A 141,073-nucleotide genomic window follows, 5' to 3' on the forward strand; every position below is an offset into this window, starting at 1 on the left:
TGTTGACCTCAGTGTCTGTGCTACTGGTGTAATGTTCAGGAAGCAGTCTCCTGTACCGATTAATTCAAGGGTATTTCCCACTTTGTCTTCTAATAGGTTCAGTGTAGCTGGATTTATGTTGAGATCTTTGATCCATTTTGACTTAAGTTTTGTGCAAGGCAATAGGCTTGGGTCTAACTGCAGTCTTCTACATGTCTGCATCCAGTTATGCCAGCACCATTTGTTGAAGATGTTCTCTTTGTTCCATCGTATAAATTTGGATTGTTTGTCAAAAATGAGGTGTTCATAGGTGTGTGGGTTAATATCAGGGATTTCAACTCTATTCCATTGGTCTACCTGTCTATTTTTGTGCCAATACCAAGTTGTTTTCAGGACTATAGCTCTGTAATAGAGCTTGAAGTCAGGGATGGTGATGCCTCCAGAAGTTCCTTTATTGTACAGGGTTGTTTTGGCTATCCTGGGTCTTTTGTTTCTCCATATAAAGTTGAGAATTGTTCTTTCAAGGTCTGTGAAGAATTGTGTTGGGATTTTGATGGGGATTGCATTGAATCTGTAGATTGCTTTTGGCAAGATTGCATTTTTACTATGTTGATCCTACCTATCCAAGAGCATGGGAGATCTTTCCATTTTCTGGTATCTTCTTTAATTTCTTTCTTTAGAGACTCAAAATTCTTATGGTACAGGTCTTTCACAATTTTGGTTAGTGTTACCCCAAGGTATTTTATGTTGTTTGTGGCAATTGTAAAGGGTGATGTTTCTCTGATTTCTTTCTCCACCAATGTGTCATCGGTGTATAGTAGGGCTACGGATTTTGTTGAGTTACTCTTGTATCCTCCCACTTTGCTGAAGGTGTTTATCAGCTGTAGGAGTTCTCTGTAGTTTTTCGGTCACTAATGTAGACTATCATATTGTCTGCAAATAGTGAGAGTTTGACTTCTTCCTTTCCAATTTGTATTCCCTTGTTGTCTTATTGCTCTAGCCAGAACTTCAAGCACAATATTGAAGAGGTATGGAGAGAGAGGACAGCCTTGTCTTGTCCCCAATGTATTTTTTTATTTAAAGATTTATTTATTTATTTATTTATTTATTTATTTATTATGTATGCAGTGTACTGCCTGCATGTACACTACAGGCCAGAAGAGGGCACCAGATCTCAGGCTATAGAGAGAAACCCTGTCTCAAAAAACAAAAACAAAAACAAACAAACAAACAAAAAGATGGTACCTCCTAATTTTTATGTGGTCACCTTTAGTCAAGATGGCAATCTAGGTATCTTTTTTCAACTTTAGCAAAATGGCTACCAGCCAGCCATGTGACCAGCTTGCCATGTGGCTGACTGCAAAAATGATGGTAACCTGCACCATTTGTTTTAGCTGGATGCTTGTAACAGAACTTAGGTTATGCCAGGAAACAGATAGAACTTTTTAAAACAAGCATACATAATTTACTTGATAAATAAACAGAAGTTTTAAAATAGAATTAATATGGTTAAAATTTTAGTTTATATTACCAATTTTTAAAATTTATTATTTGTAGACATGAAAACCTATAGTAAACAGTTTACATTTTTCTTTTCCTCTTGTAGTTTTTAATAACTTTAAGGCCGTTTCTTTAGAACATCCAGATCAGGCCAGATGGTTCACCCACCCCAGCTCCACGTGCTCAGGGCAGAAACCTGTGGGGGGCGCTGGTAAGCCCAGACTCTCTGCCCATGCAGGGACAGGAAAGAGACCCCTGAGGTTTTCCTGCTCCAACATTTTGCACATCACATGTGTGGGGCACGGAGAAGGCCGGGCAAATGGTGGCCTTGCAAGCCATGTGCTCAGGGCAGGGAAACTCCTGTCTCATGCTAGGACCTGCAGCAGGATGGCAGTTGGGGCAGAGAGAGCCCCACTTTGCATGCCTCACAGACAGGCAGGAGAGGATGGAGAGATAGACTCACCTGCACCTGCCAGGCTCAGCTGTGAGGGCTGCAGTATTGGTTGGAGTTCAGAGAAGCAGCCTCACCATGTGCTCAGAGGCAGGGGACCCTGCACATGGCAGAGGAACTCCTGTCATGCACACCACATGCTCAGGGCAACAAGAAAAGACCCCTGACTCATGCATGCCATATGCGTGGGCGGTAAAGGACAGAGAGAGAGACGCCGCTGGAGTTCAGAGCAACAGCTGTTCTGAAAGACCTCCAGAGTCAGAACAAAGACAGGCTTAACAAACACACAGCACAAACATGAAACTTGGACATACAGCACAGTAATACAGGCTAGGGTCCTATTCAGAATTTCAGATGGCTAGCCACATGGGGAACAACTTGGTCCACAACCAAGTCTTCCCCTACAGATTGGGCGACCCCCCTAGGTCTCCTTACAGATGGAGCAGACAACTTGGTCCCACCAAGTCCCCCTCCTACAAATTGGGCCAACTTGGGCCCCTGGCCCCCTTTTAACAGACAGAGGTTCGGAAGCTGCCGCCCAAACCTCTGTCCTAAACAAGGGATTGGGCATCCCCTCAATCCCCTCTTCTAATTCTTGTAGGCCTACTACAAATTTCTCTAGCAAACCCAAATAGGACCTTTACATTTACACAATTAGCAAAGACAGTAGACATGAAAATACAAAACTGACACAGAACATACAGCTCAGGATCTGCCAAGCCAGCACTGAAAAGCAGGCAAAGCAGGATGTGGATTGGAACAGATCAGATAACAAACCTGCTCAACTGGCCAGTCACACAGCCTGTTCTGACCCTCCAGGCTTCACAGAAACTACAGAAACAAGGAAAAAAGAAAGTTACCTTGTGTGGCGCCACATGACTCAATGAAAGGGGGTGTCGTGGTGGATCCTGAAGTGCAGATGGTTTGTCATTTATATTTCTTAACTTTAACTGACTATGGGCTCTGTCCTTAATGTCCATCCAGTGGCCAAGAGTCGGACTGAGGGGGGTGGTTACAGTCTGTCCCATATTGAAAACCAATGATAAAAACACACAGAGACAGACAGAAAAGAACAGACGCCAACCCAATCCATCCCCACCGCTTATGACACAAAAATGAAAGTATCTCAGAAGGCAATGGTGCTGGGCAGACAGGCGGCAGAACCAGGCAGCTGCAACCGCTATCCAAGGAGAGTCCCAAGCATCCTTGGGTCTCCATTCCTCCTGGGAGCGTCCCCCATGGCAGCAGTCTGCGATCCTCTGGGCACGTCTACCAATCACAGTAAAAGCAGTCTCACGACCTCCAGGACAACTGCAAACCAAAAGCGCTTTTATAGAACAGACAGAGCAGACAGACAGTAGACAAGACAAAACAGGGTACCCACTTACCTCCAAGATCGGCTCCACTTAGGTGAGGGGTAGTTGAAAATCCTGGACAAGCCCCCAAATGAAAGACACCCAGTGGCTCAGGCCCCCAGGATTTCAGCCCAGGACCGAGGCGACTCCCAATCACCAGGTGGGGGCAAAAGCTTGATGCAAACAGCAAGAGGTTTTATTGCAGTTTAACAAGCTAACCCCATTAGCTCCGTCCTTTCGTCCATCCACCGTGGCAGATGGCTGTGACAAAGACCCGGAGAAACCACGGGACAGAGATCTTATAGGGCAGCATAAGGGGAGTGTCGAGGGGTACGCACAGGCTCAGGATGATGTGACTCCAGGCTTGGAGGACTTGCCCTGTGTTGATTGGTCAACTGGTTGTTATGGCCCATAGGCCCTCCCAGGGTGGTTGCTATGTTCTGTACATCTCTGCTGTGCACTTGTCCATAAAGCACACCCAGAGCCATAAAGCATAGCCCTGCTAGCTAACTTCTGATTGGTTCCTTGCCACGAGGCAGGCATCTGACCTCCTAGTGACCAAGGCAAGGTCAGGCAAGCACCTGTTAGGCTGCTATGGCTGCCAAAACGGGGAGCTGGTCCCTTCAAAGGCAGCTGTTAACTGCTGAGCCATCTCTCCAGCCCATATGTAGTTTAAAAAACAAAAACAAAAACAAAAAAAAAACCACAAGGAGCAAGGAATGGCTATAATCCCAGGATTCTGGAGGTTGAGGAAGTATTTCAAGTCCAGTTGTCTTGGCTGCAAACCAAGGAATTTTAATGAAGGAAAACAGTGTTTAGAGTCCACCAAAGTCACAGAAAGGTGACTACATGATTGAGTAGTGTGAGATCAACAGGAAGTGGCAGGGGTGGGCAGAACCCACACTGTGTGGATACTCACATGCCACCCACCCCATGTGTATCCCACTTCCACCAACGTCCAGTGTGCCCAACGTGGAGCAGGGTGGTGCTGGCTGCTTCAAATGCCTGCCTAAGGTTCATTTCCTGCAGCACAGTGGTGTAGCCCTGGCCACCACTGGCCACAGCTAAGCAAGAACCAGCAGTGTGTTGTTTGGTAGGCTGGGGGCAGGGTGCAGTGTTGGGGACCATGAAAGTTCCATTAAGGAATGTCTTAAGATCCAACCTCCGGTTTCAGTAAACAGGAGCTCAAAGGAGCTCCTGCCTACAATTGTATTTCAGATGTGAGCTATTCTGTTATTAAATGACATGGCCTCAGTGGAGAATGTCCCATAGTTTGCATCTCTACAGAACTAAGCATTTGAATAGGCCTGCACCTGGGCTGAGGGCGAGGTGTGTAAGTGACAAGTGAGGAAAAAGAGTTAGGAGCTATCTAGCAGAGAGGAGTCAACTGAAGGAGACAGAAATGGCCTCGTGGCCTTGGAAGCATGGTTAGAAAACAGCCAGGAAGATGTCGAATAAAGAAGAGACTCCAGTTTTGCAACATGGAACTGAGAGCTCTCTAAAGATGACAAGATGCCTGTGTTTGGTCTTTATTGCCATTGGGTTGCTAGGAGTTTCCAAGTCCATGCTCCCCCACTCAGGTCAATACTCATGGCTTCCGTGGCTTGGGGCTGAGACTTGCCGGCCACAGCAGCACAGACTGGATTTGTGACTTCTGGATCCTCTGAGTCACACTGCTGTCTGGTGGTATCCTCCACATTACCAGTGTGAGCCAGGCTGATGTGATCACCTCCCACTGTAGGGTGTAAAATGTGGCCAGTATCTGCCATAGCCAGAGTGCCCAGCTGCCGAGCTGCTGTTGACTCTGGGCACAGGGAGAGTGTTCTATCTGGCTGTACATGATAGGATGCTTTGGAATTCTGAGGATCTGACTTTCTGCCCAGGCCAGAGGGACCCCCTCCTTCGTGGGGCGCCCTAGAGCTCAGTTTCTGCTAGAAGTGCAGTGGGAAGCAGGCCTGGGCTTGGGCAGGGGATGGCCAGGGGCTTTCTGGGCTAGGCTGGGTCAAACTAGGTGTTGGACTGTGAACAGAAAGAGTCAGGTCAGGTGGAGGTCAGACAGGCAGAAGGGCAAATGCCCTGGGCAGAACAGCACATCGCGTGCAGGCAACAGAGAAGCTGACTCCAAAAATGGATACTGAGAAAAGGCAAGGCCAACAATGGGGCTCATACTTGATCTAGAGGACAGTAGGGACTTTCTGTAAGGCAGGGAGATGGTTCAGTCAGTATCTGCAAGTACGTGAGCATTAGCGAGTGCCTCCTGGGAGTGAAGATGAAAAGCTTTGTAACCGAGAGGAAACATCCTGGATGGTCAAGCGGGGCAGGAGATTTCGTTCCCTAAGTGAGGGCTGCAGCAGAGCCTTTGAGGACCCAGGGGGGCGGGATCTGTGGGTGCTGTTGGTGTAGTGAGGGCGGTCATGCCTGAAAGAGCCACTAGAGGGCTCCTACGTATAACAAGGAGGCATGGGCAGGAAACTGTAGGCTCCAGGGCATTGCCGCTCACTGCAGTCTCACCAAAGGATACGTAACTGAAGAAATTAATAAAGAAGTCAGGCGGTGGTGTCACATGCCTTAGTCCCAGCACTCGGGAGGCAGAGGCAGACGGATCTCTGAGTTCGAGGACAGCCTGGTCTACAGAGCAAGTTCCTGGACAGCCAGGGTTATACGGAGAAACCATGTCTCAGGAAAAAAAAAAAAAAAAAAAAAAAAGTAATAAAAAGGAGGGAGAGGCTGGGCGTTGGTGGCACACGGCTTTAATCCCAGCACTTGGGAGGTAGAGACAGGCGGATCTCTGTGAGTTCGAGACCAGCCTGGTCTACAAGAGCTAGTTTCAGGACAGCCTGCAAAGCCACAGAGAAACCCTGTGGGAGTTGGGGGGAAGACCTGAGGAAGGGAAGGTAGGAAGGAAGGAAGGGAGGGAGGGAGGGAGGGAGGGAGGGAGGAAGGAAGGAAGGAAGGAAGGAAGGAAGGAAGGAAGGAAGCCTAACCATTCCTGTTGTGGCAAGGAAGAGGGGCTTGTGCAGGGTAACAGCTCTCTGCCTGGATGGATGTTTTATGAATGGATTTGTAGTGTCTTATTTCCTCCATCACCCTAAACCCCCTTCAAGTCCCATCCATATATCCCTCCCTGTAAGCCATCCCTTCCTAGCACAGGCATTCTTTTCTCCTGGGACAACCCAGGAACTCCCAGAATGAGGAAGACTGGAGTGATGGGATGAAAACTCTTCCAGCTGTGGCAGGTGAGTTAAAGCAATACAAAGCTAATTTTAATTTTAGCAAGACAATAAATGAAAGAGAGGCCTGGTGTGGTGGTGCACTTGGGCAGGCAGAGTAAGGCAGATCTGTGAGTCACAAGCAATCCAGCCAGACCCTGTGACTCTGTATCAAAACAAACAAACACAAAAGAAATAGGGAAAAGGAAAGAAAACGAGAAGCTGGTCCTCTTTAAAGCCCTGACATGTTGTCTGCCTCTAGTACCAGGGCTGAAACTCTCCTTGGAGCACCCACCAAAATGCCACCGGTCTGTGCTGGTTTGAATGACGGTTTGAATGACAATGTCCTCCATAGACTCATAGGTTTGAAGACTTGGTTCCCCAGTTGGTGGATCCCTTAGGGAAGGATTAGGTTTCAAAAGCCCTGTGCATGGCATTACTAACTCTTCTAACTCACAAGAGTTGTCCTTTCCAGAAAGAGAATGTAATTAAAAGAAACAAACAGGGCTGGAGAGATGGGTCAATGTTTAAGAGCACTGGCTGTTCTTCCAGAGGACCCTTGAGTTCACTTCGAGCACCCACATGGTGGCTCACGACTGTCTAGAGTGGAATCTGATGCCCTCTTCTGGCATAGACTTGTACATGCAGATAGAGCACTCACATAAAATAAATCTTAAAAACAAACAAAACTGGGGTGGGGTGAGGGGATCATTTTTATTTGTAGCACAAGCTACCCTCCATCTTACTTTAGTTGCCTGGGTGCTGCCATTACAGATGTGTACCTCCACCCCTGGGGTTCATACTTTTTTTTAAAGATTTATTATATATACAATTTCCTGCCTGCATGTATGCTTGCACACCAGAAGAGGGCACCAGATCTCATTACAGATGGTTGTGAGCCATCATGTGGTTGCTGGGAATTGAACTCAGGACCTCTGGAAGAACAGTCAGTGTTCTTAAACCCTGAGCCATCTCTCCACTCCAATAATTTTTAAATTAATGATTGAAGGGAAAAGAGACACTATGGGATCTCTGATCTGGAACTGACTTACAAATGCAAAGCAGCTGGGTGGTCGTGGTGCTCACCTTTCATCCCAGCACTCGGGAGGCAGAGGCAGGAGGATCTCTGGAGTTCCAGACCAGCCTGCTCTACTGTGAATTCCAGGACATGATTCAAAGCTACATAGAGAATACCTGTCTTGAAAAAAACAAAAACAGGGCTTGGAAAGATGGCTCAGCAGTTAAGAGCACTGACTGTTCTTCCAGAGGTCCTGAGTTCAATTCCCCAGCAACCACGTGGTGGCTCACAACCATCTGTAATAAGATATGGTGCCCTCTGCTGGCATGCAGGCAGAAGACTGTATACATAAGAAATAAATAAAATCTTAAAAGGAAGAGAAATGCAACACCAAGGGTAGGGAATGGGTTCTTCTGAGAAAGGAGGAGGAGCCCAGTGGGGGGTCCCCAGGGACTGTTATCCCCATTCCCACCCACTATATCCCACCTTCCCATGTAGGACAAAAGGGCCACCTAAGCAGGCTACCAAGCTTCTGGTATACTAAATGTTCATGGCCAAGTTGCAGGGGCATGAATGACCAGTGATCTTCAAGGGAGTCAGGAGGAGCAGGTGCCTGCCTGTCCATCATCTGTTGTCTACCTATATATGTATCTGTTTTTCAAGAGAGGGTTTCCTGTGTAACATCTCTAGCTGTCCAGGAATTTCCTTTGTAGACTAGGCTGGGCTCAAATTTACAAGAGATCCACATGCCTTGAGTGCTGGGATTAGAGATGTGTGCCACTACCGCTACCACTCCACAGCAGGTGCCTACTTATGGGAAGAAGGCAACCAGTAACCAGCATTTAAGGGCTGCATCAAGGCCAGGAAAGGAGCTGGTTGTGAAGACTCTGGGAAGAGCAGAGGGTCAGGGGCTGAGATCAAACCGCTCACGGGTAACTTGTTCACCCATGGGGGACCCTGCCTGGGGTAGGAGCTTTTTGTGGCATGCCCAGGGTGAGACAGACTTTCCCAGACTTTGAAGGAACTCACAGTGTTTGGGTTAATGTTGTTAGTTAGTCAGGGTTACAGAGATCAAGACAGAATCTAGGTTCTGCCACTTTGTCTACGGGGAAAGTGACAGTAAGCACTAAGTGAGGCGATGATGTTTGTGGGGCTCACAGAACAGTGTCCTGAATGTGGACATGTTAACTATAGACCAAAGAGATTGGAAGATTCCCCTACTGTGGGGGGCTGGAGAGATGGCTCTTCGGTTATAAGAGCACTGGCAGTTCCTCCAGAGATCCTGAGTTCAATTCCCAGCAACCACATGATGGCTCACAGCCATCTGTAATGAGATCTGGTGCTCTCTTCTGGCCTGCAGGCATACATGCAGGCAAAACACTATATATAATAAATGAATAAATCTTAAAATTAGAAAAAAATTACCCAACAGTGAGGAACTTGACTAAATGGAGTTTTTTAGCTAGCAGCTATAATCTGAGCAGCTCCTGGCCTGAGGCAGGCTCTAAGTAGACAGCATCTGCTGCAAGTGTAAGACAGTATACCAACCCTTGAAAAACTTTTAATTGATTAGTTAATTAATTGTGCTGAGGAATTAGCCTGGAGCCTTGTACATGCTAGGTAAGCACTGTACTTAGTCACAACCCTTTCAACTTTTTGAGACAGTGTCTCACTCAAATTGCCTGGATTTTTTTTTAAAGTCAATTGTTCTTGCAGAGGACCAGGCTCTGCTTTCTTTCTTTTCTCCAAGACAGGGTTTCTCTGTGTAACAGCCCTGGTTGTCCTGGAAGTAGCTCTGTAGATCAGGCTGGCCTTGAACTCATAGAGATGTACCTGCCTCTGCCTCCTGAGTGCTGGGACTAAGGGCATATACCACTACCTCTCGGCTCCAGGGTTTGGCTTTTAACACTGACATGGTGGCTCACTATCATCTGTGACACCAGTTCTAGGGGATCTGATGCCCTCTTCTGACCTCTGCAAGCACCAGACATGTACATGGTGTATAGACATGCAAGCAAACACTCACACAGTAAACAGACCTAAAACACGAGAAAAAAAGGAAAAATAATTTTTTTAGCACTGTGTGTGTATGCGCTTGAGCACTCATGGAAACCAGAATAGGGTGTGAAAGTCTCTAGAGCTGCTTGACATGAATGCTAGAACAGAACCTGGGTTCTCTAGAAGCGAAGCCCAGCCTGGCCTCAAACTCTTCATCCTTTTTGCCTCCACCTCTCAAGCATTGAGACTGCAGGGGTGTCTAATGTGCTCATTTGTACTGCTATGACTTATGGTGCTGGGAATTTAGTCTAGGGCCTCTTACATGCTAGGCCAGTATGCTATCTCTCGGAGTTATAATACTAGCCCCTAGACAGGCTTGGGACTTGGGATCTTCCTGCTTCAGCTTCCTAAGTAGCTAAAATTTACAGGCCTGAACTGTTAAGTCCCTGCTAAAGTTTTCATGCTAAAGACTCAAGAGTGGTGGTGGTGGTGGTGGTGGTGGTGCACGCCTTTAATCCCAGTACTGAGGAGGCAGGGGCAGGAGGACCTCTGAGTTCAAGGCCAGCCTGGTCTACAAAGTGAGTTCCAGGACAGCCAGGGCTCTTACATAGAGAAATTCTGTCTCAAAAAACAAATAAACAAAGGTGTCAAATCCATGTAGTTCTAAGTGAAGGGCACTTATGAAAAGTCCCTATGAGAAAGGACCAGAAAATACAAGGTTTAAAAAGATAAGTGTTAAGAGACAGCAACAGCAATTCTAGGCCTTTCTGGGGGAAGATGCATTCCAAATGTTAAGGTTTGGTGTTAATCTCTGATGCTAAGATCACTGTCCAGAGAAACCAGCTGCCAATAGTTATACTCTACTATACTCTTCAAGTGTGTGAGGGTGGTATGTGTAGGGCCAGTCAGAATGTATATACCAAGCCTGACTTACTCCTAATGCCTTTGGACTCTAAGTCAGATAGTTGAAGTAGGGTCCTTGAGGGGAAAAGGAACAACAGCAGAGGTGGGTAAGGACTTTAATAGTCACAAAAAAAAAAAAAAAAAAAAAAAAAAAAGTAGGAGCCAAAGGCATTACTGTGCAATGCAGGAGCACAAGTCATAGCTCATCCATCAATACTCCTCAGATTCTCCCACCAAACCACTCCCACCACGGCCACAACTAAGCACAAGCCACAGGAAAGCTTAGAAACCATTCCTTTCTTTATTAAACATAGCTTGCAAGTGATAAATATTACAAAGTTTTTTCTTTTAATCCTTTCTCCAAAAATTAGCTTATTATTTGAATCTTCACTGCTGAAATGTGCAGCAGCCTCTGAAACAGATGGGAGTGTATTTACCTTTTGAAAACCAGTTCCTATTGGTCTTAGTTTTTCCATTTTATTTCCCAAACACAATGCAGAAAATTAGAATGTTATTTAAAAAAAGAAAAAAAGAAAAAAAAAAAGGAAACTTAAAAGCCGTTGCCCATCCCACCTCCCTGCTCCCCACCACCCACCCCAATCTATCCTCCACCTTCACCAAGGCCTCACCCATCAACCTATGCTCTCTCCAGGCTTTAGAGTCAATAACTTAAAAGTAGAAACACTCAGCCTAGGCAATGAGGGCATTGGGCCTCTGAAGGAGACAGACTGTGAACAGTTGCCTTTGGGGATTCAGATGAGATCTGAGGGAAGGAAGGATGTGGGCTCCATCTGAGCTCTCCTTGTCACCACGATGAGGGAAATTCCACATCCTATAGCTCACAAAGACAGCAACTAGATCACCTGGGGGCATTCAGTGGGTAACCATCCTTAAGGACTCTGTGATTGTGAGGTGAGGCTTGGAGTCTGGTTCCTGTATGACATGGCTAGAACACAAGGGTCAAGATGTCACTGGTTTAAAATCCTATCACTGCCACCTCTCCTAGATCAATATTGAAGCAGGGGACTGGCAACTTTTCAAGGACATTGTCAACATAAGCAGCACTAGCAAGTCAATCTTTACTTCCTCCCTGGTCCTTCAGCCCGCACTTTCCTCACCTCAATGTGCTTTTTGTTTTTTTGGCAAATGGGGAAGAATTGTAGAATTTTAAGCATGGAGGCCAGTGGTTTCCTCCCTCATTTCACAGGTTGAAGACACTGAGTTCCACCAAAGATCACACAGCAAGTCAGTAGGCCCCAGGTATCCACACTGTGCCTCCCTCTGTCATGGATTCTTACTTTTCTACAATCCTGGAGCCCTGTAGTTCCTAAGAGCCAGCCTCACCTCGATCCACACAGCCTACAATGGTACAGGTAACTCCCTTAGGATGACTAGAATCCTTCCTTTCTGCTACTATCTCCTGACAGCTCACCCCTTCAGAGGTCCATGAGGTTCTTTTTCTGAAGGGTGGGGGAAATCTCTTGCATAAGAAAGCTTTGACACTGGGTTTTGTTATATAGGTATATTGTATATATGCTGATGCAATCAGAGGGGGAAAACAGTGCAAATACAATTACAATTCATAATAATACTTGGTTCCGATGCCCCCAGGAACTGCCCCATTCCTCAGCTACCTCCCAACCTCCAGCACTTCCCCACAGTATCAACCTAATGCTGGGGTAGGAAGAGTGGGCAGGTTAGGGTAGGAGGTGGGCTCTGCAAAGGCAGTGCTGGTGACCTGGAGGGATTACTCCAGGGTGGGGAGGGCAAGGCACAAATTAGGGGTGGGTGGTGGGGGAGGTGGCATCTTTAAGGAGGGATGGGGTTGGAGCAGCTGCCAGTCTCAGTGTGCTGGGTCCGGCCCACTCCTCTCCCCACCCTCCACAGCCCTGCCTCCCTACACCCTCCCCTTCCCCAGAAACCCTTTTGCACGGATCATACACAAACGGGCACATTACAAAATGACATAACACAGTTTCACAATATCCATGGCTAGGGCTTTTTTTTTCTCTTTTTTCAGGTTTTTTTTTTTTTTCTACACAATGTACAATTCCTTTTAAATGGATCAAGAAATAGCTTATATACACGAATGAGTCCTTGTTATAACATCTCGGCAGCAAATATCATAAGCTAATGAAGGTCTTGATGGAAAGGAAGGGAGCCTAGGATGAGTGGGGTAAGGGGCTGTGGAGAGAAGGGTTACGCCTTCTAGAAAACAGGGAGAAATGGGAATGGTTTAGGGAAAGGAACAAAAAGTAAATATCAGGAAGCATCTTTACAAAGCAGTTCTATAGCTAATACCTTTGAAAGGGGCAAGGGAAGGAACCAAGGCAGGGAAACATTTATCTCGGTGTCTTTAAAAAGAAATGTCTACCATACATATATCCCAAAATGCAGGAAAAATACTTATTCAGCGATGGGGGGAGTTCAGATGCTATGGTCAGTGACAAAATAAAACTGACAAATAAGGACCTCTGTCTCCTAATTTCACCCCAGCCTTGCCACTAATCCACCCATTTCAGGTTTCTACAGAGTAAGACACCATCCATGAATGACTGCTTTTAGTGCCTCAGGGTCTAGAGGAAGCCAGAGTGTACTGGTTGGATCCTCACTCTACTGACACCTGAGTCAAAGTCCAATGGTAAAGGACAGTTGAACTCAGAGCCTTTTCTCCTATCCTTAGGGCATGAGGGTTAGTGTTAAAGGCCCATGGCCTGAGGATGAGAGCTTTTTTAAAAAAAGGCTTGGAAGAACACAAGGCAATCAATGATATAAAATGTAGAGGTTGAAGAAGGGAGACGGGCAGGGAGTGAGGGAGGAGATGGAAGGCTAACACTTTACCATGATTAAGAAAGATTTCACCCCTCTCACTAATTCCTGGGAAGGACATGAAGATGGGGTAAAAGAGGAGAAATCAAACCTCAGCGACTGAGCAAAGGGCCACAGAGCTATACTAGTTAATAAGCAGCTTCTATGTAATTGACCCTGAAGGGATAAAAACAGGGAAGATTGTACCCTCTCCCCTATGGCCTCAGCACCTACATAGGCACTGTACTATATGGGCTTTCCTTCCCCAATATTCCCCATTTCTATACATCTTACTTCCAAACCCTACTCAAAGTGGCCTGGCTCCCATGGAGAGAACCTAGCTCAGGGCAGGGACAGGCCCCAGCTGGACAGTATTGCACATTCTCTGTTCCTTTTAATCTCAACTGACAAACTTGGGCACCTTGTACCTCTGAGCACCTCTGAGCTGGGGGTCAGGGAGACTTAACAGAAATGGCACTTCATCATGGGGTAGGGAGAGGTTAGACAGACATGCCACAAGGCAAGATGACTGCTAAGAAAAACATATAAAAAATGGAGCAAAAAAATCTTCCCATTTTGTGGAAGAGAAAAACAGAATCAATTTATCCAGTGCTTTCAAAGCACAGAGGGCAAAGAAAAGATGTAAGAATATATCTTTATATATATATATATGTATATAATTTTAAAATAATCCCGACCCAGCTCCATTAGCCCCCCTCCCTCCCCACCACTTACAGTCAGGGACACCACATTCCCCAGAAAAATACTTGAAATGACCTGCTCAAACTACTTGTTACTAGCATCTAGCTTCCAGGTCACTTCACCACTTGGGGAGCCCAGACACAGCTGTATCTCTGCTCCTTTATTAAGTGCTCAATGAATTTGAAGGAAAGGGAGGAAAGAAAAAAGCCAGGAAGGCCCGTAGGGCCAGTATAATCACCCACAGTGGCACTGGAGTATTGGGAAAAGAGACCAAAGTAGGGAAATTGAGCTTGATTTTTAGCTTCTTTTTCCACCCTACCCCCAAATTTTATGGGAAAGGTGTGCAGTTTGTGTGAACAATTTTAAAAGTGCCTTCTTACTTTAAAAAAATTATTTAGTTTTTAAAAATAAAAATGAGGGAATTTCCTCAGGTGGCTATCAAGGGCAAAATATCACACAACTCATCATACATCTGCTCAGAGTGTCCCCAGTACACTCTGACGGCTTCTAGAGCTGTAGAGGCAGGTGCATGTACACTCTGAGGAGAGCAGAAACCCTTCATTTTCAGGCTTCCCTTACCTCAAAAACAGCTTGGTCCCCTCCTCCTTGCCACAGTGTGGGCAAATAGGATGCTAACCTCCCTAACCCCAGAACAGCAACATTGCACAATTCAATTCATTCTCTACACTAGTAGCGCCTAAGAAAAAAACAAAAAACAAAAAACAAAAAAAACAAAAAGGCAAAATTAATAAAATTTTGGGGAGAGGAGCTTGGGGAAGACAATACTTATATAGCTGAGGTCCAAAGCTGGTTTGACAAGAGTTGCTTGGATCTGAGGAGTTGGATCTATAGTCAGTGTAGCAGAGGTGGAGCAGGACACCAACCTGATTAGGGGCCAACACCCCATTTCTCTGCACTCAAGAGGGTACAGGATAGAAAAATTCGAGGATCTCAACTGCTGGGAGAAACTTCCTCTTCCTCTATGTCTAGTTTCTCTTTCTGTCACGTGATTCACTTATGCCTATTCCAACTTCTAGGACACCCAGCCACCTGCAGCCTGGACACAGTCATTCCTCTGAGACTATAGTTAGAAGAAAGATTAACATTTGCTAAGAGGGTATGAAGATGTGATGTGAGACAATTTTTATAAAGAAAATATGATGAACAGTCTTGGGATGGTTAGCCTGCAACAGACTTCTGTGTCCTCAGCGGGGTTAGGAGACAATCTTATTCCCCCAGCTGCTGAGGCCAGGACCTGATCGTGGTGTCACACCCTTTTCCCCATCTCCCTACAGGTAGTTTTTTGTGTTAAGCTTCTCCCTCCAAGCTCTTTTCCTTATTCTTAAAGAGCCCAACACTTTATTACTAAAACATTGCCTCCCAAACTGTCCAGATCCTGACCAACCATAGCTGGGATGCTATTCCTACTTGCTTGATGATACCCACTCCATAACTCAGGTTAAGTGCATTCAAAATCTCTGTCCCTAACATTCTCAGTTATGTCTTATTTGACAGCTGAGGATCCACTGCAGTCTGCATGTGATCACTGAACTGTATATCATTTGTATTTTTTTTTAAGAGGGAATATTAGCAGAAGGGAGATAGGGAAGGAAAGAAAACAGAAGATGAGGGGTGTTAACCGTCCACAGAACAAAGGGAAGACACACAATATAATTAAAAATGATAATAATTATAGCATAAACAAACTTTAGAAACACACATCAAAGGACTTGGATTCTCCCCAGGACCTCATTCTGACCTCTATCAGAGGCAAAGATCCACCTCACTGTTAAAGAAAACTGAAGAGAGAAGACAGAGCAGCAGGAGAACAGATCGCAGCAGTGTGAAATAAAGGGGAGGTGGCAGGGCGTGTGTTTTCTTGTTGATGTCTATTTTTGTCTTCTGTTTTTTCGGTTTTGCTTTCCGTGTATGGTAGGCACCAGTACAGGCACTGCATGCGACGGAAGTTGGGGGCAATAGGAGAAATGGGTAAAGGATTCAAGGATGGGCAGTACAAGTGGAACAGGCGTTATTTCTGTCCACTGATGGACTGAGATATAGACCGGGGAGGGATCATGTCTAAAAGGTATTCACGCTGCCGGTCTGCCAAACTGGGGGCTTTATGTCCTCCGATGCCAGTGTTCAAATATGCAATGTTGACACCTAGATTCGGGAGACAAAATAAGAGGACAGGTATTAAGAGAAGTGACACCACCTTCTGTCCTATCCAGTTGTAGAGGCAGAGATGGGGAGGAAACATCTGTACTGTCCTGTACTTGTCTAGCCTCAGCTAGTTTTGTTTCAGCAGCAGCTATACTCTTACTTCCAAGCTTCAGGAGAAGAGCTCCTCCAGAAATGTCAGCCCGATCAGGAACAATGAAAAGTCTTTATAGTATAGTATAGAAGAAAGGTTAAACAGTGGTGAGAGAAAAATGATTGAAAGAAAGAGAAAGAATCACTGATCTGCTGGGCGTTGTTGGTGCACGCCTTTAGTCCCAGAACTCAGGAGGCAGAGGCAGGTGGATCTCTGTGAGTTTGTGGCCAGCCTGGTCTACAAGAGCTAGTTCCAGGACAGCCTCCAAAGCCACAGGGAAACCTTCTCTTGAATCGCTCCCTGCCCCCTTCCAAAAAAAGAAAAGAATCAATGATCTGCTCTGATTTGGGGACAACTAAGTATGGAGAATCCTAGATCGTTCATGTTGGACAGTACACACTACTATTTTAGCCTACAGAAATAAAAACTCACATTACAATGAAAGCACATCAGAATTAAATATATAATGGTGGTGACCCTGCTATTCTTTCTCACCACCAAAGTCCTAGAATACTCATATGACTCAGTAAAAATTTATTTGCAGAATATCAAGAATACTTACACCCTGAGGAGAAAACAGAAAACAAAGGAATAACGGGCCTAAAGGGGATGCTAGAAATTGTACATGGGGCTAAAGATGGCCCAGCAATTAAGAGCATGGGATGCTCTTTCAGAGGACTAAGGTTTGATTCCCAGAACCCACATGATGGCTCACAAATGTATGTAACTCCAGCTCTAGGTAATCAGATACCCTATTGTGGCTTCTGTGGGCATTAGGTATTCAAGTGGTACACAAATATACATGCAGGTGAAATACACATATACACTAAAACTAAAGGAAAGAAAGTGGTTGCCATGTAACTATGAGGACCTGAGCTTGATCCCCAGCAGCCACAAAAAAAAAGGCTGGGTTTGGTGATGCATGCTCATAATAATCCTAGCAATGGGAGGCAGATCTCTGAGGCCTGTTGGCCAGCAAACCTGCTTTCTATCTCAAAAGCCAAGTGGGTAGCTCCCGAGGTGTGACACTCAAGATTGACCTCTACTCTCTATCCATGCACCCATACTACATGTATGTCCTGTGCACAAAAAGGACTATGCACTAAAGCTAGGTACATGTCTGTAATTTCAGCACTCAGGGTGGGGGAGTGGCAGAAGGAGTTACACAGTAAGCTCAGAGCCAGCCTAAGCTATACAAGATCCTTAAAGCAAGGACTTGTCCACTAACTAGTCAACCCGGTGAGATATCTTACCTGGCATACCAAGGAGGCCACCTGGCACAGACAACTGGGGTGCCTGTGCAAAGTTTGAAAGCATGGAACGGGCAGATGTGGGTATACCACGCTGGAGGCTGCTCTGAGGCTGAGGAGCCTGCAACAAGGGGACAGTTGATGAAACCTTGCCATTATAGAAGCTGAAGTAGAAGACAAAGGCACAGGAGTAAAAGAGAACAGAACCATTTCCTACAGACGTGCAGCCCCCAAGAGGAAGCAGGGCTGGAGAAAAGTTTCTTACCTGCCGAAGTGTATGATGTCTCATGATGGTCTCCTGTTTACTGACACTGGATACAGCTGGAGCTGTAGTAGGGGAGAGTGCTGCCTGCTGCTGTAATCGCTGTTCAATTTCCTGTTGGGAGTTATTAGATGAGATTGGACAAGACAGCATCTAATTTTCTAACTAGAAAACCAAGGGTCTTATATCTCTAATGATGCCAGCTAGTTATAGTAATTTGGAAAAGGCAAAAAGTATGGTGAGATGGCTACACTGACATCTCCAGGGATAAGCAGTCAACATGTTTTATTGGTTAAAAGCATTCCCTTCTCTCCAGAAAGCTGGCTCTCATGAGGATAACTGGGGGACGATGGATGGTAATGAATCATTGAGGTCCTATTTATCTCTTTAATTTTTTCAAGAGATTCATTCATGCATTCATGTCTGCATGTAACTACCATGGAGTGCTGGAGTTAAACTAGAGCCTCAGATATGGAAGCCAGTGCTCTACCATTAAACTAGGATCTTAGCTTTGATTCCTGCTCATGACACTTCCTAAAGACTCTTGTGGTTAGTGGAGTGGGAAATGGGACAGAGAAAAGGATCTGAGCATCTTCCCCTTGAAGAAACTAATTCTATACCTAGTAACAAGGAATGCACACACATTTCTATTACCGCTGATCTTCACTGGGCTACTTGAGCATCTATTCTTTCCTTTGCCATTTAGATACAGACTTGAAATTATGCAGCAAATTCCCCCCAAATCCACTTGTTTGACAAGAAAATCAAGTGAAGAATAGAGGGCCTGAATGTTGTGGGGCATGCCAGTAATCCCAGCTCTCAAGAGGAAAAGATGGGAGAAACACAAGTTGCAGGCCATTCAGAGCTAATGGTGAGACTTTCTTCAGAGCTATGGAAAAGTCAAGTTTCCATCTTTAGAGTGCTGGGACTAAAGGCATGTGTCACTACACTTGGCAAGAAAAGGTGTACTTTTTTGTCACTGTTGTTTTGGCATCCCCCCCCCCCCAGAGTTTCTTTATAGCTCTTGCTGTCCTAGAACTCTATAGATACCCTGGCCTCGAACTTGTCTCTGCCAACTGTCTCTGCCTCCCAAGTTCTGGGATTACAAATATTTGACATCACACCTGGCTCATTTTTTGCCTTTTGTTTTTGAATCTATTTATCTAGGTTCCAGACCCAGAGGTCTACGGAACTACATGGGTAACCCCTCCAAACTAGAAGCAACAACCTTTTGAGAAAACCAAACCTGTTCAGATGACTGTGGAGTAGGAGCCAGAATTCTCACCTGTTCCTGCTGTAGGGCTTTAACAAAAGCATTTTTCAGCCGGTTGGTGTGTTCAGCTTTTAGAGCCTTTTTCTGGTTGGAAGTCATACACTGCTCACAGAGGATCTTACCATTCTTTTCTTGCTTCCAGTGAGGAGTGAAATCTGTGCGGCACTGAGCACATACAAAGGGTTCGACCCTCAGAAGTGAGGCACAGTTTTTGCCTAGATACCAATAAAAAGAATAATTAATGGTGCCACATTTCCCAGCTCTTCTGTTTCTCTTCATTTAAGTATCCTTCCCATAAGTTGATTCCGTTAACTCAAGAGACTATACAGGTCAGTGAGATGGCTCAGAGCACAAAAGTGCTTCCTGGGCAATCCTAAAGGAATGAAGTCCCATCTTTGAAACCCAGTGTAAAGCTAGAAGGAAAGAAATGACTTCACAAAGCTGTCCCTGCCCTCCCAATGTGTTTGCTGATACCTTCCACCCCGTTCTCTTTACTCCCCACAAACAAAATCTAAAAAAACAAACAAACAAAACAAAACAAAACAAAAAAACCAGCAAGGCGGTGGTGCTGCAAGCCTTTAATCCTAGCACAGGAGGCAAAGGCAGGCAGATCTCTGTGAGTTCAAGGCCAGCCTGGTCCACAAGGTGAGTTTCCAGACAGGCTCCAACATTACTTACAGAAACCCTGTCTTGAAAAAAACTATACAAAAACAAACCAAAACAATTCAGGGGACTGGAGTTCAGCAATTAAAAGTCCTTTGTTGCCCTTACAGTGGACAGGAGCTTGGCTTCTTGCATGCGTATAGTAGCTCACAACCACCCTTAACTCCAGTTCAGAGACTCTGATGCACTCTTCTGAAGAGAGGGTACCAGGCAAATGTATGGTAGATAGATATACATACACTTAAGAAAAACACTCATTGAAATTAATGAATCTAAAACTTATTGTCTTGTTTTAAGACAGGGTCTCACTATGTTGTCATGGAACTCAGTATGTAGTCCTAAAACTCGGCTAGCTTTGAATTCAGAGATCTGCCTGCCTCTGCCTCCTTAGTTCTACCCAGTTGTTTTTTGTTTTTAACATCACTAGTTGCTTCAAGCTCCTAATGCCTTTGACTTGCCTGTTATGATGTATTACAACACTCCAAAATTGTGAGCCAGAACAACTAAGCAATATATTAAAGAAACAAACAAGCAACAGCAACAACAAACACCTCCCTCACCTCACCCCTTTATTTTTTTCGGGGAGAGGGTGTGTAGGATTCTATGTATTATGTATTCCAGGGTGATCTAGAAATTGATTATGTATCTGAAGATGCCCCTGAACATATAATCCTCTTATCTCTACCTCCCAGAACAAACAGCTACTCTACCAAGTGAACTACATCTCTAAATTCTACTTTGTTTTTAAGAATTACTTCTACTTTATGTGTATGGGTGTTTTGCCTGCATGTCTGTCTGTCTACCATATGTGTGCTTGGTATCATGCCCTAAGAAGGTCTCTGATCCTCCAGAGTTATGGATGGTGGTGAGCCACCTACCTGGGTGCTAGGAACTAAACCCAGGTCCACTGAAAGAGTAGCCAGTGAGTCCTCTTAGCCACTGAGCCATCTCCCTAGCCCTCTTTTTTGAGATATTGCTCCCCAATAGCTTGTATAACTGATGGGAGATGGTTTGGCAGTAATAATAATGGGGCAGCTTTAATTTATTTAGAGACAAGGTCTCATTATGTAAAACTCTGTGGTCTCAAACTTGAACTCTTCCAGTCTCAGCCTCCTCACCAGTTACTTATGCATACCTCCAACTTTCTTTGTGAGACAGTCTGTTGCTATGCCACTCAGGCTAGCCTGAGACTCTCAGTATTCTCCAGCTTCAGTCTCAAGGAGTACTAAATAAATTTAAAAATTTCAAGAGAGGGCCAGGTGGGGGTGGTGGCATACATCTTTAATCCCAGCACCCGGAAAGCAGAGGCAAACAGGTATCTGTGAGTTCCAGGCCAGCCTGGTCTACAAAGCTACACAGAGAAACCCTGTCTTGAAAATCCAAACAATCAAGCAATTAATCAATGAATAAATAAAAGAAAAAATTCAAGGCAGGGTCTAAGTCTGTAGCTCAGGTTGGCTTTGGACTTGGAGCAATCCTGCCTCCCCCTACAAAGCGGTGGAATTATAAGCAATAAGATATTAGGCTTGGATAAGAGCAGTTTTTTGTTGTTGTTGTTGTTTTGTTTGTTTTTTTTCTGCTGTTGTTTGTTTTGTTTTTGAGACAGTGTTTCTCTGTGTAGTCCTGGCTGTCCTGGAACTTACTCTGTAGACCAGGCTGACCTCTGTCTCCCAAATGCTGGGATTAAAGGTGTGGGCCACTATAGCCTGGCTTTAAGAGCAGTTATTTAATACTGCACTGTTCCCAGCAACACTTAATTCTCTGCCCGAGGCTTGGCAACCCCTTGCTTAGCGACATAAGGAGAAGGAAGTGTTACCTTGGCTGTCAATGACACTCTGTACGACTTCTTCCAAGCCTACCATGTAAATGAACTCGCTATTGGCTGCACTAGGCAGGAAGTGAAGCAAGGGAGCAGGAGGTTTCGGAGGTGGTATCTCCAAGAGTGTCTTTTCCAGCTGTTTTCGAAGAGCCAATTTGGCTGCAGCCTGTGAATTGGCAGCATCACTCATGGCACTGGGGCTAGGAAGTGGTGAGGACACTCTGTTCACAGTCCCTGGCTGAATATGGGAGGCGAGGTTCATGTAGATGGCAGAAGATGTTGTGCGCTGACAGGGAACAGAAGAACTTGACTGCTGAAAGGGAATAGAGAACAGGTGGCTGGTAAGTGTGAGAGGACCAATTCTCAATTTTTGATATTAAGCGGATACTATATGATCCTAGTCTGAGCTGCTTAGCTTCTTCAAAACAGCGAACTTTCCACTCACCAGTAAAAGATAAACCTGGCACCTAAGAAGAATGATGGTATCTATAAGCTAAAGCTGCTTGAAAAAGAAGAGACCAGGGATGCTTTCTGTCATGTACCTATGCTTTAACACACACACACACACCTCCATCTCCTTCTCCTTTTCATACCTACATTTATTCTTGAGAATTTCATACATGACTACTATTATATTTATGTCACTTCCACCCCACTCTCGCCCCTAGGTTAAGATCTCCTTTTCTTAAGGCAGATTTTAGCTAATTTACCTCTGCTCTACAACATACTACTTTTTCTACAACCATTTTTATAAAATTCCTTAAATTATCCCCTTTGGGGAATGCTCTCTATTCAAATCACTCTTTTGTCTTACTTTCTCTATATATAAAATCTTTAAACCTGAGGCTCTTTCATCAATAAGAAAAGCAAATAAAGGATTTTTCCGTTTCTATACCAGTGCTTGCTCTTACTGGTTGGTAACTGATGGCGGGATTCATGTTAGGTGTTGTGGTGCGGACAATGCCAGGCTTCGGTGGCCCCCGCTGACTCTGAAGTTGGGCTGGATTTGGTGCAATAACACGTTGAGACATCAACATGTGTGGAAGGGTGGTGTTGGTTGCCGAACGGATGACACTATGACCCTATAGGGGAAGAACAGGAAAAGAACTCACAGATAACATAATACCCATACAATGCAAAAGGAAAGCACCACTTATACCACTTATAATGGACAGCACAAATAGAACCATGGGAACACACATTTGATAATTTTGTCTAACAATAAATGGGATAAACCTACCATTACTCTAGTTAAAAACTTTTATTTTTTAAAGATTTTATTATGTATAATCAAAAAAACAAAAACAAAAACAAAATAAATAAATAAATAAACAACATTCTGCTTCTATGTAAATCTGCACACCAGAAGAGGGCAACAAATCTTGTAACTGATGGTTGTGAGCCACCATGTGGTTGCTGAGAATTGAACTCAGGACCCCTGGAAGAACAGCCGGTGCTCTTAAATTCTGAGCCATCTCTCCAGCCCCTTTTTTCAGTTTTTTGAGAGAGGGTTTCTCTGTGTTATACTCCTAGCTGTCCTGGAACTCACTTTGTACACTAGGCTGGCCTTGAACTCAATGAAATTCATCTGCATATGCCTCCCGAAGTATAGGGATTAAAGGTGTGGGCCACCAGCAGCTGGCAAAGATTTATTTAAGTATACTAATGCTCTATCTGCATGTATGCCTGCACACCAGAAGAGGGCATCAGATCTCACAACAGGTTGTGAACCACCATGTGGTTGCTGGGAATTGAGTTTAGGACCTAAGTACAGTTAGTGGTCTTAAACTCTGAGCCATCTCTCCAGTGGACCCCCTCTCCCCCGTTTTAAGATTTACTTAATTTTCATTTCACACGGAGGACTAATATTTTACCTACATGATGTGTGTGTACAACATTTCTGCACTGTTGTGGTCAGAAGAGGATGCCAGATTCCCTGCAACTAGTTGCAGATGGTTGTGAGTTACCATGAGGATGGTAGGAACAGGTCCCCTCTCTCCAGGACCTGTGCCATTACTCTAAATGCTGATCAGTGGCTAGAAAGTTTATGCTGGTTTTTTTTTTTTTTTTTGGTTCTTTTTTTTCAAGACAGGGTTTCTCTGTGGCTTTGGAGGCTGTCCTGGAACTAGCTCTTGTAGACCAGGCTAGACTCGAACTCACAGAGATCCGCCTGCCTCTTGAATGCTGGGGATTAAGGTGTGCGCCAACACTGCCCAGCTTAGTTTTTGCCTTTTAAAAAGTATTTTACTTTTAAAAATGTGTATGAGTGTTTTGGCTACATGTATTATCTATGCACCATGTTCATACCTGGTGTCCTAGGAGACAAGAAGAGAATGGAGTTACAGAAAGAAGTAAGCCTCTTGTAGGTGCTAGCAATTAAATCCAGGTCTTATGGAAGAGCAGCTAGTACTCTTCACCACTGAGCTATCTTCAATTTTTCTTTTCTTTAAAATTTTTATTTATATATTTATTAACTATGTATATAGTGTTCTGTCTGAACGTATGCCTGCATGCCAGAAGAGGGCATCAGATCTCATTATAGATGGTTGTAAGACACTATGTAGTTGCTGGGAATTGAACTCAGGACCTCTGGAAGAATAATAATCAATGCTCTTAACCACTGAACCATCTCCCCAGCCCCTCCAATTTTTCTTTAATGATTTATTTTATTATTTATGTGTGTTTCTCTGTGTATGTAGATGCATGTGAATGCCATGCCTGAAGAAGCCAGAAGAGTGTTGGATTCCTTAGAGCTGCAATTTACTAGCCACCTGAAGTGGGTGCTGCAAACTGAGCTCCATACATTCTTAATGGCTAAGCTATCTCTCGAGCTCCAAGACTCCCCCTACTCGTACTTAAAAAAAAAAAAAAAAAAGAATCTAGGGACTATGCAGATCAGGATGGTCCCATATTCAAATTCTTCTATAATCTTCACAAAAGTTCCAACCAAGACAGGAGAGAGAGACTGCTCCAACAGCAAGATCCTACCATGGGTCACATACCTGTAATGTTCTTAAATTTTGAGGTTCAATCCCTTGAGCTCCAGGCCGGGAGGGAAGCTTGGATAAGCCTTGCTGTCCCACATGTGCAGGAGATGGCTGAACAATAGATGCTGCATTCTGTACAACTGGAGTCTGGGAGGAGAGATAGAAAATAAGACTATAGGGGAAAAAAGGCAACTACCTCCACCAAAACAAACAAAAGCAAAAACCAGAGGCAGAATTCAGTAAAGTTCAAGGCTTTTAAAATTTCCTTATGTACAAAGAACAAATGCGAAGTACCTATTGATAAGGAATAAAGATGAGAAAAATGAAATTATGGCATTTTTTGTTTGTTTTTATGTCTTTGAGACTTGGTCTTGTTATGTGTAGCCTGGGTTGACCTGGATATCGATATGTATACCAGGTCAGTGTCAAATTCACTCAGCTCTGGCTCCCAAGTGCTAGGATTAATGGCATGTATCACTATGTGAGGTGCATGCTCTCTTTTACTTTTGTATATAATTGTTTTGGCTTCATTTATGTCTTATGTACCACCTGGTGGCTGCAGAGGGCCAAAAGGGCAGAAGAGGGCATCAAATCCCTTGAAACTGCACTAACAGCTGGTTGTGAGATGCCATGTGGGCGTTGAAAACCAGAGCCAGATCATCTTTAAGAGCAGCAAGCGCTTGTAACTTCTGAGCTACCTCTCCAACTTCCTCATCTTTTTTTTTAACTTCTTCACGACATCATTTCTCTATGTATCCCTGCTGGGAATTCACTCCATAGATCATGCTGGCCTCAAACTCAGAGATTAACCTGCCTCGGCCTCCCGAGTGCTAGGATTAAAGGCCTGTGCCATCATGCCTGTCATAAATTTAACTTTTCAAGTGCTGGCATAAGAGATGTACATTACTATGCCAACTTAAGGTTTTTCTTGACTAACACCTAAGTTAAAACAAAACAAAATTACTACTATTTTTACATCTCTCTACTTGTAGAGACTAATTAACTACAGAACCATACAAGAATGGTCCACAAAGCTGAATCTACCAGATGTAGTCCAATCTACAAACTACACTTTTTCCTTCTTTCTAGAAATACTATTTTTTTTTAAAGATTTATTTATTTTGTATACAACATTTCACCTCCATATATGTCTGCATGCCAGAAGAGGGCACCATATCTCATTACAGATGGTTGTGAGCCATCATGTGGTTGCTGGGAATTGAACTCAGGACCTCTGGAAGAACAGTCAGTGCTCTTAACCTCCAAGCCATCTCTCCAGCCCTAGAAATACCACTTTTTAAAAAAGTTTTTTCTTAAAAAATGATTTGTTTTTATTGTATGTATGTTAGTGTTCTGTCTGCATGTATGTCTGTGTAAGAGTGTTAGATCCATTGGAATTGAACTATAAACAGTTGAGAATTGAACCTGGGTCCTTTGGAAGAGCAACTAGTGTTCCTAACCTCTGAGTCATCTCTCCACCCTGAAATGCTACCTTTTGGACCACATTCTCTTTCTGTAGCTGACTCTGTCTCAGTTTCTTTAACAGCACCAGTCGAGCTTCTTCCAATCGTAGCTCATCTCTCAGTTGCTTGATAAGCTGCTGACGTTCCTCAATGCCTTTCCCCTAAGGAAACATGAAGACTGTAGGTCAGCAACAGAAACAAGTACCCAGGATCCCTTTCTGTAAGAAATGATGTATATTTCTCTTCTGAAGCATTCATCTTCTATAACAAGAAGTGAAGATGTGACTAGATCTTTGTAGCCCTTCAGACTGACATTCAGGAGTAATCAAAAAGTACTTATAGACTATATATAAATGCCTATCAGATGACTGACAAAAAGGAAACGATGTTTTCTTTTAATATGGCCTCTAAATCTTTAAAAATCATCTCTGATGCAGATATAATAAACAAGTAAGAATTCCTCTATATTCTGAGACTCTGGGTAGTGCAAAGGATATTGTCATACTTAAGGGTTTATTTTATGTGACTTAAATTATGAAGTTCTATTTCATTTTCTAAAGAAGATTATATTGGATATGATGTGCTTTAGCAAACTATCTTTTCTGCTTGATTGAACAGCTACCTCTTGAAAGTGCACACTGTGGACAATCAGTATAAAGAACTTATCAAGTAGGTGGTTATTTAGACCCAAAAAGCAAATTAAAACAATAATACAAACCCAAACTAGGGAATTAAACAGAATGTAAGGAACATGAGACTTAAAAAAAAAAAAAAAAAAAAGGAAGAAGAAAACAACTTCCTTTCTCTTTTACCTTAAACATCTCTAGGTTGGCTGCTTTGAGTCTTTCTTCCATCCGGGAGCTGGACCGGGGACTGGAAGCCTCATTATCAGACAAAACAATTATATCTGGGGAAGGAGTTAGCCTTCCTCGGTCTGGCTCACTGGATGAGAAAAGGAAAAAATTATAGTATTTCCAACAGTGACAGGTCTTTAAAAAGTTAAGAAAACTTCTTTACTACAACAAAGAAATCCAAAGGAACTTAGGTCTGTCCTGACTCAGCCAAGACAAAGACAGAGACAATTCCCAGAATAAAGACACCAAGATATAAGCGAGGACAAAACCCTAGCAAAATACTTTTCTAATCTCAATCTGTCAGGCCCAATATGTAGGCACAAAGATATAAAGTGATCAGACACTTTAAGAATTGGGGGATGAGGAGAAGGGCTGGCTACAGAGTTAGCTCTTTCAGAGGACCCAGGTTCAATTCCCAGCACCCACATGGTGGCTTACCATAGTCCCTTTAATTCCAGTCCCAGGAATATGACATTCTCTTCTGGCTACCATGGGCACATAGTACACAGACAACCACACAAGCAAAACAGCTGTACACATAAAAATAATGACATGCTTGGTGTGGTGGTTCACACCTTTAATCCCAACACTCAAGTAAAGTCCAGTCTACATAGTGAGTTCCAGGCCAGCTGGACTACATAATGAGCCCTGTTTTAAAAATAAAATTAAAAACTGGAGTATGTCCTCTCATACCACATTTTAATTATAACTAATTTCCCTACTATCACATAACTGAGCTGGCATTAATTATGTTATTAGTTATCTAGAGGCCTGGAGAAAGAGCAAAGTCACTAGAATCTAGTCATCTACTGATGAACAAAAAGGAAATAGCTCACTCTAACACTATAACATGGCTCTGGTAAGTGATAGTATATCCTGTCAAGAGTGAGTCATAAAGAAAAGGCAAAAGAAGTTATGAACAATGGCTTGAGAACATGAATAGTATCAACTATAAAGTATACAGCCTCTTGGAAAAAGACACAATAGCCAGAGTATCTAACACCTTCCCTGAAAAGAAACTATCCAGAAACTACTTTGCATCTAAAATCCTACACATGGACTTCTCTTCCTTCCAAATCTATTTATTAGATAACCCTTGTTTTTATATTTCTGCAGTTCAAATATAATCATGTCTTTATGCAGCCCATAAAGAATCATGAAAAATCCAATTGCCTTAGATTCTCAAATCCACAAATGTATCATCTACCTCTCCTGACTTTTAAATGTTTGTGAGACAGAGTCCTCACAAGATCGCAAGAATGCAACACTGAGCCTGGCGAAGTTATTCTCCCCATTTCTTTTGTGGTTAGAAGTGGGGATACAACTCAAGTCCTTATAGATACCTAAGCATGCCTTCTATCAACTAAGATACAGCTTCAGCTTTCAGTGATAAAATAGCACACAGAGATAGGTTAGGTTGGTGTGGTTGTAGGTTGCATTTAATGGGGAGCTTAAAGCCTAAAAGCTCATCGTCATTAGTTTTGAGGGGGCTGGAGAGATGGCTCAGTGGTTAAGAGCACTGACTGTTCTTCCAGAGGACCCAGGTTCAATTCCCAGCAACCACATGGAAGCTCACAACCACCTTGAATGGGATCTGATGCCCTCTGCTGGCATGCAGGCAGAAGATTGTATAGACTGTATACATAATAAATAAAATCTTTAAAAACAAAACAAAACAACAACAAAAAAACCTTATCCATCATTTTCTTAAGGTGTGGGTTTTTTTTGTTTTTGTCTCAGGGCTTTTTTAGACATAAGGACTCTGTGCATACTAGATAAGTAGTCTACCATCAATTAACAAGCCCCAAGAAGCCTTTTTTTATGTCTTTAATTTTAATTGATTTAGTTTCTGTACATGCATGTATACATATTGCCAGGGTGCAGATGTGATCAAAGGACAGCTTTGTTGAGTCAGTCTCTCATTCCATTATGGGAGTTCCAAGAATTAAACTTAGGTCATCACGTTGGTTACATGTGCCTTTACCCACTGAACCATTGTGGCTCAGGCTAACCTTGAATTTACAGTGAGCATCCCCTGCTTCTGCTTCCTAAGGGCTAGAAGTATAAGCATGGTGCACCACCTTTCTGGCTTCACCTAAATAAGTCTTTTGAACAAGGTATCTCTGATGACTAAGAGAAGTCTTTACTTTTCTCAACAGGGTAAATCTGAGTTACTAATAAGTTTGGCTGAGCAAAAAGAACAGGAGAGAGAGTAAGGAAAATGACTACCTTGTGGACTAGTAAATGTGTCTGGATTGCACTGTAGCCAGAAGTCAGACAGCAAGCTGGGAATATGGAGTTACAGGGGAAAAAAATGCCACTAGAGGGAGAAAGAGCTTTTAGTTCTCTAGACCAAACAGACCTAAATAAAGTGCCTTAATTTGATTTTGTGTTCATGTTTTACTTGTCATTTCTCATTCCTTAATCCTCTCACACTAAGATTGCCATCGGTGAGCAATTATGAGGCATGGAAATTCCCTCCTTGATTCACCATTCAGCAGCTTTATGAAAGTCTAGTCCTGGCTAGGTAAGTATATTCTGTAAGAAGACTGTTTCTAAGGTAAAACATTATTCCCTATACAAATGATTGTCACTTATTGCTTAGAGACTGTTCAATACCATGTTTGGCAGAAACATTCCTGAATGAACATTTTGGAACTGTGTAACAGTATCTGTAACTTACACTAGAAAAAACACTAAAGTTATGCTTAGATACAACCAGATACATATTAGACAGATGGCATAGATAAGGCAAAGCCCCAAATCAAGTCTTCAACCCAGTTTGTTTGTTTTGGTTTTCGCAACAGAGGTTTTCTGTATAGCTCTGGCTGTCTTGAACTCACACTGTAGACCATGCTGCCCTCAAACTAAGAGATCCACTGCCTCTGCCTCCCAATTGCTCAGACTAAAGATATGTTTCACTACTGCTTGGTGTCCAGCATTTTTTAAATCACTTTTGGAGGCTTTTACGTATGAAACTTTTATCTGTTAAGAGAGTATTTAAGCCTTTCAGTGGTGACACATACTTTTAGTCCCAGTACTCAGAAGGCAGAGGCAGGCAGATCTCTGTGAGTTCGAGACCAGCCTGGTCTACAAGAGCTAAACTCCATTTGTGTTTCAATCTGGCATATTCCCAGAGGCTACAAGGCTCCTAATTCTTTGTTTTAAGACAGGGTCTCTTTTTGTAGTCCTGGCTGGCCTCGAACTCTCAGAGATCCCAAAGCCTCTGTCCCTTAAGTGCTGGGATTGAAGGTATGCACCACTACTGCCTATCTTAAAGCTCCCAATTCTTATTCCAGGAATAAAAAAAGAAAGACTGCCTGGGCATGATGCAGATCTGGGATCCTAGAGCAGTTGGCAGATGGGTGACTACAGGTTCAAGTCCCACCACAAATCAGCGTAAGAAAAAAAAGTTGTTTCTCTACCATTCTAAAACAGTAGTTATACTAGTTTTCACTTTACCCCTGCTATTTCTCAGATATCAGAATTCACCCCATCAGAGGTATTTAGCCAACAAAGACAGAAGGTCTCATGTTACAAAATCCACCTTCCATATTTTTCTTATTCTTTGTTTTCTTTTAAAGATTTATTTTATTTAATGTGTATGAGTGTTGCTTACATACAGATATGTTCACCACATGCATGCCTGGTGTCCTCAGAGGTCAGAAGGGGAGTTGAATCTCCTGGAACTGGAGTTACAGATGGTTGTGAGTTACAGATGGTGTGGGTGCTGGGAACTCAATCCAGGTTTGTTTTGTTTTTTTTCGAGACAGGGTTTCTCTGTAGCTTTGGAGGCTGGTCTCGAACTCACAGAGATCCACCTGCCTCTGCCTACTGAATGCTGGGATTAAAGGCGTATGCCACCACTGCCTGGCTTGCAACAAGTATTTTCAACCACTGAGCTGTCTATCTAGTGGCCTTGTTTTTATTCATATCAAAGAGATCATGTCTTTCCTTAGTTCCTTCTCACAGAACAGCTTGTGAGGAAGTAGAAAGTGATGCTACTATACTATATGCCCACAACATCCAAAGTATTTTATTTTGTAGTTCATTATCCACAAATAAAATTAAATAGAATGGTTGGGTTTTCAGGGCTTTGGGACTGATCCTGGCACCTTACACATTAAGTAGGCACTGTACTATTGAGCTGCATGTCCAATCTCATATTCCAATTTTAAAATAAAACAGCACTGTCAACTTATCAAAGTGGTGTAACAATGTTGTCTATGAAGAATGTACTTAAATAGCTTCATTTTGAGACATGAAAAAATTATCTAGTATTTCATTCACTTGCTCTGAAAGGCTGGATGATTATGGGCAAATGAGCCTCTCTGGCACATGTTCTCATTCCTCCAACGCCATCTTTTCTGAAGAATAAAAGGCTGACCTATTTATACAACATTTCTCCAAATCTACCTGTAGCTTCCAAGGAAGTTTCTTTTCTTCCAGGATCACTAAGGAATCTATCTGAAGTTTTTACAAGGGTTTTTAAATGCTATTTAAAAGATTAATTATTTCGTCAAGATAAAGAAATACATGTAAGGCTGTAACTACCCCTCCCTTCCTTCTCTCTTCCAGTAGTCTAGCTTGATAAAGATCCTGCTTTGGATGAGTGCCAATATAAAGTAAACAAGGTCAAACGGAAGAGCAAATGAATAAATAATTCTTACTTCTATCAGCTTTTTTGTTTTGTTTTGTTTTTCGAGACAGGGTTTCTCTGTGGCTTTGGAGGCTGTCCTGGAACTAGCTCTTGTAGACCAGGCTGGTCTCGAACTCACGAAGATCCACCTGCCTCTGCCTCCTGAGCACTAGAATTAAAGTTGTGCACTAACACTACCCCGCCAGATGTAACCTTTTTTAAAAAGAAAAAGATGGCTGGGTATGGTGACAAATGCCTTTATTATAATCATTTGGGAGGCAGAGGCAGGCGGATCTCTGAGTTCAAAGTCAGCCTGGTCTACAAAGGAATTTCTGGACAGCCAAGACTATTATACACAGAAACCCTCTCTTGAAAAACCAAAAAGGGAGGGAGAGAGGAAGGAAGGTAGATTGGTTTTCTGTACAGGTACCCACAGAGGATAGAAGAGGGTGTTGGATCTCTTGAACTGGATAGGTGGTTGTGGACTAATTAATGTGGGAGCTAGGATTTGAACTCCAATCGGGTCATGACTGAGTAGCAAACACTATTAATTACTTTGTCACATCTCTGGCTCCCAGAAATAATCATTTTATCTTAGGTAAGAACTATGACTTCTTCATGTGAGCTACCTAGCTTCTGGGAATGAGAGGAATTCATGGTCAATTCAACCCAGAGGACACAGATCCTCTTTCAAGAAGCTTTAGGATATCATGTGGTAGCTCACACAATAATCCCAACATTGAGATACTGAGGCAAGAGTATGGCCAAACGTTCAAGACCAGGATGGCTATAGTATGAGACACTGATGCAAAACAACAAAATACGATGTGTATTGGTGGCACACGCCTTTAATCCCAGCACTCGGGAGGCAGAGGCAGGCAGATCTCTGTGAGTTTGAGGCCAGCCTGGTTTCCAGAGAGAGTGCCAGAATAGGCTCCAAAGCTACACAGAGAAACCCTGTCTCGATGAAAAGCACCTCCCTTTCATTGGAATTCATCCCATTTTCACAAGCTTATTTTAAAGACCCTATTTCTGGAGGCAGCTGAACTGCACCATACCTCCGTCTAGCACTCATATCCACAGGCTCATCATTGATGTTTTCTTTGCCTGGCCTTCCAGCAGTCCTGTTGTCTCCATGAGGCCTGAGATTCCCATTGAGTTTCTCTTCATAACCCTTCACACTACTGCCATCTTGTTTGGTAGGTAACTCATGTGGCACCTCAAGATTTGCCAAATCTTTCCTTTTGAGCAATGCCAACATTTTTAGTCGTTCCATGGCCTCATGCCCCTCCATTTTGAGTCGTTTTGCCAAGACATCATCTCGCTCATCTGCTGGGTCCAAACTCCTCTTCAAAAGATTCAGTCGAAGAGCATCTTCTGTCATTCTATCCATCCTATGGAAAGAAACACACAAGGAAGATCAGAATAAAGTTCGTTTGTAAACCAAAAGGCATGTGTAGGGGAAGCTGTAGCCACGCCTACTTAGGGGCTGGCTACAGGTGTGACTGACCACGCTTGCGAGGGCGTGGTCAGGGTGAGACTTTCAGGGGACTGCGTTTCTCTTTCGGTTTCACTTTTGTACTTGGGGTACAGACTGTAGTCACGCCGGCTGGCTAGGTTGCTCTGTAAGTAAGGCTTTTTCACTATTAAATACCCTTGTATTTCTACCTGACTCCGTATTGGTAATTTCCCACTATAGGCATGAGTGTGAAGTATTAGAAAAAACAAAAATTCATGTAACATACTTTTTTTTTTAAAAGATTTTATTTATTTATTATGTATGCATCATTCTGCTTCCATGTATATCTGGACACCAGAAGAGGGCACCAGATCTCATAACGGATGGTTGTGAGCCACCATGTGATTGCTGGGAATTGAACTCAGGACCTTTGGAAGAGCAGTCGGTGCTCTTAACCTCTGAGCCATCTCTCCAGCCCCATGTAACATACTTTTAAAGTTACAGATAACAGAGCTACCTTCCAATACTATTATTGTCCTACAACATCTATATTATTTCTCCCATCAACTTCAGCAGTGAAAATAAACTTCAAATATACTATAGTCACCAAGGCCTTTAATTATAAAAGGTGTATGAAATCAAACATTATACTCATGTAGATAGTTTTAAAAACAGAAACACAGTGGCACATGCCTTTATTCCCAGCACTCAGGAGGCAGCGGCAATTGGATCTCTGTGAGTTCCAGGCCAGCCTGGTCTACAGAGAGTTCCAAGACAGTCAGGGCTACATGGAGAAACACTGTCTTGAAAAACAAAACAAACCAAACAAACAAAAAACAGCAAAAATAAAAATATTCAAGCTGGGGACAATAGACCTTGCCTGTAATCCCAACACTTGGGAGTCTGAATCAGATCTAGAATTTAAGGTCAGCTACAGTGCTATATCCTGTTAACAAACAAACCAACAGGGCTGGAGAAGTGATTAAGAACACTTGTTGCTCTTGCAGAAGACTGGGGTTCAGCTCCCAGAACCCACATGGCAGCTTACAAGCGTCAGTAAAACTCAGAGTCCTCTCTGGTATCTTTGCAGCCAAAACACATGTACACAAATTTTTAAAAAATTAAACTGAAATAATAACAAAAAGAGCCAGCAAGAAGGCTAAGTAGACAAAGGTACTTGCTGCCAAGCCTGATGACCCGAGTTCAATCCTAGAGCACACATGGTGGAAGAAAAAAATCGATTCCTGAAAGTTGTCCTCCGACATCCAAATAAAAACTATCACATGCAACCCCCTATAAACAAATGAATGTAATATATATTATATTATTTTAATTTTTTTGAGACAGAGTCTCTCTACATAATCCTGGAACTCACTTGGGTGGGGATGCTTGGACTCAGAGATCTGCATGCCTAAGCCTTTCCAAGTGCCAGCATTAAATTACTTTACTAAACCAGCATTATCCTAACTACATTTTAAAATTTGTGACACCATCACACCAATGCACATAAAAATAAAGTTTAAAAAACAAAAACAAAACCCTTTCTTCCTGGCTGGAGAGATGGCTCAGTGGTTAAGAACACTAGTTCTGAGTTCAAGTCCCAGCAACCACATGGTGGCTCACAACCATCTGTAATGAGATCTGGTGCCCTCTTCTGGCCTGCAGGAACACTGTATATATAGTCAATCAATCAAATCAACCAACCAATAAATGTTAAAAACCAAAAACAAAACCCTTTCCTCAGCTGGGCAGTGGTGTCCCACACCTATAATAGCAGCACTTGGGAGGCAGAGGCAGGCGGATCTCAGTGAGTTCAAGACCAGCCTGGTCTACAAAACAAGTTCTAGGACAACCATGACTATTAGAGAGAGAAACCCTGTCTCCAAAAACTAAAACCAAACCAACAACCCAAAAACAAAACCCTTTCTTCCTCATACTACTTTTGATCACTGTTTTATCACAGTAATAGAAACCCTAAGACAGCACTGCATAAAGCAAATATGAACAATGAAAACTCAAACAATCCCTAAGTCACTAAACACTACGAATTCTATTTCCTTGTGTTGAACTTGAATGAGAAAATATTATCTTTGATGTATTATTGCCAGCAGCCATCTTGTGACCAAGAGAGAAAGGAGCCTGCCAGTGATAAAGTAGGTACTGTATATTACTGAACACAGTGATTGGAGCTAATTACATAGCTGTGTCAACATGTCAAAGTAAACCTGAAGCTAGTTTGTATATTCTGATTCCATTGGCCATATGTTTAAGTTACTATAAGTTGGGTTTTCTGTACCAAAACCAAGACCATTTTTTTTTTTAAAGAGAAGGTTTCTCTGTGGCTTTGGCTGTCCTGGAACTCTGTATATCCTCCTACCTTTGCCTCTTGAGTGCTGGGATAAAAGGCGTGCACCACAACCACCTGATTAACTAAGAATACTATAACAGAGATATCTGTTATAAATGGCACCAGGAGAGGGTTGAAGAGACATAGCTAAACAGTTAAGAGCACTGACTGCTCTTCCAGAGGTCCTGAGTTCAATTCCTAGCACCCACATGGTGGCTCACAACCATCTGTAGTGAGTTCTGGTGCCACTGGATATATAATAAATCTTCTAGAAAATGGCAACATGAAATCTCTAAGTTTGAAGACAGCTTGGTCTACAGAGCTAGTTCCAGGACAGCTAGGGACAGAAACAAAAAGAGTTCATTAAAAGTTCAGTTAATTTAGTAGCACAGACACTAAGATCAACAATAAATAGGACCTCCTGAAACTGAGAAGCTTCTGTAAGGCAAAGGACACAGTCAGCAAGACAAAACGGCAGCCCACAGACTGGGAAAAGATATTCACCAACCCCACATTTGACAGAGGGCTGATCTCCAAAATATACAAAGAACTCAAGAAGCTATTCTCCAAAACACCAAACAATCCAATTTAAAAATGGGGCACAGAACTAAATAGACAATTCTCAATAGAGGAATCTAAAATGGCTGAAAGACACATAAGAAAGTGTTCAACATCCTTAGCCATCAGGGAAATGCAAATCAAAACAACTCTGAGATACCATCTTACTCCTGTCAGAATGGCTAAAATCAAAAACACCAATGACAGTTTATGCTGGAGAGGATGTAGAGAAAGGGGAACACTCCTCCATTGCTGGTGGGAGTGCCAACTTGTGCTGCCACTTTGGAAATCAGTATGGCGACTCCTCAAGAAAATGGGAATGAGTCTATCACAAGATCCAGCAATTCCACTCCTAGGCAATACCCAAAAGAAGCACATTAATACACCAAGGACATCTGTTCAACCATGTTCATAGCAGCATTATTTGTAATAGCCAGAAACTGGAAGCAGCCTACATGCCCCTCAATCGAAGAATGGATAGAGAAATTGTGGTACATTTACACAATGGAGTACTACTCAGCAGAAAAAAACAATGGAATCTTGAAATTTGCAGGAAAATGGATGGAACTCAAAGAAACCATTCTGTGCGAGGTAACCCAGTCACAAAAAGACAAACATGGTATGTACTCACTTCACTCATCTGTGGATTTTAGACATAAAGGATTACCAGCCTACAATCCACACTGCCAGAGATACCAGTAAACAAAGAAGACCCTAAAAGAGATAAACTTTGTCCCCTGGAGAAGGGGAAAGGGTCACCATCCCCTGAGCAAATTGAGAACATGGGAAGAGGGGGGAGGAATCTATGAGAGTGAGAAGGGAAGAAAAGGAAGGATGCAGAGGTCATGAGGAAGCAGAAATTTTGAGTCAGGTTTAGATTAGAAGAAAGGACATATGACAGGTAGGATTTTAGTTGGGGGGGTGGTAGAGGAGGAAGGGAGGGAGAAAGGAACTGGGATCGTCATCTAATTCAAACTTGTAATTCAAATATATATTTAAAAAAAAGTTCAGATAATTTAATCCCAGCACTCAGGAGGCAGAGGTAGGTGGATCTCTGAGTTTGAGACCAGTCTGGTCTACAGAGCAAGTGCCAGGACAGCCTCCAAAGCCACAGAGAAACCCTGTCTCAAAAAACAAAAAAACAAAACAAAAAAAGGGGGGGGCTGGAGAGATGGCTCAGCGGTTAAGAGCACTGACTGCTCTTCCAGAGGTCCTGAGTTCAATTCCCAGCAACCACATGGTGGCTCACAACCACCTTGAATGAGATCTGGTACCCTCTGCTGGCATGCAGGCAGAAGACTGTATACATAATAAATAAATAAAATCTTAAAAAAAAAAAAAAAGGCACCATGAAATCAAGGCAAACATTAAAAACTACTACATATGTGGCACACAAGCAAAGGACTCAAAACTTAGGCCAGCATTACATACATATTTGAACAGGCAAAGGAAGCCATTGAAGAAATGTGTAAGGATGAGTTAGAACATTGAAAAAAGAAAAAAAGAAAAAATAAAAACAAACCATACAGTTAGAAAGAAAGGAGCTAGGCTAGAACTTCAATTTAAGGGTAAACTAAGGTAACTAAGGTAAACTAAGAAAGCATGGAAGAAACCTAGAAAAGCATGTCATGTTAACAAATTAAAGTGAGAGACAGCTCAACCAATACAAAATGTTGGTTAAGCTTAACAACCTGAGTCTTCTTGCTGAGTCCATGTAAAAGTCAGAGTACATCTTAACACTCCTTAGGAGAATTGCCCAGAAGCCCACAGGCCAGCTACCCTGCAGCATACTGTATAGCCATAGAAATCCAAGACCCTGCCTGAAACAAGGTCTTCCATGATGACAACTGACTTCTTAAAGTTCTCCTCATTCTCATTCTCTCTCTCTCTCTCTCTCTCTCTCTCTCTCTCTCTCTCTCTCTCTCTCTCTCTCTCTCTCTCTCACACACACACACACACACACTAAAAAATTTTTTAAAGTTTAAAACAAATGCAGCTGTAAAGTAGATTCCAGAAAACAAAACAAGCCAGGTGAAGTGGCATACACCTTTAGTCCTAGATGTAGCACTAGGGAGGCAGAAGCTGAAGCAGATGAATTTGGGAGTTGGAGGCCAACCTACTGTACACAGCAAGTTCCAAGCCAGCTAGAGCAGCAGAAAGAGGTTCCTGTCTCAAAAACAAAACACCAAACAAGCATTACAAAACTAGTCCCAGCACGCAGGAGGCAGAGACACGCAGATCTCTATGCTTGAGGCCAGTCTGGTCCACAGAGTGAGTTCCAGGACAGCCAGGGCTACACAGGAAAACCCTGTCTTGAAAAACAACACAAAATTACAGTAACAAAAATAACACAAAACCAGGGCTGGAGACATGGTTCAGTGGTTAAGAACACTGGCTATGACCGGGGTTCAATTCCCAGCACCCACATGGCAGCTCTGGTTCCAGGGGATCTGACACTTTCATACCAATGCGCATAAAATAAAGTCAAATAAATTATTTAAAAAAAATAACACAAAACAAAGTAACCGTGAAAACATTATCCTAAGGGGGGAGATAGTCACAAGAGGCTATGCCATGTGACTTGCTATTGTTTCACATTTTGTGATTTCAGTTATTTTCAGCCAGCTGTATTCTCAAAATATTAAATGGGAAAAAAAAATCTAGAAACAAGCAATTTACCAAATTCAAATTAAATAAGTTCACCTCTCTTCTCCCTCTCCTCCCTCTCTCTGTTTTTCGAGGTAGGGTTTCTCTGTGTAACAGCCCTAGCTGTCCTGGATCTAGCTCTGTTAACTAGGTTGGCCTCGAACTCAGAGATCCACCTACCTCTGCCTCCCAAGTGCAGAAGACATTTCTTTAATAACTAGAGTAACAGATGCTTTGGTTTGCATGAGACATGATCCACTTTTTCCCCTAATGATGATTAACAGTGCAACAGTTAGAAGGGTTAGGTTATATGGTAACCCTATCTATAAAAGCTTGCTCTCTTGTCCCAGGCAGTTTTCCCTTATATTTCCTGTCAAGACATTTTGAACATGTAAGTACCTAGTGAATTACTTGTCCATTTCCCCTAAAACAAAAACAAAAAACAAACAAACCCTAAGAACTCCCAGAGACTAAGAAGGTAATAATTTCTTTCTTCTATTTTTTAAATATTCCCCCCCCCCCCCCCCGAGATAGGTTCTCTCTACCTGGCCTTGAATTCACAAAGATCCATGCTTGCTTGATTCTGCCCACCATCCCTTGAGTGCTGGAAGTAAAAGCCTACATCACCACCCTTGGCTGTAATTCATTTTCTTACTTTTGAATCGAACCTATGCACAAGAGGCACTCAAAATCATTTTTTTCCTTGATTTAATTTCTGGCTTCAAAACTGTTTTCTAGGGAATGTAGAGATGGCTCAGCAATTAAGAGCATCAGCAGCTCTCCCAGAGGACCTGAGTTTGATTCCCAGAACCCATTTGGTGGCTCACAACCATCTGTAACTCCAGTACTATGGCTCTCTTCTGACCTCTGTAGGCACAGCATGGGCCTGAAACACAAAATAAATAAATCTAAAACAGTAAAGAACTTGTCTTCTACAAATAGATCCTGAGAAAACGAGCACAGTGTAAAAGAGAGGCTGTGGGACTATTTAGCAATCTTAAAGTCAGGAATCAGCTGAAAGATAATCTACTCTAGGATGATAATGATGATTATTTGGTTTAGTTTTGGATTTTTTGTTTTTCTTCAAGACAGGGTTTCTCTGTGTAACAGGCTGTCCTGGAACTTGCTCTGTAGATCAAGCTGGCCTCTAACTATCAGAGATCCGCCTGCCTCTGCCTCCTGAGTGCTGGGATTAAAGGTGAGTGCCACCACCGCCAGGACTGGTCTACAAGAGCTAGTTCCAGGACAGCCTCCAAAGCCACAGAGAAACCCTGTCTCAAAAAACCAAAATGGGCATGGGTCCAGATCATGAAGGTCCTCTACACTCTAGAGTGTGTGTTTACATATATATGTATAGGGCCAGGGGTGTATCACATACAGGGAGTAGTTGTCTTCTTTTATTTTAGAAAGGGTCTCTTTGTTCTTAACCACTGTGAACCTACATGTTCCTGAGAAGTCTCCTGGTGTTTTGCAGATGAATAAACTGGGCTTCATGGGACTGGTGAAGAGGCTTGTAAATTGTCAACAAAAAAAATTTCATTTCTAGCCGGGTGGTGGTAGCATATGACTTTAATCACTTGGGAGGCAGAGGCAGACAAATCTCAGTGAGTTCCAAGGCCAGCCTGGTTTACAAAGCTAATTCCAGTACAGCCAGGACTATTACACAGAGAAACCCTGTCTCCAAAACCAAAAAACAACAACAACAAACATTCATTTTTCTGAACAGCAATACTATTCAAAGAGGTCTGCAGACTATTGCTGGTCTGTAGAGTGTAACTATTCCACAATAAATACATGAATCAACATATATATGCTTTTTATGATAATTAGGCCATAGTCTGCTTGCTGAATCTCTCAATACTAAAAAATAACTAGGCTTGAGTTTTATGTATCTGTTTTGCTTTCATAATAATCCACCCAAATTGAATAATAACATGAATCCACACCATGCTAGAAAACAAAACAAAACAAGACAAAAAACAAAAACTGGTTTTCACAACTGTGGACAATGTTGGGTATTAAATGCTGGGATTAAAGGTGTGCACCACCATCACCCAGCTTCCTGTACTTTAATATTTGTACACATCACATGTGTACATATTTGTACATAATCACATGTGCGATTATGCACATACCATGTGTGTGTAAGTGGAAGTCAAAGGAAAACCCGAGGGAGTCACTTCTTTCTTTCCACTGCATCGTTTAGGATATTAAACTTATGTAGTCAGGTTTGGTAGTAAGAATCTTTAGCCACGGAGCCAACTTGTCAGGCCCTCCCACTTTAAAGCAACATTTATTTAAAATGTCACTTTAGACCACCTACATCTGAAATAAAAGGTAAAAAGAGTTTCTTGGGCCCACTTTATAGCAGCAAAAATTATCTTGGGGTGGGGCTCAGGCACCATCATTTTACCAGTTTTTCCTACTAAAATTACTCTGTGTCTTAAAACATTTATTTGTACAGGTAGGTGTTTTGCCTGCGTGTAATCTGTGCACCACTGTGTGCCTGGTGTTCTTGGAGGTCAGAAGGGGGCACCAGATCCCCTGGAACTGGAGGTATAGACAGTTATGAGCCCCCGTGTGATTGTTGGGAATCAAACACAGGTCCTGTAAGGGAGAGCAGCAGGTGCTCTTATCTGCAGAACCATTTCTCCAGCCCTCAGTTTGGTTTTTATAGAGGATGGGGGTGGAGGTCTGTCTATGCAGCTCAAGTTGAACTAGAACTTCCTATAAAATCCAACCTAATTTTGAATTCTCCATTTTTAGATTTCAGCCCCTTAAATGTTGTGATTACAGGGATAAACCACAATGTTCAGCTTCTCCAAATAATTATTAGTTTAATCATTAAACTAATTCCACAAAAGAAACAGACAAGTAGCTGAATTGTATAAAAATAAAAGGTCTCCCCCAGGATGGCCTGGAAATTGTGATTCTCCTGTCTCAGACTCCTAATATCACATGCAGATAAATATATTTTTTAAAGATTTATTTATTATGAATACAGTGTTCTGCCTGAACACCAGAAGAGGGCACAAGATCTCATTACAGATGGTTGTGTGAGCCACAATGTGGTTGCTGGGAATTGAACTCAGGACCTCCGTCCGGAAGAGCAGCCAGTGCTCTTAACTTCTGAGCCATGTCTCCAGCCCCTAAATATTATTTTTAAATAAAAACAAGAAATTTGTCGTATTTCATAGCAGGAAACTAATAACAATGAGCACTAGGTAAGAAAAATCATAGAATTCTTCAGCCTACTCCTGGAAGTAACTTTCTTCTAATACATATCCAAGAAAGACTTCTCAGATAAAGTGCCAAGTGACATGTTGCCACAGTAAGATGCAAGAAAGCACACTCTATCAATAAGAAAAGTAGCAGGTATGTGACTGAGGACAACAGGGACAAGGAAGAGAGAAGGGATCAACATTTGAGCAAATGCTAGAATGGACTAAGAAGCACATACACAAAAAAAAATCATTTCATTTCATTCTCATATTCCGATGGAGTTCAAATTATTCTCACTGTATGAAAATGTGACTTAAAAAAAAAACAAAACCCTCCTGACCTAAGAGCACACAACAAAGAGTGATGAGTAAGTATAGCTTGTATGTACTTCTAACAACTAGAACACCATCCCTGCTCTCCCCCACATCAAGACTGTAAATGGGTTTCAACTCTATTCATGTTAAAGACGATGCTCTTCTGTACATTCTGCTTTGACAGTAAAAAATTTTCCTTTGCTATAGATATAACATATGAAGGCAGCAATGTACATTATAAACCATACATCCCTCAAATTTACTCTCATAATCAGACTCATAATGCCAGGGACTTGAAAATTGTAGTCTTTGGGAAAATATGCTAGAAAGTGGTTGTGATAGGGAAAAGGAAATCATTTAAATCTTAGAAAGTCTCATACACAAAAGAACCCATTCTCAGCCGGGTGGTAGCGGCGCATGCCTCAGGAGGCAGAGACAGGCAGATCTCTGTGACTCAGAGGCCAGCCTGGTCTACAGAGCGAATTCCAGGACAGCCAGGACTATTACATGAAAACCTTGTCTCAAAAACCAAAACCCAAAAATAAACAAGCAAACAAAAAACTCCCATTCATTTCCTTTCTCTGTCCTCCTTCCATCCCACCTCCACCCTATCCCTCTTTCCTTCCATGTGAAGCCCTGAACTAATTTCAACCAAGAGGTAACCAAGAGGCCAACAAGCAGACTGTCACTAGATGGAGTTTTTAAGCATGTTTTTAAAAGATATTTGTTATTCAGTCTTGGACTGAGTTATTATAAAGTTTTTAAAAAGTTCTCGGGGGCTGGAGAGATGGCTCAGCGGTTAAGAACACTGACTGTTCTTCCAGAGGTCCTGAGTTCAATTCCCAGCAACCACATGGTGGCTCACAACCACCCTGAATGAGATCTGGTGCCCTCTGCTGGCAAGCAGGCAGAAGACTGTATACATAATAAATAAATAAAAAAGTTCTCTAGAATAAACTAGGACTGGTGACAGTGACACATGCCTATAATCCCAGCATTTGGGAGGCAAGGCCAGAGTCAGGAGGATTGCTGCAAATTCCAGCCCAGCCAGGCTTACTTAGTGATACCCTGGTCTCTAAAGAATGAATGAATAAACAACAAAAGGATCAGCCAGATACACACACACACACACACACACACACACACACACACACACACACACACAATTTTAGCCGGGCATTGGTGACACATGCTTTTAATCCCAGCACTGGGGAGGCAGAGGCAGGCAGATCTCTGTCAGTTTGAGGCCAGCCTAGTCTACAGAGCGAATGCCAGGACAGCCTCCAAAGCAATACAGAGAAACCCTGGGGGGGGGGGGACAACAACAAAATTTTAAGAGTTGGAGAAGTGGCACAGTGATTAGAGGGCCCAATTCACTTCCCATATCAGGTGGCCAAGTCTGATGGCTCACAACTGCCTTTAACTCTGGAGGATGATGATCCAATACCTTCTTTGGGCCTCCAGACACCAGCACATACATAATGGCATACACTCACTCAAATACACAGACATTTTTTTTTTTTTTGAGACAGGGTTTCTCTGTGTGAGTTCCAGGACAGCCAGGACCACACAGAGAAACTCTGTCTCAAAAACCAAGTGCCAGCATTCATTCTGAGCTCTGTTTTTATATGTGGGTGTATAAGCATGCTTGTGCTTGTGTGCATGTGAAAATAAAAGGACAACTTCAGGTGTCATTCCTTGGATGTTATTCACCATGCTTCTTGAGACAATCTCTCACTGGCCTGGAGCTGGCCAAGTAGGCTAGGCGGGCCGGCCAGCAAGCCCCAGGAATCCACCTGTCCTTGTCTCCCAGTGCTAGGGTTTCTAGTGGGAACTACCATGCCCAGCATTTTAACATGTGTCCTGGAGACTGAAGTCAGATCCTCTTACAGACTGAGCTATTATCCAAACTTCCAGGTAAAGAACTTGGGTATGGATCAGCTGCAGAGAATTTGCAAGCTCCAAGAGTTGATTCCTAGCACATACACATCCAAGAGTTGATTCCTAGCACATACACATAAACACGTACACAACACACACACACACACACACACACACACACACGCACACACGCACGCACGCACGCACGCACGCACACAGAGAGAGAGAGAGAGAGACAGAGACAGAGAGATACAGAGAGAGAGACAGAGAGAACAAAACCCTTGAATTAAATAAAAGACCATGTTTCTACAAAACCAGAAACAATGTATTTTTCATGTCCTGGCAAAGACTACAGAACAATGGAAAACCATCCTACACTGTTTCCCACCTACCCTAATGCAGAGCAGATAGCTGAGCTCCTTCCAAGCTAACTAATGTTCCACATTGCCAACCATTGCCAGCAATTAACTATGTACTTCCCAGGAATATAACCTCTCCATTTCATTTCCCTAAAGGAACTTAAACATACACAAACAAAACTGCAGAACAAATTCCTCAAATGGAACTATAAAAGCCCCTAACAGAAAGTAAACTAGAGAAAGAACAAGTGTCATTTCAGAGTCTACAAGGAATGAAATTATCTCTAAATGTACCATTTTAATGAGATGACTTTAGAGGTTGCTTCTATACCATCCTAGAAGTAGTAATCTCTGGAACTTAGCAATTGTCAGAGTGGAATATTGACAATCCCCTGAGAAAAACATGGTACCAAAATGTGGGTCTATGAGTGCTACTGTTTCTCATTAAGAAGAGATTTACTCAACAAGGAAACAGAAGAAATCACCCTGGTTTCTTTACAAGATAATAATACAAAGGACATAATCCTAAAGTGTTGCTTAAATTGCAATTGGCAAGGAGCTGGGCATGGTGGCTCATGCCTGTAAACCTAGCACTGGGGAGGCTAAAACAAGGGGACTGGTGTTAAGTTCTTGGCCAGCCTAGACTACATAAGTGAGTTCCAGAATAAGCTGTGTCTCAAAAACACAACATAACACCATTACTTGGCAATGATATTGTGGTGGCTTGAATTAAGAATGGCCTCCACTTAAAAAAAAAGGGGGGGGGGTTGGAGAGATGGCTCAGTGGTTAAGAGCACTGACTGCTCTTCCAGAGGACCTGGATTCAGTTCCCAGCCCCCACATGGCAGCTCACAACTGTCTGTAACTCTAAGATCTGACACCCTCACACAGACATACATGCAGGCAGAACACCAATGTATATAAAATAAGAATAATTAAGAAAAAAAGAATGGTCCCCAGAGGCTCATAGATTTGAATTCTTGGTTCACCAGGATATGAGACTATTTGAAAGGATTAGGGGGTGTGGCCTTGTTGGAGGAAAAGTGTCAATGGTGATGGACTTTGAGGTTTCAGAAGCCCAAACTAGGCCCAGCAGATCTCTCTTCCTGCTGCCTGCAGATCTAGATGTAGAAATGTCAAGCCACTTCTACAGCACCATGACTACCTGCATGCCTCCATCCTTCCTGTCCCTGCCATTATGACAACGGACTAACACTCTGAACTGTAACCCAGCCCATGGTGTCTCTTCTTAACAATGAAACAGTACTAAGACATATATCAACCAAGATAAGCTGAATTGCAGTTCAGTGATACAGTACATACATATCTAGTACCTTGGTTTTGATTCTTGGCACAATAGAAGGGAGAAAAAGGAGGAAAAGAGATTTGACAAACCTGAAAAAAATAACCTGGCACAAGTATGGAAGATACTGACAGATTGCTACAAATATCACTGGAGTTGCTATAAGGTATCAAGCTTAAGTGCTAATTCTAAAGAGAAGTACAATTTATTAACTCTCTTTTGAAAGAAATAGTACTTCTCCAAAATTAAGTGGACATATTAGAAGCTGTTTTAGAATCAATTTGTCTTAGGTTCTTATGAAGAATATCAATGGTCCTATTTAAACTGAAGCACACAGAAAATAATGGTTCCTTTTTCACAAAAACCTACTCCCTACCCCAGCTCCTCTTTTTTCCCCACTACATATATTTGCTTGAACTGAGTATGGATCAAATACCCATATCTGGACAACTAACACCAAGTCATTAAGAGTCTTTAGAGGTTTTTACTTTTAATTACATGTATATGCCTGTATCTATGTGGATATGTGTGTGTGTGAATCTAAGTGCCCAGGAAAGCCAGAACAGGGCATTACATACCCTTGAGCTGGAGCTACAGCAGACTGTGAAGCACTTCCAAGGGTGCTAGGAACTGAACTCAAGCCCTCTGGGAGAGCAGTACATGCTTGTAACCACTGAGCTGTCTCTCCAGATCCCTAAATGGCTATATGACTTCAGGGAGAAAATAATTATTCAGAGTATTACCAGAAAGAACATCAAAACCTTAAAGAAGGACAGAACAGCTTCTCAGTGTTTTTTTTTTTTCTTGCTGTTTCAATTTAGTAAAACTAAGATTTCTCTTGAGACTTTTTGTTTAATTTTTTTCTCCTGCCCCTCCCCCAGGTCCTCTTTCAAGGTTTTTAATATTTCATTATAATGTATTACCTAGCCTCCATTTAACTCTCCTAACCAAACTTATCTGTCCCAATCTTCTGTAAGGCAGCCTATATTTGCATATACTACCACCCATGACCCCTTAAAATTCTTCTACATAAACACCATCTGATAAAACACAATCCTAATAAGATGTATAATCACCCAATTTTTTTAATGATGCTGCTGCTCACTGCCTATATCATAATTAACTTTCTGAGCCAACAAGATGGTTCAGTAGGGAAAAGGTACTTGGGACTAGCTTGGTGAGTCCCAGGACTCATGTGGTAGGAGAAAACAACTCAGCATGCTGTCCTCTCCTCCAACGTTAAAACACAAAACAGCAACCAAACTCTCCATTAAAACTCCATAAAATCTAGCCGGGTGGTGGTGGCACACTCCTTTAATCCCAGCAATCAGAAGGCAGAGGCAGGCAGATCTCTGTGAGTTCGAGGCCAGCCTGGTCTACAAGAGCTAGTTCCAGGGCAGACTCCAAAGCCACAGAGAAACCCTGTCCCGAGGGGAAAAAAAAAATAAAAAACACTCCATAAAATCTAAAGGAAAAATACGATAAGGAGATGATGGGACAGACTTAGAAGACTTCCTAGGGGCGACCTTACCATCCCCAAGGAGCAGATGTGAGGAGGGGTAGGGGTGGGGAGAGGAGGGAGAACTGGGATTAGAATGTAAAATAAATAAATAAATAAATAACAAATTTTAAAAAATAGACAACTGGAAAAAAATCCAGGCCATTCCGGTAAGCTCTAATGCCAGAAACACATGGTTCCCAGGATCAGCAGAAAATTCAATGTAAAAGTAACTGGCATCTATAGATTACTGTATGGAAAAACAAAGTAACGGGATGACTCAACCTGGGCAATTATGAAAAAAATACTTTGGTTTTGGTTTTCAAGACAGGGTTTCTCTAAGTAGCCCTGGCAATTCTCAGCCTCAGAGAACTGCCTGCCTCTGCCTCCCAAGTGCTAGAATTAAAGGTATATCCCACCACTGCCAGTGAAATACTTCTTTCTTGTTTGAGCCATGGCATTTTTGGATCTCTGGTTTCAGGGTCTCTTTAAAATAATATTCAAAGGTCAAAGAAAAGTAGCACTCAGCTGTAACCATGGTACCTGAGAGGTGGAGGTAAGTACATCAGGAGTTCAAAGTCAGCCCTAACTATATAGTAAGTTCAAGGACAGCTAGAGCTACATCAGACCCTATCTCCTGACACTCCTAACTCTTCTCAACAAATCAAAGAAAGAACACTCTATTCAAAGGCTGGGGCTAGAGTTCAGCAACAGAGCACATGCTCAGGAGTTTAGCACTAAGTTGATCCAAACCCCGCCTTCTCAGAGAATTTCCAACAAAGAAAAGGCCTCCAAAAGCCCAGTTCCACATTCTTGATGGCTGGCTGCTCTTCCCTTGAAGTTGCCAGCAGCCCAAGACCTGGCCTAAAGCATACCATACTTGGGCACAAGCCCAGCTTATGGAGGACACGTCATCACCCCTCATCTACAGGGTATTTAAACTCCCTGCTTTAGTTTAGACACATGATTTCTTAAGCTCCCTCTCCAGCCTCAATCTCTGGGAGCTGGAGGACTCACCCAGGAATTGCTTTGCTCAAAATAAACCTGTTTTCTTACTTTTTCAACTCAACTTGATCTGCCTTACTATGTTGGTGGAAAAACCTACTATTGAGGTATGGAAAACCTATTAGTAAGTGCTTGGTTCCATGCACCATCCCCACCACACACACACACACACACACACACACACACACACACACACACCCTCAACATGATTCAAAGTAGTAACAGTAAAGCCACACACACACACACACACACACACACACACACACACACACACCCTCAACATGATTCAAAGTAGTAACAGTAAAGCCACACACACACACACACACACACACACACACACACACACACACACACACACACAGACACCCTCAACATGATTCAAAGTAGTAACAGTAAAGCCACACACACACACACACACACACACACACACACACACACACACCCTCAACATGATTCAAAGTAGTAACAGTAAAGCCACACACAACACTTTAGTTACTGATACATGGTGTGGTAGCTTGAAAAGGTATGGCCCCCTTAGATTCGTGTGTGTGAATGTCTGGCACTTACTGAGTGGCACTATTAGATGTGACCTTGTTAGAGGAAGTATATCACTGTGGAGGTGGGCTTTGAGGTCTTAGGTGCTCAAGGTAGGTTTCATGACAGTTGCTTCTGCTGCCTGTGGAACAAGATGTAGAAACCTCAACTCGTTCTCCAGCACCATGTCTGCCTTCATGCTGCCACCAAGTTAATGAATTAAACCTCTGAAACTGTAAGCCAGCCATACTTAAATGTTTTCCTTTGTAAGAGTTATCACAGTCATGGTGTCTCTTCACAGCAATAGAGACTCTAAGACACACAGCATAGAATGATGGGCCACAACCATTGTATAAGAGATTATAATGGATCTGCCAGGCATGGTGGCAAACACCTGTTAATACCAACTACTTGGGAGGAAAGAGCACAAGGATCACTTGAGCCCAAGAGTTCAAGGTCAACCTGGGAAAAGTAATGAGACCACCACTAAGGGGGGGGGGGGCAAACAAACAAAAAACAATGAGGGTCATTGAGATGATTTATACAGTAAAGATTCTTGCCAGGGAAGCCTGATTGACAATGACCTGTGCTCAATCCCCAGAATCCATGTAAAAATACAAAACAAAAGAACTGAGTCCATAAAATTGTCCTCTGACCTCCGCACAAATGCTACTGTATACGCACACAAACATACCATACACAAACACACAAAACCAATAATAAAAGGAGCTGGAGAAATGATTCAGTGGTTAAGATCACTTTCTGCTCTTGCAGGGGACCCAGGTTTGGTTCCCATCTACATGGTGGTTTCCATCTGATCTGCCTTAACTCCAGTTCCATGAAATCTGACATCCTCTTTTGACCTCCACAGGCACCAGTCAAAAACGTGGTGAGAATACAAACATGCAGGCAAAACATTCATACACAAAAATAAGCAAATTTAAAATAATAAACATTTTAAAAATTACAACAGCAGACATGTACGCATACATTATACATTTTTTTTTTGTCATAACACTTGGGAGATATAAACAGGAGGAGTTAAAGGCCATATGAGGTGTGTATGGAGGGAGTGGCAGTTGGAGAGATGGATCAGCAGTTAAGAGCAGTGGCTGCTCTTGGTTTAATTCTCAGTGCCACCATGGTGGTTTACAACCATCAGTTAACTCCATCCAGTTCCAGGGGATCCTGGTACACATACATGCGGGCAGGAAAAACATTCATACACATAAAGTAAAATAAATAAATCTTAAAAAAAAAAAAGTAACTTAAAACATCAAGGAACACCCCTACACTCTAGGCTAGATAGAGACATGGCTCTGTACTTGTGTCTGGCATGTACAAGGCCCTAGAGTCAATTCCCAGCACCAGGAGACCCACTAATAGATTCTGTTTGTATGCTATAGCAACATAACCAGAAAGTTAGAAAAAGAATCAAATAGAATTTTTTTTGGTTTTTTCTTTCTTTCTTTTTAAGTAATTTAGATATTTTTCAGGCAGTTGTTGGCTCATGCCTTTAATGGAAACACTCGGGAGGCAGGGGCAGATGGGTCTCTCTGAATTCAAGGCCAGCCTACAGAATGAAATCCAGGCTCCAGAGCTACACAGAGAAACCCTGTCTCTCTCTCTCTCACACACACACACACAAAAAAAAAAAAAAAAAAAAAAAAAAAAGATAAAAATTTTTATTTTCTTTGCGATGGTGTTTTGCCTGTATGTATGTCTGTGTGAGGGTATCAGATCTTGGGAGTTATAGACAGTTGTTAGCTGCCATGTGAGTGCTGGGAACTGAACCCACTGAGCCATCTCTCCAGCCCCTTGTTTTGGTTTTTCAAGCAGGGTTTCTCTGTGTAGCCCAGGCTGTCCTGGAACTCACTCTGTAGACCAGGTTTGCTTCAAAGTCAGAGACCTGCCTGCCTCTGCCTCCTGAGTTTTGAGATTAAAGACATGTGCCACCAGGCCAGGCATCTACTAGATCTTTAAAGACTGATAAACAGTAGTAATTCTCAAATTGTTCCATAAAATAGAAAAGAAGCCATTGTTCAAAACCAGTACTATCCTGATACCAATACTAGAAGCTTAACCAAAAAGGAAGGGAGGGAGAGAAGGAGGGGGGAAAAAAGTACCTATCTACAAGTCAAAGAGATGGCTCAGTGGATAAAGATGCTTGCTGTCCAGCCTGATGACTAAGTTTGATCCCCAGGGACCCAAGGAGAGAACTAAGTCTTCTGAGTTATCTTCTGACCTCCACACATATGCAATAGAACTTGGGAGAATGAGCTCTAGCAAATTGGGGTGGGAGAATAACTAAATGGACAGCCCAGGGAATGAGCAGGCAGCCATTCTAGTCAATCCTGTGCTAAAATCCTAACAGTTTAAGCTCAGACGAGGCATGTAAGTCTGTGGTGGAGTTCTTACCTACCATGCACAAAGCCCTGTTTGATCTCCAATACTAACAAAAAGCAAAAGAGGTTGGGTACTAAAAAGTACAACTTCACATTACCTTCCTAACAAAAGAAAAGATGTTTATGCCAAAACTCAAGACACCAAACAGACATTTATTTAAATCTGTGGCAAGAACAGAGATTTGTAAAATCAGACCCAGTAGTACATACCTGTAATCCCAATATTTGAAAGACAGAAGCAAAAGGATCACAAATTCAAGTCCAGCCTAGGAAACATAGTGAGTTTGAGGTTAGCCTAGGCTACAAAGTGATGAGACCTTTACCTGGGGGCAGGGGGTGATTTTTATTTATTTATTTATTTATTTATTTATTTATTTATGCAAAAAGGTACAAGAGTTCTCACTCAATTAAGGAGTTCCTGCACAGCAATCTAACAAACCCTTATTACAAGATAAACCAGTTTAAGTTTCCTCCCACTCTAAAAGTCTCCCAATCCTTGTATATCAGTGCCATTATTCTGAAAAATTAGATGGGAACAATAATAAACTCACATAAAAACCAACTGTAATACTGTAACCTTTTTGTTTACTAACATATTTTCTCATTTCCAAACACAAAGCTACTTCATACCTACCACATCTAGGAAGAAAACACATGTAGAGCATAAGCAAAAGAGTAACGAACTAAATGACAGAACTATAATTTTTAAATGTAGATCTTACAGTCAGAGAAAGATAAGTTCATTTCAAATGTATTCCAAAGTTGGAACACTGAAATGTTCAGATGCTTAGGACAATTTCAAATTTATCCTTCCTTATACATACTGTATTTCCTTGTGTATAATCCAATAGCAGACAGCAAAATCACCATGTTAAATAAAAGATTTTTAAAAAATTCAAAAGAATAGCTTATAGATATTAATGGCTTTATAATCTGGTTTTTTTACTTCTTGATTAAGTGCAATCCCTTTCACCCACCCCTCCAGGAACCTATGGGAATTCTTAATTAAAACAGTACCAATCCCCAAAAGTATCTGAACAAATTATACCTATTCAATCTCAAAAGCTAATTTCTCTTGTAGTTATGACCTTCTCAAGTAAAAACTCTGAATAAGAGCCGAAAGAGGTCCAGAACAAACTGTCTCACCCTTATTCCCCCTCCCCCCTTTTTTGTTTTTAGTTTTGTTTTATCTTTTAAGACACCATATTTCTGTGTAACAGCTCTGGCTGCCCTGGAACTCCCTTTATAGATCAAGCTGGCCTTGAACTCACTGAGATTCTCCTGCCTCTGCCTCTGCCTCCTGAATGCTGGGATTAAAAACATGCACCACCACTGACCAGTTCTGCTTCACATTCTTAAAGTTACTACTGCCCCCATGAATATATGGTTACTACTATCTGTACACATTCTCTGTCATTTGCTGTAACACAAATATCTGCTGTTTTAAGACACAAAGAAAACATGAATGTGTGCATGTGTGTCAAAAAGCTATCTTTCTATGCTCTAATCCTCCTCCATCTCCTTTCCCACAGCACAAGCAAGCAGAGATGATGTACACGTCCTTATAAGAACCTGTGATTTCCTAGACTGCAGGCCTTTCCTTTTGTGTTCTGTATATGCTCTCTCTCTCTCTCTCTCTCTCTCTCTCTCTCTCTCTCTCTCTCTCACACACACACACACACACACACACACACACACACACACACACACGAGAGCGCGCACATTCTCATTTCTTCTCACAACCCCCTGGCATGATGCCAACACTCAGTCAGCTGGTTGATTCCATTCACAGAGCAGGATTGAAGCTAACATGTAAGGGGGAGTAGCAGGGTAAGGGAAGCTAGACCCATCCTGCTACAGACAAAAGACATTTTTTAAAATGAAAGGGGGGAGGAAGGGGGGAGGAGAAGGAAAGAGCTAAGAAGGGAAGCAGTAGGCTCAAGAGAAAACGAACCTTAACATCATTCTGCTTATAGTATCATCCTCAATACTGGAACCAAAAACCCTTACCTTACCATTCCAGCAAATGGATAAGGCAGAAGGGAAGAGGATCCAAACAGAAAAGATATTTGTATGAGAAATAATTATTCCATAACAGATTTTAAAACCAACAATGTTTTATTACTTCAATTCCACCAGAAATCACAGAGTCAGGAAACTGTTGTGAAGAACTCAAAACAATTGAGTTTCTACTTTTAGATAAAGAAAAGGGTGTGGAGGGGGTGGAAAGACAGTTAAGGTACTTATATAATTTCTACTCTCTCCCCTGCCAAGAAAACTGGAGACAAAAAAGAGAGATATAGAAACATAAAAGGAAGAAAAGAAGAGATGGATTGATTTAGACTGCATGTTTCCTTTCCCTCCTGGTGTGTGAGAGGGTCCCTCATTCTTTCCTATTGTGTGTCTTTCCTATAGTAGGAGAAGCTCTCAGAAGTGGCCCCATGCAAAGCAGCCTCTATGAGAGACCTGCACAAACCTGGTCTCCAATCGGATACAATGCTCTGTCAATCACATGGCACACAGTTATATTAAACAAAAGAAACAGGGGGATGCTTACTTTTACCCATGATGCCTAGCAGGGGTAGGGGGAGCCAGCTGTAGCTGGTTTATAACCTCAGGACATGGGATTATCTCTTAATTTTAAGAAGTCGTTTGTGAAACAAAAGTCAGTTTATTTTTCCACCCTAACTCTCTCCCCCCCCATTATTTTGGCCTACTGCCAGTTTGCTTTCATTCATGAGAGCTAGTTTCCTCTCAAATCATGACGCTTTAACTGTTTAGTTTCCAGAGTCAACATCTAAGGCTACAAAAAACCCCACAAAATCAGTATCAAAGTATGCCCCAATAGAAAACAAAGACACACTATCAACCTCCTTATTTAAGTCCCCCTTAGCACCACCACCCCACTACACCTTAAAGTCAAGATCCTAGATTGCAGGAGTGTGCCCTCAAATCAGACTCAAGCTAATTTTCTTCATCCTTACTTGAAGTACTGTATGTATGACAGGTACTGATAAAAGCAGCTGACATAGTCATCAAACTTAGTTTATTTGAGATAGGGTTTCACTACTTACTAGCTCTGGCTATCCTAAACAATACAATACAAAACAGGCTGGCCTCAAACTCATAAAGATTAGCCTGTCTCTGCCTCTGCCTCTCAGTGCTGGGAATAAATGCACATGAACCACATCAAGCTTAAATTTAAGACAAGGCCATACTGTAGTACAAACTAACCTTGATCTGGCAGCAATCCTCTATCCAGCCTTAGCATCCTGAATGCTAGAATCACATGTGTTAGCCACCACACCTAGCTTCATCAAAATCTTTTTCTCTGAAGCTGTCCTACAGGTAATAGCTGACGCAGGCCTATCAACTGATATCATTTGGGACAATTTAAACCAGAGCTAACACAATCACAGCAAAGTTTTATAGCAAAGTAGTATAAGAGCACATGCACAATCACACTGAGTTTGGGATTGTACTTTTAGCAGAGCTGATGTGACATGTATGTCATAAATGCTAGACAAGTACCCTGCCAATGAGCTATAACCTCATCCCTTTTTGCTTTTGTGTGTGTGTTGGTAGTGGTGTGCTGGAGAGTGAAAACACAAAGCCTTGTACATGTTAAATGCACCTTCAGTTCTGTGAACACTTTAAAAAAAATTTTTTTTGCTTTTAGCTTTTATATTTATTTTTCACATTCCAATTACAATTCCCCCTCCCTCCTATCCTCCCACTCCCTTCACACACACACCCCACCTCCCATCTGCTCCTCGGAGAGGGTAAGGCCTCCTCCCATAGGAAGTGTACTAAGACTGTCCGATCATCTAGTTGAGGCAGGACTAAGGCATCTCTCCATCCCTACACCCTTTCGTCTAGGCTGGGCAAGGTGTCTCTCCATACAGAATGGGCCTCACTAAGTCAGTTTGTGCATTAGTGTTAGATCTTGGACCCACTGCCATTGGACTCATACACTGTCCCAGTCACACCATTGTCACCTATATTAAGGAAGTCTAGTTTGGTCTTATGCAGGTTCCCCATTTGTCAGACCTCAAAGACCTCAATATAAATCCATCTACACTGAATCTCATAGAAGAGAAAGTGGGAAATACATTTGAACGCATAGCACAGGAGACCACTTTGTAAATAGAACACCAGTAGCACAGAATCTGAGAGCAACAATTAATAAATGGGACCTCAAAAATAAAAATAAATGAGACCTCCTGAAACTGAGAAGCTTATATAAAGCAAACAGTCAACAACACAAAATGGCTCCCTACAGAATGGGAAAAGATCTTCACCAACCCTACATCTGACAGAAGGCTAACCTCCAAAATATACAAAGAACTCAAGAAACTAGAAATCAAACTACCAAATAATCCAATTAAAAAATGGAGTACAGATCTAGTAAAGAATTTTCAACAATCTCAATTGGCAGAAAGACACTTAAGGAAATGCTCAACATCCTTAGTCATCAGGGAAATGAAAATCAAAACCACTCTGAGATTCCACCTTACACTGATCAGAATGGCTAAAATAGAAAAATTAAGAGTAACAGAACTGTGTTGTTTTCTGGGATTTTGTTTTTTACTTTTTTGTTATTGTTGTTTGTTTGTTTTGTTATTGTTGTTTGTTTGTTTGTTTGTTTTAAATGGAGTGTGCTGGATGTCTCTACAATTTTGTTCAAATGACTGCAGAACCTGGAAAAGTTGTTGCTGCTATTGATGCATAACATATTGCCATTATTGCTCTTTTTATATAAATATAAATATATATATAAGCTAACTGAAACTTTATGTATAAGTATGTATGTGTGCCTGCATGAATTTGTGTTAAGCCAAAAGACATGGATTCCCTAGGAACTACTGTTACAGGCCACTGTAAGCTACCTACCTGATGTGGGTCCTCTGCAGAACAGTAAGTAACCACTGAACCATCTCTCCAGCACCCCAAGCATATGCTTTAAAAATAGTTTATGCTGGGGCTGGAGAGAGAGCTCAGAGGTTACAAGCACTGGCTGTTCTTACAGAGGACGCAGGCTCAGTTCCCAGCACCCATGTGGCAGCTCATGCAGGCAAAACACCAATGCATATAAATTAAAAAAAAAAAAAAAAGGTCGGGCGATGGTGGTGCACACCTTTAATCAAAGCACTTGGGAAGGAAAGGCAGGTGGATCTCTGTGAGTTCAAGGCCAGCTCAGGAGTGTTGGGATTAAAGACATGCACCACTTTGCTGAAGCTCTCTCCTAGCTGAAAGTGTTTGTTATAAGATCTTTGTCTACCCAGGAACTAAGACTTTTACAAACAGCAACAAGAAAGAAGTGGGGGAGGGTGAGTGGTTTTTTTTTTAAAGACTTTATTTATTTATTATGCATACAACATTCTGCTTCCATGTATATCTGCACACCAGAAGAGGGGGCACCAGATCTCATTACAGATGGTTGTGAGCCACCATGTGGTCTCTGGGAATTGAACTCAGGACCTCTGGAAGAGCAGTCAGTGCTCTTAACCTCTGAGCCATCTCTCCAGCCCTGAGGGTGAGTGTTTTTAATTGATACATACCATCAATATACCACCTCAAGAACCTGCCTCATTTGATTCTTAAAATCAAAAAACAATTACAAGACCTATGAGAAAGTTTCACAAAACTCTTATTATTCCCCAGTAGTAAAGTTCCTAAAATAGTGAGTAAACAGAAAATTATACTCAAGAGGCATTATTTTCTAAATTAATGATTTCCAAAGCAATACATTAAGCTTAAAATTTCAGAAAAACTGGGAAATGATATACACCTATTGATACTGTTTACCTAGCATGTATAAGGAGACCCAGGACTTATCTCAGGAGGGTGGGGGGAGGGTCAGAAAGAGAGAATGACTGATTTGAGTCAGGGTCTCACTATGGAGCCCTGTTTGTTTGAACTCAGTATGCCTGCCTCTGCCTCCGTCTCCCGAGTGCTGAGATTTAAAGGCAGGCACATCACTGCTCCAGTCTTAATTTTCTATTAGTTATGTGGATATGTGCGTATTTGCATGTAGGTTTTTGGACATGCACAGCACCTTGGAGGCCACATTGAGGGTGCCTCGAGTTATAAACCAAACTAGTGTACTCTGCAAAAGTGGTACAATAACATTCTTAACCGCTGGCTATCTCTTCAGCCCCTCAGCAATTCAAACAAACAAAATTCTTCATCTACACCAAGCTAGCTACCAAGTGATTGAGTCTGTTAATCTCAGTCATGACAGGTTACACTCGATAGGTCCCCATCACAGATTTCCAGCCCTACGTACTTCTCTTATTTAAGAAGACAAAAAAGCCAGGCGTTGGTGGCGCATGCCTTTAGTCCCAGCACTCGGGAGGCAGAGGTAGGCAGATCTCTGTGAGTTGAGACCAGACTCGTCTACAAGCTCTAGTTCCAGGACAGCCTCCAAATCAACAGAGAAACCCTGTCTCAAAAAACATAAAATAGTTGGTCACATTCTACTCAATGCTTAATCATTGTATAGGAATAGAGAAATTATACCAGGTGTAATTGTTTCTTTCTTTTCTTTTTTCCTAGTTCTCAGTCAGCTCCACAGGGATTCAAAACGCCTCTCGCCTCCATGGACAACAGCCCTCATGTGCACATTCTCAAACACAAACATATATAAATTAAAAATAAATCTAAACAACAACCTCCCCTAACAACAAAAACCCAACTCAACCCAAACATCTGAATGTTCTAGTGCTTGTTTATCATCAACTAAGTACCACCTAAGAAAAGGAATTAAAAAGGTACTTTTAGTAGTCACATTATTACCACATCTTTTTTTTGTTTTGGTTTTTCCAGACAGGGTTTCCCTGTGGCTTTGGAGGCTGTCCTGCAACTAGCTCTTGTAGACCAGGCTGGTCTCAAACTCCATCTGCCTCTGCCTCCCGAGTGCTGGGACAAAAGGCGTGCTCCACCACAGCCCAGCCTGAGTACAACTTCTTGAGTTCTATGTGAACACCTTGAATTAGAGCTTCAGACATTGTACTCTACACCTAACCTATCTCAATTTTCACTTGTGAAGTGTAGTGATATTTATGATTTATTAAAGCTTGCCTGGGGATTCAGAAAGCAAAGTCAGTCATAAGCCATAGAAACCAGACACACACCTTTAATCCTTAAGAGTTAGACAGATTTCTCTGAGTCCAAGGCCACCCAGATATACACAAAATTGATCCAGTCCTAAAGAGAAACATTTCACACAGATGACCACCAGTAGGCCAAGACCACATGGAGATACACAGATTAATAGAAATGGGTTAATAGTTAAGAGAGAGCTAGCCAGTAAGAAGCCTAAGCCAACAGCCAAACAGTTTATAATTAATATAAACCTCTGTGTGTTTATTTGGGACTGAACAGCTGCAGGGACTGGGCAGATGAGAAACTTCTATCTACACTATCCTCTGATGTAGTGGACAGCATGCATGAAGACAGACAGACAGACAGACAGACAGACAGACACACACACACACACACACACACACACACACACACACACACACGTACGTCACAAGATAAACTCACAAGGCCTAGCGGCATAAGCCTGTCCTCTTAGCAACTTGAGAGACTGAAAGTAGGAGAATCACAGATTAAGGGCCTGCCTAGGCTATAGAATGAATTCAAGGCCAGTCTATGTAACTTACTGAGGCGCTGGGAGGGAGGGAGGGACGGAGGGAGGGAAGAAGGGGTCAAGGTCAAAGGTCACTGATAATGACATTTGCCTAGTATGAATGAGGCACTGGTACATATGCAGTACCAGAGAAAATAAATAAAAACTTATGCTACTAAATTTGTGTGCATTCAAAATATGCTTTTAAAAATATTTATCACTAAAATTCATTATAAAGAATGATAATTTTGAAACTTGATATTTGGTATATGAAAATTATATTATTCTAAATTTGGATATGTAATTGAAAGTTTTTTAAAGCATAAAGTTAAAAAAAGCCGTGTGTGTGTGTGTGTGTGTGTGTGTGTGTGTGTGTGTGTGTGTGTGTGTGTGTGGTGTGTCATACTATCTGTAAAAAGATTCCAAAACAGAAATATTCTGCCTCCACAAAGGTGTCTTTTTTCCCCCACTGTAAACCTATGTTCAGGTTGTGAATTTTCTACCCATATAAACACCTATCAAAAACTGAGTAAGAATGCTGGAGAGATAGCTGATCTTCCAGAGAATCTGGATTCAATTCCTAGCACCCACAGGCAACTCATAACCATCTGTAACTCCAGTTGCAGGGAATTCAATGCCCTCTTTCTGGTCCCTGCAGCCACCAGGCACACAGTAGTACACAGACATACAGGCAGAAAAAAATTCCCATATATGTAAAATAAAAAACATTTTACATACATGCACACGCATGCAGCACGCACGCACGCACTTTCACTTACTTTAACTGAGTAAAGTAGAGGTACGTGGAACACTGAGTTACAAATAAGCCTGGTCTACATAGTGAGCTCCAGGCCAGCAAAGGCTACACAGTGAAACCCACCTCAACACAAACAATTAGGGTTGGGTAAACTGCTCGAAGAGCAATATACTTGCCCCATAACTGTTGTGAGATGATCTTTTTGTACACCCTGAAGATGTGTCTCTGCCTACGGCACCTTCTGATTGGTTTAATAAAGAGCTGAATGGCCAGAGGCTAGGCAGGAATTCCAGCGAGAGAGAGGAACGTGGGAAGAATCTGAGCTGCACAGATTTCTCCTGCCAGACACAGAGGGAGTCAAATAAACAGGATAAGTGGTAAAGAGCCTCGTGACAGAATGTAATTAATAGAAATGTAAGTAATGAGAGCTAGTTGGGAACAAGCCTAAGATAAGGCCAAGCTTTCATAATTAATAATAAGTCACTGTCATTATTTGGGGGCTAGCAATCCAAAGAAAGTTCAACTACACATAACCAGGAAAATCTGAATTCAAATCTCTAGAACATGTTAAAAACCCAGGTACAGTGAAATGCATCTATAATCAAAGGAGAAGCAAAGACAGGAGGATCTGTAGAAGCTCACTAGCTAGCTAGCCTGGCAAACACAGTGACAAAACAACAAAAAGACTCTGTGGCACTTGACCCCGAAAAAGGTAACAACCACAAGGTTGTCCTCTGACCTCTACGTTTGCTGTGGCATGAAAGCCTCTGCACAAGTGCCCTTGGACACACATACACACATGCACACCACACATATACACTGAACACAAACACACAAAAAATAAAAAGGTTAAAACAAAATAAAAACCAATAAAATTTAACAGAGAAAGCTGTGCGGTGGTAGCACACGCCTTTAATCCCAGCACTCAAGAGGCAGAGGCAGGCAAATCTCTGTGAGTTCGAGGACAGCCAGAGCTGTTACAGAGAAACCCTGTCTTGAAAAACAAAAAAACAAAACACAAAACAAAACAAACAACTACCAAAAAAACCCAGTGAAAATAATGTTTAAATAGCCAAGTATGGTGGTGCATACTTGGCTATTTAAACACTCGGAGGCAGAAGCAGGTGGATCTCTGTGAGATGAAGGCCAGCCTGGTCTACACAGAGAAACCCTGTCTGTGGGGGAGGGAGAGGTGTGTGCACGCACACACACAAACACCCACACAGACACACAAACACACATGAACTGAAAGCAATGGTCAGTTTCGAAGTCTATCAGGAGGGGCATAAACCATCAGAATGACCCAACAGGATAAATTAATAAGACTTAGCTCAGTAAAGACACCTGAAGATAAAAGATGAGAGGCCTAGGCTGAGCATAGCAGCACATGTCTTTAATTCCAGCACTGCTCTTCCAGTGGACCTAGGTTTGGGTCCTAAAACCCACATGGTGGCTCACAATCACCCGTAACTATTTCCAGAGGGTCCAGTGCCTTTTTCTGACCTCTTTAAGAAACAGGCACACAAGTGATGCTCATACATAAATGCAGGTAAAACACCCAAACAAAATAAAACAAATTTCAAAAATTAAATACATTAATAAAGGGTTTCTGGATCAAAGCAGCATCAATCACCTAATTCAGAGTCTAAGGACAAACTATATTAACACATTCTATTTACAATTAACTTGTAAGTGATTAAAATATTTAAAATCAGATGTGAGAGTATAGGGCCAGAAAGATGGCTAAGTGAGATAGGCACTTACCACCAGACCTAATGACCAGATTTTGATCTCTGAAACCTACATGTTGGAAGGAGAAAATAGCCTCCTCAAAACTGTCCTCTGGCTTCCCTCCACAAGCAGGCTATGGCAGGGTAGCAAGTACATAGTCATACACACTCATGCACGTACGAATGCAAATTTTTGTTTGTTTTTTCAAGACAGGGTTTCTCTGTGGCTTTGGAGGCTGTCCTGGAACTCGTTGAGATCCGCCTGTCTCTGCCTCCCGAGTGCTGGGATTAAAGACACACACACTCAAATTTTAAGAAAAATATTAAAATGATGTAGATACTCCTCGATGTACAAGTGGTGCACATATATACAGCTCCTTACATACATAAAAATAAGTCTTTAAAAAAAAAATCATCGGCCGGGCAGTGGTGGTGCACGCCTCTAATCCCAGCACTTGGGGAGCAGAGGCAGATGATCGAGTTTGAGAAAGTCACAGAAAAACCCTAGCTGGACCACCCCCCCCCCCATCATCTTCCCAATCCAGGAGTATTACAAGGGAAGAATTTTTGGTTGTCAAAATAGATCCAAGATTAGACATATTTTATCCAGCAGCTTTGCAAGGAACTGTTTTGCAGAGTTTCTCTGTGTAATAATCCTGCTCTCCTGGAACTCTCTTTGTAGACCGGGCTGGCCTCAAACCCTCAGATATCTGGCTGTCTCTGCCTCCAAGTGCTGGGATGAAAGGTGTGCACCATCACTGCCTTTCTTTATTGTAAGCCTCCTGCTTGTGGAGGCTGGAACTTTCTCTATTGTAATGAAGGAAAATTGCAGTTAGGCATGGCATGATGACTCAAAACACTTATAATCTCAGCACTAGAGCCTGAAACAGGGGGCTTGCTACAAACTCCATGCTATAGAGAATTCCAGAGCAGCCTGAGCTACAGAAAGAAACTATCTGGAAAAAAACAAACAAACAAAACAAAAACAACAACAACAAAAAAAACAAAGTTTACTAGTAAGAGCTGCTCAAACACAGATTTTGTTTCTTTGGGAAGGGTTGCTTTGTTTTGCTGAACAGCCTTTCACTTTGTGTCCCAGCCTGGCCTGAAATTCTCAATTCTTCTGTCCCAGCCTCCTGACTGGCTGGAATCACACAAATAGATTTTTGGTGAAGAGTTCCCACAAAAAAATTCTAAAAGCAGATTGGGTTTTCAATAATGTATCAATTATTGCTATAATACTACAATATGGTCTAGCCAATCAGAACAGTTTCTTAACTTCCATCCTACTGACTTTGGGAGTCAGAGTTCTTTATACTAGTAAGCTGTCCTAAGTAATGCTGATTGCTTAGCAGCACCTCTGACCTTTAGATACCAGATAACACAGCACCAACAATTTTAGCTTTGAAAACAAACCAGGTCCCTTTGCCCCCTACAACACAAATATCTACAAGAGGATAAACTCCTCCCAGATGAGAATCATTCTATTAAACAATACTGACATCATTCTGCTCAAGAAATCTGTGGATATTTTGTTCAACAATCTCAACCTTATAAATGAACATGAATACTACTCAGAGGAAGCACTCCACAGGTACAAATGGTTAGCACATGGTATTTACACACCACAGCAAATTAAAACAGTGGTTCCCTTCTGGAGATAGAAGAATGACAAGAGAGGAAGCATAAAAAGATATCTGGGTTCAGTGAGACAGCTCAGCAGGCAAATGAACTTGCTGATAAGCCTGATGACCCAAATTCAATCTCAGAAGGACAGAATCCATTCCCACAAGTTTCCTCTAACCTCCACAAGTATAACATGGCATTTATAGGTGCCTGCCACACAAAATGAATAAATGTAATAAAAGAAAGATTTCTGGGGAGAGGTAATATTTTGTATATCTAGGCAATGTTTTTCTATATGTACATTATATATCAGGGGCTATTTTTAACAAAATTTGAGCTGGGCATTGTAGTGCACACCTTTAATCCAGAAGGAGACAGGAGGAGCTCTGTGAATACAAAGACAATCTAGTCTACATAGTGAATTCCAGGACAATCAGAACTGTATGCGAAACCCCAGTCTCTAGGGGAAAAAAAAAATTATTTTGAAGTATAGAACTGAGGAACCTAAGAAGCAGGGGCTACATATCACATCACTAAAATTTCTTAATGTTTACCCTTGAAATTCAAGACAGTGGCAGTATTCTGGTCCTCCCTTTCTTTATCCATACAGCTCCAGTTACCTACTCTTTTTTTTTTTTTTTTTTTTTTTTGGTTTTCGAGACAGGGTTTCTCTGTATTGTTTTGGAGGCTGTCCTGGAACTAGCTCTTGTAGACTAGGCAGGTCTTGAACTCGGAGAGCTGCCTGCCTCTGCCTCTGCCTCTGCCTCCGGAGTGCTGAGATTAAAGGCGTGTGCCACCACCACCCAGCTACCTACTCTTTTTCATACAAGAAGATTTTTAGCTGGGCAGTGGTGGTGCATGACTTTAATACCAACACTTTGGAGGCAGAGGCAGGTGGATCTCTTTGAGTTTGAGGCTAGCCTGATCTACAGAGTGAGTTCCAGGACAGGCTTCAAAGCTACAGAGAACCATCTCGAAAAACAAAAACAAACAAACAAAAAAAATTTTGATGATCTCATCAGCCAGTATCAACTATCCTGCTCGTCTTTAAAAAGAAGGGGGGGGGCGATTTAAAACTAAACCTAAAAAAGCACCTCTCAAAACAAGAAGTAGATTCTACATTTTAACAGCAAAGTAAAATAAAGGAGACAATATAAAACAGTGGTTCTCAACCTTCCTAGTGCTATAACCCTTTAACATAGTTCCTCATAACCACAAACATAAAATGATCCCATTGCTACTTCATAACTGCAATTTTGCAACTGTTATGAATCCTCATGTAAATATACTTAATATTCAGGATATCTGATATTTAGACCATCAAAGGGGTCGAGATCCACAGGTTGAGAACCACTGACCTAAAGCAAAATGGAAACTAAAAAGGAAAACAGACTATGCAAAGACCTTGAGAACTAGAAGTATTGTCATCAGCAACTGAAATATTAACTTTTGAGGAATTCAGAAAAATCATGTTGTCCTATCTATACATTCATAAATTTCATGCCAGGCATAGTGACATACATCCCTTTAATCCCTGCACTCAGGAAGCAGGGGCAGGTGGAACTCTTTGAATTCTAAAACAGCCAAAGACTCTTCTCAAATAAAAAAAAAATTCCCAAACACCCATGATTTCTTTTTTTTTCTGCTAAAGACTTCAACTTTATTGAATTAAAAAAAAAAAAAACCTTACAACTGATAAAGCAATTAGAACAAAACTAGTAGCTAGAGGACTATAATTTAAATAACACAACAAAAACCCCAATTGTACACTTGGTTTGACCAAATCTGCATGTCCTTCCCATCTTCACAATTCGGCTTTATAGGTGACCATCTACTGCAGGAGAGAGAAGTTCCAATGTGACATAACAGGTCCCTTTTCTGCATCCTAGAACAGGAAACATTACCAGAACTAAAGCTTCTCTTTACAGTGTTGAAACAGCAAAAAAAAAAATACTTCAAGCAGTTTTAATTCTTTCCAGTGGAGCCGAAACCTCCTGAGCCCCTTTCAGTGTCATCCATTGTTTCAACTTCTTCTAAGTTCAGATAAAAAATCCGTTCACAAATGAGCTGTGCAATTCGATCACCTTTTTTTATTTCAAACTTCTCTTTTCCAAAGTTAGACAGCCCAACACCAACATTCCCTCTATAAACTTCATCTATGACACCGGCTCCTACATCTGTGAAGTGCTTTACTGCCAAGCCAGACCATGGAGTTACTCTTCCATAACACCCAGAAGGAACAGCTATCTGAATGTCTGTTTTCAGAATGGCTTTCTCCATAGGCGGTATTGTATATTCATAGGCACTGTAGCCCACAGCACGGGCGGACCCGAGCGTGGGAGCTGTGGCGTGCTCCGAGAGCCGCAAGAAGCACAGAGAAAGGCCATCCTCGGCCCAAGTCTTCATGCTGATGGAGCCGGCGACAGCATCTTCCAAGCAGGGCATGGTGGCAAACGGTGAAACGCAGAGTGTCCACCCATAATTTCTTAAGCAAAAGAGCAAAAGCACTGGCCTTGACGTAAAAATGCTTTGCATCTGAGCTAGAAAAATGGCTCAGTGGTTAAGAGCACTGTTGCTTTTCCAGAGGACCAGGGTTCAATTCCCAGCACCTACAAGGCAGTTCACAACTGTCTGTAACTCCTGTCCCAGGGGATCTGAAATCCTCCTACAGCCATATTTGTAGGCAAACTATCAATGTATATAAAATAAAAGTAAATTACATTGAGCTGGAGAGATGGCTCAGAAAAGCACTGGATGCTCTTCCCCAGGTCCTGAGTTCAAATCCCGGCAACTACCTGGTGGCTTACATTCATCTATGATGAGATCTGGCACCCTCTTCTGGCCTGTAGTATACATGCAGACAGAACACTATATACATAAATTAAATTAAGCTTTTAAAAATAAATAAATAAATTACATTTTACATATGCTTTGTATTTGTAGTATTGGGACATGATCTACTACTAAGCTACATCTCCAGCCCTGTTCATTGCTTTTTTTTTATGAATTTTTTTTTTAAGATTTGTTTATTTATTATGTATACAGTGTTCTGCCTGCATATATGAAGGCATACCAGAAGAGGGCACCAGATCTCATTACAGATGGTTGTGAGCCACCATGTGGTTACTGGAAATTAAACTCAGGACCTCTGAAAGAGCAGTCACTGCTCTTAACCTCTGAGCCATCTCTCCAACCTTGTTCATTGCTTTTTATATCCAAAGTAGCTCTGCTATGATTCCGTTTTGCTACCTCATTTTCTTTTTCTTTTTTTGTTGTTTTTTGTTTTTTCAAGACAGGGTTTCTCTGTGTAGCCTGGGTTGTCTGGGAACTCTCTTTGTAGTTCTGAATGACCTTGAACTCACAGAGATCCACCTGCCTCTGCCTCCCTGAGTGCTGGGACTAAAGGCCTGACTCTCATTTTCTTTTTATCTCAACATTTAACTTTCATTTGCATTTAATATTGTTACTAGTGATAATGACATTGTGTATTGACAAATTATACATAGCTCCTCTATGAAAAATGTTTATTTCATATCATTCCAAACAATAGGTCTTGAGAAAGATAAAATTATGTCATAGCCAAGGGCTATGCCTAGCACATACAAAAGTTTAGGTTTCATCCTCAGCTTAGCATAAGCCAGGCATGGTGGTAAATTTCAAGGCTATATAAGTAAAGTAGAGTCAAGAGGATCAGTGTTATCCTCAGCCAGCATGGGATTCATCTTTTTATTTTTCTAAAACTATAGGGTAGAGTAGATATTCACAAGTGGAGGCCAGATTGACACCTATTTTAAAATTCCAAAATCATGGAAGAATCAGGGATGAAATGAGACAGCTTTGCTGATAAAGTGCAGTATAGTGGATTGAACCCAGAGCTTCATGCTTGCTAGATGCCCTAATTAGGCTTACTATTGCTGTGATAAAATGCCATGACCAAAAGCAAGTTGAGGAGGAAAGGGTTTATTTGATTTACACTTCCACTGTTCATCATTGAAGAAAGTCAGGGCAGAAACCTAGAGACAGGAGCTAATGCAGAGACCATGGAGGGGTGCTGCTTACTGGCCTGCTCAGCCTGCTTTCTTATAGAACCCAGGACTTCTAGCCAATGATAGCACAGCACCACCCTCAATGGGCTGGGCCCTCCTCCATCAATCACTACAGCTCAATCCAATGGAAGCATTTTCTTAATTGAGGCTCCCTCCTCTCTGTGACTTTAGCCATGTCAAGTTTGCATAAAACTAGGCAGCATAATTGACCCCATATCAACTTGATACACAAACACATCACTGTTAAATCGACAACCTTTCTTTTCTTTTTCACCCCCCCCCCAAATCACACATTAATAAACTTTAAAAAGTCCCACAGCCTTACAAACTCAAACCACATGACTTTAATCCCAGCACTCATGAGGCAGAGGCTGGTGAAATCTCTGTGAGTTCCAGGCTAGCCTGGTCTACAAAGTGAGTTCCAGGACAGCCAGTGCTGTTACAGAAAGAAAGAAAGAAAGAAAGAAAGAAAGAAAGAAAGAAAGAAAGAAAGAAAGAAAGAAAGAGGGAGGGAGGAAGAAGAAGTTACATCTTTAAAACTATCCAGCCTCTTTTAAAATCCAAAGTCTCTATAAAACTACAAAATCTTTTTTGTTTGTTTGTTTGTTTGTTTTGTTTAAAGTTTAAATTCTCAACATGCGTTGGTGGGTGGCGCACACCTTTAATCCCAGCACTCGGGAGGCAGAGGCAGATGGATCTCGGTGAATTAGAGCAAGTTCCAGAACAGATTCCAAAACAATACAGAGAAACCCTGTCTTGAAAAACAAACAAACAAATAAATAAATGTTTAAATTCTCTCAACTGTAGGTTCCTGTTAAAATAAAAAGTAATACTTCAAAGGAAAGAACCAGGGCACAGTCACAATCTGAACAAAGCAAAACCAAACACCAATTGTATAAATAACTCAATGTCCAGTGTCTAGGTTTCACTCACAATCTTCTGGTCTCCTTCAAAGGGCTTGGATCCCTTCTCTGGCTCTGCCCTCTGAAGCACATACATTTGTCTTCAAAGCTCAGGTAGGCTCTACTCCACCACCACTGACACTGCTCTTGGGTGGCCATCCCATGGTACTGCCATCTCTAAAATACTGGGGTTTTCCACTGTAAATAGGCTGCACTTTCACCAATAGCCTCTCCTGGGCTCTCTTCATGGTGCCAAATCTCAAATTCTCTACATGACCCCTTCAATCCTGGGCCTTTGACTGCTACTGAGATTTTTACCTTCATCAATGGCCTTTCCTGCCAGGCGTTGGTGGCGCACGCCTTTAATCCCAGCACTTGGGAGGCAAAGGCAGGCGGATCTCTGTGAGTTCGAGACCAGCCTGGTCTACAAGAGCTAGTTCCAGGACAGCCTCCAAAGCCACAGAGAAACCCTGTCTCAAAAAACAAATCAATGGCTTTTCCTGGTCTCACATAGTGCCAAGCCTCAGCTGTTCTCCATGACCTGTTTTTGCTTTCAAAACCAGTACCACCTGGATAACTCTTACAGTACCAAGCTCCACTGCCAGGGTGAGGTACAACCTTGGCCACCTCTGGAACACAACTTCTGCGTGCTGACTCTGAGAAAACACTTCCAAGTGGATTTTACCTCCATGAAGTTGGTCTCTTTTTTTTGTTTGGTTTTTTCAAAACAGGGTTTCTCTGTGGCTCTGGAGGCTGTCCTGCAACTAGTTCTTGTAGACCAGGCTGGTCTCAAACTCACAGAGATCCGCCTGCCTCTGCCTCCCAAGTGCTGGGACTAAAGGCGTGCACCACCACCGACCTTCGAGGTTGGTCTCTTCTTAATCACCACTAATTTCTCAGCTCTAGCTGATTGGCATTAATTGTCCCAGTAACACACAAAGGTTTTACTTAAATGATGCTGGTCTCAGAGCCGATTCTTCAGCTCCAGCTGACCAGAGACAACAGATTCTTCACAGAAATAACTTGGTAGATAGAGCCTTGCTTCCCTCTAAAATGTCACAAGCCAGGCCTTCATCCACTACATTTCTCTCAACATTCATATTTCCCAAGCTCCCATAGAACAACTCACTAAGCTTTGAACACTCAATGGCTTTTCTAAGCCAAAGTTCCAAAGTTCTTCGACAATCCTCCCAAAAAACATGGTCTTCAACAGCAATACTCCACCATCCTGGTACCAGTATCTGTCCTAGTTAGGGTTACTATTGCTGTGATAAAACACCATGACCAAAAGTAAGTTGAGGAGAAAAGGGTTTATTTGGCTTTTACTTCCAACATGACTGTTCATCATTGAAGTCAGAGCAGGAACTCAAATAGGTCTATTGCTTACTGGCTTACTCCGAGTGGCATGCTTAACATGCTTTCTTACAGGACCAGAGGAGGTATCACCCACAATGGGCTGGGCCCCCCCCACCAATTACTTTAATTAAGAAAATGTTTTGTTTTGTTTTGGTTTTTGGTTTTTCAAGACAGGGTTTCTCTTTATTGCTTTGGAGCCTGTCCTGGAACTTGCTCTGTAGACCAGGCTGGCTTCGAACTCACAAAGATCCACCTGCCTCTGCCTCCCGAGTGCTGGGATTAAAGGCATGCGCCACCAATGCCCCGCTAAGAAAACGTTTTACAGCCAGGGGTTGGTGGTGCACGCCTTTAATCCCAGCACTCGGGAGGCCGAGGCAGGCAGATCTCTGTGAGTTAGAGACCATCCTGGTCTACAAGAGCTAGTTCCAGGACAGCCTCTAAAACCACAGAGAAACCCTGTCTCGAAAAAAGAAAAAAAAAAAAAAAATGTTTTACAGCCTTGTAAGCAACCAATCTTATGGAGGCATTTCCTCAAATAAGGTTCCTTCCTCTCAGATATTTTAGCTTGTGTCACATTGAAATAAAACTAGCCAGCACACCAGACTGAGCTACATCACCATGGAAAAAGGGGGTGGGGAAACAGACGATTAAGTGTCAACTATACACACACAAAGACCAGTGCTCAGATCCACAGCACCAACGTAAAAGCTGGGTCACAAGCAGCAGCATAAATATGTAACTCTAGCTGTGGTAGTGGAAGGTTGGGGGAGACATAGGACAAAGGATGCGGGACAGATAGACGGGATCCCTGGAGACAGGCCAGGCAGGTTCAATGAGACACCCTATCTCAAAAACATGAAGAGCAGGAAGGCCTTACCCTTTCTGAGGAGTGGATGGGAGGAGGGGTAAAAAGGAGTTGGGGGAAGGAACGGGGAACAGGAGGATAGGAAGGAGAGGAAACAGTGGTTGGTATGTAAAATAAATCTTAAAAATTTAATTAAAACTTTTAATAAAAATTAACACAGAAGGACATGCCTTTAATCCCAGCACTCGGGAGGCTGAGGCAGTCGGTGAGTTCGAGGCCAGCCTGGTGTACTGATTGAGTTCCAAGACAGCCTCTAACGCTACAGAGAAATCCTGTCTTGGGAGCTGGAGAGATGGCTCAGCAGTTAAAAGCACTGACTGTTCTTCCAGAGGTCCTGAGTTCAATTCCCAGCAACCACATGGTGGCTCACAACCGCCTTGAATGAGATCTACATGCAGGCAGAAGACTGTATACATAAAAAATAAAATCTTAAAAAAAAAAAAAGAATTAAAAAAAAAAGAAATCCTGTCTCAAAAAAAAAAAAAAGGAAGGAAGGAAAGAAAGAACAAAGAGAAGAAAGTAAGGCTTAAAGATACCAAGTGACTCAACTAAGATCATACAAATTGTAGATGAACCCATACTCCACCTTTTGACGGGGCATCTTCTAAATTTATGTTCTAAACAGAGAAGTTCATTTATGCAACAAATGTTCCTGAGTATCTTTTAGAAAACAGCACTTTAGGTACTCAAAGTCTATTGCTTTTTAAACTTTGTGTTTTGTTATTATACGTGGATGCTTTGTGGGCATGAATGTCTGTGCACTATGTGCATGCAGTGCCCATGGAAACCAAAAGAGGGCATCAGATACTCTGAGACTATAGTTACAGACAGTGGTGAACCACCTAAAGAGTTCTGATAATTCAACTCAGCTACTCTGTAAAAGTAGCCAATGCTTTAACCACTGAACTACCTTTCCAGTCACTGTATATTGCTTTTAGGATACTAACAGAGCACTGAGAGATTATAAGGTATAGTGAGATCAAATAAAATGCATTTAAATTTTGCCAGGCAGTAGTGGCACACACCTTTAATCCCAGCACTCACTCGGGAGGCAGAGGCAGGCAGACCTCAGAGAGTCAGAGGCCAGCCTTTGCTACAAAGTGAGTTCTAGGACAGCCAGGGCAGGGCTGTTACACAGAGAAACACTCTCTTGAAAAACAAAAAACAAAATAAAACAAAAAACCCCAACAACAACAACAACCACACACACACACACACACAGGCCAGGCATGGTGGCACATGACTTTAATCCTAACACTTGGAAGACTGGGGCAAGTGGGTATCTAAGCGTTCTAGGCCCAAAGCTACACAATTAAGACTGTCTCAAAAAAAAACAACACCAGGGCTTGCAAGAGACAGACAACAGGTGGTGATAAGCTCATTCCTTTAATCCCAGTACTCAGGAGGCAGAGGCAGGCAGATCTGAGTTCCAGAACAGCCAGGTCTACACAGAAAAACCCTGCTCACCCCCCCCCCCCAAAATCTACACAAAAAGACTTTGTGGCAATATTCTATATCAGATGATGGGCATGATCAGGTAATGGACATGAATTAGTGAACCAGCAGTGAAGATTCAAAAGAAACCAAAGATTGAAAAATAAACACAAAACAACAAATAAAAGTAATGGGTCTAGTGGCACATGTAAACTAAACAATCCTGGCATTTAAGAGGCTGAGGCAAGAGGACTATGAATTCAAGATCAGCCTGTTTTACATAACTGGTACAAAAAGAGAGATGGGAACTGGAGGGGATAAATGGAAGGTAGTTATGATAAAAATACATTGCATACACATTCAAAGAATACATAAAATTTATTATTTTAAAAAAGGAAGACGAAAGCCGGGCGTTGGTGGTGCACGCCTTTAATCCCAGCACTCGGGGGGCAGAGGCAGTCAGATCTCTGTGAATTCGAGGCCAGCCTAGAGTGAGTTCCAGAACAGCCTCCAAAGTCAGAGAAATCCTGTCTTGAAAACAAACAAACAAACAAAAATTACAAAAAAGAAAAAAAAGGAAGAGACAATGATCCTCACACTTCTGGTTTAGATGATTTACAAAAGGGAATGTTGAAGGGAGTATTATATTTGGAATAACCGTAGGTTATGGAGGGAGACATATCTAGCTTTAGGTGGGATGTGATGACTTATATGAATAAATAAGTAACTAGTTTTGTTAGTGATTAAACCACTTACTTCAAAGGGGAGGCAATCATTTTGTCACTATATAATTCTTTAAATTTACAAAACATTTTATAAGAGCTACAGATGACTCAATGGATAAGTACATGTACAGCTCTTCCAGGGGACCTGAATTCAGTTCCCAGTACCCACATCTGGCTTCTTGTAACCACCTATAACTCCCCTTCCAGGGGATCCAACGATCTCTTCTAGTCTTTCTGGGCACTGCATGCATGTCACAGGTGCACAAACAAAAATTTTTTAAAATAAAATTTGAAAACACTTTGCAATTCCATATTTAGGAAATTTCATACTTTGTTGTAAATGAAGTTTATATTTAGTTAACAAGACAGGTTATTATTCCAATTGAATCAACAAATATTTAGGTTGGGCATGGTGGCACAATTCTTTAAGCCCAGCAATTGGGACACAAAGCAATCTCTGTGAGTTCAAGGACAGCCTGGTCTACAGAGCAAGTTCCAGGACAGCTAAGGCTGTTACACAGAAAAACTCTGTCTTGTAAAAAACCAACCAACCAAACAAACAAACTAAAAGTTAGAAAAACGTGATGGTGGTGCATGCCTGTAATTTCAGCATCTGTAGAGTCAAGAGAATCAGAACTTCAAGGACATCCTCAGTTCCACAGTAAGTTTAATGCCAGCCCAAGAGAGCTAAGACCCTGCCAAGAATGAAGGAAGGAAGGAAGGAACGAATAAATGAATGAATGGGCTGGTGAGATGGCTCAGTAAGTAAAGGCATTTGAGAGACAGGGAGAACTCAAAACTTATGAGCACTGGCTGTTCTTCCAGGAGACCCGCATTCAGTTCCTATCACCTACATTGGGGCTCCTAACTGTTAACTCTAGTTTTGGGGAACACAATGGCTTCTTCTGGCCTCCACAGATACCAGGTACACATAGTCCACATAAATACATAGAGACAAAACACTTAAATACATAAAAAGTAAAACTAGCTGGGCATTGGTGGCGCAAGCCTTTAATCCCAGCACTCAGGAGGCAGAGGCAGTCGGATCTCTGAGTTCGAGACCAGCCTGGTCTCCAGAGCGAGTGCCAGAATAGGTTCCAAAGCTACACAGAGAAACCCTGTCTCGAAAAACCAAAAGAAGAAAAAAAAAAAAAGAAAGAAAAGAAAGAAATAAAATAAAAAGTAAAACTAAAAATGATAGAAATAGGCCTCATTGAAAAAGATGGTGGGGGCTGGAGAGTTGGCTCAGGGGTTAAGAGCACCGGCTGTTCTTCCAGAGGTCCTGAGTTCAATTCCCAGCAACCCCATGGTGGCTCACAACCATCTGTAATGGGATCTGGTGCCCTCTTCTGGCATGCACTGTATACATGATAAATAAATAAATCTTTAAAAAAGAAAAAAAGAAAAAGATGGCATTTAGTCAGGCATGGTGGCCCATGTCTGTAATCCTAGTACCTCAGAGGCTGAAGCAGCAGGATGGCAAGTTCAAGGCTACCTCAGGCAACATAGTGAATTTGGGCTACAGAGTGAACCTTGCCTCAAAAATAAATAAATAAAACAAGGGACTGGATAAATGGCTCAGTGGTTGCAAACACTGGCTGCTTGTTGCTCGGGGCCCAGGTTCAATTCCTAGCACTCACATGGCAGCTAACAAATGTCGGATCTGACACCCTCTTCTGGCCTCCAAGGGCACCAGGCATAAATATGGTACACAGACATTTATTCAGGCAAGACACCCACATATAAAGTAAAAAGAAAATGACATTGAAGCAATTATTTGAAAGAGATGTGCAATTAGCTGTATTATCTCAGTATAGAAAACCAGCTATGTTTTATTTTAGCACTTGGAAGGCTGAGTCAGGAAGATCAGGAATTACAGGCTAGCCTGAACTATGTGGCAAGTCATAAACAAGCCATAGTTTGTGCAAAAGAAGATAAACAGACTGAGTGGTGGTGGTGCATGCCTTTGATCCCAGCACTAGCAAGGCAAAGAAAGGCGGATCTCTGTGATTTTGAGACCAGCCTGGTCTAAAAGAGCTAGTTACAGGACAACCTCCAAAGCCACAGAGAAACCAACCCTGCCTTGAAAAAAAAAAAAACAAAAAACTCACTATAAAGCCCTCCAGTTAATACTTGCAATCCCTCACAATTACACTAAGAATCTATTACTCCTAATGCCTAATACAAATTCTTCTCACGTCCCATCCACATTTTAGAAGATTATGAACATTTTACTCTCCTTACACAGTCTACACAGCCCAAATAAGACAGAATCAACAAGTTTTGATCAGGAGTCTTTTTCTGGTTTTGTTTGTTTGTTTTTACTTTTTTTTTTTTTTGTATTTTCAAGGCAGGGTTTCCCTGTGTAGACTAGGCTGGTCCTTGAATTCAAACAGATCTGAGTACCTCCACCTCTCAGTACCTCCACCCCTCAAGTGCTGAAATTTAAAGGCCTACGCTGCTACCACTATCACCACCATCACTGGCTGATCAGGCATCTTAAAGTAGTACTAAGTTAGTCAGGCTCAGGTAATTGTTAACATGAGTTATCTAAAAATTGTGTTAATATTTCAGACAGGTGTAATATACAGTAACAGAAAGTTTAAACAATTAATACTTGGCTTAATTTCTTTGGCAATCTACTGGATACTATTTAAAAAAAAAAAAAAAAAACTCGCTGCTGGACAGATGGCTCAGTGGTTAAGAGCACTGGCTGCTCTTCCAAAGGACCTGAGTTCAATTCCCAGCACCCATATGGCAGCTAACAACTGTCTGTAACTACAAGATCTGACATCCTCACACAAACATACATGTAGACAAAAGACCAATGTAAATAAGAGTAAATAAATTATTTGGGCTGGAGAAATGGCTCAGTGGTTAACAGCACTGACTACTCTTCAGGTGGACCTTTGTTTAACTCCCAGTATCTACATGGCAGCTTATAACTGTATCTCCAGTTCCTGGGGATCTGACATCCCCACACAGACATACATGCAGGTAAAACACCAATGCACATGAAATAATTTTCTTTAGAAATCACAATAAATATGCCGGCAGTGGTGTCGCATGCCTTTAATCCCAGCACTCAGGAGGCAGAGGCAGGCAGATCTCTGTGAGTTTGAGACCAGCCTGGTCTACAAGAGAGCTAGTTCCAGGACAGCCTCCAAAGCCACAGAGAAACCCTGTCTCGGAAAAAAAAAAAAAGACATCAAAATAAATAAATGAATTAAATAATTGCTGGGTATAGTCTCAGGCACCTTTAGTCTAGCACTTAGGGAGACAGAGTTGAACAGACCTCTATGACTTTGAGGCCAGCCTGATCTATGCAATGAGTTCCAGGCATAAGGAGACCCTGTCTCAAATATTACTACTACTACTACTACTACTACTACTACTACTACTACTACTACTACTACTACTGCTACTAATGAATCAACTAATTCAAATTAAAGGTGGGTATAGGCACATACACCTGTAATCCCAGGACTTGGGAGGCTGTGTCAGGAGGAGCATGAGCAGGAGCGTCAGGCCAGCCTGGACTATGTAAGAAGATTCTAACTCAAAATCCTGAATAAATAAGTAAACAAAAATAAGCAAACGCTCCAGGCAGGATGGCACACACCTTTAATCTTAACACTTGGAAGGCTAAAGCAGAAGAATGACACTGAAAGTTGAAGACTGTCATGGGCTTCATTAAGAAACTGTCCCAAGCTGTGATTTTGAGGCCAGCCCTGATCTAGAGAATGAGATCCAGGACAGGCTCCAAAGCTACAGAGAAACACTATCTCGAAAAACAAAACAAACAAACAAAAACATCTGTCCCAAAAGTTCACATATCAAAGATGTACAATTACTGTGACTCTTTTGTATCTGGGATCTAAACATTTCATACCTCAGAAGAAACAAAATGGCCAGGCATGATGGCATAGGCTTTTAATCCCAGCACTCAGAAAGCATATGCAAGCCAATCTCAGAGTTCTAGGCCAGCCTAGTCTACATAGTGAGTTTAAGGCCAGATTCTGTCTCAGAGAGAGAGAGAGAGAGAGAGAGAGAGAGAGAGAGAGAGAGAGAGAAAGAAACATCTCTTACTCTTGCTATTATTATCCCAAACACTTGATATTCTGGTCAGTTGTTGGCAATCCAAGGCAGTGGCAAATTAAGGGATTCTAGGAAAACACTACACATCACAAAGCCAACCTATTAAGCCTTAATGACCCTGTGTCATTCCTTTATTTTATCAACTCAGGTTGCATTGAAGCATTTCATGAATCCACCAAAGAGAAGATAAAAGATAACACATGAGAAGTGGACCACTTCAAATCTAGACCTATTTTAAGGGGCTTTTGTCGCTATTGCAAGAGAGAAGGATCCCTGCTTTACCAACTGAAGTCACTAAAAGTCCCCAAATAGTGTATAGAAAAAACTTCAGACTACTGAATATAAATCTCATGATTTCTCTAGCAGTTGCTTTCATCAACCAAACCTGTCTGCCTTTTCTCAATACGCTAAGCAACATGAGCCTTCTGAGCTAAGTACAGAGGGGCTGCTTGCTAGCAATGTCTCCTAATAGGGTGGCTAACACAGAATATGTTCCAGAGTCTAAAAACTAGTACAGCACAGCTGCTGTTTCCCTACACAGCTTGGGAAATGAAAAGGGGAAAAAAAAAAAAAAAAAAAAAAAAAAAAAAACTGAGGTGAGAGGTCTGTTTGGCAAACAACGTATACAGCTCACTGCTTAAAAGAAGGACAGCCAGCAGTGGTGGCCTATACCTTTAGTTCCAGTACTCACTTGGAAGGCAGAGGCAGGCAGATCTCTGAGTTCTAGGCCAACCAGGTCTACAGTGTGAGTTCCAGGACGACTAGGACTACCAGAGAAACTCTGTCTCAAAGAAAAAAAAAAAAAGACAAGGCTGATTCCTGAGATGTCAGCTTACGATTAAATACCTTTACAGGCACAGTGACACCTTTTCAACCCTGATGCTGTAACCAGGGCCCAACCTAGATAGTCCAGCTAGGCCTAGTGGAACCAAGAAAAGAAAACACACAGCCCTTATTTTGGGGGGTGGAGCTCAAAGTCTCTAATTTGATAGAAACAGGGGATAACCTTGAACTCCTGATCCCTTGCTCAGGATAAAAGGCCTGTACCAGTTTTTTTTTTTTTTTAGTTTTAAGAAAGGGTGTTAGCCAGTGGTGGCACTTCCCTTTAATCCCAGCACACCGGAGGCAGAGGCAGGTGGATCTCTGAGTTCCAAGCCAGCCTGATCTGCAGAGCAAGTTCCAGGACAGCCAGGGCTGTTATACAGAGAAAACCTATTTCGGAAAAAAGAAGAAAAGAAAAAGAAAGAAAAGAAAGGGTCTTAACTCAGTAGCTCTAGCTATCCCGGACTATCGTGAACTTACTATGTACTCCATGCTGCCTCAAATTTGTCACAATCCTGTTTCCTAAAGTTGGGATTACAGTCATAAACCCAGGGAACACAGATGTTAGAAAGTAATTTCAGTGCTGCAAGGGTCAGAAAAAATTCCTCACACATATCTCTTCCTGTGGCCCTTAAACACAGTTTAAGTTACTGCCATGAGTGGCTAGAGAGATGGCTCAGTAGTTAAGACCACTGACAGCTCTTCCCAGCACCTACATGGCAGCTCACAACTGTCTGTAATTCCAGGATCCACTACCCTCACACAGACATACATGCAGGCAAAACACCAATACACACAAAATAAATTATGAAAAAGTTACTTCCAGAACTTATATTTGAAGGGCTGTTCAGGGAACCAGGATAACTTTCTTTCTAAGACAAGTATTTAATGTAGCTTCTATTCAGACTCTGTTGAGAATATATCTAAACAGGAAGTTAACAGACATGACATAGTCAGAGGAAACAAACCACAGTGCCATAAAGATGGATGCTGCTGTCAAGCACAAATCACTCACCTCATTAAAAATGTTATGAACTAAAGAATAGATAGCATAAAAGTCTATAAACCTCATCTCTTCTCAAACTAGGTCATTCAACCTACAGGTCCAGCTTTCTGATTCCTGTTGATTAATACTTACCTCTTTCCATGATGACTTTCATTACTCCCAGACTGAAAATTCTATCATCAGTCATAGCAGACCACTAGACACAACCATAGACTATTTATATAAACCTATCTTCTTAAAAAGCCAAAAGAAAGTCTATGCCTGACCCAGCCCAGCATCTGTGGTGGACCAACAGTTACAGTGCCAAAAGATATAAGCCTTCCCTCAAAATGAGCTTAACCCCTCCACACCAATATCTTTACTATCACCAGAAGTTGCTACTCTCTAGGACAATTATTCTCTGTGTCTGTCTGTCTGTCTGTCTGTCTGTCTGTCTGTCTGTCTCTCTCTCTCTCAGTGTGTCAGATACTCTGGAACTCAAGTTAAGACAGCCATGTGGGTGCTGGGAATTGGGTCCTCTGGGAAAAGCAGCCAGTACTCTGAACCCCTGAGCCATTTCTCCAGCTCCCTTCTAGGACAATTCTTATCAAGACTTCTCCCGCACCAAAAATATAAATCAAAGTGGTTACCTGACTTCAAGAAAGAACTTAAGTCCATGTACCAAAGAAAGAGCAATATAGAAATCACTCAATTCTCAAACAGGATAATCTCCAACTACATATAGACACTATATACATGCCAAAAAAAGAACACCAGCCATGTGTTGTAGGAGGGACACTGGATGGCTGAAGAACAGAGGTGGGAGGGGAAGATTTCTTTCCACTTTGTACCATATTCGTCCCTTGCTATACAAATTATAAATTTCTGGAAATGACAAAGTCCTAAAACTACAAAAGCACCAGCTCTTCTCCAATCCCCATGGTTTGTAAAATCTACTTTTACTCTAGCATCAAGCACAAATTCAAATCTTTTGCATACTGGCATGAAACCACTGCCTCTTTGCTAAAACAGGTTTTAATTTATATTATAATATAACTTATATTTATATTTAATTTGTACTATTCCCACCTCTAACACGCATACAAAAGCCCTTCAAGTAATCATTTACCAGATGAGAAAACTAGGTCTCAGCTACCTTACTCTCCAGAAGAGAACAGAGAAACACTGTTAACTTCAGCATCCACATGCTACCCACCAGTAATGCCTCCATCTCCACCTCAGTGCCAGTCCTTATGAGCTAACATCTTATGTTTGCAGTAATGCCTCCATCTGCACCTCAGTGCCAGTCCTTGTGAATTAACATCTTACGTTTGCAGGGAACTCAGTACTGGGAATGAACTCAGAGAGCGCACCATACCTTTATAAAGTGGGGAAGCTATCCTGGGACAACGACTAACACCTAAATAAATCTCTGTCTTCATTCACAGGAGTAACTAGCTTCTTCAGAAACTGAGCCCAAGGGGGCGAAAAGTTCTGATCTGGTCAGGAAAGGTAAGTTCTAGTTCCATCAACCCTTAGGAACTGAATTGGGTAGCAAATCCAGTGTGTCCAAGAGGCCCAGCTGAGAAAATGTGTAGTTTAGTTGCTACACAAGGTAAGTAACCCACACAAGTCAAGACAATTCCCTTTTCTTACGGAGGGCAAGGGAACCGTGGACGAAGAAATAAAGCGGTAAGGTTCTGCACTCCTGATCCTTTCCCCAAATAAAGATCAATTATTCTGTGCTTCCTTCGCCCTCAAGGATCCCCCTTTTCGTTCTAGCCGCCGTCAAACACAAGACAGTGCAGGGAGCGGCCCCCGCACCCTGAGGGCACCACTGGGGGCGGAGAGTTACAAACACAGAGGGGAAGACGCTCCGGTGGAAAAGAGGGGAGCATGGCGGGCATGAGGTACTCAGTGAAAAGGGGGATGGCGAGGAAAACGGGGAGCGAGGGAGGGGAGAAAGAGTAAAAAAGGAGACACGAAGGGACACCAGCCGGGTCGCGCGAGGCCTAAGTGAAAGACCCGGGCGCGCGCGCGGAGGGGGAGGGGAAGAGGTGAAGGGGAGCGCGAGGCGGGGGCGCGCGGGCCGGGCTGGGGGAGGGGACGCCAGGCGGGGCGCGCGGGCGGGCGTCGGCTCGCGGGCGCTTCCCCTCCCCCCGCCCTCCACCTTTCCCTTCCCCCACCGCCGCCTCCTCGCAGCCTCGCTCCCTCCGTCGCTCCTCACCGCCCCCGGGCGGGCTGGCGGCCAGGCTGGCCTAGGCCAGAGCTCCTCACCTGGCAGCGGAACTCCCGACTAGGTCGCCTCCTCAGGCGGCGGCGAAGGCGTCGAAAAAAGAGGCGGCGACGGCACAGTGGGATCCAGACCCCACTGGCGGGTCCAGGAACGGGGGTGGGGGAGGGGGCGGGCCGGGTCGGGGAGGGCGGGCGGGCGGAGCAGACACTGCGGTACAGACAGGGGCAGCGCGGCGGCGGCGGCTGCACCGGCGGCGGCGGCACCACACAAACAAGGACGCTGATTGGGCAGCTGCCAAGCGCCTCGACTCCGCCTTAACCACACGCCACGACGCCCATTGGAGGGCCTTAGCCGGCTGCCCGCCCTCCTCTTCTTGCTCCTGCCAATAGAAAGCGGGATACCGAGACTTCACCCCACCCTTGAGGAGTGGGTGGCTGGAGAAGTACTGATTGGCGTCAAGTGGACCCAATCATAAATGGAGAAGGGGGATGGTCTAGCGGGGGCGCGTTAATGGGTACCTCGGCCAGTCCCAGACACATCCGGGTCTTCGACAGCCCATTAAGTGTCGGGGGTCAAAAAATCGCTTCAGGCTGCAACTTTACCTTGGAGACGTTTTGGTCCCCAGGCAGCCGCCGTACCACCTAGTCTCTCAAAAACCGGGATTCTCCTTTGGGCAGCTCTCATTCTTTCACGTCTAAAGATGGAGACTGGGAACGGTGCTGGGTTCTGCGTTTGGGTGGGTGGTATTTCATCGCGACAGAAACCATGAATTTAAGGACAGAACTAGCTTTAGGGGCTTAGGCCTTGTTATCTCTCTGGGGTGTGGCCTACCTCGTTCTGCCAAAGGCCTTGGGCCCCTGGTGTTAATTTACTCCAGGTCGGTCCTTAATTGACTGTACCGTAACAGCAGGTAAAAAAAAAACCCTAACAATTAGCTAAATGTACTGATAAATTACGGTGTTCATAGCGTCTTCTCTGGGATCTGGTCTTTTTTCTATTCACAGTGAGGAAACAGTTTCCCACCCCACCCGATTGCACTAGCCAAGTCAGGGCCCAGCTTCTCTTGCTAGCCTGGCGGCGACCTTCTCCTACTTCCTCGAAGCAGTTAGACCCGCCTACATTCAGCATTTCTAAAGCACTTAGCCATAAATATTCATTCTGAGCGCCTTAGAGATGAGAACTAATTGTCACAAAAATAAACACGTTGAAGGAATAACATTTCGGGGAACAAGAGACTGTGCAGGACACTGTACTGAGAGGTTTGGATGAATTCTTACTCTGTGAGGTAGGTACTGGTCATCCTGTCTTACAGAAGAGGAAAATGAAGTGTAGATGAAAATACTTGCCAAAATTACAAATGTGGCAGAGTTGAAATTTAAACCTAGGTGTATTAAAGAACAGGGTCAGCGAGATTAAGCGCCTTGCCCTGCTAACAAACAAGCAGTAGTTTAAAGCCATAAATAAATAGTTCTAGAGATACCGAGACAGTAGAAACTTTTTGTTGTTGTTTTGGCTTTTTGAGACAGGATTTCTCTGTGTAGTCCTGGCTATCCTGGAACTTGCTCTGTAGACCAGGCTGGCCTCGAACTCAAAGATCTGTCTGCTTCTGCCTCCTCCCGAATGCTGGGATTAAAGACGAGCATCACCATCATCACCACCACCTGGTTAGAACACATATTTCAAATCAATATGGAAATGAAACTGTAAGGCTGACATGGTAGTACACAAGTGAAACCACAGGATTTGGGTCTGAGGTTTCAGAATAACCTAGGCTAGATAAAAAGATGCTGTTTCAAAACTTTCTTTAGATGGATACTTAAGGGACAGCTCAATGATTAAACACTTGTTGCTCTTCCAGCGGACCCAGATTTTGTTCCCTGCACTCACATGGTAGTTCACAACCATTTGTTAACTCCGGTTCCAGGAGATCCATAGCCCTCCTCTGACTTACCTGAGCACCAGACACTCATATTACAGTGTATGCACATACATGCAAGCAAAACACATGCATAAAATAACTTTTAAAAATTTGTTTGTTTGGGTTTTTGAGACAGAGTTTCTCTGTGTACCCTTGACTGTCGTGGAACACACGCTGTAGATCAGGCTGGCCTTGAACTCAAGAGATCTGCCCGCCTCTGCCTCCTGAATGCTGGGATTAAAGATTAAAGGCATGAACCACCACCCCCCAACCCGGCGTTGGTGGTGCACACACCTTTAATCCAGTGTCAGGACAGCCTCCAAAGCTCACAGAGAAACCCTGTCTCAAAAAAAAAAAAAAAAAAAACAACCTGTTTGTATTAGGTCCAAATGAATAAATAACATGACCTTGAATTAAAGTAGTTAGGTTTAGATCTCAGCTCTGCATCTTACTAGTTCTATGATTGTTGTATGTGTGCAAATTACCGTTTTTTTGTTTTATTTATGCCCTGTTTGCCCAGCCATACAATGAAGAATGCTGAATATAAGTCATATGATTATTGTTGGGATTATAAAATAACACATCTCAAATGTTCAGGGCAGTGCCAAGAACAAGAATGTAGTATTTGGGCCTGGAGAGATTGCTCAGCAGTTAACACTGGCTGTTCTTCCTGAGAACCCACTTCCTAACTCCACATGGTATCTCATGACCATCTGCAATCCAGGGATCTGATGCCCTCTTCTGGCCTCCTCAGGCACCAGGCAGGCACACAAATGGTACACAGACACACATGCAGGCAAAACACCCATACACACAAAATTTTATAAAGAAAAGAAAAACATTTGATACATAGAGTAAACAGCAACTATGAGAATTTTTCTAATGTGCCAACAATTTCACAATCTTAGCTCCAAATTCAGCTTGTTTATATTCTCACTCCATCATCTTCAGACTTTGCTGACTTTTGAGTCACTGAACACGTGATAAACACCTATTGTAGATCTTGTGTTCATTGTTAAAGGAGTCCTACACTACACTAAGCCAGGCATTTATTCCATCTGGTGGGGGTATTGCAGGGAATGAGATCAATCCATTGCTCTTACAGAGTGAATTCTTTATTAATTGATAGGTGGAGGGATGAACATGCCACAGTATGTATTTGGAGGTCAGAGGACTCAGGGAGTTGGCTCCCTCCTTCTACCATGTGTATCCTGGGTATGAGGCCCTCAGGCTAATATCAGGTGCCTCAACCTGCTGGGCAATCATGCCAGCCCCAAAGTAAATTTTTTTTTATTTTTTACATTCCAATCCCAGTTCCCCCTCTCTCCTTTCCTCACACTCCCTCCACTCTCCCCTCCTCCCATCTGCTCCACAGAGAGAGTAAGGCCTCCCATAGGAAGTCTATTAAGTCTGTCCCATCATCTTGTTGAGGCAGGACCAAGGCACCTCTCCACCCCCACATCCCTGTGTCTAGGCTAGGCATAATATCTGTCTATATAGAATGGGCTCCACTAAGTCAGTTTGAACATTAGTGTTAGATCTTGGACCCACTGCCAGTGGCCTCATATATTGTCCCAGTCACACCATTGTCACATATATTGAGGGAGTCTAGTTTGGTCTTATGCAGACTCCCCAACCAGAGTAAATTCTTAGCTATACGCTTTATTCATGATCCCTAACTGCTGTCTAAAGGGCCGTCTTCTAAAGCTTTGAAAAACCATGTGAAACATGGTAGAATATGATACCAACATAAAGAAGGAAACACAAACACTGAGAAATGCCTTCCAACAAAATAAAAATCAGGCCATGGGCTTTGTAGTAGAAGCAATCAAGCTGTAAGGGAGAAAAATAAATGAGGCCATGACTATTGTGTGGGAATCAAGATTCACCAGACTCAGTATGGGTTAAGTGAAGTTTATTTGGGGAGAATGCACTTACACAAGAGGTGGGTGACCACTGCAGGTTCCAGCTCCAAAGGATCCTCCCAGACTGTTCCCTGTGACCCAACCAGAGCCAGGACCCTGGACTTAGTCCTCCCTCCGTCACGTCCTTACCTGTGCTACAGGTATGGGCAGGGTGGATATCTCACTACAGTTCCCCTTTTAGCCTAAAGAAAAAGATTTAGACTTGATACGAAACTATATACAAAGACAGCAAATATCAAGTATGCTCTAGGAGAAGGAAAAGTAAGAACAACACACTTAAGACCTATAGCCAGTGACACAACTAGAGCAAATGGCAAGAACTACACATCCAATCCGAGGGTAAAGGCATAACAGATTATTATAGAGTTGTCCTAAGCTGGAAAGTTTAAGTCTTGTACCTACTATTTCTACCTAGGAAGAGAGAACAATAACTGAGACGTCTAATCTTCAACCTCTTCAAAGACCCGAGAAGAAGGATGATAATACTAGGGTAGGCAGGAAGTGCAGGCGAGCAACTTCCAAAAGGTGCAGCAAAGACAGAAATAGCAGGCTACCTGAACAGTATCCCAAATTCTCATGGCAGCGTAGGGGCAACCAGCTTTGGCTAAGGCCTAGAGTATTTGATTGACCAACACAGAAGCAGGGAGGTAGAAAGGCTGTCTTACCTTGACTTGGCAAGGTTCAGCAGTCTTCTAAGTTTATCTCCTGCAAGCACAGTTAAGACAGCATGTTCAAAGTCTGTGGTCGAGGTGGGGGCAGTTCTTTACCCAAGAGGCCGTTAGCCGAAGAGAAACCAGACTCCAGAAGGAGCAACAATGGTACCTAACATTTTCTTGGGAACAGCTTGGTGCTGTCAGGAGCAATTGTGTCTCATGTCAACAGAGTACTAATTAAAACATTTAGCCAGGCAGTGGTGGCGCACACCTTTAGTCCCAGCACTTGGGAGGGAGAGGCAGGTAGATCTCTGTGAGTTCGAGACCAGCCTGGTCTACAAGAGCTAGTTCCAGGACAGCCTCCAAAAGCCACCGAGAAACCCTGTGTCAAAAAACCAAAAAAACAAAACAAAACAAAAAAATTTAAATGCCATATTCTGGGCTGTGGCAGAAGTAAGGAAACTGCAGCGCAGATGCCCATCAAGGAGATTATCCACCCCCAAGCCACAGCAGTGTGTCCCACCGGGCTAGTTAAGCAACCCTACCCGTGTTCAGGTTGGGGGGTTGAATCACTTGTTACACCAGATATTGTGTGGGAATCAAGATTCATCAGACTCAATACAGGTTAAATGAAGTTTATTTGGGGAGAATGCACTTACACAAGAGGTGGGTGACCACCACAGGTTTCAGCTCAAAGGATCCTCCTAGGCTGTTCCCTGTGACCCGATCAGAAGCAAGAGAGAGCTCTGGGGTCCAGGACCCCCGCTGTAGTCCTCCCTCTATCAGATCCTCACCTGAGACCATACCCAACTGGGAGTGGTCAATGCTACAGGTGTGGGCAGGGTGGATATCTCACTATACACAACTATAATTGTAGTGGACACAAAATGGTCCTGTATAAACTCTGACGTTGATTTGCTTTGGTAGTTTTTCGGGTTTTGTTTTTAATCTCCTTACATATCTTTTTTTAGCCTTGGACTTATGGTCAGCCTCCTGCCTCTGCTTCCCCAGTGCCCACATCTGTTTTCTCTGTGAAACTTTTTTTTTATTGAATCTAGACTTTTTTTTTTTTTTTTTTTTTTTTTGGCCAGGGAGTGGTACACACTTTAATCCCAGCACTCAGGAGGCAGAAGAAGGATGCTCTCTGGATTTGAGGCCAGCCTGGTCTACAGAGTCAGTTCCAGGACAGCCAGGGCTACAGAGAAACCCTGTCTTGGAAAAAAAAAAAAAAAGAAAAGAAAAGAAAAGCTTTTTTTTCATACAGTATATTCTAATTGTGGTTTCCCCTTTCCCAGCTCCTCCCAGATCCTTCCTATTTGCCTAAATCCACACCCTTTCTTTTCCTCTCAGTAGAAAACAAGCATCTAAAAATAAAAACAAGCCAAAGTAGCACAAAACAAACAGAAAAGAATAAAAAGGAAAACACAAAAAACACACACTCCCACACACACAAATTCCAGAAAAACACAAAATAGAAACCATAACACATAAGCAAAAGATATAAGGTTAAAAAAAAAATGCTGGGTAGTGGTGGCACACACCTTTAATTCCAGCACTCCAGAGGCAGAAGCAGGCAGATCTCTGAGTTCAAGGTCAGCATGGTCTACAGAGTGAGTTCTAGAACTGCCAGAGCTACACAGAGAAAACCTGTCTCAAAAAAAAAAAAAAAAAAAAAAGAAAAAAAAAAAGAAAAGAAAAATTACCAGACAAAGTATTATAAGAAAAACAAAAAACAAAACAAAACAAAAACTTCAATAATACCATTGAATTCATTTTGTGTTGGTTGGGCATGGGGCCTGCCTGTGACTTGAGACTTTTAGAGACTAAACAGAGTCTCACTATGTAAGTTTGGCTGGTCTGGAACTCACTCAGTAGACTAGACTGGCCTTGAATTCACAAGAGATCCTAAGCTGACACACCAACTTTTTCAAAAATATTTTTTAAAAAATGTGTAGCTGGATGGTGGCACCCCAGCACTCGGGAGGCATAGGCAGGTAGATCTGTGAGTTCCAAGCCAGCATGGCTACAGAGTTAGTTCCAGTATGGGCTCCAAAGCTACACAGAGAAACCCTGTCTCAAAAACAAACAAAGAATAAGTCTCTATGTATTTATTTGGGAGCTGAGTGGAGGGCCCACAAAGACTGAAGACTAAAACAACCAGCTCCAGGTGATGATGTGGCTGCTGAGGCTGAGTTGCTGAAGGTGAAAGGAACAGCTCCCCAATTCAGCAGCCATACAGCCTAACACGTGCTTGTCTGACCTTGTCTTAGTCACTAGGAGGTTAGGTGCTTGCCTCTCGTCAAGGAACCAATCAGAAGATAGCTGGTATTGCTATGCTTTAGGGCTCTGGGTGTGCTTTACGGGCACACCAAACCTGAGCCTGTGCGTACCCCTAGACACTCCCCTTACGCTGCCCTATAATATCTCTATCCCGTGGCTTCTCGGCATCTTCTCTTCCCCATCCGCCATGGTAAATGGATGAAAGGCCTGAGCTAACATGAGGTTAGCTCGTTAAACAACTGCAATAAAGCCCGTAGCTGTTTGCATCAAGCTTTTGCCTCTGCCTGGTGATTGGGGTCGCCACAATCCTGGGCTGAGATCCTGGGGGCCTGAGCCTCCTGGAGTCTTTCAAACACTGGCTGGAGGAGCATGTGGTTCTGGAATGTGCATAGTTCTTAGATTTACCAACACCCCCAACTCCCACTGCCAGGAGCCCCACAAAACACTCAACCATACAACCACAAAGTAAATGCAGAGGACCCAGCCCAGACCCACACAGGGTCCTCAATTGTCCCTTCATTCTCCATGACTCCCCATGAGTCCTGCCTAGTGGACTCTGTCGGTGGTGCTCTCCAGTGCACTGGACCCACCCCTGGGCTCTTGCAATTCCTTCCCCTCTTCCTCCACCAGGCTCTCCAGTGCCAACAATCATTGAGCAATCTCCAGGACCTAAAGCCCACTTTTTTGTTTGTTTTCCTTTTTAATTTAAATTAGAAACAAGCTTGTTTTACATGTCAATTGCAGTTCCCTCTCCTTCACCTCCTCCCCTGACCCGCACTGGCCCCCTATTCTATCCCCTTTTGCTCCCCATGGAGGGTGAGGCCTTCCATGGGGAATCCCCAAAGCCTCTAACTTTTTTTTTTTTCAATCTAGAAAAAAAAATTATTTATTTATTTTTGTTTTTCAAGACAGGGTTTCTCTGTGTAACTTTGGAGCCTATCCTGGCACTAGCTCTGTAGACCAGGATGGCCTCAAACCCACTGAGTTCCACCTGCCTCTTCTGGGATTACAGGTGTGCACCACCATAGCCCGGCTCAGCAAGTATTCTTTGTTTTGTTTTGTTTTGGTTTGGTTTGGTTTGTTTGTTTTCCAAGACAGGGTTTCTCTGTGGCTTTGGAGGCTGTCCTGGAACTAGCTCTTGTAGACCAGGCTGGTCTCGAACTCACGGAGATCTACCTGACTCTGCCTCCCGGGTGCTGGCATTAAAGGCATGCGTCACCATCACCAGGCTTCAGCAGGTGTTGTTAACCACTGTACCATCTCTCCACCCCAGGAAACCAACATTATTGACATGCTTAACATTTCCTATACATTATCTATGTTACAGCAAATTAAACTAAGCTATAGCCATAGCTCTTTTTTAAGTTGTTTTGTGGATTCATTTTATTTTATTTGAGACAAGAGTGGTAATAAGATGCCCAGACTAGCCTGACACTTACTTTGAAGCCTAGGCGGGCCCCTAAAAACTAAACCTCTGGAGTAGCTGAGATTACAGGTCTGTACCACCAGGTCCAGCTTTCATGCAAATTATATAGTTCTTCTTTAAATGACAACACCTCCCTCTTTATTTGCAAATGAGGAAAAGCTGAGACACAGCAGCAGCAATAATGATTCACCCCAGATCTGTTCTCCTTCAGCCTGTATACTCCAAAGTCTGGGAAGAGAAGTTGATTCAAGTAATTTGGTCATCTTTGCCTTCAATACAACTCTAAACCAGTTATCCCCTTAATAAATTCTGTAGTTCTCTTTGGAGTACTTGTACCTCCAGCACTTGGAGGGAGAGGCAGGATCACAAAGGTCATTTTGACCACATAGGGAGTTCCAGGCCAGCCTGAGCCCAGAAGAGTATTCTAGACCAGTAAGACTCTATTCCTTGGGTGGTGGTAGCTCCTGAGATAAGAAAAATGATGCCTGAGGAGGCAGATTTCTGAGTTTGAGGTCAGCCTGATCGACAGAGTGAGTTCCAGAACAGCCAGGGCTATACAGAGAAACGCTGTCTGGAAGCCACCCCATCAAAACAAACAAACAAACAAACACCTCCACAAGACTTCTAGGGAAGGGACTGAGCTCTAAAACTGTCCTGCAGAGTTAAGAATACTATGAACAGAAACTCATTTCATTTTAAGAGGACACATGAAGACTAGAGTGGTAGACTTTAGTATTCAGTCTCTGCTTTTAAAAAGTGGATGGACAGCCGGGATGTAGCATAGGTTCAAGAAAGGATAAAAGCATTCATCTAGTATGTATAAGGTCCTAGATTTGATCAACACACACACACACACACACACACACACACACACACACACACACACACACACACACACATACACACACACACGTAGTCTGATCAGAAATTGCATGCAATGGGAGTAAGAATTTAATTTTATTCCTTATTTTTATTATTATTGTTTTTGTTTGTTTGTTTGAGAAAGGGTTTCTCTGGGTATCCTTGCCTATCCTGGAACTCACTCTGTAGATCAGGCTGGCCTGGAACTCAGAGATCCCTCTGCCTCTGTCTCTCTCTCTTTTTTTTTTTTTTTTTTTTTGTTTTTTGAGACAGGGTTTCTCTGTGTAGCTTTGGAGCCTATCCTGGCACTCGCTCTGGAGACCAGGCTGGCCTCAAACTCACAAAGATCCACCTGCCTCTGCCTCCCGAGTGCTGGGATTTAAGGCAGGCGCCACCAGCGCCTGGCTGGATGCCTCTGTCTCTTGAGTGCTGGAATTTTTTTTGTTGTTTTGTTTTTTGATTTTTTGTTTTTTGAGACATGGTTTCTCTGTGGCTTTGGAGGCTGTCCTGGAACTAGCTCTTGTAGACCAAGCTGGTCTCAAACTCACAGAGATCTGCCTGCCTCTGTCTCCCAAGTGCTGGGATTAAAGGTGTGTTCACCACCTCCTGGCAAGACTCCTTTATGCCCTTCTTTACTCCTTTAGAATACTGGAAAAACATCTTCAGGATAGAATGGGAAGGGCTCTTTGGCTTGAGGTCTTAATAAGATCCACCTGCCTCTGCCTCCCGAGTGCTGGGATTTTTTTTAAGAATGGTTTCACTAAAGTGCCCAAGCTAGCCTGGAATTCCCAATATAGACCAGACTAGCTAGCTGAGAGTTCACAGATCACCTGCCTCTAAGCAGCAAAAGGGTGTGCCACTACCCCTACTCTGCATTCTTTACATCCACTGATTACCATCTCCTAGGAATCTGCACTAATATTTTATGCAAATCATGTCCTTTATGAATACTCCTGCCCCTCTTCCCCAAGGCATTTGTGTTAGTTGATTCCCTTTAGTAATTGGTTTTGTAGCTCTGCTAGGAGTCGTTTCCTGTGTTTATTTCATTATACAGAAAAAAGAGAAAATTCCAGATGGGCCTGAGATTAGAAAAATGATGCCTGGGGAGTGACATAGATAGCTCAGCAGTCAAGAGTGCTTACAGGTCTTTCAGGACTCAAATTCAGTTCTCAGCACCAGCATCCAGCAACTCACAACTGCCTGCTCCAAGAGACCCAACCCTCTGTTCTGGCTGCTGTGGGCATCTGTATATTTGGTGCACAGGCATACACAGACACACAGACATACACAGACACGCACAATCTTAAATGGATTTGGAGACTGAAGAGATACAGCTCAGCAGTTAAAAGCACTTGCTTCTTGCTTCTCTTGCAGAGGACCTGGGTTCTGTTCCTAGCATCAACTTGGTGACTCTAGTTCCATAATATCCAACACCCTCTTCTGGCTTCTGTCGGCACTGCATGCATGTGGTGCACATGTATACTCTTAACACACACACACACACACACACACACACACACACACACACTACATATACCCATGAAATAATCTAAAAAAATAAAAGAGAAAAATGATGCCCATTTCCCTGGCACTCACACACAGCAAGACTGTTACTCTTTGCTTCTTTCTTCCCATTGCTGCCTCCAAGTTTAGATCACAGTGAGGAGCACTGTCTGGAGCTCGAGCAACTAAGGAGAGCTGGGATGATAGCCAGGGCTTCTGATATACAAGAGGGCTGGAAATGGCAGCGAGTGAGGAGAGCTATCATCTTTGTGAAGGTACAGAAGAAGCTGGGGTCAGGGAGGGGACAGGAGGAGAGGAAATAAGGCAAAGATGAGCTCAGGGACCCTAAAGAATGGAGCCTTTGTGTGGGGTACAGATGAAGGACAAGGGGGTGATTGTGTGGGAGGGCCGGAAGTGCCACGAAGACTGGCACCACCATAGCTAGCACTGGATTCACCCTTCTGCTCTGGCAACTCCCTATATACCAAGTGGCTGAGATGTACCTGATGGTTACAAAGAATGGAAAGGCAGCAAAGAGAATGTGCAGTCAGGAAAAATAAGGTATCACCCCAAATCCAGAGAACAGGAGGCATAAGGAAAAAAGACAGAAGCAGCTTTTACTATATTTACATACAACAAAACTTTGCAGAGAACAATCCTTATTGCACAGGTCAAGGCCGTGGACAGGAGAGGCATTCCCCCAGGTAGAGTGGACAAGAAGGACCGGGACTACAAGAGGCACCAATTCTTCCCAAGGGAAGCTTGGAACTCCTCTGGGTCCCAGTGCATGGCTCTCAAGAAGCTACAAACTTAATTCCCTTCTCTTTCTTATGCTCCTTGAGAATCTCATAAGTATAGGAGCTGTGGCCTCAGAATAAATAACTAAATAAAATACAACACTAAGATTGCCGTGGGCTCCTTTAGCAATGTCAGGGAAGAGAGGTGGGGAATGAAATTCCTCCCTCCCATTCAGGGCAAAGGCTCAGGAACTCTAAATCTTTCCAGTTGTTTTTTAAAACAAAAACTTCTAATTCTACCAGGGTGCTTCATATCTGAGGGTACCCTGGAGAGGAGTCCCTGGAATAGGATGGAGAAAGAATGGAGTTGTGCCAACTTCCCCAGCTCTCCCCAACATCAGCATGACATATTGGGCAGGTTGGAGCTAGGGGAATTGTGACTTTTGGTAACAGTGAATTCCTCTTCCTGCTATTTCCACTTGGAGCCTATGGCTGAACAGCTCGTTTCCAATTCCTCTATGAAGGGAATAGGGAGTCAAGCTATGTCTAGAATCCGCTCTTCCTCACCTCTCTACCCAAGGCAGGAGAGGAAGACTTAAGGGTCCCTAGCATTCCAGAGGTGCTCCAAAACATTTTCGGCAGTCAATAGCCTTGGGAGTAGGCATCTGTGCCCGCCGCTGCCTCAGTTCCTCCTTGCCCATGCTGTTGGCCAGCTTGTTAAAGGCAGACTTGTACTTCTTGTCGAAAGCCACTAGAGTAGAGGATAGAAACTGATGAACTAGGACCTCCTCTCATGTCTGCTCCCATATCCCTTATCCCTTCAGCACCTCATTGCACCCTTACCTATGTCCACATGGTCCTTGCCCAGAGCAGCCATTGTCAGGAATAGGATCTCACGGTAGATTCCTCTGTAGTAAACATAGAAGAGTGTCAAAGAAAAGAGGTACAAAGGACAGATTGAGGGTCACCTAGGTGAGAGCTTCATACCTCTGCAGGTGCAGGCCAGTGGGAGGAGGCCCTAGAGTTTCCAGCAGGAGCCCAACAGCTTTATGAACCTCGTTGAGTCCAACATGGCGTAGTACTGACTCCAGTAATGCCAAGCTAAGACAAGAGGGTACTGGGCCTGGCCATACTACTCGCTGTGGGATCTGGCCTGGATGAAAGGAAGGAAGGTTTACGAGGATCACCTAACTCTCTAGGTGAGGAGCCCAACCCTTCCACTCCTAGATCAAGTACCAACTCACTGTGGACCCTCCAGAGCACATAGAGAGGTGGGCAGCTGTGGGGATCAGGGGTCAGGACATCCCACAGCAAACGCACATGCACAGAGGCTGGATCAGGGGTGAGCCAAGGAGATGGTCCCTGGGAGGACTGAGAGAAGAAGAAAAATTCAGAATGAGAGGCAGAGGACAAGAAAAGGACAGACAATGTTCAGAGAAACAGAGGGACATTATAGGGGACAATAAAAGAGAAAGGGAAAGAACTTATTTTGGCTGTTTTTGGTATTTGAGACAGGGTCTCACTACATAGATTGGCAGGCCTTGAACTCACAGAGACCTATCTGCATGCCTCCTCCCAAATGTTGGGATTAAAGACTGGAGCCACCAGGTCCTAAGGAAAGAAATTCTCCTCTCCCAGTTCTTAAGGGTAAGAATTCTGTTTTACTTTGTTACATACCTAGCACCTAGACCCTAAAATGTAAGCAAAAAATATTGGCAGAATAAACAGAAAAGCATGAACCATTTTTTAGGTACTAGTCACTAAATCAAGTACCTATCCTGTTAGGTTACTGCTTATCCCATGTGTTTTTTTTTTTTTAATTTAATTTTATTTTATGTTCATTGGTGTGAGAATGTCAGATCCCCTGTAACTGACAGTTATAGACAGTTGTGAGCTGTCATGTGGGTGCTGGGAATTGAACCCAGGTCCTCTGGAAGAGCAGCCTCTTAACCACTGAGCCATCTCTCCAGCTCCCCTGCTTATGCCATGTGACAGATGATGAAATGGAGGGTCCCAGTAGCAAATGTGCTGGTAAAATGGCCTTTCTACACTGCTAAAGGCAGAGAGGACAAGGAGACAAAGACTTGAGAGGCAAGGAGGGAAGCACTCGGGAGGAAGGACTACACAAGGGCCCTGACCTGGCGGGGTGAAGGGCCATCGTAGGAGGCCAACACCAAGCCTGGGAGAATGCTAGGCAGGCGCAGCCGTTGGAAATACCACAGGAGGTTCCAGAAGATGATGGGGTGGGCAGCAGGCAACTCAGGCAATGCCAACACCTCACTGCCCTCATTGTCTACCAGAGACTCCAGCTCCTTCCGAAGCACCAGAGGGCTCAGGTATGCCCATGCCCCATTCTCAACTCTCCGGGAAGCACTCTATAGGCACAAGTAGGAAAGCAGTCAGAACAGATATACTAAAGGCTCACACCCAGAGACTCGCCTCCCAGTAACTCAGCAAGTCCCAAAGCCTCTTACATACCCCTCATCCTTAATGCCCATCTACCTGGCACCCCTTGACCTCCCTTCAACAGAAAACACACACCCACTTCCTCATATCCCTCTGGTCCAACTCTTACCCCCATATGCCCATTGCAGAGCTGGGGTTCATCCAGGGCAAGGCAAAGCCTCCGGTCACTGAGCACAGGGCCGGGACCCCCAGGGACAGGAGCATCTTTGCTGCCACTGGCACCAGCAAGGGCAGACTTTGGGCTGGGGGCACTACAAGGGAACAGCAGGAGGTGTCAGCTCTTGGAGTACCATCTGCCTGTCCCTCCCATAGCACTTTTCCTGCTTTGAGCACCTGGGTCGAGAATCAAGGGTCTGGACACTGAGCAGGGGCACAAAGGGACAGGCGCAGAAGGGGCAAGTTGTATTGAGGTTAGAGTCATCAGGTGCCCAGCCAGCCATGATTTCCTCATCATACACCAGCGAATCACAGGCGCGGCACAGGGAGCAGCTCGACAACAGAATCTGTAAACAAGAGACCCCAGGAAATGAGCCTTATCTGGTTCCAGGGCCCCAAAGCCCATGCCCTTTCCTGTCCCTGTCATCTCTAAACCTCAGCCAGCCAGACCTCCTTTCACCTCCTCCCCTCCCGCTGCCTTTCCAGGATGGGATAAGAGCTGTGTGTGTTCCAGCACAATCGTGTAGATGGAAGTATGCTCACTTCCAGGGAGGGTGGTTGGAAAGGTCCAGGGGTGTCACTGAGGCGCTCTGAGGAACGGCGAAGACTCAGGCTGCTGAGAGAAGACTCTGAGAGATCCCACTCACTGCCCAGAGAAGCGGAACTCTGCCATTACAAGAGAAAGCACAGTCAGCTAGTCCTTTGTTCCTCTCACTTAGAATGCTGGTTTCAGTCACTCTCAGAGTCACCTTTAGGGGCATTCTCCCAGTCAGCAGCCCCTCCCCTCCTGATAGGAAGGTATCTCCTCTCTCACTGGCTACCTCAGAAGCAGTGGATCCAGGGCGTTCTCGGGGCCACAGAAGGCTATCCATGGGACTTCGGCGGGCCGCAGGAGGAAGGTCAGGGGGCAACTCAGGTGGGGGGATGCGGGACACAGAGGAGCGACGGGAAGGGGTGAGCAGCTGTTGGAGGCGGGCACCCAGCCCTTTTCTCGGGGTGCCCACCTCCTCCTGACATCCACTAGTTTTGGGACCCCGCCCACTTATTCCTTCTAGGGCCTCCGTGGACTGGGCACTCAGGGCTGAGCCTGAGCCCCCTGGGCTTCCTCCAGGTGCCAGTTCTTCCCCTGTCAGACTCAGGTCTGAGAGACTTCCATCCTGCCAAGGCACGGGTGATCCACGGGGTTCAAGGACCCCCAAGGCCTCTATCACTGCAGGTCAAAAGAGAATTGAGAGATGAAGTCCTGCATTCTTCCGGTTGCTCTTTTCCTGAATAAATACAATTCTTGCAGCAAAAACTCTAGCATCCGTGATGGGAAAGATGGCTCAGCAGTTAGGAGTAGCACTGCTCTTCCTGAGACCTGGTTTCAACTCCCGGCACCCACATGGCAGCTCACAACTTCATGTAACTTCAGTTCCAGGGGATCTGATAGCCTCTTCTGGCCTTCATGAGCACCAGGGATGCAGGTGATATACTATCATACATGCAGGCAAAACACCCAGACAAACTGTATAAACCAACAAACTCTAACATCAAAACTCACCATAACATTTATGCAAGATTGCCTCAGGGGACTACAGGGCCACTAATCATCACCCTAGTCTTCCCATCTCTAGCTGAAAAGTTGTTAGGGAAGGTCAGATAAGGGAACTCACTGTGAGCCACACCAGCCTCCACAGTGGGCTGGGCCCCTTGGGCTCTGTGAGCCACACCAGCCTCCACAGTGGGCTGGGTCCCTCGGGCACTGCCTAGGCTGCCACTCTTGACCAGGCGCCCAGTGGGTGAGGATGGTTCCCGAAGACTTCGCCCCGCCCAAGTAGTCTGGCGCTGAAGAGGTCGTGTTGGGGAGGGGCGCTCTAGACAGACCTCTGTAGAAAGTACAAGAATTTAGCCCCAGACTGAAACCACCCCTTGGGTGAACTCAGGTTTTGTAGGGTTTCTCCTAGGTAGAACTTTACACCTCACTACAAACAAATGCACTTTATCCATACACAGAAAGACCTGCCGGTCCTAGTTTTCTGGGTCTCTTCCCATCTGAACCTAACTACCTCATCCAGCCCTGTCATTTTTGTTGTTGTTTTTTGAGACAGGGTTTTCTGTACAGTCTTGGCTATCCTGGAACTCACTGTGTAGACTAGGCTGGCCAAGAATGCACAAAGATCAGCCCCCCTCTGCCTCTGCCTCTGCCTCTGCCTCTGCCTCTGCCTCTTGAGTGCTGGGATAAAAGGCTTGAGCCACCATTAAGCCCCCTCTTTTTTTTCTTTTGATACAAATTCTCACTATGTATTCCAATCTTGCCTGGAACTCACTAAATTCAAGGTAGCCTTGAATTTGCAACAATCAATCATCCTGTCTTAGCTTCCCCAGTGCTAGGACTGCAGGTGTGAAACATCATGTCTGGCACCACAGCTATCCTGCCAGTCCCGACCCACCTGTCTGAGAGTGGCCCGGCTCTTGGTGCACAGCCACCTGTTGCTGGCGTCTGTCCTTCAAAGGCTGGCGGAACTGAGCGGCCCCCAAGACAACATTCCGGAGCTTGGCCCAGCGTAGGCGTCCACCCGGTGTACCAGATGGCCATTTGCTCTCCAGCACAGCCTGTCAATCACAGTGCCAGTCTAGTGATGCCTTACCTCATGTCCTGAACCCCAGGGACGACGACCTTTTTCTCCAAACATGCTGGCTAGAACTATCTAGCCAATAGCTCACCCAGAAACAGGAGCCCCAAAGAGGCATTGTCAGTAATAATGGAATAATAGAGAAAGTGTATCTAGCCTCTACCATCCATCCATCCATCCATCCATCCATCCATCCATTCATCCATCCATCCATTGATATAGGATCTCACTATGTAGCCCTGGCTGGCCTTGAACTCACAGAGATCCTCCTGCTTCTGCCTCCTGAGTGCTGGGGTTAAAATTGTGCATCGTCATGCCCAGCTAGACTCTATTTATAAACTGAATGTCTTTGAAGAAATAATCTCAACTGCTTGACTATTTAGTTTCCTTATCTGAAAAACAGGAGACAGTTTAGTATTATGGTTAAGAGGCTGAATTCTGAATATAATTTTGCTTATATTCTGATTCCCTAACTTGCTTACTGTGGGACCTGGGGCAAGTTATGAATTCTCTGCAACCTCAACTCCTATAATACAAGGTATGACCATTCTATGCCATGGGACACAGTGGAGATGAAATGATTTAAAATGTATAATGTATCTAGAACAGTGTCTGGCATGGAGTTTAAGATTGTTATAAATAAGAATCAAAGTAGTAAATAAAGAATCAAAGTAGCTAAGTCTGCAAAAACAAAAACAAAACAAAATGAAAAGACCTTCTTCTATCTGTGCAAAGGCAACAGAGAAGCACAAAAGACAACAATGACTGCAGGACCAAGGAATAGGGACAGCAGCTGTCGAAGAACAGCATTGTCCCTGCAACAGGTCCCAGCAGAGACTCCCATCCTACCTCTTGCCCCCAATTAAGTACCTTGTTGTAGTAACCGTAGGTGATGGTGTTGGGCACAATGCCTGCCCGCCGCATCTCTAGCATGACTCGCACAGACAGCACGGGCTGCCCATAGTGTGAGCAGAGCTGCATTAACACCCGGTAACATACCTAGGCCAAGAGAGCCACAGGACGTAAGGCATTTACTCCAACCCAAATCCCCAAGTCTCAGCAAGCTCCCTCTTCCAGCCTCCTAATTCTCAGAGGACGCACTGGCTCCTGGCAGTTCCTTCCTGCTGCGCCTCATGTCCAGCGGTCTCCACTGTTTCCCCCTGCACAAGCTCGTGAAATTTGTGATTGTTGATGGCGGAGCAGCTACTCAACTCTGGTCTGCCCATTCACTCTACCTGGTCTCCACCAAGTTTCCCTCTCGAAGTCCCTAGAGCTACACATGCTTGCTGGGATTAGGGGTGGGTATGAACACACAGGTAGTGAATGCCTACCTCATCAGGGAGCACCACCTTGCGGCTCTCCATCTCACGCAACACATGGTAGGCTTTATGCAGTGCTCGCACTCGGGAGGGTGCTGAACGCACATAGGCAGGCAAGCACAGGAACCACAGTCCATAACAGTGACCCAGTAGGCACCGGGCCCACAGCTCAGGCACAGTGGCTGACTTCTGTGCCATTCGCTGTGCAACCTTCATCTCCTAGGTGGGACAAGAGACACACGAAGGTAAATACAATGCCAAGGCCAGCATAGATGGGTGTTTTTTTTTGTTTTTGTTTTTTTTTGTTGTTTTTTTTTGGTTTTTTGAGACAGGGTTTCTCTGTGGCTTTGGAGGCTGTCCTGGAAGTAGCCCTTGTAGACTAGGCTGGTCTCGATCTCACAGAGATCTGCCCTCCTCACTCTGCCTCCTGAGTGCTGGGATGAACCACCACCTCCCGGCTTTTTTTTTTTTTTCTTTTTCTGAGATGAAGTCTGAGGCCAGACTCAAACACCAGATCTTGCCTCAGCCTTCTGAGTGTAGGACAGTGTGAGAAGCAACATTTTTCCTGAGACAGGGTCTGGGTTCCAAGGATATATGAGGGCTGAGGCACTGCCTAAGCTACAGTCCTCCTGGAAGCCTCAGTAGGACAGAGGAGCCTGGCTCTGGAGCACAGGTAGACACCTTGCAAGCTGTGGCTCAGCTCCACATCAGGAGATGATGGTAAATGACAATGGTAACAAAAGCTAATGTCTGTACAGCATTTTGTTGTTGTTTGTTTGTTTTTTCTTTTTTTTCCTTCTGAGAAAAATTTTTATTGGCCTTTTGAATAAAATTTATTTGCCAGGAAGGATGATCCCATCATACTTCGGCTGGAACAAGCGCATGGCCTCCTTTTTGTGTTGTTTGGTTTTTTGAGACAGTTTCTCACTATACAGTTTTGGCTGTCCTGGAACTCACTATGTAGATCAGGCTGACCTTGAACTCAAGACATCTGCCTGCCTCTGCCTCCCAAGTACCGAAACCAAAGGCATGCATCACTATGCCTGGCTGTACAGTGTGGGGTTTTTTGTTTGCTTGTTTTTTGTTTTGTTTTGGTTTTTGGTTTTTCGAGACAGGATTACTCTGTGTCTTTGGAGGCTGTCCTAGAACTAGCTCTTGTAGACCAGGCTGGTCTCGAACTCACAGAGATCCACCTGCCTCTGCCTCCCACGTGCTAGGATAAAGAAAGGCATGCACCACCAACGCCCAGCTGTTTGCTTGTTTTTTTTTTTTTTATGAAATCGCCCATCAACTTTATGAGATAAGCACCATTAGTATCCTCATTTGACCATAAAGCAATAACCACTGTGCCAGGTTCCCCTATGGGGCCTACTGCTAGTTACCTGTTTGGTACGACGAGGCGCAGGACTGCTGGGGGCACTACGTGATGGGCCCGGCACAGGCAGGGCTCCCTGTTGTTCCTGAGGAGACTCAAATAGTTCAGCTTTTAGCTCTGGAAACCCATCATAACTAGAGAGACAGAGGCAACATGGGGCAGTTAGCACAGGGCCAAGCATGGGCCTTGGGAAAGGTGAAAGGAAAAGTCACTCTTACCAGTACTGGGGAGTAGATTCACTGCCTTCCAGTACCGGGGGCTCCTCTGGGGGCGTGATGAAGACAGTGAGCTCACTTCCTGATAGCTCCTCCAGCTCCACTAAGGGTGTTGGCTCAGGTTTCTCCTGCTCGGGGTGGACCTGGAACAGGATGGTAAAAGAGTAAGAGTTAACAGAGCCTTCGTCCCCAGAAGATGGCCTCTCCCAGAAAAACACATTCATGGGGGAGGAGTCCTGGAGATCCATCTGGAGAAGAAGAGTCAAGAATGAAAGGAAAGTAAAACAAATGAAGCCGGCCATGTATGGCTGCCCATGCGGTGCTTTGTCTAACTCCAGCAGTCAGTCCATCATAGGCACAGCTGAGAAACACAGTTAATAGTGGCCTGGGGACAACAGAGACAACTAGGAGGAACTCAGTGGTCAGTAGGTACATACAGAAGGGACAATGCCCCCAATACCTTATCGACACAAGAATCAAAGAATTCAAGGGCAGCATGCCGGGCAGAGCCAAAAGAGCATTCCTCAATGAACTGTGAGAACATCTGTGTATGCAGCAGCTGAGAGTACAGCTTGTGGCTTGAGCGTTCCCGGGACTTGAGGAAACCTGAGGGAGTGAGGATGGGTCAGAAGGGGTTACAACAATTCTCTATCTACCTGTACCCAGCTCTTAGCTCACACCATTCAAAGTCACACCTCTCCCACAGACCAGCTCTCCAAAACCACAGTTCCTCAGTCCCTTCCATTTATCTGTTTGTATCTACTGGTGCAGACTGGGAATCTCCCAAAGGCAGGTCCCCCAACAGACCTGTACCCCTGACTGCTGTTCATCTTATGCTAAGGGCTCCCAGACAGTAGGACACATCCAGCTCTATACCCATATTGCCTCCAAGACCAGAAGAGTGGCAGAATAAATAATGTCTCCACTGCCAGCCAGTGCCCCTTTCTCCTTCCCCATGGAGCCCAAACCCCTAACCATGCCCCCCCCAAACCTTTAACAAATAAACTCAGACCCACTTTATTTACCCTGAAGGTAGAAAAGGTTGTCAACATCTCGAGACCCCTCAGAGGGGGCCTGAATGAGAGGACGCAGGAAGTCCCTGTAGCCTTTGAGCAGACAAGCCATGAAGCGCAGGAAGGCTCCCTGGACTTCCCGCTCCAGGCGTGTCCGGCGGCCACATACTGCCTCATAGTCTGTCAGCAGGAATTCCAGGGAGGCCTCCTCTTCTGGTCCAGTGTAAGCTGGGAATCAATATGTCTGAGAGTCAAGGTTAGCACTCACAGGGCTTGCCTCACCCTGTTTTTCACACAAATGTCTCCATCTCCAAAACCAGCCTCTGACAGATCTTGCACCGGGGTGACCAAAAGCATACGTTTAGGCACCAGTTCCAAGCGTCTCCAGTGACAGGCTCAATGGTCTGTTTTTTTGTTGGTTTGTTTGTTTGTTTGTTTGTGTTTTGATACAGGATTTTCTCTGTGTAACAGCTCTGGCTCTTCTGGAACTCACTTTGTAGACCATGCTGGTCTTGAACTCACAGAGATCTGTCTGCCTCTGCATCCAAAGTGCCGGGACTAAAGGCATGCGCCCCCATTGCCCAGCAGGCTCAACTTTCTTTCTTTCTTTCTTTCTTTCTTTCTTTCTTTCTTTCTTTCTTTCTTTCTTCCTTTCTAATAATTAATTTCATGTGCATTGGTATAAAGGTGTCAGACCCCCTGGAACAGGAGTTAGACAGTTGTAAGCTGCCATGTGGGTGCTGGGAATTGAACCCGGATCCTCTGGAAGAGCAGCCATAGCTCTTAATCACTGAGCCATTTCTCCAGCCCCTCAACTTTCTTGATAGGCTCAGGAATGCTGCTCCCCTGCCACTGCCTCTAATTTCATTTCAATTCCACCAAATCCAAATTCCTCTAAGCACTTCAGAGAAGATCTATTGTCCCTGGACCCTCCCCTCAAACTGGAGATTTGAGGCCAACAACAGCTTCCAGCCTCCCAAGCCCACAGGCTTCTCACTCTGATCCAACTGCTGGTACAGATTTGTCAGTGTGGCCAGCAAAAGCTTGTATGGTCTGCGGGGCAGGGTCCTAGCAGAGAGGGGCTTCTTCTCCTCCGTTCTAAGAGATAACATAAGGAGAAAAGGTGTTGGGGCTTCTATGAAGTCTAAAACTCCCTTTGAGCCAACAATAAACCCACACACCAGCCCTTGCATGCTTCCCTCCCTAGCCTTCAAATGATACTTAGCCTCATACTGGAAAAGTGTGTTGGTATCAAGATCAACGCAGATGACATCAGCAGGTGGGTCATGCAGATCGAAATAACTGGAGTGGATACCCACAATGAAGGGCACAGGGGCGCTCAGCACATCCGCCAGCACCAGTGGGCACAGCGGAATGTAGGGGCACTGCCAGTGCAGGGGGAAGATCATCTAAAGACCAAGGAGTGAGAACCAGTGAGCACAGGAGCCTGGCCTTGTGGCGGTTGGGCCTATTGACAGAAGCTATTGGAGGGGCTGGAGAGATGACTCAGAGGTTAAGATCACTGGCTGTTCTTTCAGAGGACCTGAGTTCAATTCCCAGCACCCACATGGTGGCTCACAGTCATCTATAATGAGATCTGGTTTCCTCTTCTGGTCTGTTTACATGCCAGAACACTGTATAAATAATAAATAAATCCTTAAAAAAAGAAAAGAAAAAAGAAAAAAGCTATTGGAGCTAAGCTTGAAGAAAAACCCTTCCTCTAACAACTAAACCCAGGCAGAGAGACTGAAGACCCTCTTCCTAAGAAGGAAAGGGAGGAGTCCAGTTCTGGATGGAGGGGCACCAGAAAAGACAGCAATCCTGGAGAAGTAGACTAGATAAGGTGGTACTCACGGAGACAAGGGCCTCGCAGACACTGGTGAGCAGATCTGGCCGCAGCGAGTGGACCAGAAGTTTGTGCTCTGTGAGCACAGCCAGCAGCAACGTAATAGACAATTCGGGGCCCAGGTTCTGTAGCAGCTGCAGAAAGCTAGCACCACTGGAGGAAGCAAAAGGAGGAAAAGGTCACTAGCAGACTCGAGAGCTGGACACAGTCGTGGGCCAGTCGGCAAAGGTCTCAACAGCTGTACTCATCTGACTCATACCTCCTATTATACCCCATGTCATCAAGGTCCACCCCCCAATTCCCCACCCCCATTTAGGCACATACCTGAGGGGCAGGGGTGAGGAGACAGGTTGACAGAGGAGCAGGTTGTCATAGGGAGACATCTGGGAGAGGAGCCACAGGTCAGGATGCTCATGGCTAGCCCCTGCCGACTCCTCTCCTTTCATCCAGCCCAGCCCTAGGCTCACCTCTCACCTGCACTAGGATGCGTGGTCTCTGTGGGGAAGGGAACGGGACGTTGTGAATGAAGTGGGAGATGTGCCTAAGGAGAGAGGAAAGAGTTGGCACTGACTCTCCAGTCCTATCCCTCCACATACTCTCATCGCTTTATCCTAGCCTCAAAAACCTCATTCCTCCCTGAACCCTACCCCTTGACTTGGATCAGCTTTAGATACAGATCTTATATATATATTAGAAAAGAGAGGGCTGGGCGTTGGTGGCCCATGCCTTTAATCCCAGCACTGGGGAGGCAGAGGGAGGGCGATCGATGTGAGTTCGAGACCAGCCTGGTCTCCAGAGCGAGTGCCAGGACAGCCTCCAAAGCCACACAGAGAAACCCTGTCTCAAAAAAAAAAAAAAAAAAAAAAAGATCCCCTTGCCTGAAATCCCCTCATCTACATAATGAGTTCCAGGCTAACCAGGGCTACCATAAGAACTTCTCTAAAAGAAATAATAACAACAACAATAAAAAACTGGGCATGGTGACACATGCCTTTAATCCCAGTACTCAGAAAGTCACCTCTATGACTTTGAGGCCAGCATGGTCTATGTGAAGAGTTCTAGGCCACCTAGGGCTATAAAGTAAGCCCTGTCTCATAAGTAAATAAATAAATAAAAATAAGAAACAGATCTGTGCTGGACATACGTAGACCTAGCCAAGACCCACCTAACAAGTACAGGCTGGATTTCAGGCTCCACTTACCTCCAGCCAGAGGCTTTCGTAATGGACAAACTACATAACCATACATCGCAGTCCTGTCCTCTGGGTGCTCAGTGTACATGCCCCCACTCCCAATTCCATTCTAACATCTCCCATTTGTCCTCTCTAATGCCTCATAACTCCCCAGGGTCAGGAGAGTCATGCTCACGCTTCTAAGGGCAGACGATGGGGTCCTGAGACGGAGTAGCGGTAAAGGAAGGTGAGGAAGGCTCTGAAGGCTGGGAAGGCCGGCCAGCGGGACAGCACAGCAATGGCTCGCCGGCTGCGCACCGCTCGGCCCCCCAGTGCCCGGCCCCGTTCCACGGCACTCAGCAGGCCCAGTGCCCGCGCCTGCCTCTCTGACAGCCTGGCCCTCGGGAACGCTTCATAGAACTGCAAGGCGGCACCATACACCTGGCAGGGGCATAGAGATGATCAGATGGGCTCTGCATTGAGTGGATCCCTTAGCACAGTCCACATACCCACCTTATCACCAGCAGCACCCGTGAGCACAAAGGTGGAGAAGACAGGCACCGGGTACTTGGTCTGGGCAGGCCAGCACTCGATAGTGGCTCCCATGGGCAGGCAGAAGACTGGCACTGACTCGGGCAGCGGGAATGCCTCATTGTCTTCCTCTGGGTAGCGGCCCAGCAGCTCTATACCCCAGCAGAATTAAAAGCACCCATTACAGTGAAGAGGTCCATTAGTTTCCAGATAAAGAAACTAGAGGATCCCAGAGAAGGTCTAGATGGCAAAGGGAAGTAAGTTCTGGGATCACTGAAGTTACCAACCAAGAGGTACCAAGCAGAAGAATGGAGGGTCAAAGGATAGGAAGAACAAAGGGACCACTCACCTGCCTCATACACCAGTGTGTTGGCTTTGGCCAGGCCCACCTTGTAGCACAGGTACACCGCTGGGCCCCACTGCCCCAGAAACGACAAGAGATAAGCAGATACATCACTAACAAAGGTTTCTGGGGTCCATCTTCTTTCTACTACCCTTCAGTTGTCTTCTGTCTTCAGAGCTGCCCCTAATTCCAGTCCTCCCAGCCAAGCCACCTCTGATCTGGCCCTTGTGTCAGTGGCCTTTGTTCCCCATGTCTACACCCTTACACTAATGGCAAAGGTGGCAGCTCTCAAAACCACAGTACCACTCACCATGCCAGGGTTGAGGTTGCGGGGCAACCGGCAGTAAGTGTGAGGAGTGCCCTCACCCTTGCTGGGCAGAACCAGGCAAAGGTCAGTGATGCCCAGGGCATGCAACCCTGCCCCCTCTGCTGCTCGCCGGTACATGAGGTAGGTGCGGGGGTGTCCAGGGCCTGGAGGGGCCAGGTTGGCTGAGTGACTATATGGTGTCGTGTCAAGCACTTGGAAGCCAGGTTTGGGTCGTTCCTTCCCTTCATATAACACCCTTGGCATAGGGAGTAAAGATATCAAGAGGTCAGGATAGAAAGACTTGATCCTACCAGATCTGCCTACCCGGTCTCCTAAACCTTTCATGCTCTTAGCTTTTTCAAGCTCTGCTAGTACAGCCCACTACTTCCTACTTAGTTCTGTCCTTTAGGATCCTTGCCTTCTTTTGCCCTTGGCTCTACCTCTCAGTCAGTAACCACTTCTTCAAGCCATGTCCTCCACAGTTCTCAAGGGTAAGCACCAAAAACCAACAGACTGACTCTTCGCTAAATTCCGTACATGGCTTATCCCATTTGATATTCTGAACCAGCCAGTGAGGAGTCACTATCCTTTTACAGATAAAGAAACATTCACTGGCTAGTAAGCAGCAGCACAGGCAGCAAGCCCCTCCCCTCTGACCTCCAATCCATCCTGCTACTGTTCCCATATTCCTCCTCTCAACCCATATCCTCGCCTCTTCTTAGGTCACTCAAAAGTCCCTCCCAGCTTCCCCTAGTGCCAGCATTGTTAAGGGTACACACCCCAACTCAACAAGGGGGGGCTTGTCACGCCCCCTGCGGTAGCAGATGACTGGTTGAGTTCCACCCAGGAGCCCAGCACTGAGCTCTAAGGGGTGGCCACCAGCAGACGTCTGGATGCATGTATAGCCCTGGGGTACTTCCTCGCCCAGTGCTCTAGCAATGACTGCCACATCTGTAATAGGTTCAGCTGGCCGGGGAGGGCGCAAGGGCCCAGTAGGTTCAGGAACCCACGTCTCCTCAGGTATAGGTGCTCCATTTCCTGCAAGCCCAGCCACCACAAAGTAATCCACCAACCGGGGAGGCCGCTCATCCGCCATGGCCCCCCCTTCACTCACGGCATCTGGAATGGTTAATTGAGAAAAAGATGAAGCAAGAGAGGCTAGTATTCCCATGGCAACCAGAGGCTAGTGTTCCCATGGTTCCCATGAACCCTCTCCCTTCTTTTCTCTTCCTAGTTCTTCTAAGGAAAGGATAAATGATCAGCCAATCCTGAACTCTCCCGCCTGTGACATCACCAAACTCTCAAGATCCCATTATAGCTCCCTAGAGACCACTAGGTCCCTCCTTCTTAGTGACATCAGTACTCTCTTCCCAAAGAACCCAAACTCCACTCTACAACACACATCTGCCATTGCTCACCCATTCCTTTAAAGGCCTGCCTCTCTCCACCCTCTACAATTACATCTCAGAGAACACAGTATTTTCTATAAAGGCCTGCAATGACATCATTCACACCATACCAGCCTTAGCCTTCTCACAGGTCTCTGACCTTCCTGATGTGGTAGTAACACCACAAGAACCTTCTGAAACAGCCAATGCTCTTCAATCACCCACCCTTACATTTTTAGAAGACCCCACAGGTTTCTGGGAAGGCCTGCAAAACTCAATATTTAGCTGCTGCTCAGACTTCTAGTATCTATTTTTTTCTAGCTTAGCTTTACCTATTTGGCCAAGCAACCAGGGCTCTCCCATCTCCAGAATTTTTAGGTGTTTGTAGTTAGGTACAAAGGAACGATGGCCGATAGCTCCAGCCATTCCGTTCCCATGCCACCCAGACCCAGACAGTATCAGGCCCACAACAGTCTGTTGGTAACTTTTCTCACCTGCCTCCATGGCCTGACCCTGGGGAGTGGGAGTCCCAAGAGTCCTGAGGTACCCCAGGGTGCTGCAGGTGGGAAGAAGCCTGGTGGGTGGCTTGCAAAGGGCTGGAGGCTGGGAGAGTGCTTCAGAGGGGAAGGGAGGTTACTTCCTGAAAGGGCTGCAAAGGGGAAGCTGCAGCTCACTCAGCATAAGTCAGCCTATGGGTGTGTGGTAGCGATGGGAGGGGGACCGCGCTGTTGAAGGTGCCTGTACAGTATCAGATCAAGGCAAGCCTCACTCTAAGGATCCTGAGCAAGGCAGGGGGAACTCCCAATGTCTACAGGATGCACGGTCTATTCAAACTCCCACTATTCCTCGGAGACCTGGAGCCAAGCGAGCTGTCTTCTTAACCTGGCCTCTGGATACACATGCCCCAACTCAAGCTAAATTTAGCTTGAGCTTCTCCACATCTGAGAGGTGAAGCCAGGAGTCCTCGTCAGCTTCCTGATTTAACTCCAAGATACAGCTCCCTCTCTCATCCACTGCAGGCCAATAGGAGCTCTGTGCCCCAAGGCCATAGGCAAAAGCCGTTAGATGAGACCCTCTATAGGCAAGTGGGTGGCTCCGGATCAACTGGACTTGTGCATCCAGGCCTACCCTCACCCAGTCAGAGTAGAGGCCTATAGAATACAGCCCCTTCTCCCTTGGGGAAAACAACGGCACTGGAGCCACACTGGGTCCCAACGCCCACATGCCGGAGGACGGGAAGTCCGGGCTGGGGCAGAGGACGCGCCGCGGGGGAGGTGGCTGAGCAAGGGGCCAGAGGGCCGAGGGAAGCGCGCGCACAGACTGCCGAGAACGTGACGGCAGCAGCGCCAGCAGCCGCGTGACCGTAGCAGGAAGGAGGGGTGCTCTGACTTGAGCGCCCGCGGGAGCTCCAGGGTGTAGGGTGCCGGGCACAGCTAGCTAGCTTCGGGTTGCGCCCTCCCCTCCACTTTCACTTCCCTGGGAGGGAGGAAGCGGAACCAGATGCGCAGCGCAGAAGAACAGCTGGGGACAGTCCCTCGCGCCGCCCGCCCGCCCTCCGCCCGCCCTTCCCCCCTGCCGCCCCGCCCGGTCCGGCCCCTACCTGCCTGCCCTGGGACTCCCCAGCCGGCCCGCTGGCGGGTGGCTTGGAGGGCGGGCTGGCGGGCCGGCGGGCGGCCGGGCGGCTATCCAGCCCCGGACATGGCGCGCTCTACTCGGGAGCCGCTCGCGCCGCGGGCTGAAGGAAGAAGAGGCGGCCGAGGGCTCCGGGCACCGTAGAGAGAGATCTGGGCGGTCCCAGCGTCCCCGCGCGCTGCGCCACGCGGGGACTGCTGCCGCTAGCTCCGAGCGCGCGATCCTGCGGCTCCCGCGGTGCTGGGGACCCCGCGCTCTTGTGCGCGCCCTGCTTTCTCCACTCACCCCCCCACCCCCACCCGAGAGCCGCCGCTATTTCACCGCCCCCCCCCAACCCGGGCCTGCGGCCGTGACCCTGGCTAGCGGTGGCCCAGAACTCTGCCGCCTGCAGCGCGACCCCTGGTGGCTGGGAGGGCCCCCTGCAACCAGGCAGAATTCCCACCACCCAGCGGACAAGCAAGACACTGACCCCAGGTGGCCCCGAAGTCAGAGCCGGTGCTCCAGTCCTGCCCTCAGTCCTACAGTCAGATGTGGTCACTGAGCCACAGTGAAGGCCCTGAAGACCTAGACCTGGAAAACCCAGGTGACTCCCCACTTCCAGGTTTAGAACCCTCTGGCCAGAGCTAGAAGTTCTCAGTTCTCCTTTCGAAAAATGACAAGAGCATTGAAAAAGAGGAAGAGAGGTATGAAGCCGAATAGTGGAGGGGGGGGAGGAGCAGCGCTCCTTTCACCGTGCTGGGTGAAGGCTGAAAAACCTATGTGCAGCACGGTTGCCTCCAAGGGTGCATTGAGTTAAACTCAAACGGAGCAGTGAAGTGGGTGAGTTCATAGACAATGGTACTGTCCTAGGAACATGAGTTGCATAGGCCCTCCAAGCTTAAATGACCAGAGGAGACAGCTAGACCTACTTACTTGGAGTTCATAGTTATCAAATCCTCTCTGATCAGAAGCCCCAGTACTGGGAATAGCTACCCCCAGGAGAGTTGAGGTTATTCTACCAGAAACACCTGTGTCCTGGGCCAACAGCTATCTCCTCACCCCAGGCCTCAGGTTGAGGAAGAGTAACTTGTCTGGCCAGTCAGGGTGCCCCCTCCCCTGATGCTGCAGCAGAGCCTTAGACAAACACGAGGGCACATAAGGTGACTTCCTGCTGCCATTGGTGAAGTCTATATTGGCTCTAGGACGTGTCCAACTTGGGGCTCAAATCTAAGGCTGGTGGCCCTCCACAAACCACAACAATGCTGAAAAGATGAAAACATGTCTACAATGTTTGCACTCTCGAAACAGGTGAGAAAATCAGGCATGACTTCTAGGTAACCTGGAATATGTAAAAGAAATCCTGCCTCAAAAAACAAAAAATAGCAGGGCAGTTGCACGCCTTTAATTCCAGCACTTGGGAGGCAGAGGCAGGTGGATCTCTGAGTTCCAGGCCAGCCTAGCCAGAGGTGTTACACAGAGAGACTTTGTCTCAAAAAAAAAAAAAAAAAAAAAAAAAAAAAAAAAAAAAGGAGGGGGAGGGGGAGCTGGAGAGATGGCTCAGTGGTTAAGAGCACTGACTGCTCTCCAGAGGACTGGGGTTCAATTCCCAGCACCCACATAGCTCACAACTGTCTACAATTATTGTTCCTGTTCGGGGACCCAGGGGACCCATCACCCATGGCAAAACACCAATGCACATAAAATAACAGTTAAAAAAAAAAAAAAGCAACATAAAAGAGCCTATGGCATCAACCCCCCACCCCCAGTCATCTACCAAACAGCCAACCACACAAAAGGTTTGTTAGGATTTTTTATTAACATATAATATATTTAATAAAAAATAATATCCACTCTGGCTCTCTCCTCCATTGCAAGGGGAAGAGAGATAGGGGAGGGTTGGTACTGCCCACCCTTATCTGGACAAGCCCTACCTCCAAGATTCCCCTCTACACCTTGCTTTCCAACAGGCTCTGACCTCCAGACAGACCATTTTCAAAGTTACAAGTGCTTTAGGCCCTCCCTTGAGCTCCTCCAGGCCCACCAGATGTACAGTATTCAGGGGCCACCTGGCCAAGCCCCTTCCCTTTCCTCATTTTTAGGATCCTTCATTCATATTAGAAAAAGGATCTGGGAGCAGAGAGTAGTCTCTCCTAGCCAGGGGGAAGGGATGAAAAGGACAGTGATGAGGACAGGACCATGAAGAAGGATGGCAGTAAAGTCCCCTCACTGTAGCCGGTCACTACGGAATGAATCCTCCACAGCAGGGTCAGGCAGCAGGGCACAGGGGTCACTCAGCATGGTTAGTCCTTCCAGGCCCAGTGGCTCCATGCGCAGCTCATCTTCCAGCCCCAGCCCCAGCTCCAACCCAGATGCTGACACCTCAAAGCCAGGTACTCCAGCCAAGGCTGCTGCAATCTCCTTAGAGAAACCTGGGGAGGAGTCTCCTGTGTGTAGAAGAGGTAGGTAAGGATTCCATGCCACACACCTCCAAACCCCTCGTTCTCCTATTACATCAGTGAAGCTGCCAATGCTTCCTTCCAATCTCCACCACAACCCACAACCCCTCACCTGTGAGTATGATATTGGGTCCTGAGCCATGGCGAGAACAGTGGGTCAAGTTCTGGTGGTTGAGGACATGAGGATCCTGGGGGCCACTAACTGATCCCTCACTCCCTAAAAATCCAGGCCCTTCAGGAAAGGCCGGGGGATCCAGCACCAGGCTGGTTGATGGGCTCTCCATGTTGAACTGCTCCAGCTAGGGACACACAGACAGACCTTAAGGAACCGGGCTTCAGAACAGGTATCCTGCCTAACAAGCCCCACCCACCCCAGGAAGAGAAGCAAAGACAGAGGGAGGTGACAGCAAGCAGAGCAACAGAAGCGAGCACGGGGCCCGAATTTAGTGTGGGCACCGTACCTGCTGGGCCAGAGCATGTGCATGCCAGGAAGAGAACGGGTCAAGGCAGGAGTCATCAAAGAGCAAGCTGAGCGGAAACAGAGGGCAGGAGTAGGGGTCAAACACAGGAAGACAGGAGCCCCAAGCTGGCAGTGCTATGTTCCCTGGGGGGAAAGGGGGTCCCCACTCCCTATCTCCCAATTCATTGTAACTCACACCAGGCAAGTACCTGGCTCACCCTCAGCCCCTCCCACTTCAGAGCTATGAGTCTGTGTACTCACATTCCCCAGGCTGAAGTCATTTATTGGCCGGTGGTAAGGCTGTTGCCCATGCCCACTGGACCCAGGTGGGTACAGTGCCCCATAATGTGACGTCCTGCCTGGGGGCTGTCCACCTGAGGGCTGCACTAAGCAGGCCTGAGAGGGCAACTGCTGTAGAGATTTTGGGGTGGATGGGTGGGTGGGTATAACCAGACTTGGAGGGCTATATGGGTATGGGGGCAATCGCTGGTCAGTAGGCAGTTTACTGGTATCCAAGGGGACGCCCTGAAAAAAAAAGGGGGGGGGGATTTATTCTTTACTATGTTCCCTCAAAACAATTCTTAGTCAAGAGTTCCCCACCCTCTAAGCTACACTTGTCCTCAATTCAAACATGACAATGCTCCAAGCCAGGTGTAGTGGTACAATGTCTGTAAACTCAGCACTCAGGAGCTGGAGGCAGGAATACTGTTAAGTCTGGATCTGCCAGTCTAAAAGTGGGAGCTATCTCCCCACTCTCCCCCAAAAAACAACACTCTATGCTCCCAAGGGCACTCTGGGAGTTGTTGGAAATTACACAAAATGTAGGTGTTAAATGAAGCTAACAACAGGTTAACTCAAATTCACTCCACAAGTGATTGTTGTTAAACCCTGGTACTTGACTATCAATAACTGAGTATTGTGACACCTCACAAGTGACTGACTGTTAATACCACATTGTGGATGAGCACTGCTCTCTGAAGCCTGGAAGAGGCCGGGGAACAAGAGAAAGGAAGTAGAAGAGATGCAGAGGGCAAACTGCCCTAGCTGGCACAGATCGTCTTCCCTACAGGAAGGATAAAGATGGAACACAGAACATACATCCAGGAAACAATAATGGAGCAGGACAGAGGACAGAGGGGAGGAAGGATTAGGATGAAGGAAAGTGGGGAAGTATTTTTTTATTTTTTTTAAGATTGAAAGGAAAGGAAGATCTCCCTTAGCACGGAGGCAAGCCTGAAAAGAAAAAAGAAAAGAAAGCTGGGCATGGTAGGTCATGCCTGTAATCCAAGCCCTTAGGAGGCAGAGGCATGAAGGATCAGATGTTCCAGGCCAACCTCAACTATTTAGTGAGTTCAAGGCCAGATGAGCTACATGAGACACTATCTCAACCACCTCTTCCTCACTTGCTGTGTGAATCTTATTTTCACTCCAGACACCAGTTTTTTCATGTAAACAGTGTGAAAGGACTGGGCATTGTGGCCTGAGATTCTTGAACTCTGAATTCTAGTAAAGAAGAAGGGAGAATGGTAGAAGGATGGGACAGGACACAAGTGATGGGGGGGATAAGGTGAACTAGCAAAGGGAGGATTAGAACAAAGAAAGGAGAAAGGCAAACGAGTAAGCTATACTGGTGCCTGTCTAGGTGTGATGCTAAATACTTTGTGTATGTTATTGTATCTGGTGCTCACAAAACCACCTTTGTTTTTTCAATGAGACTGCTGAGGCTCAGAGAAGTTCAACAACTTGTGAATGGAGACAAGTATCAAGAGGCAGAACTATGATGTGAAATCAAAAGGCTTAATGCCAGAGTTCATTCTCTTAAGCAGAGGGGACAAGATAGATAAAAGATAGTTGGGATAGGACAGAGGAATGGTAGGGGATGGATGAGACAAAGGGCATGGCACAGAAAGGAGAAGAAGGGAGACAAATGGAGGGAAGGTGGCCACGCATACCTGAGTGATGGAAGACAAGGTGGGTGACATTGTTGGCGAAAACTGTTTGGGCAGCTGCTGTTGGGACCTTCTGGCGTCGGCTGGGCCCGCGGGCAAGCTCAGGGGGCTGAGGGGCACACGGCGGTGGCGGGGAGAGGCCCCGGGAGTAGAAGCTGGGTAAGGGGGGGCGCTCAGGACAGGAGATGAAGTGGATGAAGAGGAAGAGGAGGAGGAAAGGGCGGGGGCACTAAGTGACGGGTGGCCCAGGGAGGTGGTGGGCAGTGCATGGTGGGCCAAGGAGGAGGCAGGCAGTGATGGGTGACTATGGGAACCCTGCAGCTGGGGTTGAGGACTGCTTAGGGAAGCCTGGAGGTTGGGATTACTTAGGGAGGACTGCAGGGATGGGTGGCTAAGAGGTGAGTGAAGTCCTGCAGACACAGACAAAAAACCAGAGATGTCAACATTACTGATGGGAACTGGGCCCTTTTCCACCCAGAATGGGTGGCAGTGACCAGATTATGGTGACACAAGGTCCTCCCTACTCTGTCCCTGACAGTGAAATTGGCACTACCCATTTGGGGGTTATTCTCCATCTTTTTCCTAGGAAAAGCCAGACCTACCCATTCTTGCTAGGTGAGGATTACAATGAGGGGTATGCAGTGTGGGGGTTGGTGGGCAGTCAAGGGATCCCAGATCAAGCCGCCTTCCCTTTCACCCTTCTAGCCAGGACACTTACCTGCTACATCATAGCTGGGTCCCAAGCCCAGACCTCCACTGATGCCCAAATGGGTCATAGTATGGGTCAAATTGGAGGTACTGTTGCCCCCACTCAGGCTGGGGTAGACTGTCTCCTCAGGGTCCAAGGGAGTGGGCAACGGAGGGGGGAAGTGCAGGTTGGTGAGGTCAGGTAGGGATCCCCCCGTGTTCATGGCAGGTGGGAGGACAGGCACATTGGCAGGCTGGTCAGGAGATGGAAAGATGCTACAGGGAACAAAAGACATGTAAAGAGAAAGTGGTCAGAGAAGAACAGAAATCAGTCTTCCACATCTCTCTGTCCTTCCCTCCCTCTGGCTCTGTAGCGGTACTTACTTGATTCCAGGGACTTCACAGGATCGAGGTCGAGAGGAGGATGAGGACAGCTGAGGAGAGAAGGAAGAGGGTTAGAAATGAGGACAGATCTCAGTGGGAACCCTGGAAGGGCTGTCACAGGGACAGTGGAAGACATTCAGTGGCCCTTACCTACCTTCTTAGCATCCCAAGGTTTCAGCAAATGCTTGTCATCTACCAAGTTCTCCTCAATAGCAGGAACTTGAAAGAGAAAGACTGGTGATGGGAAGGCTGGAGGAGGAGCCAGTAAGGCAGGACAAGAAACAGAGGCAGGCAAGAGGGAATCCTAGTCCTTGACTCCATACAAAGTCCCCAACTTTTGGCATTCATTACCCATAATTGGCAAAGAGCATATACCTTTAGCATCCATCTCACCATCCAGAAAACCTGCACAGGATGCAATGGAGTTGGTTGCAGTGCCTACTTGTTTGCCTGCTTTAGTAAAAAGCTCCACAGCTACTCCCTGGGACCACCTACCTCCTCGGCGACTGGGCAGGACACTGGGAGGTGTGGGGCCTGAATAAGTGACTTGGGGGTTGGGGTTCATCACACTTGTGTGAAGAGCAGAGTCAGAACTTGTCCTGTGGGAGGAGCAGAGATGAGTAGCAGTAATAGTCTAGGTACCAAGACAGCCCAGCAGAGGGATATTCAAGCTGGGCTAGCAAAGAAGAGGAGTAGAGTAGGACCCCAGAAAGTACAGGAAAGAGATGCGGACTAGAGAAGTCAAGGACCATCACCTGTTAAGTGCAGTTGGCAGTCGAAACAACTGCCCCTTCTCAGCTGGGAGGTTGCCCCAGGGCATCATCCTAGGACAGAAAAGTTATGAGGAGGAAGGTGGCTGGCAATGAACGAGAAAGGCATGGGGGTGGGCAAATGTGTGGCAGCAAGGGTTATCATGAAAAGACCTTGGAACATAGTATCATGCCTCTTTCTTTCTGGTTCTTCTAATGCCTGTGATCCATAAACCCCCACACCTCCTCAATCTGAGAGATCTGAAAACAGAAATGCCTCTGCCAAGATAAGCTGAGTGGGAATGCTGAAGCCTAGCAAGTTTTCTGGACACAAGTATTGGAGTTGAGACAAAGAGGAGGGTTCAAAGACCTTACAGTTACAGCACTACACCTGCCATCCACTTCTATGAAAAAGGAGCCATTCTCCCCTCCCCCTCACTTACACACACCCCAGCTTGGCTATAGTTCCATTGGTTCTGATAGATGGACTAGGAGGCTTGGCCACTCGTGTCAACATGGCCAAGACTGGACTCTGACCACCTACCCAGGTGCCCCACCCTCCCAGCTTGGCCCTTGGGAGAGGAGGTACTGTTGAAAACAGCCCAGGACCTAGCCCTAGCCTACCTCAGCCCCTCTAGAATACCAGATGGGTGAGAAAGTCCACCTGTACTGGACTTACCTTCGCCAGCCAGACTCTGGGGGAGGAGATAAGTAGGCAGGGCTATAGGGAGAACTGTCAATGTGAATAGCTGGGGTTAAGGAAAAAAGCAGAGAGAACAGATGAGAGACTAAGGGAGGCAGCAGATAGTTAAACAAGTAAGCCGGGTATTGGTAGCTCATGTCTGTAATCCCAACAGCTGGCAGGCTGAAGCATGGGAGTTCTCAGCTCTAGGCCAGTCAGAGATACATAGTGAGATTTTCTCCCCCCCTTCTCTCTCTCTCTCTCTCTCTCTCTCTCTCTCTCTCTCTCTCTCTCTCTCTCTCACACACACACACACACACACACACACATACACACACACACAAGAGCAGAAGAAAAGCCAGGGATTGTATGTCAGAAGAAGGCCACCTAACTTTTTAGGCCCTAGCACCACAAAAACAAGCAAGCAAAACAACAAAATGAATCAAAAATAGGCACAGTGGTTTACAATTGTAATCCTAGTACTTAGGAGGCAGTGCAAAGAGATCTACAAAAGTTTGAACCCTACCTTATTTACCTATCAAGTTCTAGAAAAGCCCAGACTACAGAATGACTGCCTCCCACCATCCTACACACACACACACACACACACACACACACACACACACACACACACACACACAGAGAGAGAGAGAGAGCAGGACTGGTGCTGGCCTTTAATTGCAGCACTCAGGAAGCAGAGTCAGGCAGATATCCATCTGGTCTATACAGGTCTACACAGCAAACTCCAGGACAACCAGGACTACACAGAGACCCCCTCAGAAAGAAGGAAAACAAAAACAAAAACAAAACAAAACAGGCCAAGCTTAGTAGAGCTGGAACAATCTAAGCAAATGCCTGGGTAGGGTTAGGTAGACAAACATGGTAGATAGCGGTTTCTAAGCATGAAGTTCACAACAGAATGGGAAAAGGGACCAAATCTCCTTCCCAGGTAACAGGGAGCCCTGCTTTACAATAAGGTGAGCAGCCAGGATCAGCACTAAAAAGGGCACAGCCACAAGAACACAAACTGTCTGTCACAAGAACTTGTGCTAACACACAAGTTGTGGTCACTTTTCAAGAAGACTGAGTAAAAGAACTGAACAAAGATGAAACCAAGCAAAGAGCCCCTTCCTCTCATTCCTTTGCACTGAAATCATTTGTGAAGGATATGTGGCGGGGGTATCGGCGAAGTGGGGACACCATTCTTCGGGGGTCTCGCTGTACCCGTTCCACCAACCCATGGTGCCTAGTGCTCCGAGATGAGTCCAAAGGTGAATGGAGGGGGCTCTGCCAAAAAGGACAGGTGAATCAGCAGGGGGAGTAGCCTGAGAGCCTACACTCCTTGGCTGGTGTCCACTCACCTGGAACTCAGCCAGGCCACAGCCAATCTGGTTCACATTGGGCAAAGAACCACCATAATGGGAGCTCCTTGTATAAGCCAGCCGCAGTTTTTGGGCCTGTAACTGAGATAAAAGAGACAAACTGGTATGAGCACTGTTCCTTTTGGCCATCTTTGTCATTTCTGACACCAGAATATACAACTGCTTTCAGGATTGTTAGCCACTACAAAGACAGTGGTGGGGAAACATTAGTAAGAGCTGGTACAGATGACCTACCTGAGCCCTTCTGCTGCTTTCTAATCAGTTAGCTCCCTACTGCCTGACAGAACCCTGCTAGGCAGGGCCTGACACTCTGCTGTTTCTCTGTCTCTGTCTGTTGGTATCCCTACTGAGGCAAGTCATAGGATGGTGGGCCCATTAGCCACCTTTGTCTTCATTTCCAGATGTCTCCAAGACTAATTAGATGATGAGGGGAAGGCCAGAAGTCAATGCCAAAGACTCATTATTGCCAGTTTCTTTCCTTCACACTAGGAGGAACAGAAGCTTCTGGGACCTGCTACTTTTCCAGCTTTAGAACAAGGCTGCACAGAGTCTGCACATCCCAAACTATACAACCTGAAAAGTGATGACTCTTCTACTAAAAGAGGGGTGCCCAAACCAAGTATTCCTCTACCGAACGCTAAGATGGCAGGGGAGGAAGGGGGCACAGTAGTGCAGTCCTTCTCCTGCCAGTTTGTTGAGATGTCTGCTAAGGAAGTGAGACAAAATAACGCTCAGTTGGCCATAGTTTTAGTCTCTCTATATATCTCATGTCCCTCTGTGCGAGAGATAAGCTACTACCAAGGCTCAGACACTGACTGTAGCCAAGGGCATGGAAATGAGGAAAGCAACCAAGGAAGGGAAATTTTCTGAGAGCTCAGAGAGTAACATTGTAGCACAGAACTAATCAGAACTGGCTTTCTGTTCCAGATCAGCTCAGTGATTCCAGTGGGTGATGCCGAGCTCTGGACTTAAGGGATGGAAACTTCAAGTCCTCTGGTGGTCTATGTCCCATGGCTGTATCTGCCTCTGGCATGCCCTCCCAGCTACCCAGGTAACAAACTAAGCATTGCACTCCAAGCTCAAGATCTTTGGCTCTCCAGGCTCTGGCCATGTATGCTCACTATAGTCTGCTGCCTATCAGAGAAGTTAATCAGCAAAAGAAAAGTAGGTAGAAAGGACTTTTGATAACCAAAACATCACAAAATAGAAGCTCCAGCTTTTCATTCCTCACAGCTCTGGCTTGCACACAAAAGCTCTGCTAGAAACATGGTCCAGAGGACAGAGCCTCAAGCTCTCCACTGGAAATAAGTCTCTCTCCCATCTTGTCTCTGACCCCCACTATGATCAGAAGCTGTTACAGGGAGCAGTCAAGGGCTCATAACCCTCATGGTGGCTAAAAGCAGGTTATACAAGTGCGCGCACGCGCTCGCTCACACACACGCGCTCGCTCACACACACACACACACACACATCAGATTTGCCTCCCCACTCATCTTTCTTGAACTCCCACAAACTCATGTGGTCCCTAGAAAATCAGAGGAAACAACACACACACACACACACACACACACCTCAAAGAGTCAAGGGAGATAAACACACACACAAAAAAAAACAATCGGTCACAGTCATATATAGAACCAAAGGACCTTGTAATGTGGTATTTATGTTCCACCATCTCACCTTAGAGATTCCAGCTCTTCACCATGAGAGATCACTTCAATTTTAGAAATAACCGTGTCCCTAAATTAGGGCTGTTAACCTGCAAACTCCTGCCAGCTCATCCCACCCATCTCAATCCAGCACTGGGAAGCAAGAAACCAAGGGTGGAGAAGGGGGCTGTTTCCAAAACAACTTGGCAAATTCTGAAAATTCTTTGTGGAACTTCCTAGGAATGAGTATTTCCCACACATAGAGGACTCTAGAAAGCACTCCAGAAACTGACTCACAGGTAGCACCATCTCCCTAGAAAGTTCTGCACATCGCCGATGAAAAAATAGGTGATCCTTTACCCAAATTGGCAATTCAAGGCTTTACCTTTCCTCCCAGGCGGCCAGAGCCAAACACCAAGAACCATTCTGTGAGCAATGGTCCTCACCTTGACTCAAGTCAGGAAACCACACGAAATATTTGAAAAAGGAAGCAAAGGGACGGGACACAGGAGGGGACTTCCTGTCCCAATATACCCAGCACAGCTAGATCAAACCACTCGAGGGGGCCTTTCTCTTAGGAACCCAGAAGCCGTCAGTGTCCCAACAGAATACAGGCACTAATCTGGCTATCACAAACTCACAAAGGGCCAGATTAGGAACAAGTAGACTATGCTCCCACCCCATAATCCATAACTGAGGATGCTTCAGTGGAGTTCGTGAAAGGACTCGGCCAGAGATGCACAAGGACCGTTCCACGGGCGCTGGACTTGAGCAGACCATCTTCCCTCTTCCGCCAGTCCTGCCTCGCACGTAAATAACTCGAACCCAGTCTTGCCTACTCCCCCAATCTCTCCGGTGTTCCTGACTTCCCGGCAAAATTCGTTTAGCTGACCCTCTGGCCCTCACCCCGCGCCACCCAGACGGCGGCGCCCGCTGCCCCAGCCGCGTTCCGCCTCCTGCCCAGCGGCTCCCGCCCCCGCCCCGCCTATCCGCTTGGCGACCGCTCCTCTGTGCTCGGGCACCCCGGTACGGCCCCTTACCCGTGTGGAGCCGATGTCCATCATCACCTCCTCGAAGGCCGCCGTCTCCTCGGCCTGACGCTGCTTCTGCAGCGCGATCTTCTCACTAAACTTGCGAGGATTGGACGCCGAGGCTGTGGCAGAGCCCGGCCCGTTCGCCCCCGACGTCGCCATCTTACCCCCGCGTCCCTCCCCGCCACCTTCCCAGTTCTAGCCACGGCCTCCGCGGGCCCGGCCCGGGTCCTCCAGCCGTAGCAGCAGCCGCCGCCGCCTCCGCGAGCCCGGCGGCTCGGCCCCAGCCTAGTCCTGACCCGCGATGCACTGCCTGACGGGACTTGTAGTTTGTTTACGGGCCTCCTCCACGCCCGCAGCCACGCAGCAAGGGGAGGAAGCGGACTCTACTTCCCAGAAGTCCTTCCGACCCCGGGAAGGCCGGCACGCGCGCCACCCCTCACCTACTCCCGGCGGCGCCGCAAGCCGGGAAAGGTAGTTCTATCACAGTCCCGAGCCTACGAACGGGAAGGGGCGAAGGATTCGCAAAGGAAGACGGAGAAAACAGAGAGGAAGGGAAGGGGTGGAGACAGAAAGGGAAGAAGGAAGAGACAAAAGAAAAAGTTGGTCATCCTCAGGAAAATCGACAAGTAGGGCGAGTGAAAACAAGAATCTTAAATCAAGTGTAAGCATCTGGGATTCAGGTCCTCTCAGGCTGGCCACCACACACACACACACCCCACCCACCAAATGAATCAGATACCGTACAGAGGTATAGAAATATCTTTTATTTGGGTAACATGTCCCAAAATAGGTCAGTTAGTAAAATAGATTCTACAGAGTACGCCCCTATGCACAGCCCTCCCTCCCCCAAAATAATCCTGGGGCAGGGTGGGGAGATCTTCAACCCCCCCAGATATAAAAAGTTTTGGCAGGTCAATGTTTCTTATCTAGGTGTGGGGCACCATGTCCACCTTCTGTAGTGGTTGGTGTCAAAAGTTGTACCTACTTTCCCTTTACTCCAGACCAGTTCAGCAAACATTTCTGCCCCACCCAAATTGTGGGGCTCAAATTTAGAGCAAATAGGTCTCCACTGAGGTGCTGGGCAGGGCCCAGTGCCACCCAACTGTGCTTTCAGAAAAGGAGCTGGTGAGCCATACATGGTGGCACACACCTTTAGTCCCAGTGCTCAGGAGGCAGAGGCAGTCGGATCTCTGTGAGTTCAAAGCCAGCCTGGTCTACAGAGCTAGGTGCAGGACAGCCAGCGCTATACAGAGATACCCTGTCTCAAAAAAAACTAAAATAGGAGGGGACAGGTGGGTGTTTGGCACTTTAAAAATAGATGTGTGAGCTGGGTGTGGTAGCACAGCACCCCTATAACTCCAGCACTGGGGACAGCCAAGGATACACAGAGAAATCATGTCTCAAAAAAAGAAAAAAAAAGTGAGGACACTCAAGGCCAGATAAATTATAAAAACTGGCAGAGACCATTTGGCACTAGTCCCTTGGTAGAAAAGAGAGATATAGAAGAGTAGGAGGCAAGAAAGTAGGAGGAACCACTTCAATTGGCAGAGTGCTAAAATGAGCTAGAACCAGCAGGGTACTGACTTTGACTTATACCCTCTGTGTCTTATCTCCAAGCCACTGGATGCCGATCTCCAGTTCTTCTGTCAGCTTGTCTCTAGATGTAGTGCCCGGCCTGATTCTTAATGTCGCCTGATCGTATCTCTGGTGACTTGGCTACTTCTTGTTCTTTGGGCCTGCAGCTAGCCTCTTACCTCTCATTATTCACAGTCCAAATGTCCCATCCCTACCTTTCAGAGAACTCACTGGTCCTCACTACTTTCTTTCTACTTCCCACAAACTGGGAAGGTCAGGGAGAATAGAGAGGACAGGGGCACCTGACAGTCTACCTCCCCTGCCCTTTCTCTTTAAGCACCTTAGATTTCGATAAAGAGCAGGCCAGTGAGCAGGGCAAAGCCTGCTAGGAGCAGAATGACCTTGAGGATCCTCTGCTCAGAAGTGGCCAGCTCCTGGGGTAAGATTTCCAGGAAGGTGATATAGAGGAAGGTGCCAGCTGCCATGCCCTCCAACACAGACTGGGCCAGCTGGTGCAGAGGCCCAGCTGACTCTGACAGAGCAGTACCCAGCCCAATGCCCAGAGGTGTCATACATGAGAAGAGGATCCCACAGCCAGCTACCACCTGTACCCGTAGGTGGCTCTGTAGCAGCCTCAGGGACAGGCTGACTGCCAGGATACCCTTGTGGAACAGCAAAGCTAGGCACAGCTCCATTGCCCGAGCCCTGTCTCGCTGCAACCCCACAGCCAGGCCCTCAAACACTGAGTGCAAGGCTAGAGAGAAGACCAGTACACAGGCACGCAGGGCAGAGGGAGCTGCTGGAGTTCCGCTGGCCTGGGGGATCCCTGGTCCATCATGCCAGTGTTGAGGCCCGCCATTCACGGATCCCAGCAGAGCCCTGGTCTCTTCTGGATGTGGTGGACTGGACTGCTCCTTGTAAGCCAGTGTGATCTGCTCCATCACCAAGACCAGGAAGAAACCCATGGCCAGAATGAACTCTTGCAAAGGGAATTGAAGCTGTGAAAAGAGGTGGCAACAGGAGTTCAGGAGAGGAAAAGAATGGGAAGGAGTCAGACGCAAAGCCTGGTAGAGGCCCAGTTGTACACATTTGAAGTCCCACATAGGCCCAGGGTCCTGTCCCTACTGGTCACACATTGATGAAGTCTTTTGGTGCCAATGATACAGAACAACACATAATGGAACAGAAATGATAACACACAATATTAAGTGTCTCAACTTTGGCACTAATAACATTTTGGGATAAATCTGTCATCACTGTTATACACACTAAGTGAGGAGCTCCTCTGACTTCTACCCACCAGATGTCAATTGCAAGCACAGTATCACCACCACCACCACTAAGCTGTGACAACCAAGACTGTCTCCAGTTAGTGCTTCCGAAGGGGCAAAAATTTCCCCTGGTTGAGGGTCATGGACATAGATGCACACAGTGTTACATGTAAGCATGCAAACAAAGGATCACATTTGGGTCCACCTTCCCAAATATTCACATACATGTCACAGGGACATGCAGTCATATGGAGACACAGGTCACTCAGTCACAGATATACTGGGGTTAGCAGCCATTACTACTTCCTCAATCACAGGGAAAAAAGAGAAGAGCTTGGGATGGCTCTGCTGAAACTAACTGTCTCAGGTTTTCCTATACTGTGTTTTTTGGGGGATGCTTTTGTTTGGGAAGTGGTAGCAGGTTGAGACAGGTCTCACTCTGAAGCCCAAACTGACCTGAAAAATACTATACAGTCCAAGCTGACCTCAAAGTCCTCATGATCATCCTGCCTCAGCCTTGCAAGTGCTGAAACTTCTGCTTCCAGCTTTATAGTAAGTTTTTCTATTCCTTGGACCCAATCATTCCCCATATTCCACTTCCTTGAGAACACCAGACCCCTGGAAACTGCTTCCTGCCCTCCCAGATCTGCAGTGATCTAGCCCTCCAAGGGATAATAAACCAGCATGGTACACACCGTATCCATGAAACTGAAACAGGAGAATCAAAGGCTTCAGTAGTCTGGACTACATAGCTAGACCCCAATCAAAAGAAAAGGGCCCTCACTAATTAAACTCGGGGTCAAGGTCACATTACCACACACACACACACACACACACACACACACACACACACACACACACACACACAGGAAAATAAAAAAGGGGGCTAGTTGCTAGTTGGTAGCTGGGAAGATGGGGCAAGAATGGGGTGAATATAGTCAAGATACTTTATGTATGGAAATGTAATAATAAAGTCAATTACTATGTGTAATTTATGCAAATAAAGATAAAATCTAGCCAAGGAGGTGGTGGCACAACCCTTTAATCCCAGCATTAGGGAGGCAGAGGCAGGCGAATCTCTGTGTTCAAGGCCAGCCTGGTCTACAGAGTGAGTTCTAGGATGGCAAGGACTACGTAATAGAGAGACCCTGTCCTGAAAAAATAAAATAAGATATAAAGGGAAGAAAGAGAATTCTGGGTGAGGTGGCATTTGGGAGGCAGAGACAGGAAGATCACTGCAAATTTGAGGCAAGTCTACACATAACAAGTACCAGGCCTGCCAAGGCTACATAGTGAGAACCTGTCTCAAAGAAAGAAAAGGAGAAAATGAAAAGGGAGGGAGAAAGAGAAGGAAGAAGGATCAAAGGGATAATGGGTGAAACATGATTCTTAGAACATTGCTAACTTCCTGGTAACTGCAACTACAAAATCCAGAGTGGTTCACACACCTGATAAGGTTCCACACACTATCTGAAAGAGTACAATGGAGTCACACCAGGTCCAGTACCCAGGAAAAAATACACAGAAATGTATACCCTGTTGCTGAAATCCATAGGCTCAGAGACTAAGGCCTTCCAGTTATGGAGTGATCCCTGAAGCTATCTATATAACCATGTTTTCTATTAGCTAGTCCAGCACTCTGTGGGTCACATGCTGAGGTCAGTGCTCACCGTCACATGCAGGGCCGCCAACGCCTCATCTATGGCAGCTAGGTAGTCAGGCAGCAGGTCCAGAAGACAGGTCGCCAAAAACACACCTCCTGCGAAGCAGCTTACTAGGCTTAGGATTTTCTGGCCTGAGGCTGAGCAAGAGTGAATTATAAAAGGGGTTACAACCGACTCAAACCCCTGCAAAGTCCCACTCCAACATCAGCAGTGACCAACCCTGCCTTCCCCTCCTCCGTAGCTATCTCTCCCACCTCCAGAGAAGCAGAGACTCACCGGAGGCTTCATGGCTAGCGCCTGGCCTTCGAAGCACACAGACAGGCACCAGGCTGCAGACAAGTGTCAACAGCAGCAGCAGTACCAGAGCCCCCAGCTTCACCTCCAGCCCCACTGGCACTGAGGGCTCTGAAGCTATTGCTTCTGGGCGCCACACCAGGAGCTCTGGCTCCCCCCAGGGCCCCATGGTGGCTGTGGGATCAATGACTCTCAGACCTATAAAGAAAATACTAGCATGGGTGAGGACGATCACACAGGAAAAAAGGGGTCAAGGAAAACGGAAGGCTGGTCAGCAGAATGTACTTCCCTCAGCCCAGCTACTTTCTGGCCTTTCCCAGCTGGGGTGACTCATCCACTCCAACACCAGGAGCATTGCATTTCCTCCTTCGAGATTCTCTCTCCCAGTTCAGCGAGCCAGCAAGGAGGAAACTGAGGCACAAGAAGGCCAATAGAGATATGTCATTACCATTTCACTTGGAGTCCGCAAAAAACTAGGAACAGACTCCAGGTTAGACCTGGAGCTGGAGCTGGGGTCCCCTAACGAAGGTAGAGACCACTCTCTCACACAGAGTCCACTATGCCACTATGCGTATGTAGCAAAGAGAGCTTGGAGCTGTGGAGAGAAGTCCGGGGTGACTTCACTGAAGATCTGACACTGGACGAACTTGGGTGCTGGATGACTCTCTCACTGTCCACTCCCCAGAGCCATCTCCCGGAAATAACAGGTAGCCAGGGCAGATAGCCAAAGGAGAGGGGCTTGGAACTAGCTAAGACCAAACTGAGGGCGGTGTCTGGAAGTACCGAAGGCGAGGTCAGAGGTCGCCAGCGACGCAGGACGCAGATGAAAAATGTTAAAATGGAGACCCCAGCTCCTAGCCTGGGAGGCCTTAGAAGCTGACTTAGACCCCGCGCCCAGGGAGGCCACACTCACCTCCCGAGGGTCTCACTCCATCGCAGACGCTGGGTTCCGGCCTCGCGTCGGGAATTCCCGCCCCCTCCCCACCCCTCTCCCCTCCCCCCCCACCGCCTCCGCGTACCCGCACCGGGCTGCCAATGACTGCATTCGGTGGGAGGAGCCTATCCTGGAGTGACGTGAGTGTAGAGCAATTAGAATCTGGGAACAGGAGAGGGCTAGGCAGGCGGCGAGCTGAGACCGAGCCAAAGACGGGAGGGGACTAGCGGGAAGACCCGAGGGCGGTGGGCCTGGCGCGCATCTACGGAGGAGCTGGCTGCTGGAGCCGGCCAGTCACAAAGACTTTGATAAAAGTGGGAACTCTGCGAGCAAGGCCTGTTCCCTATCCTTACTCTCAAGTATCTCTCCCCACATCTCTTAAGATATCTGGCTGGAGTCTTACATCTCTGGCTCTATTAGTGCATTAGTGCGTAACTGGGCCAGAGGGGAATCATTACCTTTTTGGGACAAATTTCTTTGCCTGGCTTGCTTAACCAGCCACACACATACAAAAAAAAAGATGAGACAGAATTGGGAAAGAATGAGGGCATGATTTAAAAGCGATCCTTTCTAAAATTTAATTAAAATAAATAAATAAAACAATCCTTTCTAGACTACCTATGACCCATTTGACTATTAAGCAGCCTCCTGCCTCCCCAGAGTCTGCAGAGAAATGGGGGGACAGAGTTTAGGAGTTGCTGAAACCCCATCGAGTAGCATACGTCAGTTTCCTAATGATCATGCCTTTGGGCATCGTGCCAAGATTTTCTCCAACTTCATTTTGTGTTCTCCAGCTCCCCCACCCCTAGACCTAAAGGTCTGTTTTCTGTTCCTTGCATGCACAGTGTTTTCTCTCTTTTCTTTGTTTCTTCTACTTATTTATTGTCTTAGATATCACACTTAAAAGTTTCACAGTGGCCTGCAAATCACTATTTGGCCAAACTGTTCTCAGCTCAAACCCATTACTACATAAGCCACCATGCTGGCTCACCAACCTATCGCCTTCTGAGGAGATGGCTCAGCTGTTACAGGGGCTTGCCATCAACCTTAGGCAAACAAGAGCGTGGAAGGAGAGGTCCAACTCCCACAAATTATCCTCTGACTTCCACATATGTGTCCAGTGGTGCCACACAGACAGACAGACACACACACTAAGTGAAAATTTGCTGGGTGGTCTCTGGGTTCAAAGCTGGCTAGTGCTCACCAGTTAAAGCATGCGGTGCTCTTTGCAGCACCTTGCCCAACACCAGCACTCATGCCGTGCAGCTTACAACTACTGGTAACTTTGGTTCCACGGGGAGCAGAGGAATCTGACCTCCTCTTGGCTATGTACTTACCCACACAGGCAGGCACACATAATTTAAAATAAATATGTTAAATGTGCCAAGAGGTGATGGCACATGCCTTTAATCCCAGTACTGCAGAGGCAGGGGCAGGTGGATCTCTGTAAGTTTGATGCCATCCTGGTCTACAGAGCAAATTCCAGAACAGCCAAGGCTACACAGAGAAACCCTGTCTCAACCCCCACCCCCACAAAAGAAAGTTAAATAAATTTGTATTGGCCAGACAGTGGTGGCAAAAGCCTTTAATCCCAGCACTCGGGAGGCAGAAGCAGGCAGATAGCTGTGAGTTTGAGGCCAACCTGGTCTACAGGCGAGTTCCAGGTCAGCTAGGGCTGTTACACAGAGAAACCCTTTCTGGGGGGCGGCGGCGGGGGGGGGGGATGTATTTATGGTATACAACACGATACTTTGAAATATATGGTGTTTGTATATCTACATATTGCAAAATGGCTAGCTCAAGCTAATCAACTTATTACCTTACATATTAATTTATAATGAGAACACTTGAAATGCACTTTGAGCAATTGATTTCAAGTAGATCAAACGTAGATAGATCAAGGAAAAGTTGGACAGAATTTCTGAGAGTAGGAGGAACTCCAAGGGAAGAACACCCTCTCGGTGATTTTGAACCGAACAATACATCCATCATTACTGATTCTAGTCACCTTGTTAAACAGCAGATCTGTTGAACTTTAGCTTCATCTGACATGGGACCAAGAAAGTTATTTTTTTTTCCTCTGCAAAACTTGATCCATCAGGGAGAAGAGGGAAGCTAATGGAGATGAAGCAGAAGTTCCTTCCAGGGCTAGCACAAACAGCAGCTGACACTCTTTCCCATTCTATCGCCCAAACCCAAGTGTGTAGCAGCCTGCTGGAAAGCCCCTGGAAATTCGCCTAACCACCTTCCTTGGTCTCCAAAGAAGTTAACAAAAATAATTCTGCTTTCTTCTGAGTTCTGCATCAACCTAATCTGCTTTCATCAAGCTACTGCAATGAACAGGAGATACAGGCTTGGGAAATTCAAGAAAGCCCAACCAGGCAGTTTGGTTTGTATTTGGGGGTGGAGAGGATAAGAGTGTTTCTTGCTCTTAGAAAGGACCTGAGTTCAGATCTCAGTTCCCACATGGGGGAGGGGGACTCACAACCACCTGTAAACTCCAGCTCCAGGTGATCTGATGTTTACGTCTGGCCTGGAGGCATACATGCAGACAGAATACTGTACACATAAATAATAAAAAAAAAAAATCTTTAAAAAAAAAAGTTAACTTGTCTTCTCTGGGTTGCTATGAGACCAATATGAGACGTGGAAATGCTTATATATCATAGTTGCTCTGCCAGCTCCTTTCCACTTTGTACCAATGGCTTAGTCAAACATTCATAAGGAAAACTAGCACATTATGGATGCACCTCCCAGATTTTTCTGCACTGAGAGGAAGGTTCACAGGATTCATACTTTTTTTTTTCTTGGTTTTTCGAGACAGGGTTTCTCTGTGTAGCTTTGGAGCCTATCCTGGCACTCGCTCTGGAGACCAGACTGGCCTCAAACTCACAGAGATCCACCTGCCTCTGCCTCCCGAGTGCTGGGATTAAAGGCATATGCCACCAATGCCAGGCTAGGATTTGTACTTCTGTTAGCATAGTTTCACCTATGTTAACATAGTTTCATAGGATTCACTTACGTTAGCATAGTTTCACTTGAAGTGCAAAATAAACCCTGAGATTTTGAAATTACTATTTTTTTAGCCATGAGCATCTGACCCCTTACCAGTCAAACTGGCAAAATATTATCTGCTCTGTGAACGTGAGAGCTGTTGCCCATCACGGTGACAGAACAATACTGATGAAAACAAATTCTTCAGACCAGTGTGACAACTCACGATTCTTACATTCCAGCACTTGGGGGGCTGAAGCATGAGAATTTCCAAAGTGAGGCTACCTTTGGTAACAGAGTAAGACCTTGTCGCAAAGGAACGAAATAAACAAGCAGAAAAAGATAGATAGATGGCAGGATAGCTAAGTGGGTAAAACCCGCCTCCACAGCTGGGCAGTGACATGTGAGCCACCTCCCCTCTAACCCTGCCCTCACAGGAAGAGAAAGAAGGAAAAGAAAAACACAAATATCTCACAAGTTCAGTGAGACCCAGCCTCAACAAACAAACAAGCCAGGAAGACACAGTGAGACCCTTTCTCAAAATACAAACAAGATCTAGCAACTTGTTGGGAGATGAACCATGTAACAAAGTTAATAAATTGGAGCCAAAACCTCATACCTAAAGACTGGAGAGCAGGCACACATCCAAACGTTTCTGTAGCAAACTGTGTGTACTGTGCACACACTGGTGGTTCCTGCTAACTAACTTAAATGTCTAACAAATAGTTCTAAATTAAAGCCCACTCCTCACACCAGATCTCTCAATTAACCTTTTATATTGTTCTACCATGTCATAGTTCCTGTTCCTAAGAAGTCAGCTTTAAGTGTGATGTGAAGACGAGGAGAATTTATTGGACATAATCACTGTTTTTGTTTTTGAGACAGGATCCTAGGCAGCCCAGGCTGGCCTCAACCTCAGGGACACTCCTGCACCGGCCTCTTAAACACTGAGATTACAGGCGTGAACTCCCACACCAGGCTCTCAAACAGCTTTCAAGCTACAAAGTATCAGGAGGCCATCTTGAGCAATGTGACTTCCTCACTCCCATTTCAAAATGCAAAACTAAAACTATAACTGGTAGTTATATGGAAATAATAAGACCACAAACCAAAAGCAAACGTTTGGCTAATGCTTGGCAGTTTTCCTGCCCTGTGTCCCTGTGTGGGAGAGTGCTACAATGGTGTGGTGTAGTTCTCAGATCCACATAAAGCAACTGGCTGCCAGGATGTGGAGACCTGGTCCACAGGCTACCGAAAGTAGTAGCTTGGAACCTCGGAATCACAAAATAAACAAATTCAAACCCAGCGGCTCCCACTCTCAGCCTGAAAGTTTTCACTCAACTTTCCTACAATGACTTCTGGATAGACACGGAGCCTCTGCCAAATTACTTCTGCGACCCTTCTGTTGGACTATTGTTGCCAGCCACGAGGGCGTGGGCCTCGAGGTAGTCCACCATTGGCTGGAAACCCTGCCCTAAGTTTTCAACGTCCAATTAGGATTCACGTGTGGAAGAGTGCCACGCGGCTAGGGGGGTGGGTGTGGCGGGGGCGCCTCCAAATCTTGGCTTGGTTTTCTACCCTGAGATGGTTTCCCTCTTGTAAAGGCTGTGGCTTCGGAATGGAGCGCTCAGGTATCCTGTGTGCTGGTCACTGCCATCTCAGCTCTTTGCTGAGGAGACACTAAGCCCTCAGCAATATCTACTAATATTGGGGACACTGACAGAAAGAGCGGGGGTACCTGTAATTTTATTTCAGTTTGCATATGGGCAGCGCCTTAATCCTATTCCCAGATGCTGGCCCAGACAGTGGCTCCTGGCCAGGTGCAACCCAGCCCCATCCCCCCAAACTCTATGGACGGCATAGGCGGGGCTTGGCTGGGCAGGACCAGGATACAAGATCCTGGAGGAAAGAAAAGGTGTAGTGTTTGGGCTTTCAGCAGGCTAGGTTGGTTTGGAAAGACAAAGCTCTCCGAACAAAAAACAGGTAATACCCAATGGGGGCTATTTGTATGAACTCAAAAGATAAGGCCTGAAGTGAATTTTCTTGCGAGGGGCTGCTGCGTGTGAGCAGAGGGAAGGAGTGTCTATCGGGAATGCAGAGGAGCCAGAAGCTGTGAGGACTGGGGCAGCCGCCTCCTACCTTCTTTTTGTTGCTTTTTGTTGTTTTGTTTTGTTTGCTTGTTTTTAGAGTCAGGAGGGCAATCCAGTGAATACTGGATGCCCCGAGTTTATCTTCAACATTCTTAAGTACCCCAACCAAAAGGGGAACAAGGCAGAAGGCATCTTTATCATGTGTGAGGAAGAAACTGCCTCCTAACTTCTGTAACTACCCCACTACCTTCCCGCAGAAGCATGGAGCCCGGGTGCCCTGAGTTGCTGGAGCCACCAGAAGATATCTTCTCAACAGGATCCTTCCTGGAGCTGGGACTCAACTGTCCTCCCTCAAAGGTTCTGATGGCTAGGCTTCAAGAGCAGGCCTGCAAGACTGGGAGATGAGTGTGGCTGAGGCTGAGTGAGTTTGTTGAATGGAAGTGGGAATGAGGGTCAGACAACTCTGACTAGAAGCCTAGGAGGCTTCAGTTCCCTCAAGGAAAGAGGTCTGGTAACAGAGCCCACAAAACAGCCATGAACTGTAACGATTTCTAGGTCTAAGAAGGGAAAGCACCAAAATCGAAGCATAAAGGATGTATGACTAACATCAGGTAGGACTTTCAAAATTCTTCAGACACTCATACCTCTCCTTCTCTAGGGCCTTCAGAAGAGCGAACCTGACGATTTCCTGAACCTCTTCATTGATCCCAATATGGTATACTGCTCAGAAACATCTCCTGGTAGTGACAGTGGTGTCTCTGAAGAACCTAACTGCCCTGCCCCACAGGCACCCGGTTCCCCTGCCCTCTATGAGGTTGTCTATGAGGCAGGGGCCTTGCAGCACACTCAGCAGGAAGCAGGGCCAACCTTTGGACTCATCTCCATCCAGATAGGTCAGTGTACTTTTTGGAAAGAGGACAATGGCCTTTTTAGGCCCAGCCCTGACCATGTGGTTTAAGGGAGAAGGTTCTACTGTGCCACTGTCCCGTCCCTGCTGTCATCACCGTCTTCTGATTCCTTCATCCCAGACTATCTTCTTCTTCAGATCAGTGGAGTCCTGCATTTATGGTGCCTGGTACCTGTACAGTCAGCGGGCTGTCCTCAGATGCTCATAGACACATCCTGCCAAGAACCAGCACCACAGCCCCAGCACCTCCTGCTGCCCTGGTAAGTCTTGAGACCAGCTAGAACTAGTGTTCCCCCGGTGCACATGTCCTCACATAAATGGGAGTGCAGGGGAAAAGGGAGGGGGAACTAATGAGGAATTGTTTTGCCCAACTTTTGGTGGTGGTTTGAAGGCCCAGGAGAAACAAGCAATTCTAAGAGCAGGAAAGCATGGGGGAAGAGAGCTCTTGGGGACCAGAGTAGTAAGGACTTACTTAATTGCAAGGGGGATGAGGCAACCTGCAGCCAGAGCCCGAGAGAAACCAAGACCTAGTGTGCTTTTACATTCAGCCAGAGCTACTCTCTCAGCCTTGGAAAGGAAAGGGAATCGGGATAGGACACCTGGGAATCCTCCTGGCTAATGAGGCCAGGGTGATAGAGAAACAGTATCAAGTGTTTGCACTAGAACAATTGCCCTGTGGCCAACGCTGCAGCGATGTGTGGAGGCCCTATCATGTACCTTCCCCTAGGTGAGCTAGACACTCCTGCTCTGCAGAACAATAGAGGCCAAGCGGAGGCCATGTTCCTCTCTCTAACTTGGGATGTATGCCTTGCCTGGAGTCCAAAGGCAGAAAACAGGTCCTAGCTGTCCGCTAAAACTGTGCTTGAAGCTGGGACCAGAAGCCATGCTAGGGGTTTGCATATCAGCACAGGATTTGTGCTTGTTTTACTTTTAAAGTCCTCTGTGCTCCATTCTCAGAGATTTCGGTTAGAGAGATTGGGAGAAACACCACATTAAAAGACTTGGAGAAAAAAGGGAGACATCACAAAGAAATTAGAAAATGATTTAGCCAAGAGCCAGAGGCCATCAAAAAGCCTAAGTCAGAGGCTGAGAGATGGGTCTGTGAGGAGCACTTGTTATGTGTGCATGAGGACCTGAACTGGTCAGATCCCCAACACCCACATAAACAGCTACATATTCCCTTAAGGACTTGCTCTAAGGGGTTAAAACAACAAGAGGATCACTGGGGCTTGCTGATCACCAGTCTAGCTCCAGGATAAGTAAGAAACTCAGTCTCAAAGGAATAAGGTGGAGAGTGACAGAGCAGAACCCTGTATTACCTGTTTGGCCTCTGGTCACACGCATCATACCTGGACACACAAGTGCAACTACATCTGTCTCTCTTTCTCACACACAGTAAAAAGCCAGACTAAGTTATTCTCTTAAAAGTTATTTATTGCCGGGCATTGGTGGCACACGCCTTTAATCTCAGCACTCGGGAGGCAGAGGCAGGTGGATCTCTGTGAGTTCAAGACCAGCCTGGTCTACAAGAGCTAGTTCCAGGACAGCCTCCAAAGCCACAGAGAAACCCTGTCTCAATAACAAAACAACAACAAAAAAAGTTATTTATTGCCAGGTGGTAGTGGCTCACACCTTTAATCCCAGCACTCGGGAGGCAGAGGCAGGTGGATCTCTGTGAGTTTGAGACCAGCCTGGTCTACAAGAGATAGTTCCAGGACAGCCTCCAAAGTCACAGAGAAACCCTGTCTCGAAAAAAAAAAAAAAAAAAAAAAAAACAAAAAACAAAAAACAAAGCCACATAGAAACCCTGTCTCGGAGAAAAAAAAAAAGTCATTTATTATTGTGTATATATGTGAGGGAGGACAGTGTCAGAGGACAACTTTGTGGCATTGGTTCTCTCCTTCCACCTTTACATGGGTTCCAGAGATTAAAGTCTTGTGTGGCCAGTGCTTTATCTGCTGAACCATCTTACCAGCTACAAACTAAGCTTTCCTTAAATTACAAAGTGTGGTGGCACACACTTAAATCTCTGCACATGAGAGGCAGAGGCAGGAAGAGCACCACAAATTCAAGGCCAGCCTGTTCTACATAGTGATACCCCATCTCAAAAATACAATCCAGGGCCATTAATCCCAGCACTCGGGAGGCAGAGGCAGGCAGATCTCTGTGACTTTGAGGCCAGCCTGGTCTACAAGAGCTTGTTCCAGGACAGCAAGGTCTACACAGAGAGACTCTGTCTCTAAAATCCAACCTCTCAAAAAAAATAAAATTCAAAGGGTAAATCTTTCAAAAAGAAATACCATCAGCAAGATGGCTTATTGGATAAAGGCATTAGCTGCCAAGCCTTTCCACTTCAGTTTGATCCCAAGAACTCACGTGGTGGAAGGAAGCTTACTCCTGAAAATTATCTTTTGACCTTCACACATGCACTGTGACACAAGCATGCCCACACAGACAGATCTCTGCAGAGAGAGTTCCAGGACAGCCTCCAAAGCTACAGAGAAACCCTGTCTCAAAACAAGGAAAATAGATAGATAGATAGATAGATAGATAGATAGATAGATAGATAGATAGATAGATAGATAAAGATCCTTGTCTGAGAGTGGGCAGCTTGACCTGACAGGAGCTTAGAACCTAGGGATGATGACTCACATGTCCCTGTGGTTGACAGGCAACCCAATATTTTACCAAATGAAAGTTAATGGCCAAATTAACTGACAAGGTAATTCAACAAAGCCCACCATAGTGATCATATAAGTTCTCTTCCAAGTGCCTTGAGAGCTAAAGGACAGACCACAGCAGGCCCTCTCTAACTTGGTCATAATGTCAAGGTTCTATGTGTGGACAAAAGCCTCACTCTCCCTGCTCAACTTCAGGAAGGCCCTTTGGCTTGCCACAGAGCCTGTCTGAATGAACTTTCTGCCCCTGACCTTACCTCACCACCTGTGCAAGCAGGAAGCCCTCTCCTGAGAGCACCCTGGGGTGGATGGGCAGCGTGGGGCTGGAAGCAGGTGACCCCGATCCTGCTCATCTCCTGCCACTCCTCCTAGCTGCCCTGCCAGCGCCTGTTCCTGACAGATGAAGAGAAGCATCTGCTGGGGCAAGAAGGGGTTACTCTGCCCTCTCACCTGCCCCTCACTAAGGTAACAACTGCCCCCAAAGGGTGCTCCATCACAGGAGCTCCATTCACCCTATAAAGTGCCTGGACTGCAGGGGACAGTTGGGGAGTTGTGGGAGGCTGAGGGCCCAGCACTGAACACCCTGGGCTTCCAGGCAGAGGAGCGAGTACTCAAGAAGGTCAGGAGGAAAATCCGCAACAAGCAGTCAGCTCAGGACAGCCGGCGGCGGAAGAAAGAATACATAGATGGGCTGGAGAGCAGGTATGTTTGGGCTCACCTTTCTGCACCCCCTTTTCCTCTGGGCCCCCTTCCTCACCTAAGCAAGCACCTGCTAAGCCTGCTCTGCTTCTCCATACTCCCTAGAGTGGCAGCCTGTTCTTCACAGAATCAGGAACTACAGAGAAAAGTCCAGGAGCTCGAGAGGCAGAACACGTGAGTGGAAGCCGTGTTCAGAGGGAGGAGAGGGAGTTTTCAGCCACAGGCAAGCTGTTCTTGAGCTGACTCCTCATTCTTCTCCTAGCTCCTTGGTTGCACAGGTCCTCCAGTTACAGAAGCTCACTGCTCAGACCTCCAGCAGAGCTGCCCAGACCAGTACCTGTGTTCTGGTACCATCTGTGCTTCCCCTCCCCCGACCTCTGCCATCCTCCACAGTTCCACTCAATACCCCCACTACCCTGCACTCTTTACCAAACCCTAGTAACTGTAAAGACCCTTGGCTGATGCTGCCTTTCTCCTCTGCTGTCCCCAAAGCCCAAATGCCTTCTTGCTCCTTTCAGATTCTTCTGTTTTCGCTGGCTCTCATCATCCTGCCCAGCTTCAGCCCCTTTCAGGGTCAACCAGAAGCTAGGCCTAAGGCTTATCAGCCTCATGGAGGTAAGAGGCAAGGGCATAGAAGCCATCCCTTCACCCCCATGAACCAGAAAACTAAAACAATCAAATAGTAGGAATGTTCTTGGCCAGTCTCCTACCCAAGCAAATGCTGTACCACTACACTTTCTCTTCAGTGATTTCCAGAAATATCCTGACTCATAAGGACATGACAGAAAGCCCAGAGATCCCAGCAGTAAAGTCCCAACTGGAGGCACTACCTGAAGTCCCAACTGCAAATGACTCAACAAAGACACAGTTAAAGCTGGTTATGAAGGCTAGACCCACTGGGCAGAGCAGGGGAATGTTGCATGCAGATGAGATGTAAGCACACTTTCCAATTACAGAAGAATCCACATTGTTTCATTTGCAATTCCTATTTAGGTGTCCACATCCTTGGAATTCTAACTCAGGATACTCTAGATTTCTGTCCATAAAGGCCGAATTTGCTTATACTGCAGGGCACCTCAAATACTTCTGTCCTGTATTTGTGATTTTCTTCTTTGGGGATAGGATCAAAGCAAGTTTTGACTCAGAAATAAACTTTCTAGCTAAAATTCTATCCCAGAAAATTTTGTTGCTTCAGACAAATTCTTACTATAGAGCCTAAGCTGGCCTCAAACTCCTGATTCCTCTACAAGTGATAGGACAAGTAAGTCGTACCACATTCAGCTTTGAAATTTTATTATTGTTTATGAGGTGTAAGTGTATTAGTGTGTGTATAAGACACATGTGGAGGTAAAGAGCAACTATTAGCTTCTTCCCTTCCACTATGCATTCTAGGGATCAAACTCAGGTGAGAATGCCTATGAAACAAACACTTCTTAAATTTGTTGTTGTTTTGAGACGGGGTTTTCTGTGTAGCCCTGTCTGTTTTGGAACTTGCTCTGTAGACTATGCTGGCCTCAAACTCAGAGATCCACCTGCCTCTTATGAGTGCTGGGACTAAAGGTGTGGGCCACCACTGCCAAATGTATGTTTATGTGTGTCTGAGTACATACCATATGTGTGTCGGGGCCCATAGAGGGCAATGGATCCTGGCAGTTGTGAGCTCTGCCAGACACAGGTACTGGAACCCAACACAAATCCTCTGGAAAAGCAGCTAGCTTTTTTAACTGCAGAGCCATCTCCAAAGCCACTCCAGCAAGCACTCAAGCTCTTTTATAATACCCGAGCCACTCTGCCAGCCCAGAAATTTTAAATACGAGTAAAAGATGTGCGTGGGGGGGGGAGACTGGAGAGATGGCTCGGTGGTTAAGAACATTTGTTGTTCATGCAGAAGACCTGAGTTTGATTCCTAGCACTTGCACGGCAATTCAGTCATCTTTAACTCAAATTCTAGAGGATCTGATATCCTCTTCTGACCTGAGGGCACCAGGCATGCGAGTGATGCCAGTACACAAAGGTAAACCACTCACACGTAAAAGATAAATAAATCTGAAAAGAAGAGAAACCCTGTCTTGAAAAACCAAGGGAAAAAAAAAAGAATAGAAAAAAGGAGAGATAATTGTTACTTGCGAAATCCTCATTCCCTTTTTTTTCAGGCCCCCATGACTTCTATCCCATATCAAATTATTATTTTTTTTAAAAAAAGGCTTATTCATTTGGGGGCCGAAGAAGTGGTTCAGGGGTTAAGAGCACTTGCTTGACCAGAATTAAAGTCCCTGCACCATATGACAGCAGAGTACCCGGCACCCTCCTCTGGCCTCCAAGGGCACCAGGCATGCACATGGTGCACAAACATACATGCAGGGTTATATTTACTTATACACAAGGGGGACACCTTTAAAAAGAAATATTTTTATTCATTTTTCTGTGTATATGAGTTTTACACATGAGTTTATGTGCACCAACTTACCTGCAGGTGCCCATAGAGGCCAGAGGGCATCAGAGCTCCTGATACTAGAATTACCACCTGATGTGGGTGCTGGGAATCAAACCCAGATCCTCTAGTAAGAGTAGCAAGTGCTCTTAAGTACTAAGTCAACTCACCACCCTCTTTTATTTTGTTTATTGTTTGTTTTTTTGAGGCAGGGTTTCTCTGTGGCTTTGGAGGCTGTCCTGGAACTAGCTCTTGTAGACCAGGCTGGTTTCAAACTCAAAGAGATCCACCTGCCACTGCCTCCCGAGTGCTGGGATTAAAGGCATGCACCACCAACACCCGACACACCAGCCTCTTTTAATTTAATTAATTTTCTTGAAATAGAGGCTCACTATGTATCCCTGGCTGACCTGGGGCTTTGTGGAAAAGATGGCTTTGAAGTCACGGAGATCAGTCTCTCTCTATCATCCATGTTTGGAATTCAAGGCATGTGCCACCACATGCAGTCCTTCCCCAAAGCCAAATTATTATAGGAAAGGAAATTGTTTTAGTCCTTTATTAGTTTTTTCTTTTTAAAGACAGTCTTATTATGTAGTTCAGCCTAGCCTACCTACAAATTTACCAAGTAGCCTCCAGCCCCCCTCTCTCAAGTGCTGGGATTACAAGTGTGTGCCACCATGCCCAGCTCTATTTCACATTTTATTGTGCTCATTAATGGTCTGGAAGAAGTCAGGGGAAGGTGCTAGTACCACAGACACAGAGTGCAAATTCTCCTACTGAACCTTCTTCATACGAGATCCAGTCTGCAAGACCCAGCATAATACAGTGGGATTCAGCTATATGGACTCAATTTGCTTCCGGACCTTTTCAAGAGCCTTTCTATCCAGTTGTCTTTGACGAATGATGACAAGGCAAGCGAAGACTAAAGCCACACCCACCATGGTGCCTTCAAACTTCCAGAATAAGTGTTGTTCCATCAGAGCTGAACGGCAGCTGAGGGCAGAAAAGGAGAGTCAGTCACAGGAAAAATTGGTCTCTCTTAATTAGTGTTGTCTATTTCAGTCTATCTAATACTATCCAAAAATAAGAGAAACTGGGGTTATTCATATATTTAGTCCCTGGTGAGATAAACAGAGTAGCATTAATCAGTTTGATTACCTTTTTTTTTTTTTTTTTTTAAAGATCTCAAGTAGTTCAACTTGGTCTGGAACTTTTGACTTCCTACCTCTACTTAAGTGCGGGGTTACAAGCATATACCACCATGCCCAACTTTTTTCCTTTTTAAATAAATAAATAAATAAAGCCGGGCGTTGGTGGTGCACACCTTTAATCTCAGCACTCGGGAGGCAGAGGCAGGTGGATCTCTGTGAGTTTGAGACCAGCCTGGCCTACAAGAGTTAGTTCCAGGACAGCCTCCAAAGCCACAGAGAAACCCTGTCCCGAAAAACCACAAAATAAATAAATAAACAAATAAATAAAAAGCTGGATATGGTGGTGCATGCCTTTAATCCCAGCACTGCAGATCGCCGAGTTCAAGGCCAACCAAGTCTATAGAGTGAGTTCCAGGACAGACAAACCGGCAACTTTATTTTCTTTCTAAGCAATGTTGGGGATTAGACTCCTGGCCTCCTACATACAAGGCAAGTACTCCACCAATGAGTTACATTCCCCACCTCTACCAATTTATCAGAAAACATGGCTAATAGCATAGCACTGAAGACTAGCGTTAGGAATTTGGGGTAATTTGGCTCAAATCCCCTCTCCTTCTAGTATGCCAAACTACATCAAGACCAGGAGATAGCTATACAGTAACAGACCAGAGGCGGGCACTTCAAAGTAGAGAAGCAGCCCTTACCTTTTGAATTCATTCCTTTTAGATGAGCTGCATGTGATTTTCTCCACATACCCTGTAGAACTACACTCAGGCGTTGTTTTCTACCAAAAGAAAGATCCAAACAAGTATGTTAGGAAGGAGTAGCAGAAGAAACAGAGACCTGCTGTTCAAAAAGGGCCAGCGCTGGTGGGCAGTGGACGGTTAATGGAGAGCCCAGGTGTAGATGGTGGTGATGATTAGGAAGGCAACAATCTAAGAGGTGAGGAAAAATTCCAGAGCCTGATATATTAAAATATGAACAGGGCATAATTATGAGCTGAACATTATCATTAATGTAGAAAGGACATCGTTTTAAAGGGAATTTAAGTTCAAATTTGAGGGCTGGCAAGATGGATCTGGGGGTAAAGATGTGTGTAGCAAAGATTAACAAATCACATCTATGTGGTGGAGAAAGAGGAACAATCTCCTCAACTTGTCCTCTGACTTCAAAATAAATGGGTTACATGGTGAGTTCCAGGCCAGACAGAGTTACATAATGAGACACTGTCTCAAAAACACATTTAAAAAAAAAAAAAAGGGGGGCTGGTGATATGGCTGGGTGGTTAAACACACTGGTTGCTCTTCCAGGGGACAGGGTTCCATTCCCAGCACCCACATAGTGGCTCATAAGACAGAAGACCTCTTCTGGATTTTTAGGACACCACACACACGGTACACATACACGCAGGCAAAACACTCATATACATAAAATAAACCAAAGAAAATAAATAAAATATCAAATGTAATAAAGTTCAGATTTGAACGCATCCTAAGACTCTGAGAAGCAGTACTGGCATGCTTAAATTAAAACAAAACAAAGCAAAAAAACTTGAAGACTGGAGAGATGGCTCAGTGGCTAAGAGCACTGGCTGCTCTTCCAGAGGACCGGGGTTCAATTCCCAGCACCCACTGGCAGCTCCAGGTCCAGGGGATTCAACACCTTCCTTCATGCAGGCATAGATGCAGGCAAACACCAATGCACATAAAACAAAACAAAAAACTCACAATCTGGAAGTTAGAACACGGAGTACACTCTTCAGTCACTACGAACTCTTCCATCAGCCAACATGGCGAAGTTGAGGAGCTCACTAAAAGGAGAGAGAGAAAAATGGCCAGTTGAAGACTATTCAAAAAACATTTCCCGGGCTGGAGAGATGGCTCAGCGGTTAAGAGCAAGGACTGTTCTTGCAGAGGTCCTGAGTTCAATTCCCAGCAACCACATGGTGGCTCACAACCACCTTGAATGAGATCTGGTGCCCTCTGCTGGCCTGCGGGCAGAAGACTGTATATATAATAAATAAAATCTTTAAAAAAAAATTCTCGCAAAGGCTCTACCCATCTAGCGTCCCAACACACGCGGCACGTCCTTTTTCTACCTATCTGTGAGCTTGGTATACTAAAAAAGACACTAACAACAAAAACAACCTGTAGAGGTACGGGGTTACCGGGCAATCACACACCTGACAACTTCTCCTCGAGCACCGGGGCCTCTGCTTCGCTGCAGTAGGGAAAGAGGGCAAAAACGACGGTGAGAACGCAGAAAACAGGGCACAGCCACTTCGGAGGCCAGTGGGTGCGATGTCCGGGTTCCTGGCTCCGCCCGCGCGCCCCTTTTCCCTGCCTCAGCACCCACTTACCAGAGCTTTAAGGTGAAAGCACACAGCAACCAGCAGAGGTGGCCGCCCCGGGGGAGGCCAAGCCTCCCCGCGCCCGCGAGCATGGAGCAGTCACTGTCGCACCTGTTGCAGCAGACCTCCCAGAGGTTCCAGCTCCGAGCAGCCAAATGCCCGAGTTCTCTCCCTGGGGCAACTAAGGCTCTATTGGAATGGCCTCGCGCCCACAGCGAGAGTAATCCATGCGGATTTGTTGGCTAGAAGCGCGAGGCCTTCGTGGGGGCGCAAGCAGCTGGAGGGAGGGCGCGCGGTGGGGACCTAATGCCCGCGCCCCTCGGCCTCGGTCTCGGGAGCGGCCATCTTGCTCGCGGAGGCTCCTGGTCCCGGCACTGGCGGCGACGACGACGACGACGACTCGTCCGTCCGGGGTGCTCGCGTCTGTCTCCTGCTGGGGCTTGTAGTCGTTCCGGACTCCGGCCACCGCATCTCACTGCGTTTGCGCAGCGCCGCGCGACGCATCAGCGGGCGCCGCGCGGCAGTGTGGTCCTTGTAGTGTTTGCAGAGCCGGCTGGAATGGCGGCGGCGGCGGCGATTTTTGTTTGTTCTGGGTTCGCTCCTCCCCGGTGTCGTCTGTTTGTCCAGTTACAACTAGGTGAGCAGGAAGACATAAAAAAGGGCAATACAGCCGGGCAGTGGTGGCGCACGCCTTTAATCCCAGCACTCGGGAGGCAGAGGCAGGCGGATCTCTGTGAGTTCGAGGCCA

At 45.2% G+C, this 141,073-nt stretch overlaps 7 protein-coding genes across 21 annotated transcripts; 1 reads left to right on the plus strand and 6 right to left on the minus strand.

Annotated features, from left to right (window-relative positions):
* Positions 1 to 12,388: 12,388 nt before the first annotated feature.
* On the minus strand, positions 12,389 to 80,390 carry Gatad2b (GATA zinc finger domain containing 2B). 3 transcript variants are annotated; one of them, XM_027393346.2, is made up of 11 exons: positions 80,238 to 80,390; positions 32,506 to 32,841; positions 26,767 to 26,896; positions 25,984 to 26,115; positions 24,507 to 24,638; positions 22,416 to 22,586; positions 21,502 to 21,814; positions 19,035 to 19,237; positions 17,753 to 17,863; positions 17,491 to 17,608; positions 12,389 to 16,086 (listed from the first exon to the last, which is right to left on the minus strand). In XM_027393346.2, the coding sequence occupies exons 2-11, from the start codon at positions 32,838 to 32,840 to the stop codon at positions 15,953 to 15,955; spliced, it is 1,779 nt and encodes a 592-aa protein (XP_027249147.1). In that variant the 5' UTR covers position 32,841; positions 80,238 to 80,390; the 3' UTR covers positions 12,389 to 15,952. The 3 variants fall into 3 exon arrangements, with proteins under 3 accessions (XP_027249147.1, XP_027249146.1, XP_035307918.1); XM_027393345.2 differs by having other exon boundaries at positions 21,502 to 21,817; XM_035452027.1 differs by lacking the exon at positions 80,238 to 80,390 and adding an exon at positions 51,189 to 51,207 and having other exon boundaries at positions 21,502 to 21,817.
* Positions 60,522 to 65,774, minus strand: LOC107978202 (deoxyuridine 5'-triphosphate nucleotidohydrolase-like). The gene has a single exon (XM_035452028.1). The coding sequence runs from the start codon at positions 65,260 to 65,262 to the stop codon at positions 64,693 to 64,695; it is 570 nt and encodes a 189-aa protein (XP_035307919.1). The 5' UTR covers positions 65,263 to 65,774; the 3' UTR covers positions 60,522 to 64,692.
* A 10,964-nt stretch (positions 80,391 to 91,354) lies between the features above and the next one.
* Positions 91,355 to 107,982, minus strand: Dennd4b (DENN domain containing 4B). 3 transcript variants are annotated; one of them, XM_035451179.1, is made up of 28 exons: positions 107,845 to 107,982; positions 105,636 to 105,975; positions 104,860 to 105,112; positions 104,556 to 104,625; positions 104,189 to 104,358; positions 103,872 to 104,116; positions 102,979 to 103,045; positions 102,829 to 102,887; positions 102,513 to 102,657; positions 101,892 to 102,067; positions 101,656 to 101,756; positions 100,671 to 100,886; positions 100,106 to 100,251; positions 99,649 to 99,788; positions 99,438 to 99,564; positions 98,068 to 98,274; positions 97,607 to 97,735; positions 96,554 to 96,716; positions 95,777 to 95,989; positions 94,943 to 95,331; positions 94,665 to 94,787; positions 94,299 to 94,468; positions 94,075 to 94,216; positions 93,638 to 93,874; positions 92,744 to 92,870; positions 92,487 to 92,652; positions 92,343 to 92,407; positions 91,355 to 92,250 (listed from the first exon to the last, which is right to left on the minus strand). In XM_035451179.1, exons 2-28 carry the CDS (start codon positions 105,950 to 105,952, stop codon positions 92,105 to 92,107), a joined length of 4,509 nt encoding a protein of 1,502 aa, XP_035307070.1. In that variant the 5' UTR covers positions 105,953 to 105,975; positions 107,845 to 107,982; the 3' UTR covers positions 91,355 to 92,104. The 3 variants fall into 3 exon arrangements, with proteins under 3 accessions (XP_035307070.1, XP_027249141.1, XP_035307071.1); XM_027393340.2 differs by lacking the exon at positions 107,845 to 107,982 and adding an exon at positions 106,739 to 107,752; XM_035451180.1 differs by lacking the exons at positions 95,777 to 95,989; positions 107,845 to 107,982 and adding an exon at positions 106,739 to 107,753.
* Positions 107,983 to 109,651: 1,669 nt separating this feature from the next.
* On the minus strand, positions 109,652 to 119,577 carry Crtc2 (CREB regulated transcription coactivator 2). 6 transcript variants are annotated; one of them, XM_027393332.2, is made up of 14 exons: positions 119,294 to 119,446; positions 116,584 to 116,685; positions 116,393 to 116,509; positions 115,220 to 115,281; positions 114,547 to 114,615; positions 114,287 to 114,390; positions 114,167 to 114,196; positions 113,946 to 114,010; positions 113,792 to 113,841; positions 113,439 to 113,683; positions 112,724 to 113,130; positions 111,033 to 111,296; positions 110,424 to 110,610; positions 109,652 to 110,299 (listed from the first exon to the last, which is right to left on the minus strand). In XM_027393332.2, exons 1-14 carry the CDS (start codon positions 119,444 to 119,446, stop codon positions 110,079 to 110,081), a joined length of 2,076 nt encoding a protein of 691 aa, XP_027249133.1. In that variant the 3' UTR covers positions 109,652 to 110,078. The 6 variants fall into 6 exon arrangements, with proteins under 6 accessions (XP_027249133.1, XP_027249135.1, XP_035306263.1 ...); XM_027393334.2 differs by lacking the exon at positions 114,547 to 114,615 and having other exon boundaries at positions 119,294 to 119,577; XM_035450372.1 differs by lacking the exon at positions 111,033 to 111,296 and having other exon boundaries at positions 119,294 to 119,577.
* Positions 119,578 to 120,030: 453 nt separating this feature from the next.
* On the minus strand, positions 120,031 to 125,095 carry Slc39a1 (solute carrier family 39 member 1). 4 transcript variants are annotated; one of them, XM_027393336.2, is made up of 5 exons: positions 125,005 to 125,095; positions 124,381 to 124,502; positions 124,074 to 124,289; positions 123,804 to 123,934; positions 120,031 to 121,860 (listed from the first exon to the last, which is right to left on the minus strand). In XM_027393336.2, the coding sequence occupies exons 3-5, from the start codon at positions 124,258 to 124,260 to the stop codon at positions 121,204 to 121,206; spliced, it is 975 nt and encodes a 324-aa protein (XP_027249137.1). In that variant the 5' UTR covers positions 124,261 to 124,289; positions 124,381 to 124,502; positions 125,005 to 125,095; the 3' UTR covers positions 120,031 to 121,203. The 4 variants fall into 4 exon arrangements, with proteins under 4 accessions (XP_027249137.1, XP_027249136.1, XP_027249138.1 ...); XM_027393335.2 differs by having other exon boundaries at positions 124,074 to 124,502; XM_027393337.2 differs by lacking the exon at positions 124,381 to 124,502 and having other exon boundaries at positions 125,005 to 125,084.
* Positions 125,096 to 130,369: 5,274 nt separating this feature from the next.
* Creb3l4 (cAMP responsive element binding protein 3 like 4) lies at positions 130,370 to 135,619 on the plus strand. Of its 3 annotated transcripts, XM_035451957.1 has the most exons (10): positions 130,370 to 130,494; positions 130,583 to 130,620; positions 130,768 to 131,002; positions 131,155 to 131,276; positions 134,067 to 134,159; positions 134,290 to 134,396; positions 134,499 to 134,567; positions 134,656 to 134,740; positions 134,912 to 135,008; positions 135,140 to 135,619. In XM_035451957.1, the coding sequence occupies exons 1-10, from the start codon at positions 130,371 to 130,373 to the stop codon at positions 135,328 to 135,330; spliced, it is 1,161 nt and encodes a 386-aa protein (XP_035307848.1). In that variant the 5' UTR covers position 130,370; the 3' UTR covers positions 135,331 to 135,619. The 3 variants fall into 3 exon arrangements, with proteins under 3 accessions (XP_035307848.1, XP_035307849.1, XP_035307850.1); XM_035451958.1 differs by lacking the exon at positions 130,583 to 130,620 and having other exon boundaries at positions 130,370 to 130,493; XM_035451959.1 differs by lacking the exon at positions 130,583 to 130,620 and having other exon boundaries at positions 130,370 to 130,466.
* A 1,746-nt stretch (positions 135,620 to 137,365) lies between these two features.
* Positions 137,366 to 140,773, minus strand: Jtb (jumping translocation breakpoint). The gene is made up of 5 exons (XM_027393327.1): positions 140,335 to 140,773; positions 140,158 to 140,195; positions 139,703 to 139,785; positions 138,680 to 138,759; positions 137,366 to 137,817 (listed from the first exon to the last, which is right to left on the minus strand). The coding sequence occupies exons 1-5, from the start codon at positions 140,415 to 140,417 to the stop codon at positions 137,661 to 137,663; spliced, it is 441 nt and encodes a 146-aa protein (XP_027249128.1). The 5' UTR covers positions 140,418 to 140,773; the 3' UTR covers positions 137,366 to 137,660.
* Positions 140,774 to 141,073: the final 300 nt, after the last annotated feature.

Source organism: Cricetulus griseus, assembly GCF_003668045.3.
Source record: "Cricetulus griseus strain 17A/GY chromosome 1 unlocalized genomic scaffold, alternate assembly CriGri-PICRH-1.0 chr1_0, whole genome shotgun sequence".
NCBI lineage: Eukaryota > Metazoa > Chordata > Mammalia > Rodentia > Cricetidae > Cricetulus > Cricetulus griseus.

Coding starts and splice junctions, on each gene's coding strand:
- Jtb (XM_027393327.1), bottom strand. CDS start 140,417: ATGCTCGCGGGCGCGGGGAGGCTTGGCCTCCCCCGGGGCGGCCACCTC. Junction 140,196..140,334: donor GCTTTCACCTTAAAGCTCTG/GTAAGTGGGTGC, acceptor TCCCTACTGCAG/CGAAGCAGAGGCCCCGGTGC. Junction 137,818..138,679: donor AAAAGGAATGAATTCAAAAG/GTAAGGGCTGCT, acceptor TTCTGCCCTCAG/CTGCCGTTCAGCTCTGATGG.
- Dennd4b (XM_027393340.2), bottom strand. Junction 96,717..97,606: donor CCTACGGTTACTACAACAAG/GTACTTAATTGG, acceptor TGTGATTGACAG/GCTGTGCTGGAGAGCAAATG. Junction 95,990..96,553: donor GCCGGGCCACTCTCAGACAG/GTGGGTCGGGAC, acceptor TACTTTCTACAG/AGGTCTGTCTAGAGCGCCCC.
- Creb3l4 (XM_035451957.1), top strand. CDS start 130,371: ATGGAGCCCGGGTGCCCTGAGTTGCTGGAGCCACCAGAAGATATCTTC. Junction 130,621..130,767: donor CCCTCAAGGAAAGAGGTCTG/GTAACAGAGCCC, acceptor CTCCTTCTCTAG/GGCCTTCAGAAGAGCGAACC. Junction 134,741..134,911: donor AGACCAGTACCTGTGTTCTG/GTACCATCTGTG, acceptor TGCTCCTTTCAG/ATTCTTCTGTTTTCGCTGGC.
- Crtc2 (XM_027393332.2), bottom strand. CDS start 119,446: ATGGCGACGTCGGGGGCGAACGGGCCGGGCTCTGCCACAGCCTCGGCG. Junction 114,197..114,286: donor CCTGCCCAGTCGCCGAGGAG/GTAGGTGGTCCC, acceptor CATCCTGTGCAG/GTTTTCTGGATGGTGAGATG. Junction 110,611..111,032: donor ATGACTTCAGCCTGGGGAAT/GTGAGTACACAG, acceptor GTGTGTCCCTAG/CTGGAGCAGTTCAACATGGA.
- Gatad2b (XM_027393345.2), bottom strand. CDS start 32,840: ATGGATAGAATGACAGAAGATGCTCTTCGACTGAATCTTTTGAAGAGG. Junction 17,864..19,034: donor AAGCCCTACAGCAGGAACAG/GTGAGAATTCTG, acceptor AACTCCCAACAG/GAAATTGAACAGCGATTACA. Junction 17,609..17,752: donor GACATCATACACTTCGGCAG/GTAAGAAACTTT, acceptor CCCTTGTTGCAG/GCTCCTCAGCCTCAGAGCAG.
- Slc39a1 (XM_027393336.2), bottom strand. CDS start 124,260: ATGGGGCCCTGGGGGGAGCCAGAGCTCCTGGTGTGGCGCCCAGAAGCA. Junction 123,935..124,073: donor CGCTAGCCATGAAGCCTCCG/GTGAGTCTCTGC, acceptor ACTCTTGCTCAG/CCTCAGGCCAGAAAATCCTA. Junction 121,861..123,803: donor TGGCGGCCCTGCATGTGACG/GTGAGCACTGAC, acceptor CTCTTTTCACAG/CTTCAATTCCCTTTGCAAGA.
- LOC107978202 (XM_035452028.1), bottom strand. CDS start 65,262: ATGCAAAGCATTTTTACGTCAAGGCCAGTGCTTTTGCTCTTTTGCTTA.